Consider the following 144,179-nt stretch of genomic DNA (forward strand, 5'->3'; position numbering starts at 1 on the left):
GTACCGGTCGCTAGATTGTATGTGTCTCAATAAAAAGGGTTTATGTATACGTGTCATAAATTAATATGGCGAACCAACAGACGCTATCAAAAAACCGCCAAAAAGATTTTTCTCCAAGTAACAAGTGCAACATACGGGTTCAGGCGTAAATGGACAAAACTTTCTCGATTTTGCCAGAAAGTTGGGTCAATAGATGCTTCACCCGGTATCCTTAACTTGTTTGCCAGTTATTGATTTAAAACACAAAAAGGGGTACTCACTTTGCTGTGTGGATTTGTTTGTGTGTGTCGAAAATCTCAGCAGCCGTGTGTGTTGATGTGTCTGGTGGTTGAATATGTTTTTTCCTTTTTTGTTTTTCCGTTACAACGGATTCACTGAATTCACAATTTTTTTTCTCGAATGTTCTTCTTTAAATGTTTGTGAACTTTATGTTATGTGTTTAACAAACGTCTTTTGTTTTTGTTGTTGTTTTGTAAATCGAACCGAAAATTCAGATTTTTTTTTGACCTTTTTTTGTTTTAACACACTGACTTTCTCACTTTGCTTTTCACAAAAAACTTCACCAAAGTTTGCCAATTCGTGTTTTTTTTTTTTACACCATACGGCTCGAATGGACCAAAATGTTTACTTACGAACCTTTTTTTTGTTTATTAATTTGATTTTCCAATTGTAAAAACACTTTAAATTGAGTTCAATTTCATTTATTGGTAAGTATCACTAGGTATAGCAAAGCTTTCACAAGTTCATGGATAGGTAAGTATTGAATTAGGTTTGAATTCAAAGGTGGTAAGTAGTTTAAGTTAATTACAATGTGCAATGTAATGTGCAATAAAACTAGTTTTAATGAACGTAAAGTGCAATATTAGTTTTTAAGTTATATTTTATTTCACAATTTTAGCTTGTAAATGTTTTCTTTTTCATGTAAATTCAGTTTAGGGTAAGTATAAAATATGTACAAGCGGGTAAGTATGATGGTTTTTCACAGGTAAGTATAAGGTTACACTGAGGTAAGTATAGGGCAATTTTATTTAGTTATATTGTTTAAAAACTTTTATTTTCTTATTGGTAAATGTCTATTTATTTATATATTTTCCCTTTTTTGTATACTTTTTACTAGCCACGGGGGGTTACGTACACGGTTGAAGAGCGATGACAATTAACTGCCCTATTGATCTTTTGTTGATTGTCTTTTCAGTCCTCTTTTTTGACATTCAGCAAACTACAACATCAACAGCAATGAGAATGCATCAGGTGGTTGATCACATACGCATACATGAATGCAAATGAGAGCAACCGTTAGAGACATCATTGGTTAAAATTTTAGCACAACCAGTGTATATACAAAAATGACCAAAATTATAGCACTATGCTAAACAGATTCTATAAGCCGAAGACCCCAAATCGGGAGGTCGTTTTATATGGGGACCACACCAAAACATGGACCGATACTCACAATTTTTGGCACACGTATTTGTGGTCCTACAATACCTCTAGATTTCCAATTTCAGGTGAATTGAATAAAAACTGCGGTTTCTATAAGCCCAAGAAGTAAAATCGGGAGATCGGTCTAAATGGGGGCTATACCAAAATATGGACCGATACTCACCATTTTCGGCACACCTCTTTATGGTCCTAAAATACCACTAGATTTCCAATTTCAGGCAAATAGGATAAAAACTTCGGATTCTATAAGCCCAAGAATTAAAATCGGGAAATCGGTCTATATGGGGGCTATACCAAATATGGACCGATACTTACCATTTTCGGCACACCTCTTTATGATCCTAAAATACCACTAGATTTCCAATTTCAGACAAATTGCATAAAAACTACGGTTTCTATAAGCCCAAGACCCCAAATCGGGAGGTCCTTTTATATGGGGACCATACCAAAACATGGACCGATACTCACAATTTTTGGCATACGTATTTGTGGTCCTACAATACTTCTAGATTTCCAATTTCAGGTAAATTGAATAAAAACTGCGGTTTCTATAAGCCCAAGAAGTAAAATTGGGAGATCGGTCTATATGGGGGCTATACCAAAATATTGTCCGATACTCACAATTTTTGGCACACCCCTTTATGGTCATAAAATACCTCTACATTTCTAATTTCAGGCAAATTGGATAAAAACTACGATTTCTATAAGCCCAAGACCCCAAATCGGTAGGTCGGTTTATATGGGGACTATATCAAAACCTGGACCGATATAGCCCATCTTCGAACTTGACCTGCCTGCAGACAAAAGACGAGTTTGTGCAAAATTTCAGCGCGATTGCTTCATTATTGAAGACTGTAGCGTGATTACAACAGACAGACAGACAGACAGACAGACAGACAGACGGACGGACATCGTTATATCGTCTTAGAATTTCTCCCTGATCACGAATATATATACTTTATATAGTCGGAAATCGATATTTCGATGCGTTACAAACGGAATGACAAACTTATTCTATGGTGGTGGGTATAATAAAAAAATTTTTTATATAATAACGTTTTGACAAAATTTTCTATTGAAATACAATTTTGAAAAAATTTTCTATAGGAATAAAATCTTTACAACATTCTCTATAGATATAAAATGTTGAAAAAAAATTCTATAGAAATAAAATCTTAACAAAATTATACAATTTCTAGATAAATAAAATTTTGACAAAATTGTCTATATAAATAAAATTTTGATACAATTTTCTATAGAAATAAAATGTTGACGACATTTTCTATAGAAATAAAATTTTTACATAATCTTCTATAGAAATAAAATTTTGACAACATTTTTCTATAGAAAAAAAAATTTAAAAAAATTTTCTATAGAAATAAAGTTTTGACAAAATTTTATATAAAAAACTTTGACAAAATTTTCTATAGAAATTAAATTTTGGCAACATTTTCTATAGAAATAAAATTTTGACAAAATTTTCTATAGAAATTAAATTTTGGCATAATTTGCTATAGAAATAAAATCTTGACAAAATTTTCTATAAGAAAAAAATTTTGGAAAAATTTTATATAAAAAAATTTTGCATTTTTTTATAAAATAAAAATTTGACAACACGTTCGTTGAAATAAAATTTTGACAAAAAAGAATTGACAAAATTTTTTATAGAAATAAAATTTTGGCAAAATTTTCTATAGAAATACTATATTGAAATTGTATAAAAATTTTCTATATAAATAAAATTTTTACAAAATTTTCTATAGAAATAGAATTTTTACATAATCTTCTATAGAAATAAAAATTTGACAAAATTTTCTATAGAAATAAAATTTTGACAAAATTTGCTATAGAAATAAAATTTTAACAAAATGTTCTATGGAATAAAATTTTAACAAAATTTTCTATAGAAATATATATTGACAAAATCTTCTGTAGAAATAAAATTAAAAAAAAAAATAGGAATACATTTTTGATTTTTTTTTATTAAATCAAATTGTGAAAAAAAATCTTTATAGAAATAAAATTTTGACAAAATTTTTTATAGAAATAAAATTTTGACAACCTTTTCTATAGAAGTAAAATTTTTACTAAAGTTCTGTAGAAATAAAAATTTGACAAAATTGTCTATAGAAATAAAATTTTGACAATTTTGGTAGATTGTTTTTGGCACGAGTGGTAATCGTGCTTGAGAGGCAAAATTTGTTGTGGATAAATGGGCTTCCATTCTTTTTGGTATATGCCTGGCACGTGAACGAGGCAACACAAACTGTTGAAATATTTAACTGTAAACATTATTGAATTTACACATTCAGTTGTGTATTCTTCTTGTGATATCAAAAAAATTGAGTCTGGCTTTGAGTAATTTGACATTTTCCAACCAATGTTCGGCCGTTATACCTATCGATTCGAGTAGCGGTACACAAAGGTTTAAAATCTCATTTTACTATTTCTCAGTTTGTTCATATTTGAATAATTTCACTTTCTACAAACTATTCTGCATATGAAAACTCAATTTAATATTTTCAATGAAATTATACCTTTCTAGGGACATCACGAAGACACCACCTGCAATTGTGGACTTTCAATGTAATATAGCAAGTCCTGCAAAAAGCATGAAACTCTCACTTTCTTTTAAGCAGTAGGTATTTAATATTGCCCAAGTATTCATATGATTCCATAATAATTGTGCAAAACTACTTGTGAAAGTGTTTTGTGGTTTGCAAACCGGCAGTAAATTTAGAGATGCTTAAAAATTCATTTTGTCCACATTTACCAACAGTTGGTGACAATCCACATATATGTTTGGCGTTTGATGGTATGCGATTCTTTTGCCTACTACAAAAAAACATCACGTTCTGCACCATGATCTTTCACAATCTAACGTAGGAATGTCCATAGTTCCCCCAACTGTCATTTTAAATTTTCACCTGTCACCATTGATGTCAGCATTCGAAAGAGAGATATGTACTAACTGATGCTAGTATTCCGCTAGCTGGCGATGATGCTATATTAAATTCAAAGAGACATCTTGTATCTGCCATATTCATGGTCCAAATTGACAATGGTTGTCTCTAGTAGGTTGGTTGGCTGGTTGCTTGATGATGACGTTTATCACAATCTAATTTTATGTGAGATCTTTTTGGCGACAGGAATCCAAAGAAAAAAGCTCTTGGTCTAAAGATTCCACATTTGTTTTTTTGTCTTCTTCTTCGAAGCGACTAAACATGGGTGTTTCGTTTTTTCGTCTTCTAAGCATGAATTGAAATAAGAAAATTAATGCAATTTCCCATCAGAAGTAAGACAAACAAAAAAATGCCAATTGCAATAACAATGATAACTACAAAAGTCATAAAATGAAAAACTAGAAAACAAGGCATCTTTCTAGAGTTTTTCACCTCTTTTTATTGTTCATATTGCATTTGCACACTTAACTCTCAAAGTTGTCCAGCAACATACGAGGTGCTGGGGGGAAATAATGTTGAGCTATAATTCTGTCAATAGTGGTGCTCTATGCTACAGATGAGAGAAGTTCACCATTGTGGTATCATCATAAACTGAAGAGTCTACGTGAGCCTGAAATGTGTAACGTGATTTTGTCGTCGGCTGAGGTAGACCAGTTGTCGTCCAGGATCAATTTTAAGGACCCTCGAACCTTAAATTAAGAACACACGATTTGGTGGCATTTATATAATAATAATACGAACTTTATTTATTTGACCTTATATACGTATAATGCTTATGTTTGCAATGTATGCTGGGGAGTATGTTAGGTGATTTATTATGTAGCCTCTTAGTAAAGATGTCGGCGGATCGGTTGTTGACAGTTTGGTTCGGCTAAAATCGTTGGTGCGGTGTCGGCGATTATTCGATTCGGATCCCGCTGATGGGTTCTTCGGCAATGATGGTTCGGGATTGTCGTCGACGATTCGGCGTCGTTGACTATTCGGTTGGTGATTCGGTTGATGATTCGGTCGATGATTCGGTGGTGGTGATGGTGGTTTGTTGGTCAGCCATCGGTGGCTGTCCGGAGCTGATGAGTCTGTTTTGTTAGGTTTGGTCGGCTGTCGGTGGTTGACCGATGTTGATGATTCGGGTGATGCGGCGATATATTGTTGATTCAGGTGATGCGGCGATTCGGTGTTGATAGTGACTGTGGTATGTTGGTAATTCGGGTGATGCGGCGATTCGGTATTGATAGTTGATTCGTTGTTAGATTAGTAACAAAATCTACGTGCCGAGACTACGAGTGGAAGCAAGCTAATAGCCCGAGCTAAAGGGTGGTTAAATTGTAAGGGCCGATGTTGAATGTGAACCACACCTAAACTCCTGACATTTCTCTATTTCAGACTTACTCAATTTGAATCATGGACGTCGTGAATGGGCAGAATGGTTCCAAGAAATGGTAACAGTGGATGATCAATTTTCGAAGAAAATCATCTTCAGTGATGAGGCACATTTTCACCTAAGTGGATTCGTCAATAAACAGAATTGCCTCATTTGGGCGAATGAGAATCCAAGAGTGATTGTCGAAAAACCAATGCACCCACAAAGAGTGACTGTTTGATGCGGTTTATGGGCTGGCGGCATTATCGGGCCATATTTTTTTCCAAAATGAGGCCGGTCAGGCAGTTACTGTGAATGGTGTTCGCTATCGTGAGATGATAACGAACTTTTTATGGCCCGAATTGGAAGATATGGGTGTGGACGATATGTGGTTTCAGCAGGACGGTGCCACTTGCCACACAGCTAACGAAACAATGGCTCTTTTGCGCAACAAATTCAATGGCCGTGTTATCTCACGTAATGGCGATGTCAATTGGCCGCCAAGAGCATGTGATTTGACACCGTTGGACTTTTTTCTTTGGGGTTATTTGAAAGAAAAGGTGTACGTCGATAAGCCAGCAACAATTCAAGAGCTAAAGGATGAGATAATTCGTCACATTAACGACATAGAACCTCCATTATGCCTCAGCGTCATCGAAAATTTGGACCATCGGATGGAGGTGTGCCACCGAGGTCGCGGCGCCCATTTGGCCGATATTTTGTTCCATACATAATTGAGTAATACCAATATATCATAATAAAATAAAATTACAATAATTCCAGAAATAGTTTGTGTTTTATTCAAAATCAACATCGGCCCTTGAAATTTAAACCACCCTTTATTACGGCGGAAGCAAGCTAATAGCCGAAGCTATTAGTGCGGAGGCAAGCTAATCGTCGGGCAACGATTAGTGCGGAAGCAAGCTAATCGCCGAAGAACGATTAGTGTGGAAGCAAACTAATCGTCGGGAAACGATTAGTGCGGAAGCAATCTAATAGCCGAAGCTATTAGTGCGGAAGCAAGCTAAATGCCGAAACACTTAGTGCGGTGGTAGAGTTCCTGTCGCTTAGTGTGAACTGACTGCAGTCGCCCCACTCGTCGTGTTCAATACCCTTCGACTATTGGGACTCATACTCGTTGCCCAAAGACCCCGAGCTTATATTCTCCTACAACCACGACGTAGATGAGAATTATACTCATAGCACGTAAAAATAAATGTCACCGAAAGTCAGAATGCCTCACGAATCACTGCTCTCATTCACACCCTGACTGCATTGAACAAAAGTGGGCATGTGGAGATTAGAGCAGAGGGTATATGTGTAGTGGCCACACAAAGTACACACACATTAAACAATGTGAGGCACAATTAAATAAATTTATGTAAGGACGACTTCATTTTGTTTTACACTATTGGTAATTTAAAAATGTATTTCGTTCCGTTACAAATAACAGGCTGCCACTGTACCTATCATACATGTTCAATTATGGCGACCATTTTCATGAAGAGAGAATTAGGCTGCTTAATTGGCATAGGTTAGGTTAGGTGGCAGCCCGTTGTATCAGGCTCACTTAGGCTATTCAGTCCATTGTCACTCTTATCACTTAGTGCTGCCCCATTCCATTTTAAGCTCAATGACAAGGGATCTCTTTTTTGTAGCCGAGTTCGAACGTCGTTCCACATTGCAGTGAAACCACTTAGAGAAGCTTTGAAACCCTCAGAAATATCACCAGCATTACTGAGGTGGGATAATACACCGCTGAAAAACTTTTTGGTGTTCGGTCGAAGCAGGAATCGAACCCACGACCTTGTGTATACAAGGCGGGCATGCTAACCATTGCACCACGGTGTCAAATTTCTAACAGTAAAATGGGAGCCAAATCCTCACTACATGGACGGCAGAAGTACGCAGTCAGTTGAATTTCGGAGTCGATGGCGAAATAATTTTAACTATAAACGATCCAAAGATTCTCGGTATCACATGCGCCTTTTCAAGTCGCACCTGCACTTTGTGATGAGCTCCGCGTTAGAAACAAGGTTGTCCTGCAGAAAATGGAACTGCAGACAATGACAATCTTGTTGGCTACCTATACGCCAGTTGGCAGTTCAGAACTCTGCCTTTGGAACTGCGACAGAATGCCTCCACAGTACACCCCTTTATGTGGGGACCAAAATCCTCCCAGTGCGTAGACACAAATATATGTTGTCAATGCAATATCTCTTGGGTTATTACCGCAGGATTCATCCAAACCACTATCTCAAGGTTAGACAAACAAATCCTCAGGAATGTACGAGTTGATTTTCATTATCTAGAGTGCGAGATCTAGCGCTACAAAAGAGAGCCTCTGAATCAGGCAGCATAGCAGACAGATATGAATAGGATTCATGAGGATACTGTTGCTGATGCTGTTAGAAGCTACAAGGTTAATTCTGTTCTCGGAGTTCGACTACCATCCATATCACCTGAGGATAAGAGTCCTAGAGTGTCACGGAGTAGTTTTTGCCCAACTAAGATCAGCCATGTGGGAACCAATCAATTCTCCATCAAATTTAAAACTTACGAACAGTTCCCATAGAGTACCCATACATCTCAGTCGATATAACTCCTCGCGATGGACTACATATCATTGAATTTATCAGTTTTTGATCACATATAATCCGAAGTTTTCGTCAATTACAGATCATCTGGAAATCAACCAATTTTCTACGATCTGGACGCAAAAGTGTTCAGTATGAACTTCAGTGATCTCTATTTCAGCGAATTCAAGAATTCCTCCCAACTATAGTCATACCCAGGATGCTCCTTAAGGAGATCCTGGAGTAAATTGAGCTTCCATTAGACGACGCAATAAAAACTATCCGAGGTTTCGTATATCGATCATTCTCTACTTTTTATCCCATACATTTTCTTATTGTCATACAACCCCCTCGTATATGGATTCACATGTTGTCGCTCTGTAGTGTCTGATAAACAAGTACAGGTACAACGATAGTAAACTCTAAGCGGACCACAAATACTCTACGCCACAAGCTGTTAGAGTTGCTACTGCTTATATGTTAGACTCATCAGGTTCTTTTGGTGTTGGGCTTTAGCTTTTGGACATGATGTTGAGCTCGAATCGTCTTTGCAACCAAAACCAGGCAGCAGTTGAAGTTTGAGTGCGGTTCGTGTTGCATGTGGTTTAGCAGCAGCGTAAGAAAATCGTCGCGGAAAAACAAAGCAAGAGGAAAATTATTTTCTATGGAAAACAAGATAATTGAAAAAATAAAAGATAACAGAAAATGTGATTTTTAAGTATAAAAATAAAGTTAAAAAAAGAATTAAAAAAAATCAAACGTATAGTAAAATTTTATATAAGCCAGAGAAAAATTTACGGAAAAGTTCCAAGTGCATCCGCTTTTCATTGCCATTATGTTTTACTTGTGTCTCAGTGCTATGGGTCAAGTTTGTTAACCCACTTTGCCTTTTAAGGATTTCCATTCCACCTGTGGCTGTATATTTTGTTGTATTGTCTTCGCTCATTCAGCCAGCCTTCCAGCTAGCCAAGGAGGCTCAACGACCTTAAACGACATCGTAAGCGTGAGGGTGTTTTTTCGAGAAAATTTCCACACCAGTACCTGTACCAACGGTAGCGGCTGAAGAGCATCATTGACGTTATCAAAAGCCATCACAACAAACCAAAAAAAAAAAAATCATTTGCAAAACGGAAAATGCATTTTCACCTTTTTATTGTGGATTTAAAACCTCAAAATTATTTGTGCTTTGTAAGCATTTCTCTGCTTTTGCTGGCATCATTGACAAAAGGCAAGTTTTATGTTGGGGACATTTTCACTTTAAATCTAAAAGAAAATGTTGGTGATTAATTAATATCATGAATTTCTTAAGAAAGTGCTATGTTGTTTATTTCTCTTAATAAAAAAAAATATATAAAAATAAACAAACAAAAAAACTTTTAAAATTCGCCCGGATCTAAAATGATATACACAGAAAAAAGTAAACTGTTTTGTGGGGAGAATGAACTACCTAGTGCTAAAATTGAACTAAGATTTTTACAAAGTGTTAATAAAACCAGGAAAATTTAATGCCCTGTTATACTTTTAAACTGCATTTCACGAAATTACACCATCTCATAGAAGAAAAAGTTAACTAAAATTAAAGAAAAAATCATTCGTGTTAATTCATTACAATTTTAACCAGTAGTTTATTCTTACTGTTTTTAAAAATCGTACGAAATATTTATTTTGCTTTAGTTCATATTGTACTTATGTATACGGTCATTGAACTTTTTAGTTCATAAAATGTTTGAGATATACTTAAAAAAAGAAATTTTACTTGGCTGTGCAAAATTTCGAAAAAAAAATAAATTTAACTACAAATAAATAATAAAATAAAAAAGTTAAATTTTGTAGTAATGCCTGAGCTTTAGTGCAAAAAGCAAAATTAAAAAAAATAATAGTCAAAAGATCAATTTACTGGTCGAATTTCTAATCCGACACAAATAAAAAAGAGTTTAAAATATTCAAGAAATAAAATCGGGTGAAAAATCTACATATGGAATGATAGTGGATCCATATCGGGCATATTAACAATATATCTTTAACTAAAGAAACTTCATACCCTAAAAAAAATATAATTTTCATTACAAATTCGGAAGTCATAACGAAAAGTAAATATAGAAATTCCACATTCCAAATTCCAAGATTAGGTACAGTGGCAGCCCGATATTTTAGGCTCACTTAGACTATTCAGTCCATTGTGATACCCCTCTTATCACTGAGTGCTGCCCATTTCTATCCCAGCAAAAAAAAAAATTGGAAGTTCTTCCAAAGGGACAACTTTAAAAGCACTTCCAGAAGATGAACTCCCAATGATGTTCTTTATTTTAACTACCCAGGAAGTTCTTTTAATTCAATTTTTTATAACTTGGTTTTTCATACTTTTAATGGATAATTTTAACTTTTTTTGTTTCAAATAGGTAAAAACAGAGTGAGAATTCATAAAATGGTACAAATCATTTAAATTTTGCCGACAAAAATGCTAAATCCAATCTGAAAAAATGTGATGTTTTGAAAATATTTGAGGTCAAACGTTTCCGACAAGCGTTAGAATCCATTAAAAATTATAAAAATTTTTTATTTGACAAAATATCACAGATTTTTTTTAATTTACATCCAAAACATTGAATTCGGATCACACCTAAAGAAGTGATGCAAATTCAGTGCAATGGCTGTTGAAATGGAGAACTTCCGTCCTATGGCAAGCCCATGTTAAATTCATCGCTTCTGCGTCAATTTTGCACCACTTCCGGATCCAAAAAGAACATTTTCATTACTTTTTTGGCGACGCTTTTTTTGCTGGGATGTTAAGCTCAATGACAAGGGGCCTCCTTTTTATAGACGAGTCTGAACGGCGTTCCACATTGCAGTAAAACCACTTAGAGAAGCATTGAAGCAATCAGAAATGTCACCAGCATTACTGAGGTGGGATAATCCACCGCTGAAAAATTTTTTGGTTTTTGGTCGAAACTTGGTATGAACCCACGACACTGTGTAGCAAGGCGGGTACGCTAACCATTGCACGACGGTGGCTTCAAATTCCAAGAAAATCTGGCAATGCAGCGAATACCACATTAGAAACCATAGTATTGTTTTTATTTATTTGGAGTACAAATTAAAAATGAGGGTTTTTTCTTAATGCTTCTCAAGACGAAAAGACGACCCATCTTTTGACTCAATAAACGAATGGCCCAAATTTTTGGCTTCCTCATAAGAACGAAAATGCTAATCAGACAGGTCATGGGCCATCGATCAGAATTGATGGCAATCAAAAGGAGTAATGCCTGTGCTATACGTCGGATGGTATACAGTGTTACCATTGTGCCACTTTAGTGGCAAAGTTGCCACTTTTTGTGATACTTTTGTGCCCTTTTGTTAAGCCACTAAATATCGATGTCTCCAATCCAAAGTACGCTAACAGGTTGGCTGATAAGTCCCCGGTCTAACAAATAAAAACACATTTTTTTGTCAAAATTAGTTTTTATTATTCAACATAGTTCCCTTCAAGAGCGATAAAACGATTATAATGATCTTCCAATTTTTTGATACCATTTTGGTAGTACTCCTTCGGTTTTGCCTCAAAATAGGTCTCAGTTTCGGCGATCACCTCTTCATTGCAGCCAAATTTTTTTCCTGCGAGCATCCTTTTGAGGTCTGAGAACAAGAAAAAGTCGCTGGGGGCCAGATCTGGAGAATACGGTGGGTGGGGAAGCAAATCGAAGCCCAATTCATGAATTTTTGCCATCGTTCTCAATGACTTGTGGCACGGTGCGTTGTCTTGGTGGAGCAACACCTTTTTCTTCTTCATATGGGGCCCATTTGCCGCGATTTCGACCTTAAAACGCTCCAATAACGCCATATAATAGTCACTGTTGATGGTTTTTCCCTTCTCAAAATAATCGATAAAAATTATTCCATGCGCATCCCAAAAAACAGAGGCCATTACTTTGCCAGCAGACTTTTGAGTTTTTCCACGCTTCGGAGACAGTTCACCGGTCGCTGTCCTCTCAGCCGACTTTCGATTGGACTCAGGAGTGTAGTGATGGAGCCATGTTTCATCCATTGCCACATATCGACGGAAAAACTCGGGTGTATTATGAGTTAACAGCTGCAAACACCGCTCAGAATCATGAACACGTTCTTGTTTTTGGTCAGATGTGAGCTCGCGCGGCACCCATTTTGCACAGAGCTTCCGCTTATCCAAATATTGATGAATGATATGACCAACACGTTTCTTTTATATCTTTAAGGCCTTTGCTATCTCGATCAACTTCATGTTACGGTCATTCAAAATTATTTTGTGGATTTTTTTGATGTTTTCGACGGTAACCACCTCTTTCGGGCGTCCATTTCACCATGCTTGAATTTTGCATACCAATCAATTATTGTTGATTTACCTGGGGCAAAGTCCGGAAACTCATTATCAAACCAAGTTTTTGTTTCCACCGTATTTTTTCCTTTCAGAAAACAGTACTTTTTCCATTTTTTCCACAATAACAAAAGTTGCTTCACAAAAGACGCTATATCTCACAAAGTAATTGACGTACAGACGTTAAATTTTGACACGAATCATTTGAAGGTTGGTACTATATAAAAATAATATGCATTTAATTCTAGCGACGCCATCTATGTGTCAGACCGGGGACTTATCAGCCAACCTGTTATATGAGTTCAAAATTTCACTCCGATGTACTTGATGTGTGAATATGCCAAATTTGGCCAAATTCGGTTCAGATTTAGATATAACTCCCATATATCTTTCATATGACCAAGGAAGCCAAAGTCTCATTTCGAACATTTTGAAGTTTTGCACTGAGAGTTCGTCCAAATCGTCACTGTTAAGTCGAAAACTCGCAGAAATGATTCATTACCTATACTTTAATTAGAATATATCGACGTAAATGCAGATTTGCGAAATATTTGCAATTTAAATGTATCCAATATTTTTTTACTAACTGTGGTCCGTTCCGGTCATTAACCAATTTAAATTTTAACTCCAAAGATTTCATATCCATAAAATACGAATGCAAATTTTACTTAGCTTAGAAGACGCACTTCTCTAATATAAAGTTTTTTTACTTGTCGATAAATTTTTCAATTAAGTCGTACTGTCCTTATAATTAAGTGATTTGACTTAAAAATGGATATCATAGCACGAAAAAAAAATTTTGGGCTAAGGTCAACTTGGCTTTAACAATTCAGAAAAATTCTTTAAAATTAATGAAAGAAAAAAATAATAGGACAGATTTTCAACACTTTATTTTAAAGACGTTTTCTACTTGAAACATAGCATCGTTTCTAATGGAAGTCAGTCTGAATTTGGAAAATAAAGTTGTCGTTAACTCGTTTTTAAAGGACTTTAATAGCATATGAAAAAAAAGTTGAGAAAAAACGAAAAATTAAAATTTGCTTCCTAGAAGCAAGTACACAAAACCCAAATTTAAAAGAGAATTGTGTCTTAAAAGTATCCTTACTTATATTCTCCGCTTCTTCAGCTCGGAATCAATACCAAAATTATTAAAGTAATGACAAAATCTTTGGGACCGGGTACACTTTTTTTAAGTCTATATGGGAATATGAACCTTTATATAGATCCTAACAAATTTGAAGGTGTTAAGATGGTATCCAAAATGTTGGTATACATAGTGGTGAAGGGTATGATATAGTCGGTTCCGCCCGACTTTAGACTTTCCTTGCTTGTTTATTTATAGAGCCCAAAATTTAAAGTTCCCTAAAAATCTATAGTTCCCTAAAAATGTTGGAGTTTAAAATTGAGTTCACTTTTTTTAGTGTACGAAGCTATTCTAGTTTCAACAGACACATCTACGTATATGCCTAAGAGCATTGAATTTTTCTAAAATCAAAATAGTAAGGTAATTCAAAAGCCTTCTGTTCTAACAATGAAATAATAATTACTATGGTTTAGTTCATGGCGAAAATGGTTTATCTTTTTAAAAAGGTTTAATTTATTTATCTTGTTTGTGAAGATAAAAAATTATTGATTTAAGTTAGAAATAAATATAATTCAATTTATCCTAAAGAATAGTTTATGTGGAAAAAAATATTTTTCTTTTAGAAATTAGAATAATTATTTAAGATATTGCGGACTTGTTTTCATGATATATTTGAAAAATCCCATTTTACTTCTCTCATTTGATTGAGAGTATTAAATAGAAAAAAATTACGCATACATTTCAAGTACCTGTAAACTAGTCCCCTTCCTTAAAGAGGAGATGTAAAAGAAAACCCAGTCATGGTAAATATAAAACAAGTTTGTCACTTAAGTCTTTTGATTGCGGACTCTGAGCACACACACATTCTCACAACACACAAAATGCAATATCTATGCATAGTTGAGTCTGTTTCAAATGATCCGTTAAATAACCTCATTTCTTCATTTAAATCCACACATACAATGTAGACAATCTCTTTATCGAGACTGATGGCAACTTGTGGCCGCTCTTATAGCCGGATCTGGTCCAGCCACAGATGCTCTTCATTAGATATATACAGCAAGTCCACCATCCATATTCGTATTGGGGAGGATAGATGTAATAAAATGCTTGAGTTTTCAGTATTAAATCATAATCAGCAAGCGGGGTAAAAAAATCAAATACTATCAACAATGGAAACAGGAAAAAAACACAGAGTGGGCAAGAGATAATAGTCAATAGCTTTCCGAAACAAAATAAAATTTTAAGTTAACCTGGTAATTTTCATGTCGCTTGAAACTGACTTTTGATGATAAACATGGGTTAGGCTTTACATCAATTGTATCCACTTTACATAGAATTTTCTTCCTGAAAACGCCTATCGATCGAAAACGGTGGTGTATTTAACACCCAATATTGTGAGAAATAAATTAACAGTTAATTTTTATTCGGTTGAAACTTGATTTTGGTAAAAGCAGTTTATGTAATAAAATTTACTGTTTTTGTTTGTTTTATTTTCATTTATGTAGTTTTTCTGGGACGGGATCTAGACTATTCTAATATTTTTCCATGTAAATCTATAGGGATTACATATACAAAAATATTGGTTTAATCCAAATCGAAATTTTAGTCCAAGGAAGTTTTTATTTTATTTTAGCAAACATTTTCGATTAAAGATATACTTGCAATTTTCCTGATTCTACCCTTAGCATACACCCTTGATGAGATACAGACAAAGACAAAATACTTTCATTCGTAACGAAATTTTCGACAAATGAATTTCCCTTCTATTATAACGTAGATTCTTTAAGAGCAAATAAATCCGAATTTGTGACAAGTGTTGCAACGATTTTATTTTTATTTTTGTATTTGTTTTTTCTTAATATTGAAGGAACCTTTTTTAGCCCTGGTAGATAACTTCGTTTGTCCAAAATTTCCTTCCTCAGAAAAGAAAACTCTTCTTTCAGTGCATCTAAACTTATTTTTCTGTTATTAATATCATTAAAAAAACAAGTGAGTAAAGTAGAAAGTCGGGCGGGGCCAACTATATCACACCCTAAACCACCCCTACTGAATTAGTAAACATAAGCATTTGTGGGTTATCATTGGTATAGGTTTTGGTGAACATAAAGGGGGGTACATGTTTAAGGGTGTCTTGTCACAATCTGAGCAAAATGTCTAATATTAGGAGCTATAGCTTATTTTGCACCAAAAGAGTTAGTATGCCACTAATATTGAGTCCATTATTAAAAAAGGGGAAATCGGTCAATTAGTTGTGCGTAATAAATCCAAATTTCTGCAAATAGGGCAATAGATTTATGTAAGAGCTACATGTAAGTCAAAATACGATCAGCTAGTACATCAAAATTTGAAATTTGAATAACATAGGTTAATAAATAAGAGTATTATGGCCAAATATGACAAAATCGAGCGATGCCTATATATGGGACCTATATCTAAATCAGAACCAATTTGTATAATATTTTGCAGGTATGATTGATACCACAGAAGGTCACTTTGTGTAAAATTTGAGTACGATAAGTTAATAAATGAGGCCCCTATGGACAAAAATAAGGTTATTAGGGGCAATTTTTTTAAAATCGGGCGATACATATATATGGGAGCTATATATAAACTGACGATAAGTTAATAAATGAGGCCCCTATGGACAAAAATAAGGTTATTAGGGGCAATTTTTTTAAAATCGGGCGATACATATATATGGGAGCTATATATAAATTTAAACCGATTTCGATGATATTTTGTACATAAAGTAAGTGCTATAGAAGATTACATTTAGCCAACTTTGAGTACGATCGGTTGATAAATAAGGGTTTTACGGCCAAATTTGGAAAAATCGGGCGATACATATATATGGGAGCTATATCTAAATCTGAACCGATTTCGATGAAATTTTGCACATACAGTTAGATCTATAGAAAATTACATTTAGCCAACTTTGAGTACGATCGGTTGATAAATAAGGGTTTTACGGCCAAATTTGGCAAAATCGGGCGATACATATATATGTGAGCTATATCTAAATCTCAACCGATTTCGATGAAATTGCGCACATATAGTTAGAGGTATAGAATATTATATTTAGCCCACTTTGAGTACTATCGGTTGATAAATAAGGGTTTTACGGCCAAATTGGGCAAAATCGGGCGATACATATATATGGGAGCTATATATAAATCTGAACCGACTTCGATTATTTTTGGCAAATATTGTCAGTACCATAAAAGATTAAAATAAGCCAAGTTTGAGTAAGATCGCTTAATAAATAAGGTTTTTATGGCCAAATTTGGGAAAATCGGGCAATACATATATATGGGAGCTATATCTAAATTTGAACCCATTTCGATGAAATTTTGCAGACATAAAGGGTGATGAAAAAGTTTACTATGTGCAAAATTTGATGACGATCGGTTTGTAAAAAAGCGCAATGTGACTCCATTTGTCGAAATCGGGCGATACATATATATGGGAGCTATATCTAAATTTGATCCGATTTCTTCCAAATTCAATAGCATTCGTCCTTGTGCCCAAAAAACTCCCTGTACCAAATTTCACCCAAATCGGTTAATAATTGCGACCGGAATCCTGTGAACAACAAATACATGGACAGACGGACGGACACCAAGCACTAGATCGACTCAGGAGGTGATTCTGAGTCGATCGGTATATATTTTATGGGGTCTAAAATCAATATTTCTGGTAGGCACATTTTTTGGCCGATCAAACTTCTTATACCCTGACCACTATGTGGTTTAGGGTATAATGAATGAATGATCCCTACACGCAAAAAAATAATTCTTTCCTCCTAAACGAAATTTTAGACAAACAAAGTTCGTTTCTGATTTGCTTTTCGCTGTAGGGAAGTGTATTTGGAAGAAAAGTATATACTTTTTGTGATAAACGTTTATTCTTTTCCAGGATGTAAAAACAATTTCATAAAGACAAACTCAAAAAAACATTGTTTTCTTGCTAACAGCATTTTCCCTCACATCTTCCTCACATCCACGAGGTTTTTTAGTTCTTAACACATTTTCCTGTAATACCAACAATGTAGAAGAAATTATACGATTTTATAAATTTGTAAATTTTTTTTTACCTTTCGCCTGGACGGAGAATCGAACCGCGGACCATTCACTTTGTAAGCCAACACACTATCCACTGAGCTATGTACCTGTTATGGTCATCAATAGATAAATATCCATATAAGTTATATTTATATAGCATAGCTTGCGGCGCCCACGAACCGAACAAACAAAGTTTATTTAACAGAAACAAACATTTAGTTTGGCACCGTGGAGCAGTGGTTGCTACGTCCGACTTGCATGCCAAGGTCCCTGCTTCGATCAAAGTTTTTTTTTTTTTTACATATATTCCAGATATGTTCGGAAGACTCCAAAAAAATGTTCAGCATTACCTTGGAGTATATTAAATTTTGAACTGTAAAATGTGTCTTATTAAAGACCTAAAGTCAGAAAGGAACAGTGTTTGATGTAAACGAAATGGACTGTGTTGTTGTTTCAAAAATAACTTTTTTTATTGAAAAAATAAAAATTTTGTAACAAACGATTTTTTTTGGTGATAAAAGTTTAAAATTTTCGAGCAATGCAAAAAACTCCAACAAAAGAAAAAACGTTTTCGGTACACGTTTTCCAAACGTTTTTTTTTCTTTGCGTGTACTATTAGCGTGAATTTTATGGGTGTAGCTTAGGTTAGATTAGGTTCAGGCTCGCTTAGACTATTCTGTCCATTGTGATACCATAGTGGAGAACGAGTTTTAACGAGTTTAGCTTGCACCAAAATGTGAAAATTGCTACTTCTACAAAATGGGAGAACTTATTCTTTGATAGTATGAATTAACATGAAAATTAAAAGAATTAGAGATATTGAATTATAAAAATGAAATTTAATTTCTTTAGAAAATATTCTCAAAATTTTATTCGTACAGAACAATTTTTTTTTCAAAGTTTTATTCGTAGAGAATATTTGGTCGAAATTTTATTCCTTTAGCAAATTTTCTCAAAATTTTTTCAATTTTTTTTTTTATTTCTCTAGACAATTTTCTCAAAATTTTATTTCTATTGACAATCTTTTCAAAATTTTATTTCTATAGAAAATTTGGTCAAAACTCCATTTATATAGAAAAATGAAGTACCTCTTAGTTGGAGAGAAATGTTTTGCAAAATCTACGAAGACATCAAGAATTCTACCAAACAGTAAAAAAATTTACCATTTTTGGTAGAATTCTACTAACTGCGGCAACCGTGGTTCTAGAATCAATATTTCTTGTAGGCAAATGTTCAAGCAGAAAAAAATAATTTTTAGTATTGTCCGTCTGTCATAAACATTCTTTAATCAGTTTATTTTAATCAATCTCACTTTAGAAAGGAGTAAATAAATTCGGCATGTGTAACCTGGGCACCACCACCAATATACATGACCATATGTACATACACTCAAAACAAGTGAACATAAACCAATTTAATTATATTTTAGTTCATCGAATTATTAGACAGCTTCCTTGACTTTAATATTGTTTTACGTTGGTTAAATGAACTATAAAAGGTGGTACATTATACACAAATGAAGCAAAAAGATTTACTAAATTCGTGTCTCTCACACAATATTTCAGAATTTCTTAAAATTTGTAAATTTTACGAATAATGCGCCCATCATGAATGGTACTAAAGGTATTTTTGAAATCCAATTTTTTTCCTTCAGTATGTTAAATTTTCTTAAACAACAGAAAGAAATTGATTTCTTTTAATACATTTGTTTAATCATTTTTAGAATATTTTAACTAACATATTTTTACTAATTGAAAAATGATGTAACATATTTTAGTTAAATTATTTTAAAATAATCCTGGTTCTCTTTCAAGGTGGGATCACTTTTTTTCTAGGTAGGCCTTAAGAAAACATATTTCTCAGATGGGTTAAAAAAGTTTGAGCTTCGCTGGATGAAAACTCATTCGCAACATTTTCAAAATATTTATTCTTTTTTTGATAGCTAGCTACTTATAGGATCACCCTCGTATCTCTTCAACACAATTTTTTCTATGCGATCCATGGTAAGAGGAATATTAGATGCGGCCAGTCCACCGGAAAATTTACCCGTGGGTTTTTGTGGTAAGTGCTTAGCTTAGATTAGGTATTGTGGCAGCCCGGTATTTCAGTCTCATTTAGGCTATTCAGTCCACTGTGATCCCACAGTGGGTAACTTCTATCTTATCACTGAATGCTGTCCTATGCTCTATGTTTATCTCAATGACAAGGGATATCATTTTTCTAGCCGAATCTGATCGGAGTTCCACATTACGATGAAACCACTTAGAGCAGTGTTGCCAGAAGTAGGGGAAATTCCCAACATGTAGGCTTTTTCTAATATTTAGCCCCTTGTAGGGACGTAGAGGCACAATGTGGGGACTTTTTCACTCAACACAATTTTTACATTTTGGTGGCTCCAGAGGACGAAATTAGAAGCCGGCAACTCTTGATTATTATCAATGTGTGGTATCCGGTTACCGCTCGTGCGAAAAAAAATCTACCAGAATTTGAAAAAAATCTTACCACAAATCTACCACACAATATTTTTCAAAATTTTATTCATGTAGAAAATTTTGTCAAAACTTAATTCCTATAGAAAATTTTGTCAAAATTATATTTCTATAGAAAATTTTGTCAAAATTTTATTTCTATAGAAAATTTGGTCAACATTTTATTTCTGTAGAGAATTTTCTCAAAATTTTATTTCTATAGAAAATTTTGTCAAAATTTTTCTTCTATAAAAAAATTTCTCCAAAATTTTGTCAAAATTGTATTCCTGTAGAAAATTTTGTGAAAATATTATTTCTATAGAAAATTTTGTCAAAATTTTATTCCTGTAGAAAATTTTGTTAAAATATTTTTTCTATAGAAAATTTTGTCAAAATTTTATTTCTATAAAAAATTTGGTCAAAATTTTATTTCTATAAAAAATTTGGTCAAAATTTTATTTCTATAAAAAATTTGGTCAAAATTTTATTTCTATAGAAAATTTTCTCCAAATTTTATTCCTATAGAAATTTTGTAAAAATTATATTTCTATAGAAAATTTGGTCAACATTTTATTTCTATAGAAAATTTTGTCAAAATTTTATTTCTATAGACAATTTTCTCCAAATTTTATTTCTATAGAAAATGTTCTCCAAACTTTATTTCTATAGAAAACCTTCTCCAAATTTTATTTTTATCGAAAATTTTGTGAAAATATTATTTCTATAGAAAATTTTTTCAAAATTTTATTCCTGTAGAAAATTTTGTGAAAATATTTTTTCTATAGAAAATTTTGTCAAAATTTTATTTCTATAAAAAATTTGGTCAAATTTTATTTCTATAAAAAATTTGGTCAACATTTTATTTCTATAGAAAAATGTCTCCAAATTTTATATCTATAGAAAATTTGGTCAACATTTTATTTCTATCGAAAAATTTGTCAAAGTTATATATCTATAGAAAATTTTGTCCAAATTTTATTTTTATACAATATTTTCTCAAAACATAATTTTTATAGAAAATTTTGTCAATGTTTTATATCTATAAAAATTTTTGTCAAAATTTTATTTCTATAGAAAATTTTGTGAAAATATTATTTCTATAGAAAATTTTGTCAAAACTTAATTCCTATAGAAAATTTTGTCAAAATTTTATTTCTATAGAAAATTTTGCCAAAATTTTATTTCTATAGAAAATTTGGTCAACATTTTATTTCTGTAGTGAATTTTCTCAAAATTTTATTTCTATAGAAAATTTTCTCACAATTTTATTTCTATAGAAAATTTTGTCAAAATTTTTCTTCTATAAAAAAATTTCTCCAAAATTTTGTCAAAATTGTATTCCTGTAGAAAATTTTGTGAAAATATTATTTCTATAGAAAATTTTGTCAAAATTTTATTTCTATAAAAAATTTGGTCAAAATTTTATTTCTATAAAAAATTTGGTTCAAATTTTATTTCTATAGGAAATTTTCTCCAAATTTTATTCCTATAGAAAATTTTGTAAAAATTTTATTTCTATAGAAAATTTTGTCAACATTTTATTTCTATAGACAAATTTGTCAACATTTTTTTCTATAGAAAATTTGGTCAAAGTTATATTTTATTTTTATACAATATTTTCTCAAAACATAATTTTTATAGAAAATTTTGTCAAAGTTTTATATCTATAGAAAATTTGGTCAAGATTTTATTTCTATAGAGAATTTTCTCAAAATTTTATTTCTACACGCAAAAAAATAATTCTTTCCTCCCAAACGAAATTGTAGACAAACAAAGTTCGTTTCTCATTTGCTTTTCGCTGTAAGGAAGTGTATTTGGAAGAAAAGTATATACTTTTTGTGATAAACGTTTATTCTTTTTCAGGATGTAAAAACAATTTCATAAAGACAAACTCAAAAAAAATATTGCTTTCTTGCTAATTGCATTTTCCCTCACATCTTTCTCATATCCACGAGATTTTTTAGTTCTTTACACCTTTTCCTGTAATACCAACAATGTAGAAGAAATTACACAATTTTATAAATTTTAAATTTTTTTTTACCTTTCGGCTGGACGGAGAATCGAACCGCGGACCATGCACTTTGTAAGCCAACACACTAACCACTGAGCTATGTACCTGTTATGGTCATCAATAGATAAATATCCATATAAGTTATATTTATATAGCATAGCTTGCGGCGCCCACGAACCGAATAAACAAAGATTATTTAACAGAAACAAACATTTAGTTTGGCACCGTGGAGCAGTGGTTGCTACGCCCGACGAGCATGCCAAAGGTCGTGGGTTCGATCCCTGCTTCGACCAAAGTTTTTTTGTTTTTGTTTTTTTTTTTACATATATTCCAGATATGGTCGGAAGATTCCGAAAAAATGTTCAACATTACATTGTAGTATATTAAATTTTGAACTGTAAAATGTGTCTTATTAAAGAAAAGAACAGTGTTTGATATAAACGAAATGAACTGTGTTGTTGTTTCAAAAATAACTTTTTTTATTGAAAAAAATAAAAATTTGGTAACAAACGAATTTTTTTGGTGATAAAAGTTTAAAATTTTCAAAGCAATTCAAAAAACTCTAACAAAAGAAAAACGTTTTCGGTACACGTTTTCCAAACGTTTTTTTTCTTTGCGTGTATAGAACATTTTCTCAAAATTTTATTTTAATAGAAAATTGTCTCAAAATTTTATTTCTATAGAAAATTGTCTCAAAATTTTATTTCTATAGAAAATTTTGTCAAAATTTTACTTCTATAGAAAATGTTGTCAAAATTTAATTTCTATAGAAAATTTTGTCACAATTTTTTTATAGAAAATTTTCTCCAAATCTTTTTTCTACAGAAAATTTTCTCCAAATTTTATTTTTATAGAAAATTTTGTCAAAATTTTCTCCAAATTTTATTTCTATAGAAAATTTTGTCCAAATTTTATGTCAATAGAAAATTTTGTCCAAATTTTATGTCAATAGAAAATTTTGTCAAATTTTTTTTATCAAAATTTTATTTCCATAGAAAATGTTGTCTAAATTTTATTCATATAGAAAATTTTTTCAACATTTTATTCATGTAGCAAATTTTGTCAAAATTTTGATTCTATAGAAAAATGTCTCAAAATTTCATTTCTATAGAAAATTTTGTCAAAATTTTATTTCTATAGAAATTTTTATCAAAATTTTTCTTCTATAGAAAATTTTGTCAAAATTTTAGTTTTATAGAAATTTTTGTCAAAATTTTAGCTCTATAGAAAATTTTGTCAAAATTTTATTTCCATAGAAAATTTTGTTTGAACACATGACCCTTTGTATGAAAGGCGGGAATGCTAAACATTGCATCACGGTGGCTCTCGGCGGTTAATCCTTATATCGAACTTTCTTGTTTTTCTTTAAAAATTAATTCTCTAGAATTGAAAACAAAGCCTCCATTGACATCTCTACCTAAGAACAATTGTACGATAAGGTGAACCAATTAAACTGGTTTTTCATGTACACAACATTTTTATTTGTCCCCACAAATTGAAGACATTAACTTTGTGCTACACTTAAACCCATATGGGATGTTCTTCGCTGGTAGTTCACGTTCTAAGTAGGTCATACCTGGTTGCGAAAGGAAAAAACCAGATCTTCTAATGTTGAATGACTTTGCTCTATCGTCCTATGATTTTAACATATTGAATCGTATGTATGCATTCTGTGACTATTGTAGCTAATGCAGTGGTCACTAATGGTCACTACATAGTCTCCTAATTGAAATTAATGTTTCCTCTTACTACAGACACTTAACTTATGTAATTTTGTTGTATGCACAGTTGCAAGTAACTTAGAATTTTTCACAGATCATTTATATGGCAAAAACAAACCAGTTAAGATTTATATGGTACAATTTCCATTTTGCGTACAGGTCACTTGACAGGTGTGATATCCATATGAGGTGTTGACATGCTTGGAATGTTCGATTATGTTGTAGTGATAAAACTTGTCTTAAAATCCACATAATATAAACAGTTATCTTATCTTAATCTATCTTCAATATTTACTGCCTTTGATTTTCCAAAGATGTCGAGAAGATGAAAATATTTTGACCTGCATTAGTTTCATGCCAAGAAGATATCCAATAAAGAAGTTGTTTCAGTAGCAAGTACACCACTGACACCAAAGTATCGATCATCTCAAAACGACACTTCACCGGGAATGGGCCAAAATACCGCAGAGCCACTTTTGACCAGGGTGCGATGGCTATGTCGTTCGTTTCAAGACCAAATCTAAACTGATTCTAAAATATTATGTTATTTTTCGACACTTTTTGCTTTTGAACATTAACAAATTAAAAAAAATTCAGCCGGGCCGAATATAAATACCCACCACCATGAATTAAAAATAATAGTTTCCTCGAAAAGCCTTCCGTCGTATACAGGTACTTGAAAATGTATAGAATCTCGGGATGATTTAAAAAACAAGAGTTTCTCTCAAGAAAATCTGTTCAAATTATAAGCTTCCCAAAATTAAATTTAAATTTTCTTCGTATGGAGACTACATCAAATTCTGGTTTTAGGGGAAGAATTATTCTTTAAGCTTCAGAGGGAGAGGGAGAGAAAATTATGAAATCACGCCTTAATATGAAAACGAAATTCTGCAGATTTTTACCTACATTATTCGATTGAGTACAAGAAGTAAAATCTGGAAGTTTTACTTTTAGTTTCGAGCAATTTGGATGACTAGTGCGCCTTCTATCCCCTCAAGAAGTGAAATTGGGTTATTGGTCTATATCCAAGATTTACCAAAAAATCGACCGAGAAAAACTATATCAATCAAGGTTTTTGTGTGTCTCAAATATCTCAAGATTCTTTTATTTCAGAAAAATCGTATAAAAACGCTTTCTAGAAACCAATGATGTAAAGTTAGTAGATCTCTCTATATGGGGGCTATACCAATACATTGACCGATATGCACCATTTTCGGCGCGCCTCTTTATGGTCCTAAAATACCTCAAGATTTCCAATTTCAGGCAAATTGGATAAAACCTAAGGATTCTAGGAGTCCACTTAGTGAAATCTGGAAATCGGCCTATATGGGGGCTATACCAAAACATGGACCGATATTCACTATTTTTTCCACACCTCTTTATGGTCCTAGAATACCTCTAGATTTCCAATTTGAGGCAAATTGGGTAAAAAATACGGATTCTAAAACCCCAAGAAGTGAAATCGGGAGATCGATCTATATGGGGGCTATATAAAAACATGGACCGATACTCACCATTTCCGGCACACCACTTAACGATCCCTCTAGATTTCCAATTACAGGCAAATTGGATAAAACCTAAGGATTGTAGGAGTCCAATAAGTAAACTCTGGAAATCGGTCTATATGGGGGATATACCAAAACATGGACCGGTATTCACTATTTTTGCCACAACCCTTTATGGTCCTAGAATACCTCTAGATTTCCAATTTCAGGCAAATTAGGTAAAAACTACGGATTCTAAATCCCCAAGAAGTAAAATCGGGTGATCGGTCTATATGGGGGCTATACCAAAACATGGACCGATACTCACGATTTTTGGCACAGTTCTTTATGGTCCTAAAATACCTCGAGATTTCCACTTTCAGGCAAATTTAGTAAAAACTACGGATTCTAAAACCCCAAGAAGTAAAATCGGGAGATCGGTCTATATTCGGGCTATACCAAAACATGGACCGATACTCTCCATTTTTGGCACAGCTCTTTATGGTCCTAAAATACCTCGAGATTTCCACTTTCAAGCAAATTGGATAAAATCTATAAGCCCAAGAAATAAAATCGGGAGATCGGTCTAAAGGGTGATACGGTCAAAATTTGGTCAAGGGAAAACGCGTGTAAATCGGTGAAATCGTTTATTTAAAAAATCAAATTAAATTTCTTTTTCAAGTTCAATTAATATAAAATTCAGGAAAAATATTCAGTTAGGCTTTCGCTTTTCCAAATCCGAATTGCCGGGCCTCACGCTTGACACCTGCCATCAGATTTTGTACAGCCACCTTGTCCACCTTCTTCGCCGCAGAAAGCCAGTTTGCCTTGAACTGCTGCTCGTCCTTAGCAGTTTTTTGGTCTTCTTTAGGTTCCGATTGACAATAGCGCAGTATTTCTCAATTGGGCGAAGCTCTGGCGTGTTGGGAGGGTTCTTGTCCTTGGGAACCACCTGCACGTTGTTGGCGGCGTACCACTCCATGGCCTTTTTACCGTAATGGCAAGATGCCAAATCCGGCCAAAACAGTACGGAACAACCGTGTTTCTTCAGGAAAGGCAGCAGATGTTTATTCAAAAACTCTTTCACGTAAATTTCTTGGTTGACAGTCCCGGAAGCTATGAAAATGCTGCTTTTCAAGCCACAGGTACAGATGGCTTGCCAAACCAGATATTTCTTTGCGAACTTTGACAGTTTTATGTGCTTGAAAATATCTGTTACCTTTCCCCTTCCTTTTGCCGTATAAAACTCCTGTCCCGGAAGCTGCTTGTAGTCCGCTTTGACATAGGTTTCGTCGTCCATTACCACGCACTCAAACTTCGTCAGCATCGTCGTGTACAGCCTCCGGGATCGCGCTTTGGCCGTCGTATTTTGTTTACCATCGCGATTTGCAGTCACTACCTTCTTGTAAGTCGATAGTCCGGCTAGTTTTTTGGCTCGATGCACGGTTGTAGACGAGACACCCAGCTTATTTGCGGCATCTCGGAGAGAGAGGTTAGGGTTTCGCTTGAAACTACCGGCAACTCTCTTTGTCGTCTCAGCGGCTTCCGGTTTTCGATTTCTCTCCGATCCAGACTTCCTGGCTGTCGACAAACGTTCCCCAAACACTTAAATTACATTTTTAACGGTTGAATTGGCAACTTTTAGCGATTTTGTCAGCTTTGCGTGCGAGTAGCTCGGATTTTCGCGATGCGCGAGCAAACTTTTGATACGCTGCTTTTCTTGCTTGGACGGCATTTTGACAACTGTTACAAACGGAGTGACAATCTTATTAAACCCCCCTCACCATTCTATGGTGCACGAACGAGAAAGACTGTTTTTCATATGTTTGGGTGCAAAAATAATATGTTTGGAACTCAAATTTTTTAAAACAATATTTTGAAGTGCAAGCATATAATGTTCATAAACTAACATAACATGTTTGGGGCATATATGTTAATATCTTAGAACATATTATGTTTGGGACATTAAATGTTTCTTAATATAATATGCTTAGATGCTAACATATATTAATTTGGAAATAGCCTATAGACAGATATGTGTTTAGAAAGAGAGACCTAGAGAGTATGCTGCAAGTAAAATAATGCAAGTAACCAATTGGCGCCTTAAAAATATATCCACACAAAGAAAATTTCATTAAAATTTTTTAGTACCAATTATGCCCTAAGGTGAAACATAGTATATTTGAACAATACAAACAATATTTTGTTTGGACCAATCCTGAAAATATATATGCTTGGAGCAAAATGTGTTTGGGGTATATGTTACAAAAGCGATTTTTTGAGGGTATGGTGGTTATAAAAAGAGTGGCAAAAAAATGTGTCATAGTTTAAAAAAGGATTCAAAAAGGGTGGCATATTTTTGGAAAAAATAATTTAATAAGTTTTTTTTTTAATTTTTAAGTCTTGTGCTTATGAATTAAATCTAAACTAACCTAAAAATTATTTTATTTAAATTAAAACAGGTGAACCCTATTTATCAAATGTACACTCAAAAAAAGTTAACTCTCTATTTCACTAAAGCCAATTTAACTTTATTTTAGTTCATGGAATTATTATGTTATGTTTGGAGAAAGTTTTCTTTACTCTAATAATTTTTTGCGTACTTTAGTTAAATTAACTAAAACCGAGGAAAAAAAAGTTACACAAATGAAGCATAAAGATTAACTAAATTCGTGTCTTCCACAAAATAGTTCAGTATTTCTTTAAATTTGCAAATTTTGTCACTAAAGACATTCTTGCAATTTTGAACTCCAAATTTTTCCTTGAAACTACAATTTTTTCTTAAACAAGTGAAAAAACTTAAGTATGTATAATAAATTTTCTTGAATTTGTCGAAAAATATTTACTTATTTTAATGATATCGGCATGATGCCAGCGTTTGTAATACTGTTTAGTAAAACTTTTCTAAAAATCTTCAAAATTATCTAAAATTAACCGAAATTTTTCTTCCTGCTGGGTTCACTGTTTTTTCAGTGTAGAAAACTTTCTTTGGCTATTTTCAGCAGGACAAATTGCTGATAACATACGCATTGTTAATGGAATCCTTTATCAGAATTTACCCGAAATAGTACTCTAAAGAAAGTGGCACAACATATGAAAAAAGTGGCACAAAATATGAAAAAAGTGGCACAACATACCAAAAAAGTGATACGAAATTTTAAAAAGTATAAAATTTCGAGGCACAAATTTGTGGTCTCTTGAAGTAGAGAAAAAATTGCCACTAAAATAACACAAAGGCAATTTTGGTTTTGATACACTTAAAATTTTTACCAATCTCATCTTAGGAAAAATTATATGGTTTTTGGAGGAGACTAGAATTTAACTTTTTTAAATTGAATAAAAAAATATTTTTTATATTGAAAAGTATGGAATTTAGTGGCATGAAAAATTGTGGATTTTTGAAAAAGGAACAAATTTGCCACTAAAATATCACAACTGCATTTCTGACTTCGATACACTAAAAAATTTTACCAGAATTACTAAGATGAAATAATCCGAAAAATTTTATTGTATTCGGCGAAGACTGGAATTGAACTTTTTTAAATTGCTTAAAAAAATATATATTTTTACACAAAAAATGTATGGTTGTCGAAATTGGTTATACTTTTTGTCACCTTCCCTGTAAAACGAATATCTTATTAAATTGTTTTAAATTATGATTTCTAGCCTTATCCTAAAATTCGATTTTTTTTCCTTTAATTTCAAATTGCATATTTCGTGGTGAGAACTGCAACCTCACTCGTCGCTAATTAACTGAAGCTAATCAGTCAATTCGCTAAATTTTGATTCAGTGAAATCCAAGTTTATTTTCGCAATAATTCAAATGCGTTTTATAATGACCATGCTCACGTCAACAATTTACATTGCATTCCATCCCATATTAAAATGCGATTGTTGTTAGGTTTTTTTCTATTTCTCGGAAAGGGAAACTCTTTCACAAGATTTCAATGATATTTTTCCCTTTCCGATTGTGAAAATGCAGTGAAAACATTGTAAATATGGTGCAATTGCCATGTGGCATGCAGTAGGCTGATGCACTAAACAATCAGTCAAACTCTCAGTTATCGTGTGAAAAATCTTAGACAAAAATAATGGCATTCGTCGCACAATTTTCCATAGAGAAAAAAATGTAATTTTTGTGGAGCATTCAAATTCATAATGAAACCTTCAGTACTGCCAACAGCAACAGCGTCATCACAAAAACCATGACAACAGTGTTTGATTAATGCGAAGGAAAATGACATTAACAAAAAAATTAAAAACTTTCCTTTTAAAGGCTAGATGCACTGTGATTAGATTAGCTCTACCTCTTCTCTAGCTCATAAACTTGCAACCGAAACTATGCATTTTTAATGGCAATTTTAAGAGAAGCGAGCGAGGAAAAGCGAGCGGATGTAGTATCTTGGTAAACTTGAGTTTTCCTTAATGAATATTTCAACACCCCCAACAATCTCAGCCAAATATCTGAATGTACTTCGGCATCTGCTGCGATTGCATTTTTTATCATTTTTGTTTTACGAAACCTACTGACAAACCTAGCATCTATTTATTTATCCATCCACCCATATATCTTAGTTCCATCCATTCATTTTCAACTTCTTTAAAATATGCATGAATATATGTGCATGTTTCTTCATGATTGTCTTTTTTTTCTCTCAATTTTATTTTGTCTGTTGTCGTGACATGTCTAAGAAAAAAATTCCCACCCTCATGACATAATTAGTTCCAAAAGCTCTTAAGTGTTCCACAGTCACCTCCAATATATCCGTTGGTAAAAATGCAATTGCTACCAATGGTAGTTCTGGCTCTTTCACATGCATGCGAATAATATTTGACTAATTGCACTAATATGCAATATTCGAATCACTTAAACAGTAGCATTAGATTTTATTGATTTTGGAATTCAATAAATTTGTGGTTATTTATAGGAAGATTGGTCAATATGTATACCATAAATAAATGTGTAAAAAATTGAAAGTTGTTCTACCTCTTCACACTAGAAAACGTTTTTTTTTTTATCCACACACAAAAAATTATCACCAAAATTTTTTCAATTAAACATTTAACTGAATTTGGAAACGGATTCAATTAATATGTTAATTGATTTAATTAATTATTTAATCAAATCCGAATAAAAACCAATTAAAAAAATGATTGATATTTGTTACGTTTCCAATTAAAATATTAATTGATTCAATCAATTTGTTAATCAATTCGGAAATAATTTTCAATTACAAACGTGATTGAAATTTTTTCCGTTTCCAATTACACATGTGATTGATCCAATCACCTTTGTGATTGAAATTGAATAATTTTGAGCAATGGAAAGAGCGAAAAGAGAACAAGAGAATGGGTATTTATAAAAAAAATGTATGATGGAGAGATCAGTCTGTGGAAGTAACTCGTAACGAACGGTTGGGTTTTTGTTTTTCGCGTAAATTGAAAAACATGATTGGCGACATTCTGCCTGCTGCATTCAAAATGTGTGCATAAATATTTTGAACGCAACAACAAATCATAGCAAAGGGTTGAAATAAATAAAGTGTGCAACAACAAATGGCCACGTGGTAAACGTTTGAAAAATATATGACAGAACGCATTAGAAATTACCTGTGTTTGTGTTTTGTGGTATTGTAAAAATGGAAAACAATCTACGTTTATTGAAGGTAAGACATTGTGAAATGTGAATACCGTTTTCTATTGAAGCCTGTTTACATTAAAAAAAAGTAAAATAATATATTTTTTATTCATTTATTTTAGTGAGCAATTTTATTTCGTGAAATTGGTCAATCAATCAACTGCATCATTTTATCAAATATATAAGACTATAAGAATATGTTTGCAATCAAAAGGTGGGTACCATATTGATCTTTTAAAATTATAATTTTTTTCACTCCTAGTTTTCTTAAAACCAAGAGCGGTGTGGGTTTGTTGGTATGGGTCTTGAAGTTGCGAAGTAGCGTTGGCATTAGATCGAATTTTTGTTTTACCTGCCTTTTTCACTTTGAACCCAAGTAGATAGCAGTATATCTGATATATAAACTAATGAGCTGAATTATGTAACGGTAAAAAAGTTCTTTCTTTTGCATTTAAAAATATGAAAAATATCCAAGTATTTTCCATTTATATTTTTTCTATTACCAGAATTTGCAAAATATCATAAACATAATACCAAATATTTCATTGTTTTGCCATTATTTTTGTCTTTGATTGGTTCAAGTTTTAATAGACGATTTCAGTGTGTGGAAATTTTGGAAAGGAATTGTACTAAAATTAAATTACCGAGCTCCTTAATACACCTTTTTATGCTAGAAGACTACAACGGCAAAAGAAGATTATAAATCTGCAACCTGGAACTAAGAATTTAACTTGATATTCTATGCAGGTAAGTTTTAGCAAAATTAACTTTTAATTGAACAAAATTAAATTCGAATTATTCTGTTTACTTTCAGAAAAACTAATTTAGCTTACAGGTTGCTGATTTATTGGAAATCTAGGCGCATTTACATATCAGAAGGAACATGCTGACATGGTTATTATGATAAGGAAGATAATGATTTATATAGTCTATTTTTTTCACCCTATAGTTGTTATTGATAGTAATTGTATGTGTAAGTTATGTTAGAACAAAACACAAATGACAAGAACCAAATTTATTTGTCTATTGCATAATTCAAAAAATAATAAAATATTAAATATGTTTTATAAGAAACACATATTTTCTTTTATTTCAAATAAAACTAAATAAAACTATTTTATTTCAAATTAATTATTTAATTGAATGAATCAAATAGTTGATTAATTTTTGTCGCGAAATTAATTAAAATTTTAATTGATTCAATTAAAACTGTGATTGAATTTTATGTTAAAAATCAATCACGTTTTTAATTGATTCCGTTACAAAAGTCAATTAAATTTTTAATTGAAAATCGTGTTGGTTTTCAATCAAAATGGGTGATTGATACTATCATTTTCGTGATTGAAGACATTTCAATTAAAAAAATGATTGAATCCGCGATTTTCGTGATTGAAATCAAAAAAAAATTTTTTGTGCGCAAGGTAACAGGTTGGCTGATAAGTCCCCGTCTAACAAAGAAAAACGAATTTTTTTGTCAAAATTCGTTTTTATTATTCAACATAGTTCCCTTCCAGAGCGATACAACGATTATAACAACCTTCCAATTTTTTGATACCATTTTGGTAGAACTCCTTCGTTTTTGCCTAATAATAGGCCTCAGTTTCGGCGATCACCTCCTCATTGCAGCCAAATTGTTTCCCTGCGAGCATCCTTTGAGGTCTGAGAACAAGAAAAAGTCGCTGGGGGCCAGATCTGGAGAATACGGTGGGTGGGGAAGCAATGCGAAGCCCAATTCATGAATTTTTGTCATCGTTCTCAATGACTAGTGGCATGGTGCGTTGTCTTGTTGGAACAACACTTTTTTCTACTTCATATGGGGCCGTTTTGCCGCGATTTCGACCTTCAAACGCTCCAATAACGCCATATAATAGTCACTGCTGATGGTTTTTCCCTTCTCAAGATAATCGATAAAAATTATTCCATGCGCATCCCAAAAACAGAGGCCATTACTTTGCCAGCGGACTTTTGAGTCATTCCACGCTTCGGAGACGGTTCACCGGTCGCTGTCCACTCAGCCGACTGTCGATTGGACTCAGGAGTGTAGTGATGGAGCCATGTTTCATCCACTGGCACATATCGACGCAAAATCTCGGGTGTATTACGAGTTAACAGCTGCAAACACCGCTCAGAATCATCAACACGTTGTTGTTTTTGGTCAAATGTGAGCTCGCGCGGCACCCATTTTGCACAGAGCTTCCGTATATCCAAATATTGATGAATGATATGACCAACACGTTCCTTTGATATCTTTAAGTCCTCTGCTATCTCGATCAACTTCATTTTACGGTTATTCAAAATCATTTTGTGGATTTTTTTGATGTTTTCGTCGGTAACCACTTCTTTCGGGCGTCCACTTCGTTCACCGTCCTGCGTGCTCATTTCACCACGCTTGAATTTTGCATACCAATCAATTATTGTTGATTTCCCTGGGCAGAGTCCGGAAACTCATTATCAAGTCAAGTTTTTGCTTCTACCGTATTTTTTCCCTTCAGAAAACAGTATTTTATCAAAACACGAAATTCCTTTTTTCCATCGTTTTCACAATAACAAAAGTTGATTCACAAAAGACGCTCTATCTCACAAACTAATTGACTTACAGACGTCAAATTTTGACACGAATCATTTGAAGGTTGGTGCTATATAAAAATAATATGCATTTAATACTAGCGACGCCATCTATGTGTCAGACCGGGGACTTATCAGCCAACCTGTTATTAAAATATATTTTATCAGTGCAAGGCCGTAGCCAGGATTTTAATTCGGGGGGGGGGGGGGGGGGGGGGTTTCAACTTTAAAAAAAATATTCATATAATCTCATGTGTAGAAAATTTTATTTATGCAAAGTTATGTATACAATATTTTTATAATATTAAATTGAGCCAACGGGCTTTTTGGGCAGCAAATAAATCAATGACTTCTTCAGTCGGCACATTTATTCGACGATGAACCGACATTAATGCCAATCCATTGAGTCTACTCTCGTCAGTCGAATTTCTAAGATACGTCTTTAATCTCTTCATGGTTGAAAATGAACGTTCGGATGAGCACGTAGTAACTGCAGGGATGGAAAATGCAGTACTAAAGTACTTTTTTCAATACTTTTTAACCCCGGTCAATACCGTAGTACCCCCGCGAATGATTTAGTACCTTTTGTGTAGACATTTTTGAGTCGATATCAGATTTATAGTACAATAGCTTTGACAAAATATTTTAATATTTTGAGAAAGTCTTTATCAACCTTATTTGCTAATAGTCTTTTACAAATATTGCGAAACAGACATGTTCGTGTGGGAAGAAAATCTCGATTTTGTAAAAGATATAGTCAAAAACAGGATTTTATTGAACTTCAAGAATGTTTTAGTCGAAAAATGAATGCGATTCTATATTATCGATTTTTTATTTCGGTAGAAAATGTTGTCTAAATTCTATTTCTATATAGAATTTTTGCAAAATTTTATTTTTATAGATAATTTAGTCAAAATTTTATTTCAATTGAAAATTTTGTAAAAATGTTATTTCTATAGGAAATTTTTGCAAAACTTTATTTCTATAGAAAAAATTTTGCAAAATTTTTTTTCTATAGATTTTTTTTGCAAAATTTTATTTCCCTTCGTTTTGTTTTGCTATTGTTGGTTTTGTTCTTTAAGCATTGTTGTTGTTTTTTTATTGCAGCTTAAAACCATACATTGACTAAACTGCAAGTGTAGCTTAACCAACAGAGGAAAAGAATGTTTGTCAAATTTATTTGGGCAAAGCCCTATAGACTGCAAGATGGTTGGATGGACGCACGTTTCGGAATTACCACATTCCTCATCAGCATCCCCTACTTGCAGCAAAACTATCAACCAATTATAAGAATAAATTCAGGCAGTTCATTAAACCCAACAATAAACCACACTTGAACCTTCCGAAAAAAAAGGTTTTTGTATGATAGCCGGCTATAGAAAATTTTTGCAAAATCTTATTTATATAAAAATTTTTTTCAAAATTTTGTTTTCTTTAAAATTCAGTCTCTTGACAATAATCTTCCAGTGAAATTTTTGTTGAAATTTAGTAAAAATTACCTTTCCGCTCAAAAATACCTTTTTTGTACTTTCTTAAAAATTGTATTTTCCATCCCTGAGTTACTGGCAAAGTGACCAAAATTTTTAAAAGAATATGTACGTTTGGAAATATCTCTTTATTGCACTCTCCAAGAGCTTCCATCGCTGAATTAGGCAGGTTCTTTACGCAGGTTTTGCGCCATTTCATTTACACATGTGTGTTTGGCTGTTTCGTTGTTGTTGCTATGGCCAAACAAAGCGAGTCATGTTCACAAAAAGAACAACAAACACACATAAAAAGCAGAAATACATTTTCCAAAAATGAAATTTGTGGTGCGAGAACAAAAACAATTTATTTTTTTCGACCGTCGTTTGACGGGCTTTTCAACTAGTATTCTAGGATTTGTGCAAGTTTTATAGGTAAGCGTTTTCAACATAAAACCTTCAGCTTTCCTTCAACATCTTCGATAAGATTTTTCTATGTAGCAAAAAATATATATTTATTTATATAAAAATATTCATTCATTTCGGGGGGGGGGGGGGGTTTGATCCCCCTCACCCCCCCCTTAATACGGCCTTGTATCAGTGTATTGATTTCCAACGCATTCCTCTTTTTATTTAATTAAAAATTCCTCCTTTCTCATTTTCCAGCTCATCAAGGTTGTGCCTTTCACGATGGTGGTTCGACAGAAAGTGAAGGTGTCCGTTTCATACGTCTCCGCGAAGATGCCGAACTTGGAAAAGAGATACTTACGATAAAAGCCTATCCACGTTCAAAAATCACCCTGCAGTCACCCGACAATACGGGCGATCATAAATATTTTGCCATACATGATTATAATTTAACCTCAGTGATTGTGACATTGACACGATCACTGGAAGATCTCGTAGATCGAGATGTGCCAAGAAATTTACTAAAATTTCGCATAGTTTGTGCAGCTAAAAATGAGAAATTAGAAGAGGGAAGTTATCTGTCAGTGACAGTGTATATTGAAGATGTTAACGATAATAAACCGGAGTTTCTGAATACTCCGTACATAGTGGATATTAAAGAGAATACCCCACCGGGTACTATAGTCTTTGAGGGTATACAAGCCTTCGATCGAGACAAACCAAATACTCCAAATTCCGAAGTGCATTTTAGTATGTCTACTGTCCCAGAACAACTTTCCGCAGATGGTAGTCCATATTTTTCACTTAAATCTCCTCATCGTCCTTTGCTGATATTGAAAAAAGAATTGGATTTTGATAATGGAATACGTCTCTTCAAATTGCCATTATTTGCTTGGGATAGGGGTACGCCAGCAAATCAAGTTAATACCACCATTACCATTAATGTTCGAGATGTTGATGATTTACCACCGAAATTTACCGAAGGTGTCTATCGTACTAAGATTGATGAGTTCTATCCTATGACGGTAAGTAATTCGTAAAGTTCGTATGGGAATGACATATTGAAGGTGTGTTTTTTGTTTTCTTTTATATTTTCAGGGCATGCCTATTCGTGTTCCTTTGTATTTTAATCCACCTATTATGGCTTTTGATCAAGATTCCTTGAATGCTTCTTTAATCTACGATATAATATCAGGAAATGAACGCAAATTGTTTCGTGTCAATCCCAATAATGGCATAATGTATTTGCAAAAAGAAATCGATTTGGAAGAAGAAAGCCTACCGGGCAATACATTCGTCCTACAGATAGAGGCACGACAAAAGGATAATCCACTGAAAAAAGCTTTGGCCAGGTAAGTGCTCTAAATTAACTTCGTTGGATCCAAAGGGTTTAACATTCAAATGGGGTTTTCTCCAATTGTATTCTGACTGCTTGAGCGATATCATCGGCGTGAATCATTACTTTTACCCTTTTTTCTTCGGAGCAACAAATGGCTTGTTTTTCCAAAGTAAAAATGATTAAAACTTGGGGCATGACCCAGTTCATATACCTTAGGGTATCGGGTTGCCCTTAGGTTTATAAAATTCATTCCTTTGTTAGGTGTTCCCCTATCAACTTCTGTATATCTTGAGAATCATTCAAAAGTTGACAATTTATATATAATTGAACTTGGATGGACATCGATATATATGATGATTTATGATTTATATGGATGCTATATATAATAATGGACCGGATAAATTTATATAATTATGGATGGATAAATTTTTGCAGGGTTATTAAAGGTCATAGACTAACATCACGTACCAAATTACAACCAGATCGGATGAAATTGTATGAAATCCAAGAGGATGCGGAAGTCAAATCTGGGGATCGATGAAGACCATTTTAGGTATGGCATAACAGGTTGGCTGATAAGTCCCCGGTCTAACAAAGAAAAACATATTTTTTGTCAAAATTCGTTTTTATTATTCAACATAGTTCCCTTCAAGAGCGATACAACGATTATAACGACCTTCCAATTTTTTGATACCATTTTGGTAGTACTCCTTCGGTTTTGCCTCAAAATAGGCCTCAGTTTCGGCGATCACCTCTTCATTGCTGCCAAATTTTTTCACTGCGAGCATCCTTTTGAGGTCTGAGAACAAGAAAAAGTCGCTGGGGGTCAGATCTGGAGAATACGGTGTGTGGGGAAGCAATTCGAAGCCCAATTCATGAATTTTTGCCATTGTTCTAAATGACTTGTGGCACGGTGCGTTGTCTTGGTGGAACAACACTTTTTTCTTCTTCATATGGGGCCGTTTTGCCGCGATTTCGACCTTCAAACGCTCCAATAACGCCATATAATAGTCACTGTTGATGGTTTTTCCCTTCTCAAGATAATCGATAAAAATTATTCCATGCGCATCCCAAAAAACAGAGGCCATTACTTTGCCAGCAGACTTTTGAGTCTCTCCACGCTTCGGAGACGGTTCACCGGTCGCTAACCACTCAGCCGACTTTCGATTCGACTCAGGAGTGTGGTGATGGAGCCATGTTTCATCCACTGTTACATATCGACGCAAAAACTCGGGTGTATTACGAGTTAACAGCTGCAAACACCGCTCAGAATCATCAACTCGATGTTGTTTTTGGTCAAATGTGAGCTCGCGCGGCACCCATTTTGCACAAAGCTTCCTGTATAAAGTTATAGACCGATATGGACCAATTTTTGCGTGGTTGCTAGAGAGCATATAAAGACATCACGTATCAAAATTCAACCGAATCGAATGAAATTTGCTCTCCCAAGAGACTTCGGAATTCAAAACTGGTGTTTGATTTATATGGGGATTTTCAAGTCGATGGCTTATTTCCTTCGAAAGTTAGCGTGACTGCAACAGACGAACAGCCGAATGCACGGACATTACTAGATCGACTAAGAATTTCACCACGGACCGGACGCTGAGTCGATCTAGCCATGTCCATCTTTCCGTCCGTCTATTTGCGAACACATTATTGTAATCAAATTCTAGGTCGCAGTTATAGTCTATTGACTTCAAATTTGGATCAAGTATATATATGAAATCAGAATAGAACCCTTTTGGAGAAATTTGGGAGAAATCGGCTCAGACTTAGATATAGCTTCCATAGCGCACTTATAACAGGTTCGCTGATAAGTCCCCGGTCTGACACATAGATGGCGTCGCTAGTATTAAATGCATATTATTTTTATATAGTACCAACCTTCAAATGATTTGACCAAAACCAACAACGTGTTGATTCTGAGTGGTGTTTGCAGCTGTTAACTCGTAATACACCCGAGTTTTTCCGTGGATATATGACAATGGATGAAACCTGGCTCCATCACTACACTCTTGAGTCCAGTCGGCTGAGTGGACAGCGACCGGTGAACCGTCTCCGAAGCATGGAAAGACTCAAAAGTCCGCTGGCAAAGTAATGGCCTCTGTTTTTTGGGATGTGCATGGAATAATTTTTATCGATTATCTTGAGAAAGGAAAAACCATCAACAGTGACTATTATATGGCGTTATTGGAGCGTTTGAAGGTCGAAATCGCGCCGAATCGGCGCCATATTAAGAAGAAAAAAGTGTTGTTCCACCAAGATAACGCACCGTGCCACAAGTCATTGAGAACGATGGCAAAAATTCATGAATTGGGCTTCGAATTGCTTCCCCAACCACCGTATTCTCCAGATCTGGCCCCCAGCGACTTTTTCTTGTTGTCAGACCTCAAAAGGATGCTCGCAGGGAAAAATTTGGCTGCAATGAAGAGGTGATCGCCGAAACTGAGGCCTATTTTGAGGCAAAACCGAATGAGTACTACTAAAATGGTATCAAAAAATTGGAAGGTCGTTATAATCGTTGTATCGCTCTTGAAGGGAACTATGTTGAATAATAAAAACGAATTTTGACAAAAAAATGTGTTTTTCTTTGGGAGTACAATTAGTAGTGTAGTCAAGTGTGCCAAATTTTATTGAAATCGGTTCAGATTTAGATATAGTTCCCATATATAGCTTTCGCCCGATTTACACTCATATGACCACAGATGCCAATTTTTAACTCCGATTTATATGAAATTTTGCACAGGGAGTAGAATTAGCATTGTAGCTATGCGTGACACATTTGATTGAAATCGTTTCAGATTTAGATATATCTCCCATATATAGCTTTCGCCCGATTTACACTCATATGACCACAGAGTCCAATTTTTAACTCCGATTTAGTTGAAATTTTGCACAGAGAGTAGAATTAGCATTGTAGCTATGCGTGCCAAATTTGGTTGAAATCGATTCAGATTTAGATATACCTCCCATATATAGCTTTCGCCCGATTTACATTCATATGACCACAGAGGCCAATTTTTTACTCCGATTTAATTGAAATTTTGCACAGGGAGTAGAATTGGCATTGTAGCTATGCGTGCCAAATTTCAGATTTAGATATAGCTCCCATATATATGTTTTTCTGATTTCGACAAAAATCGCCACTGCTCTGCCGAAAAATTGTAAAAATGACTCTACTTTTCCTAAACTTCTAATACATATATATCGGGCGATAAATCATAAATAAACTTTTGCGAAGTTTCCTTAAAATTGCTTCAGATTTAAATGTTTCCCATAGTTTTTTACTAACATTGTGTTCCCCCCTAGTGCATTAGCCGACTTAAATTTTGAGTCTATAGATTTTGTAGAAGTCTATCAAATTTTGTCCAGATCGAGTGATATTTAAATGTATGTATTTGGGATAGCACCTTTATATATAGCACCCAACACATTTGACGGATGTGATACGGTATTGAAAATTTAGATCTATAAAGTGGTGCAGGGTATAATATAGTCGGCCCCGCCCGACTTTAGACTTTCCTTACTTGTTATTTCTATGTACAATCAACATTTTAACAATATGTGCAAAATTTGATCAAAATCGGTTCAGAATTCAAAATAGCCCCCATATATAGGATTTTCACTTCAAATAAAACCTTTTAAATTTCAATTAAAATCTGTTTTTAAATAAAATGAACATTTTTTTTTAAATCAAACGAAACCTTTTACAAATCAAATGAAAGCTTTTTCATTCCAAATTAAACGTTTTTCAAACCAAAAGAGTCTTTCGTAATTTTTAATAAAATTTTTACCAAAATTTGGATCGTTGTTTAAGAAAATCTAAAATTTTTAGTATTTTGTGTCCGCTTATACGAGTATGAATGTGATATCTATTTCTGCAAAATGAGCACAATTTCGTAAAAAAAAATTACGTGCATGTAGAACGCAACATTTTTACTTATAATCGACCTCAAAGACTTATAAACGACCTCAAAGAAACAACTCAAAATTTATTCATTAGAAAGAATTCGTTTGATTTGAAAAAGGTTTCATTTGATTTGAAAACAGATTTTGAAATTGAAATTTAAAAGGTTTCATTTGAAGTGAAAATCCTATATATGGAGACTATTTTTTTAATGTGAACCGATTTTTACCAAATTTTGCTTATATTGTTAAAATGTTGATTGTACACAGAAACAAAAAAAAATATTTTTTGTCTGCAATCACGAAATTAATTGGTCCAATTACTTTGTGATTGAAATATCCTCACACAAAAAAATTTCACGAAAAGTTTTCCAATTAAAATTTTAATTGAGTTTTAAAAAATATTCAATTAAAAATTTAATTGGTTTAACTAATTTTTTAATTGAAACAAAAATCAATCACAAAAATAATAGTATCAATTAATTTTTTAATTGGATCAATTAACTTTTTAATTGACCTTCAATTATTTTTTTTAATTGATACTATCATTTCTGTGATTGAAGACATTTCAATTAAAAATTAATTGGATCAATTAATTTCGTGATTGAATCAGGAATTTTTTTTTGTGTGTTCAATCACAGAACTGATAGTAGCAATCACCAAAGTCAATTAAAAAAAATTATTTGATACAATTAATTTTTGTGATTGATTTTTGTTTCAATTAAAAATACTTTTTTTCAATTTGCATACGAATTGTTTTAAGTCTAGTCCATCGCTCACATATTTTATTTCCTTCGAAGCGATTCACAAGGTCCTGAAACTTCGAGGGCCCAAAGTGACCTCAAACAAACTTTGATCTAGATTTAGTTATAATTTCCTTCGCAGTAGATGACCTTTGTTACTCTATATTATAGACAATATATGGTTCATCCGTCAGAAAATATATGTACTTTCAACGTCTCCTTAATGGACTTTGTCCAACGACCCTCCCTAAGACCAAGATTTTTTTTTGTGTCGAGATACCCACTCGAAAGTATATCCCCTAAAGAGAAAATATCTTCTTGAAAGATTTACTAACATAATTTGTAAAAAAAAACTATACTTCCCAATCGTATTATATTGCAAAATTTTCCCCTATTTATAGAATCGAAGTGGAAATTTTAGATCTCAATGACAATGTACCAGAATTTGAAGCTGATTTCTATAACATCTCGATTGTGGAAAATCTACCCACAGGGTTCAGTGTTCTCCAAGTAAATGCTGTCGATAGAGATCAAGGTGAAAATGCCGAATTCCTATACAACCTCAAAGAGCATGCCGATGCCAAAGGTGCCTTCTCAATAGATTCCCGTTCGGGATGGATAACTGTACGTGATGATCGCTTCCTGGATCGTGAAAAACGTAAATCCATACATTTGGAAGTCGAAGCTTTAGAACGAATGCCCTCATACATGGATGATGTAAATATAAAGAAACCAAAACCGAATTCAGTTCAAGTGGAAATTACGCTTCTGGATCAAAATGATAATACACCGAAATTTGAACATGGAAATTTGTATGAGTTCAAAGTACCCCTTACAGCCCCCGTGGGTTATGCTGTAGGTCAAGTTTTGGCTTTGGATCCAGACGAGGGACCCAATGGTATGCTGATCTACGATATGCAGAGACCAAAGAAAAGTGGTTACATACCATTTCGATTGGATAATAAAAATGGAACGATATATGTATCGGGACCATTGAGAAGGGGACGCATAGCAGTTTTTGTGGAGGCCAGTGATCAGGTGAGAATACTTCTGCAATTATTATGAGGCAAGTGTTTGCATAACCTTTTTCCCTACTTGCAGCCTCTTAATCCTTCAGAACGCCGTTTCTCCTTGGCCGTTATAACAATTGAAGTATATTCAACTTTAGACGATCAATCTATTGATTTTATTGGTGCCCCGTATGAATTTTGGATTGGTTCTAATGCTCCCTTGGGTACTTCGGTGGGTCAAGTGAGAACTACTTTGATTTATGAAGGTGAAGATGACATAATGTATGATCTTTTGCATACCTATTCGGAGGGTGTACCTTTTGCCATTGAAGAGAGATCAGGCATTATAACAGTTATAAGGGAATTGCAAGAATTCAAACGGAAAATTTATCATTTTGAAGCAGTGGCTAATTATGTAAGTTGCAATTCTTACTCTGTTCAATGGAATGAAGTCTAAATTTTTGGTTTCATTTTAGCTTTTTGCCAATGCAACTCAACCTTTGATAATGGCTCGCAGTTCCCAGCCTTTGACTACAGTACCAGCTCCTGATTTAACTGATGAAGGTGTTCTTATAACCAATGTGACTATTCATGTTATATCGAAACCGGAAAATCAAGTACCATTGCGACCAGTTATAGAGTAAGTAGAAAAACAATTCTTTTCATAATTTCTTTTGTCTATGATGAGGTCAAAAATCATATGTCATCCCAGTTTTGACTAAACATCGAAAAGTTTCTCAGCGGCGGATTATCCTCTCTTAGTAATGCTAGTGACATTTCTGAGTGTTCGGGCAGCACTCATTGAGAAGAGAGAAGTTCATCATTTCTAGTATCACAATGAACAAAGTGAACCCAATCCCTAACCGCAACACTAATAGAAAAAAATATTTTCCAAAATCGTGAACGGACGGTAACAAAATTAAACTGAAACGTTCACGAAAAATCAAAACGGAATGTTCACGGTTTCATCCGCGACCTTCCTAAGAAGCACTGAATATGGAGAGTTATGGCGTTTTCTTTTCTTGTAAAATATACGCACTTTTTTTGCATTTTGCCCGTAAAATGTACTTTTTAGGTTCTTTTCTAAAAAAAAACAGGCAAAAGTGCGAAAAGGCTTCGAATTCTGTTGTGAAAATAGCACCACACATAGAGGTAAATTACGTGCATTTTCAGCACTGCCAACAAATGAGAGTGCTGAGATTGCTCTGTTTCCTTCTTTGAATTCTTTTCTGCCCGCTGAAATGATAGCATTTTTTTAGGTTGCTGGTAACATTTTAAACTTTCTTTGGACATAAAATTTTTAAAAAAAATTTATTTAAAAATAAAATTTTCTATAAAAATAAAATTTTGACAAAATTTTCTATAGAAATAAAATATCGACAAAATTTCTATAGCAATAAAACTTTGACAAAATGTTCTATAGTAAAAACATTTCTTACAAAATTTTCTATAGAAATAAAATTTTGGCAAATTTTTCTATAGAAATAAAATTTTGGCAAAATTTTCTATAGAAATAAAATTTTGGAAAAATATTCTATAAAAATTCTTTGGAAATAAAATTTTGACAAAATTTTCTATAGAAATGAAATTTTGGAAAAATTTTCTATAAAAATTCGTTGGACATAAAGGTTTGACAAAATTTTCTTTGAAATAAAATTTGGACAATATTTTTTATAGAAATAAAATTTCTGATAATTGATTGATATTTTTGCTGCAAGTAGAGGATGCTGATGAAGAATGTGGGCTTTGCCCAAATAACATAAATTTGACCAACATTCTTTTCCTCTGTTGGTTAAGCTACTCTTCACTGTGGTATGACAATGGACTGAATAGTCTAAGTGAGCCTGATAACAAAATTAAACTGAAACGTTCACGAAACATCATCCGCGACGTTCCTAAGAAGCACTGAATATGGAGAGTTATGGCGTTTTCTTTTTTTGTAAAATATGCGCACTTTTTTTGCATTTTGCTCGTAAAATGTACTTTTTAGGTTCTTTTCTAAAAAAAAAACAGGCAAAAGTGCGAAAAGGCTTCGAATTCTGTTGTGAAAATAGCACCACACATAGAGGCAAATTACGTGCATTATCAGCACTGCCAACAAATGAGAGTGCTGAGATTGCTCTGTTTCCTTCTTTGAATTCTTTTCTGCCCGCTGAAATGATAGCATTTTTTAGGTTGCTGGTAACATTTTAAACTTTCTTTGGACATGAAATTTTTAAAAAATTTTATTAAAAAATAAAATTTTCTATAAAAATAAAATTTTCACAAAATATTCTATAAAATAAAATTTTGACAAAATTTTCTATAGAAATAAAATATCGACAAAATTTATATAGCAATAAAACTTTGACAAAATTTTCTAAAGTAAAAACATTTCTTACAAAATTTTCTATAGAAATAAAATTTTGGCAAAATTTTCTATAGAAATAAAATTATGGCAAAATTTTCTATAGAAATAAAATTTTGGCAAAATATTCTATAAAAATTCTTTGGAAATAAAATTTTGACAAAATTTTCTCTACAAATAAAATTTTGACAAAATTTTCTATACAAATAAAATTTTGACAAAATTTTCTATAAAAATTCGTTGGACATAAAAGTTTGACAAAATTTTCTTTAAAATAAAATTTGGACAATATATTTTATAGAAATAAAATTTCTGATAATTGGTTGATAGTTTTGATGCAAGTAGAGGATGCTGAGGAAGAATGTAGTAATTCCAAAACGTGCTTCCATCCAACCATCTTGCAGTCTATAGGCTTTGCCCAAATAAATTTGACCAACATTCTTTTTCTCTGTTGGTTAAGCTACTCTTGTAGTTTAGTCAACACAATGGTTTTAAAGCTGAGGTCAAAACAACAAATAAACATTTGTTAACAATTCTTTAGAAATAACATTTTGACAATATTTTTTATAGAAATAAAATTTTGACAAAAATAACAATAAAATTTTGAAAAAAATTTTCTTTCGATATAAAATTGTGGCAAAATTTTTTATATAAATAAAATTTGGCAAAATTTTCTATAGAAATAACTCTTTGACAAAATTTTCTATAGTAAAAACATTTCTTACAAAATTTTCTATAGAAATAAAATTTTTGGCAAAATATTCTATAAAAATTCTTTGGAAATAAAATTTTGACAAAATTTTCTATAGAAATAAAATTTTGACAAAATCTAAGAAATAAAATTTTGACAAAATTTTCTAAAGAAAAATTGTGACAACATTTTCTATAGAAATAAAATTTTAACAAAATTTTTTATAGAAATAAAATAAAGACAATATTTTCTATGGAAATAAAATTTTGACAAAATTTTCGAATGAAATAAAATTTTGACAAAATTTTCTATAGAAATAAAATTTCGACAAAATTTTCTATGGAAATAAAATTTTTACAAAATTGCCTATGGAAATAAAATTAAGACAATATTTTCTATATAAATAAATTTTTCGTGTTTTTTATTGTTGGTTTGTACTTCAATCATGTTGTTGTTTTAATCTCAGCTTTAAAACTTTTGTGTTGACTAGACTACAAGAGTAGCTTAACCAACAGAGAAACAGAATGTTTGTCAAAATTATTTTGGGTTTAGTGAACTGCCTGAATTTATTCTGATAATTGGTTGATAGTTTTGCTGCAAGTAGAGGATGCTGATGAAGAATGTGGTAATTCCAACACGTGCTACCATCCAACCATCTTGCAGTCTATAGGGCTTTGCCCAAATATGGTTTTAAAGCTGAGGTCAAAACAACAAATAAAATTTTGGCAAAAATTCTATAGAAATAACATTTTGACAATATTTTCCATTTTGAAAAAATTTTCTGTAGAAATAAAATTTTTGACAAAAATAGCAATAAAATTTTGAAAAAAAGCTCTTTCGATATAAAATTGTGGCAACAATTTTCATAGAAATAAAATTTGGCAAAATTTTCTATAGAAATAACACTTTGACAAAATTTTCTATAGTAAAAACATTTCTTACAAAATTTTCTATAGAAATAGAATTTTGGCAAAATTTTCTATAGAAATAAAATTTTGGCAAAATTTTCTTTAGAAAAACAATTTTGGCAAAACTTCTATAGATATAAAATTTTGGCAAAATATTCTATAAAAATTCTTTGGAAATAAAATTTGGCAAAATTTTCGATACAAATAAAATGTTGACAAAATTTTCTATACAAATAAAAATTTGACAAAAATTTCTATAGAAATAAAATTTTGGAAAAATTTTCTATAAAAATTCGTTGGATATAAAGGTTTGACAAAATTTTCTTTGAAATAAAATTTGGACAACATTTTTTATAGAAATAAAATTTTGACAAAATTGTTTATAGAAATAAAATTTTGACAAAATCTAAGAAATAAAATTTTGACAAAATTTTTTATAGGAATAAAATTGTGACAACATTTTCTATAGAAATACAATTTTGATAAAATTTTCTATAGAAATAAAATTTTAACAAAATGTTTATAGAAATAAAATTAAGACAATATTTTCTATGGAAATAAAATTTTGACAAAATTTTCGAATGAAATAAAATTTTGACAAAATTTTCTATGGAAATAAATTATTGACAAAACTTGCTCTGGAAATAAAATTTTCTATAGAAATAACTCTTTGACAAAATTTTCTAAAGAAATAAAACTTAGACAATATTTTCTATGGAAATAAATTTTTGACAAAACTTGCTCTGGACAAGTTTTAACAAAATTTTTTTATGGAAATAAAGTTTTAACAAATTTTTTATGGAAATAAAATTTTGATAAAATTTTTATGGAAATAAAATTTTGACAAAATTTTCTGTAGAAATAAAATTTTTAAGCCTACCTATCTTACTACACTACTTTAATGAAAATTTTAAAATCCATTCCGATTTTCCCTTTTTCAGAGAAATCAACATGAACATCATTAAATTTCATATCGAAGAGAATATAGTTGGAGGCATTATTGGTCAACTGTTGTATAAGAATGGCATAAATATTGTAAACAATGATTTGGAATCTTTTCGTAGTTTAACAGCAGCCCCAGAGGGAAATGTCACATTAAATTCGCGATTTCGTAGTAAAACTACACGTCGGCAAACTAGAAAACGTCTGCCGCGACGTCTGGCCCAAGAGAATAATATAAAATTACGTTATATTATAGCCAATCAGCAGGAGGTGATCAATAAAATCACCATAACCGAAGATGGCACACTACTAACATTGACCGGCTTGGATCGAGAACTCAAAGATACCTACGATCTAACAGTAATTGTGGAATATACGACGGGATTAGTAAGTGGTGCCGGTATCTATCAGGTGGAAATTAAAGTTGATGATGTGAATGATAATGCTCCGGATTTTAATGATCTGAATTACATGGGCCTTATCAAGGAGAATAGTGCCAAAGGTCTTGAGGTGGCCCTGCATAAACCCATAGTGATAACCGATAAAGATTTGGGTAAAAATGCCGAATTCAAGGTAGTCTTGCAGGGAGACTATAGTGATTTATTTGATATTACGTGGGTGGAACAAGAAAATGCCTCAGTGCTTAATAGTCTACCACGAAAACCGGAATTATTTAATGTTTTCAATCTCTCGGATCAATGGAATGATGATTTGAAATTTTTAGAAATGCAAGCTGATTTGAAGCCGTTCAACTTACGTATGCACAACCAGCCCTTCTTTAAGGTATCCTATTCGGGATCGAGACCATTGGATCGTGAGAAAGATCAAATTTATAATTTGAAAATAGTTGCCATAGATTCGGGAGGTTTGAGTTCGTATGCCAACCTGAATATTCTGATAGCTGATGTCAATGATAACGCCCCGATATTTGAACGGATTTCTGTCTTCAAGGACTCAAGAGTTGAGATCAGGGAATATACCACAGATATGGAAATTTATTTTGTGGAATCTTCTATGAATATAATGCCCAATATGGCTGCATTGACAAGTAATGTAGTGGTACCGCCATATTTTATACCAGGCTCGCCGCGATTAAATCCCATAGAAGGCAATTTCAATGAAACCGCATCCTCAGCAGGAAGACCTCGTTCAAGGGCCAGAAGTAGAGGTAGACCACGCATAGCCCGAGCTATGGGAGGTTTAAGCAAATGTCCACTCTTTGCTGTCTATGAAGACACGCCCATAACAAAGAAAATTCTACAAATCACAGCTTCCGATGAGGATTATGGCCGCAATGCTCAGATACAATATGACATAGTTTCGGAAAATGTGGAAAGATTATATGCAGCTGGAACTCAGCTACCCAGTAAAGTGAATCAATATAAATATTTTGCTATAGATAAAATAACGGGAGATGTTATGGTCAACTATCCCCTAAGTGCCAATATTGAGGTACAGCTGAATATCACCGCCACAGATATTGACAACCTTAAGGATTCCACGTGCCTAAGATTCACTGTGATCGATGTGAATAATCATGCTCCTGTCTTTAAAAAGAGTTGGTATAGTTTTGATACAGCAGAAGGAGATTATAAAGATTCGGTATTGGGTCAAGTTCTGGCAGTGGATTTGGATTTTGGTGAGAACTCAAATGTTTCCTATGCTCTCAGTGACTCGGAGTTACCATTTAAAATTAAGCCTCTTTCGGGTGTAATAAAAATCACTGGATCTCTGGATAGAGAACTGCGAGATATGTATACCTTTCATGTCATAGCCTATGATAATGCTGATCCATTATATCGTCTTTCCTCTTCGGTAGAAGTGGAGGTTAATGTTCTGGATATCAATGATAATAAACCAGAATTTATAGGCTACGATGATTTGGTGAAGGCCGACCTCTATATAGCCGACATTCCCGATAGAACACTGAAGCTGCCTCTCTATAAGGCCTTCTTGGATCGTAATACAAAAATTGGATCCTTTGTTAAACAGGTCAATGCCTTGGATAAAGATTATCTGGGGAATGGTAATGGTTTGGTCTTATATTCGCTACAGCATCATGACAATCAACTACTCTTCAACATAGACTCCAGAGAAGGTGTCATAACAACCATTTCGAATTTTCGAGGCTACAATGATTACGGTCACCTCAATGTTACTGTTATAGCTTCAGATTTGGGAAGTCCTTCTTTATCGTCCACAGCTATTGTTCTGATAAATCTGCAAGGACAAGTTATTGTGGAAACCACCACTACGCCCAAACCTGAAGACCCATTGGCATCGAGCAACACTTCCATATTCCAACATCAATACTATGAAATACAAATCCCCGAAAATAATGAATCTCCCAGCGAACTTCTGAAGCTGAATTTCACCAAGAATTTTAATCCAGAAACTCTCAAATGGTCTCTCTGGGTGGAGGAGGGTCAAGATCCTTTAGAAGATGCTTATCCTCCTTTTGAATTTGATCCCAAACTAGCTACCCTTTACGCTTTGAAGTCGTTTGATCGTGAACATGAAGAACGTTATCAAATTCGTCTAAGAGGTGATAAGCCCAATCGGGAAGCTCGTACCTATGCCCGGTTAGCCTATCCTGTTGTCGATGAACGCCTAGAGGGGTTGGAAAATAATGAATGTCGCATTGTTATAAAAATTCTCGATGAAAATGATAATGCTCCGATTTTCAAAACTGCTGGTCAACCTATTATAGCTGTTGTTCCAAGATCAGCAAATTTTGGTTATCCCATTACCCGTGTGGAGGCAACGGATCCCGATTTCGGTCTAAATGCCGAGATACGTTATCGCCTATTGAATGACCATTCACGTTTATTTGCCATTGATGAGGTCAGTGGTAAGATTCGTCTCATCAGCAACATTGAATCCACTACAGATCGTGTATATGGTTTCGATGTCAAGGCCATGGATCGAGCTGGAGCCGATGATGGACGTAGTAATATCGTTAATGTCTTTGTTTATGTCATCGATGAGAAGAAACAGGTGCGTGTTGTGGTGGCTGGTAAACCCATAGATGTTGAGAAGAAAATCGATGCCTTAATGTTGGCTTTGAGTGATGCCATTGGTATGGAGGTGCGTGTCCGTCTTTTGGAACCCCATGTTGGAGGAAAGGAACCAGCGTAAGTATTTTTTATTTATTGATTTCAATTGGCTTGATTCCCAATGCCGTCTTTGCTATTGCATACCATTCCAATGGGACATTACTTTTATTTGGGCGGTTATTTAAAGCAATCACTAAAACCATACACTTGGACAAAATCGTAGTAATTTTCCTTGTCATTTTCATTTCAGTACCGATGCATACATATATGCCGTAGATCACCGAACAAATGCTGTCGTCGAAATGGAACAATTACAAGAGTGAGTTTATATCTTAACCCCCTCCCCAAAAACGACATCATATCTTACAAAATAATTTCCTTCATTATTCCTTCCACAGATCATTGGCTACCATACAATTGGATACACTGCAATTGCATCAACAACAACAGCTGCAACAAAATGCCCAAAATGGTTATTGGGACATTACCAAAACAATGCCTCGGATAATTGAATTGGCCGAATTGGGTCAAGTACCACACAAATCAACGCATAGTGCAAACTTTTGGGGAAGTTTGGAAATTGTGGCCATAGTTTTAGTGTCATTTTGTGGTGTTGGATCAGTGCTGACAGCCCTATGTTTCATGTGTATGCGGCAGAAACGGTAAATGAAAGAGAGAGCAGGAGAAGATGAAAATTTATGATATATATTTTTTGAAAGTAGATCTAGTTCATAAGATTTTTTTGTACACCTATCATAGTGACCAGAAGAGACTGAAAGGATTTTTTTTATTCCTTGGAGGAGAAAAAGAGTTCATTATTTTAAAATACACATGTGTATATGAGTCATTCCATGTTAAGTGATGCTACAATATATACCGAGATATAGATAATGATTTGATCTAACGATATCCGTCAGTCCTACTTTTTTCATTACTAAGGGATTTCATTTAACATTTTTAACAAATATTTCTTAGTACAGTTGGTTAATGTTAGAGCTCGACCGAAGCATCGGCTTCGGCATTCAGTCAAAAATCGATTATCGGCCTTCGGCGCCAAGAGGCCGATTAACCGAAGACGAAGCTTTTTGAATAATTTATTTGATATTGAATTGTCCAAGTGTTGAATTTGTCTCAGTCAAAACACCCGGTACAAATAAAACGTAAAAAAAATTATAAAAATCCTTTTTTGTCATTATAATATCAAACTACTGGACTGAATCACCTTTTATTGTTGTATTTATGCATTTGTAGAAAAAAGCTTATAATATTGAACTAAAACTCAACAAATTTCTTCAATTATAAATTTGAGGAAAATAATCAGCTTCGGCCAATTATTGCTTTTTTGCCGAACATCGGCTTCGGCCAAAAAAACCCGCTTCGTTCGAGCTCTAGTTAATGTAGCCAATTTATAGAGCCCACATAAAGAGTTTTATTTTCTGAGGAACGAAATTTTAAACGAACAATTTTTGTTTTTTTTTTGGCACAAAAACTTTCTTTGAAAACAAGTAAAAAAGATAATCGTTGCAACGCTTGTCATAAAATACGATTTACTTGATTTTAAAGAAAATACTTTGTACCAAAACAGAAATTCACTTGTTTAAAATTTCGTTCCAGAGGATTTTTTTTTTGTGTGTAAAGCCATCTTCATTGGTTATTTCCTGGTCGTCTTGAAAGCAAAAATTAATACAATTTTCTTGACACTGGGCAGAGGAATAAGTCATTTGCAGAAAGGTGTGTCTTTCAACAAAGAAACATACTTTCCCCCTGAACGAAATTGTAGGCAAACGAAATTATATTTTTATATAATTTTTTTTCTATAGATAATTTTGTGAAAATTTTATTTCTATAGATTTTTTTTTTCAAAATTTTATTTCTAGAGAAAATTTTGTCTCATTTTTATTTCTATAGAATATTTTTTCCAATTTTTGTTTTCTATAGAAAATTGTGTCTCATTTTTATTTCTATAGAATATTTTGTCAAAATGTTATTTCTATAGAAATTTTCTTCAAATTTTCATGTCTATAGAAATTTTTTTTAATATTTTATTTCTATAACAAATTTTGTCACAACTTTATTTTTATAGAAATTTTTGTCAACATTTTATTTCTATACAAAAGTTGATCAAAATTTTTATTTCTACAGCAATTTTTGGCATAATTTTATATCTATAAAAATTTTTGTCAAAATTTTATTTCTATAGAACATTTTGTCAAAATTTTATTCCCATAGAAAATTTTTTCAAAATTTTATTGCCATAGAAAATTTTTTCAAAATTTTATTTCTATAGTTCTATAAAACATTTTGTCAAAATTTTATTTCTATAGAATATTTTATTATTTTATTTTTATAGAACATTTTTTGTCCAAAATTTTTTTTTCTATAGAAAATTGTGTCACATTTTTATTTCTATAGAATATTTTTGTAAAATTTTATTTCTATAGAAAATTTTTTCAAATTTTTATTTCTATAGAATATTTTGTCAAAATTTTATTTCTATAGAATATTTTGTCAAAATTTTATTTCTATAGAAAATTTTTTCAAATTTTCATTTCTATACAAAATTTTGTTAATATTTTATTTCTATAACAAATTTTGTCAAAACTTTATTTTTATAAAAATTTTTGTCAAAATTTTACTTCTATACAAAAGTTGATCAAATTTTTATTTCTACAGTAATTTTTGTCAAAATTTTATTTCTATAAAAAATTTTGTTAAAATTTTATTTCTATAGAAAATTTTGTCAAAATTTTATTCCTATAGAAAATTTCTTCAAAATTTTATTTCTATAGTTCTATAAAATTTTTTGTCAAAATTTTATTTCTATAAAAAATTTTGTCAAAATTTTATTTCTATAGAAAATTTTGTCAAAATTGTATTCCTATAGAATTTTTTTTCAAAATTTTATATAGTTCTATAAAAAATTTTGTCAAAATTTTATTTATATAGAAAATTTTTGTCAAAATTTTATTCTTATAGAAAACTTTTTCAAAATTTATATATAAAAAAAAAAATTTGTCAAAATTTTATTTCTATAAAAAATTTTGTCAAAATTTTATTTCTATAAAAAATTTTGTCAAATTTTATTTTTATAGAAAATTTTGTCAAAATTTCATTTCTATAGAAAATTTTATTTCTATAAAAAATTTTGTCAAAATTTTATTTCTATAAAAAATTTTGTCAAATTTTATTTTTATAGAAAATTTTGTCAAAATTTCATTTCTATAGAAAATTTTGTCAAAATGTTATAGAAGTAGACTTTTTTAAAAATTTTATTCCTATAGAAAATTTTCTCAAAATTTTTTTTCTGTAGAAAATTTTGTTAAAATTGTATTTCTATAGAAAAATTTTTTCAAAATTTTATTTCTATAGAAAATTTTTTCAAAATTTTATTTCTATACAAAACTTTGTCGCAATTTTATTTTTATAGAAAATTTTGTCAAAATTTTATTCCTATAGAAAATTTTTTCAAAAATTTATTTCTATAAAAAATTTTGTCAAAATTTTATTTCTATAGAAAATTTCGTCAAAATTTTATTCGTATAGAATTTTTTTCAACATTTTATTTCTGTAGAAAATTTTGTCAAAATTTTATTCCTATAGAAATTTTTTTCAACATTTTATTTCTATAGAAAACTTTGTCGCAATTTTATTTTTATAGAAAATTTTGTCAAAATAGAAAATTTTTTCAAAATTTTATTTCTATAGAAAATTTTGTCAACATTTTATTTTATAGAAAACTTTGTCGCAATTTTATTTCTATAGAATTTTTTTTTTAAATTTTTATTTCTATCGAAAATTTTGTTAATATTTTATTTCTATAACAAATTTTGTCAAAACTTTATTTTTATAGAAATTTTTGTCAAAATTTTACTTCTATAAAAAGTTGATCAAATTTTTATTTTACAGTAATTTTTGTCAAAATTTTATTTCTATAAAAATTTTTGTCAAAATAGTATTTCTGTAGAAAATTTTGTAAAAATTTTATTCCTATAAAAAGTTCTTTCAAAATTTTATTTTTTTAATTCTATAGAATTTTTTTTCAAAATTTTATTCCTATAGAAAATTTTTTCAAAATTTTATTCCTATAGAAATTTTTTTTCAAATTTTATTTCTATTGAAAATTTTGTCAACATTTTATTTCTATAGAAAATTTCGTCAAAATTTTATAGAAATAGACATTTTGTCAAAATTGTGTTCCCACAGAATTTTTTTTTTTAAATTTTATATCTATAAAATATTTTGTCAAAATTTTATTTCTATAGAAAATTTTTTCAAAATTATTTCTATAGAAAATGTTGTCAAAATTTTATTTTTATAGAACATTTTGTCAAAATTTTATTTCTATAGAAAATTTTGTGAAATTTTTTTTTCTATAGAAAATTTTGTCAAAATTTTATTCCTATAGAAAATTTTTTTCAAAATTTTATTTCTATAGTAAACTTTGCCAAAATTTTATTTCTACAAAAGATTTTGTCAAAATTTTATTTCTATTGAAGATTTTGTCAAAATTTTATTCAAATAGAATTTTTTTTTCAAAATTTTATTTCTATGGAAAATTTTGTGAAAATGTTATTTCTATAGAAAATTTGATCAAATTTGTAGTCCTACAGAAATTTTTGTCAAAATTCTATTTCTATAGAAAATATTGTCAAAATTTTATTTCTTAGAAATTTTTGCTAAATTTTCATTTGGTAAATTTCATTTGATCAAAGTTTTATTTCTATAGAAACAATTTGTTTTCTCAAAAATTTTTTTTTTATAGAAAGTATTGTTACTATATACAGTTTTATTAAACTTTTATTTCTATAGAAAATATTATTTTGAATTAATTTCTATAGAAAAATTTGTCAAAATATTATTTCTATTGGAAATTTTTTCAAATTTTTTTTTTCTTTAGAAAATTTTGTCAAAATTTTATTCCTATAGATTTTTTTTTAAATTTGATTGCTATAGCATTTTTTTGTTAAGTTTTATTTCTATAGAAAATTTTTTCAAAATTTTATTTCTATAGAAATGTTTTGCAAAATTTTATTTCTATGTAAAATTTTGTCAAAATTTTACATCTATAGAAAAATTCTCTCTGAAAAATGCTGGTGAGTGTTTCAAAGAAACGCTGTTCGGACTCGGCTATAAAAAGGAGGTCTCTTGTCATTTAGCTGAACTTAGAATTGTCTGCACTAATCGACAAGAGATTAGCATCACAATGGTCTGAATATTCCAAGTGAGCTTTTTTTACCAATAATCGTACTTTCGACTTTTCGATGAATTGATACCATAAAAATGTCGATTATTCGATTTTAGTCCACTTCAACAAATGTCCATTTGAGACGAATTTTCAAAAACAGTTGATTTTTCGAATTTGAAATTTATTAATTAAAATTATTTGATATATAATATTCTAAAACATGTTGGCATAAATATATTGCTTATTATATCGGATGGAAATGGACTGTTGCAAATCTCTCAACGAGATGGCTGAGCAGTTCAATATTTACATAATGAAAGTTGAAGGAAGACGGGAAAGTGAAAGTAGCTTTCTATCAGTAAAACTAGAAACAACCATACCTTTTCTAGGGGAATTAGATTTTATGGTATGTATCTAACAATAATCACGGGTTAATTAAAAATTCTGAACTACTATGTCAACTTCATTAGCCAACCTGTAGTCCTCTTAAGTATGAACTTCTAGAAATAGAAATGCATAGCGTATAAAATATAAAAACATTTGCAAAGACCTCGGTCTGTCACATAAATAGCCTTACTATAAATTAGACAACATTTAGGCATGCTCTTTTAACTACCTCCAAGAGTCAACTATTAAATATCTCACTTTCTGCTACATCAAAGTTTTGGCTTTTAGCACACCGTGCTACCAGAACCTCTTTAAAATTTGCAATCGGAATTCTGTCCATTGTTGTATAGTTTGAATCCCGGACATATCTCATTTTCCTCTGCTACATTTTTCTCTCATACTGGCTTGAGGTCAAACATTCCAGACAAGCGTTAGAATGTATTAAAAATCATAAAATTTTTTTAACTTATTTATTTGGTAATATATCATAAAATTGTATAATCCACATCCATAACACTGTATTCGGATCATACTTTAAGAAGTGATGCAAATGCAATGCAACGCCTGTTTAAATGATGGTTATCCTATAAAAAGTCCATGTTATATTCAACGCTTCTTCGCCTATTTGGCATCACTTTCGGATCACTACTCTTCTGGAGACTCTTGTTTTACTGGGCATTGCACTTGGACAAATTCCTTTCGCTTCCAACTCCAATACTCTCCAAATCTGGTACCTCACAACTACACTGAAAAAATATTGTCGTGAGGCCTAAGTGTCCATGTCCCTAAAATACGAATGCGAAATTTGATTACAAGAGCAATTCCTCTGATATAAAGTTTGTTTCTTGTCCAATTGTCAATAATCTCTTCAATGAATTTGTTTTGTCCTTTTGATCCGATTTAGAAATCGATATTTTAAGATGAAAGAAGGGGAGCCACCGTGGTGCAATGGTTAGCATGCCCGCCTTGCATACACAAGGTCGTGGGTTCGATTTCTGCTTCGACCAAACACCAAAAATTTTTCAGCGTTGGATTATCCCACCTCAGTAATGCTGGTGACATTTCTGAGGGTTTCAAAGCTTCTCTAAGTGGTTTCAGTGCAATTTGGAACGACGTTCGGACTCGGCTATAAAAAGGAGGTCCCTTGTCATTGAGCTTAACATGGAATCGGGCAGCACTCAGTGATAAGAGAGAAGTTCACCAATGTGGTATCCCAATGGACTGAATAGTCTAAGTGAGCCTGATACATCGGGCTGCCACCAAACCTAACCTAACTTAAGATGAAAGAAAATTTGGTTTGACTAAGGTCAACATGTCTTAAATAATTCTGAAAAATTCTTCAAAACTAATGAATTTGTCCTTAAAATTGTTGACTTATTGTATCTTTACTACAAAGCACAAAAGCGTTCAAAAATACACTAAAAAAAGTTTACTTGGATCTAAAGATTTTGACCTTCCCTTAAGGATTTTGATATTGATTCCGCGTCAAAGATGAGGCTTCTTTAAAATAAAGACATTTTTTAGCGAACTATCTGGCTTTAAATCTATGATCAATAAAATTAAAATTCGGATACAGATCTTATTTATCCCATTTTCATTCCCTTTTCGCGATTTATTAATAAAGCAATTCACGTACAAACAAATACCAGTTTAAAACTCCAAATAATAATGGATACTTCAAAGTAAAAATCATTTTTCTTAGTTCCAAAAAAAAACTTTAAACCAAAGATGCTAAATCCTCAAAATAAGTCTTAGCCTATATTTGAAGCATTTTTATATTAAATCTAATGATTCAATATTTCAATCAATTTAAGGACGATTTCTTTAACTCAAAAATGTCTTTACTTTAAGGAAAATGTGCCTTAGTTCAATTATATACGACTATAACGAAGAGACGCAAATTTCCAAAATTTGTGTCCTTAATTTAATGAAAACAAGTTTTGAAGCAAAGATTATGAACTTTCTTTTAATTAAAATTTCAGAAATTTGCCCTTAATAGTGTCTAAATTGCGCAACCTAAAATGTAGGTTGCATAATCTTCAATATCACGTAAATATTTTTTTCAGTGTAGGATAAGTGTTTTGACACTAACAAACAAGTATATACGGCCGTAAGTCCGGCCAGGCCGAATCTTAAATACCCGCCACCATGAATCAAATATTAGGGTTTCCTTTGAAATTTCAAGGGGTTTGAGGACAAATCAAGCAGAACAGTTCAACCAGTACACTTCCCAAAGATAAATTTAAAGATTTTAACTACGAAGACCAGATCAGATTCTGGATTTATAAGAACCATTTCTGTTTGAGTTTTAGAGGAATCATTAACATCTCATGTAAGTGTGCAAGAAAATTATAAAATAACGTCTTGATTTGAAATCTTAAATCTGTAGATTTTCACCCGAGAAGAAAAATCTGGAAGTTCTTCATTGAGTTTCAAGCAATTTTCATGAGCGGTGCGCCTTCTATACCCTCAAGAAGTGAAATTTCAGACAAATCGGATAAAAACTAGAAACCCAAGGAGTTAATTGGGGAAATCGTTCTTATGGGGGCTATACTAAAACATGGACCGATACTCACCGTTTTCGGCACACCTTTTTAGGGTTCTAAAATAATTCTATATTTCGAATTTGATGCCAATTGGATAAAAACTACGGTTTTTATAATCCCAAGAAGAAAAATCGGGAGATTGGTCTATATGGGGGATATACCAAAACATGGACCGATACTCACCATTTTCGGCACACCTCTTTATGGTCCATAAATACCTCCAGATTTCCAATTTCAGGCAAATTGGATAAAAACTTCGGATTCTAGAAGCCCAAGAAGTAAAATCGGGAGGTCGGTTTATATGGGGACCATACCAAAACATGGACCGATGATCACCATTTTTGGCACACCTCTTTATGGTTCTAAAATACCTCTAGATTCCCAATTTCTGGTAAATTGAATAAAACCTGCGGATTCTAGAAGTCCACGAAATAAAATCGGTAGATCGGTCTATATGGGGGCTATACCAAAACACGGACCGATACCCACAATTTTTGGCAGACCTCATTACGGTCATAAAATACCTCTAGATTTTAAATTTCAGGCAAATTGGATAAAAACTACGATTTCTTTAAGCCCAAGACCCCAAATCGGGAGGTCGGTTTATATAGGGACTATATCAAAACCTGGACCGATATAGCCCATCTTTGAACTTGACCTGCCAGCAGACAAAAGACGAGCTTGTGCAAAATTTCAGCGTGATTGCTTCATTATTGAAGACTGTACCGTGACTACAACAGACAGACAGCCAGACAGACAGACGGACATGGTTATATCGTCTTAGAATTTCTCCCTGATCAAGAATATATATACTTTATATAGTCGGAAATTAATTCCGAGGCAAAGAAGCGGAAAATTGAAGTAAGGATACTTTTGGGACACAATTCTCTGTTAAATTTGAGTTTGAGCGAACGTGATTCTACACTGAAAAAATATTGTCGTGAGATCAAAGATTTCATGTCTTTAAAATATGAATGCAAATTTTGCTTAGCATATAAGACACATTTCTCTAATATAATGTTTTTTTCCTTGTTCAAAAGTCGATAAACTTTTCAATGAAGTCGTGTTGTCCTTACAATTAAGTGATTTGACTTAACAATGGGTATCATAACATGAAAGAAAAATTTTTTGGGCGAAGGTCAACTTGACTTTAATAATTCAGAAAAATTCTTTAAAATTAATTAAATTGTCTTTAAATTTGTAGCATTTTTGCATCTTGACTACAAAGCAAAAAATCATTCAAAAATAGGACATGTTTTTCAACACTTTATTTTAAAGACGTTTTTTACTTGAAACATAGCATAATTTCTACTGGAAGGCGTGTCTGAATTTGGAAAATTAAGTTGTCGTTAACTTGTTTTTAACGGACTTTGATAGCATATGAAGAAAAAAAAGCGAAAAACTAAAATTTGCTTCGTAGAGTCAAGTACACAAAAACCCAAATTTAAAAGAGAATTGTTTCTTAAAAGTATTCTTACTTGTATTCTTTGGCTCGTAATCTATACCAAAATTGTTAAAGTATAGACAAAATCTTTGGAACCGGGCATGCTTTTTTTTCAGTGTAGGAAACAAATTTTAATTTATTAATAAATTCGGCTTTTTTCTTGATGAAGGGGAATAAAAACGTGTTAATCACAACTTAAGTTTCCAAAAATTATGCTATGCTTCAAGTAAAAACGTCTTTAAAATAAAGTGTTGAAAAATATCTCCTAGTTTTAAACGCTTTTTAGCTTTATAGCCAAGATGCAAAAAGTCAACAAATTAAAAGACAATTTAATTTAATTTTGAAAATTTTTCTCAGAAGTATTAAAGCCAACCCAGCAAAAAAACGCCGCCAAAAAAGTAATGAAAATGTTCTTTTTGGATCCGGAAGTGGTGCAAAACTGATCCAGAAGCGATAATTTAACATAGGCTTGTCATAGGATGGAAGTCCTCCATTTCAACAGCCGTTGCACTGAATTTGCATCACTTCTTTAGGTGTGATCCGAATTCAATGGTTTAGATGTAAATTAAAAAAAAAGTATAAATTTGGCCCCCCCTGGTCATATGAGTGCAAATCGGACGGAAGATATATATGGGAGCCATATCTAAATCTGAACCGATTTCAACCAAATTTGACACAATTACCGATTCTACTAAACGTACTCCTTGTGCTAAATTTGAAGCAAATCACGGCAAAACTCTGGCTTTTGTGGCCATATAAGTTCAAATCGGACGAAAGATATATATGGGAGCTATATCTAAATTTTAACCGATTTCAATCAAATTTACTAAGCATTGGTAGAATAGCAATTCTACCCTCTGTGCAAAATTTCACGAAGATCGGTAGTAAACTTTGGCCTCTGTGGTCATATGACTCTAAATCGGACGAAAGATATATATGGGAGCTATATCTAAATCTGAACCAATTTGGCTGATATTTTGCAAGATTTTCGAGATTCATAAAATATTTGGATGTACGGTATTTCAAGAAAATCGGTTGATAAACACGCTAACTATGACCAAATCGGGGATAAATATATATATGACAGCTATATCTAAATGTGAACCGATTTTTCCACAACCAATAGCGATTGTGTCTGTCACAAGAAACGGCCCTATGCCAAATTTGAGGACGATCGACTTAAATTATGAGCTGTACTTTGTGCACAAAATTACATATACAGACAGACGGACGGACAGACAAACGGACATCGCTAAATCGACTCAGAATTTAATTCTAAGCCGATCGGTATACTAAAAGATGGGTCTATGGCCACTATTTCTTGGCGTTACATACAAATGCACAAACTTATTATACCATGTACCACAGTAGTGGTGAAGGGTATAAAAAGTAAAAATCACCCATTAAAAATATGAAAAACCAAGATATAAACAAGTATATACGGCCGCAAGTTCGGCCAGGCCGAATCTTATGTACCCACCACCATGGATTGCGTAGAAACTTCTACGAAAGACTGTCATCCACAATCGAATTACTTGGGTTGTGGTATCTTAAAACTTCTTATTCCTGCATGGTTGTTGGATACCATATACTAACATCACGCACCAAATTTCAACCGAATGGGAAGTATTTTGCTCTTCCAAGGGGCTCTGGAGGTCAAATCTGGGGATTGGTTTATATGGGGCCTATATATAATTATGGACCGATATCGACCAATTTTTGCATGGGAGTTTGAGGCCATATATTAACACCACGTACCAAATTTCAACTGAATCAGATGAATTTTGGTCTTCCAAGCGGTTCCGGAGGTCAAATCTGGTGATCGGTTTATATGGGGGCTATATATAATTATGAACCGATGTATACCAATTTTTGCATGGTTGTTAGAGACCATATACTAACATCACGTACCAAATTTCAGCCATATCGGATGAAATTTGCTTCTCTTAGAGGCCTCGCAAGCCAAATCGGGGGATCGGTTTATATGGGGGCTATATATAATTATGGACCGATGTGGACCAATTTTTGCATGGTTGTTCGAGACCATATACTAACACCATGCACCAAATTTCAGCCGGATCGGATGAAATTTGCTTCTCTTAGAGGCCTCGCAAGCCAAATCGGGGGATCGGTTTATATGGGGGCTATATATAATTATGGACCGATGTGGACCAATTTTTGCATGGTTGTTAGAGACCATATACTGACACCATGCACCAAATTTCAGTCGGATCGGATGAAATTTGCTTCTCTTAGGGGCCTCGCAAGCCAAATCTGGAGATCGGTTTATATGGGGGCTATATATAATTATGGACCGATGTGGACCAATTTTTGCATGGTTGTTAGAGACCATATGCTAACACCATGTACCAAATTTCAGCCGGATCGCATGAAATTTGCTTCTCTTAGGGGCCTCGCAAACCAAATCGGGGGATCGGTTTATATGGGGGCTATATATAATTATGGACCGATGTAGACCAATTTTTGCATGGTTGTTAGAGACCATATACTAACACCATGTACCAAATTTCAGCCGGATCGGATGAAATTTGCTTCTCTTAGAGGCCTCGCAAGCCAAATTTTGGGGTCCGTTTATATGGGGGCTATACGTAAAAGTGGACCGATATGGCCCATTTGCAATACCATCCGACCTACATCAATAACAACTACTTGTGCCAAGTTTCAAGTCGATAGCTTGTTTCGTTCGGAAGTTAGCGTGATTTCAACAGACGGAAGGACGGACGGACGGACGGACAGACTCAGATCGACTCAGAATTTCACCACGACCCAGAATATATATACTTTATGGGGTGTTAGAGCACCATTTCGATGTGTTACAAACGGAATGACAAAGTTAATATACCCCCCATCCTATGGTGGTGGGTATAAAAATTGAATTAAAATAACTTCCTGCACACAAAAAATTTTTTTTTTTCTGATTCAATCACGAAATTAATTTATCCAATTAATTTTTTAATTGAAATGTCTTCAATCACAGAAATGATAGTATCAATTAAAAATTAATTGACAGTCAATTAAAAAATTAATGGATCCAATTAAAAAATTAATTGATACTATTAATTTGTGCGATTGATTTTTGTTTCAATTAAACAATTTGTTGAATCAATTAAATTTTTAATTGAATATTTTTTAAAACTCAATTAAGATTTTATTTGGAAAAATTTTCGTGAATTTTTTTTTTTTCTGTGTGGGTAGTTAAAATAAAGAACATCATTGGGAGTGCATCTTCTGGAAGAGCTTTTAAAGTTGTGCCTTTGGAAGAACTTCCAAAATTGTTTGCTGGGAAGGTGACCTTACGCAGAAAAAATTTCACAAAAATTTTTCCAATTGAAATCTTAGAGTTTTAAAAAATATTCAATTCAAAATTTAATGAAATCAACAAATTTTTTAATTGAAACAAAAATCAATCACAAAAATTAATTATATAAATAATTGTTTAATTGATACTATCATTTCTGAGATTGAAGACATTTTAATTAAATATTAATTGGATCAATTAATTTCGTGATTGAAGACAAAAAGTATTTTTTGTGTGTGTGGGAAATCGAAAATTTCTTTCAAGTTACGATACATAATTTTAAATAAAATCACTTAACTACACACAAAAAAAGTTTTTTCTGATTCAATCAAGAAATTAATTGATCCAATTAATTTTTTAATTGAAATGTCTTCAATCACAGAAATGACAGTATCAATTAAAAAATTAATTGACAGTCAATTAAAAAATTAATTGATCCAATTAAATATTTAATTGATACTATTAATTTGTGTGATTGATTTTTATTTCAATTAAAAAAGTTGTTAAATCAATTAAATTTTTAATTGAATATTTTTTAAAACTCAATTAAGATTTTAACTGGAAAAATTTTCGTGAAATTTTTTTCTGTGTATAAGGCCAAAACGACTTCATTGAAAAGTTTTCTCGACTTTTCGACAAGGAAAACAAATGCGTCTTCTATGCTAAGTAAAATTCTGTGTATAAGGCCAAAACGACTTCATTGAAAAGTTTTCTCGACTTTTCGACAAGGAAAACAAATGCGTCTTCTATGCTAAGTAAAATTCGAATTCGTATTTTAAGGATATGAAATTTGTGGCCTCACGACAACATTTTTTTTTAGTGTACCATTTTTTTTTTAACTTCCCATATAATTTAACATGTATTGACTCATATATAACATTTATTTAGTAACAATTACTAGTTAAGTCTTAGTTTATAGTTTTGCCAATTATTTTAAGAAAGAAAGCAAAAAAAATACAGTCAATAAAATTTAGTGGACATTTTTTTCCACACTCACTCGTAAATGAAGTCCATATAACAAAAACAAAAAAAAAACAAAAGGTATTTTACAGCGCATAACAAAAAACAAACAAACAAGAGTTGTTTTCATTTTATAACCAATCAATTTGATTGATGGTTTTTAATGGATGGGATGGATACATATGTTGTCTAGCTGGATCCTTTCACTTCACCCAGTTACCCACTTAAAGAATCTGAAAACAAAATCTCATGCATTTTTGCACAAACATAAAAACTAACGGTACTTAATCATGGCCCATGTTTATGGGCATTTAACCCAATTTCATAATTGTGCACTATTGTGTTCCTAATCGATCTAGACAACATCGACAACTCATAACATCTGAGTTTTTGTTCTTTGTTTTAATGGACTTGGTAGTAGATAGGAAACTTCCATAAGTCTTGGAAAATATTTCAATTATTTCAAAAATGCCATCAGGTACAAGAACAACAACAACAACAACGACATCATGTTAATTAATTCTTGTAAACTTGTTTTATCATCGAGCATCTGCAGAAGCTTAAGCTAAGAATATTGCTCTCTTTTTCCACTGATGCAACTTAGAATAAGAACAAGAAAATTATTTTCATCTCTCCTGTTATTCTTGACGATTTCTCATAAAGCATTTGTGCGCATGCGTACACTTTCCGTTCTTTGTTTTTTTTTTTTTTCAGTGGTTTATGGTCTCAACAAGAATTTCCATCATCTGAAACTGGTTTAACATACACAATAGCACGTGCTGGCCTGGATTCATGCCGCCGTAGACGCCATCAAACTCAAAAGAAAACATTGACAAAGGAACAGCATCATCATCAGCAGCAGCAACAGCAAATGCAAAGACAAAGTCAACGTAAGTACATTCGAAGGAAATAAAACTAAAGATGAATTACATGGAATGCAAATATATGAGATATGTACACAAAGAAAAATATTTTTTTTTCACCTACAATCACGCAATTCATTTATCCTAATCTTCAATCACAGAAATTATAGTAAAATGAAATGTTATAAAAATGTTTTAATAAAATTAAATTTATTAAATTAATATTAATTAATAAGTTAATATTTAACAATTTTTTCTAAATTCAATTAAAATCAAAAAAAAAATATAATAATAATAAGGAACAATAACGAAACATATGCAACCAACTGCACTCAAATCAATGATTTAACTTCTGACGAACTAAGAGTGATATTTCTGTGAAAATTTATGAAGGCAAAGTAGACTACTAAAAACATTTTTTTTTGGGAGGTTTGAGTGTAATTCACATTGGGATTAATGAATTATCCGAAATTTTTCTAATAACACTAGTTTACACTGAAAATGAACACTTGATGAGAGTCGACTTTTCTTATGTATTTTGATCTGCTGAATTTGAAAAAAAAAAAACAAGTATATACGGCCGTAAGTTCGGCCAGGCCGAATCTTATGTACCCTCCACCATGGATTGCGTAGAAACTTCTACGAAAGACTACCATCCACAAATTTCAATTCACATGGTTGTTAAATATCATATACTACCACCACATACCAAATTTCAACCAGATCGGATGAATTTTGCTCCTCCAAAAGGCACCGGAGGTCAAATCTGGGGATCGGTTTATATGGGAGCTAAATATTATTATGGAATGATAGGAACCAATCCTGAATGGTTGTTGGATACCCTATACTAACATCACGTACCAAATTTCAACCGAATGGGAAGAATTTTGCTCTTCCAAGGTGCTCCGGAGGTCAAATCTGGGGATAGGTTTATATGGGGGCTATATATAATTATGGACCGATATGGACCAATTTTTGCATGGTTGTTAGAGACCATATACTAACACCATGTACCAAATTTCAGCCGGATCGGATAAAATTTGCTTCTCTTAGAGGCTCCGCAAGCCAAATCGGGGGATCGGTTTATATGGGGGCTATATATAATTATGGACCGATATGGGCCAGTTTTTGCATGGTTGTTAGAGACCATATACTAACACCATGTACCAAATTTCAGTCTCTAACAACCATGCAAAAATTGGTTCACATCGGTCCATAATTATATATAGCCCCCATATAAACCGATCCCTCGATTTGGCTTGCGGAGCCTCTAAGAGAAGCAAATTTCATCCGATCCGGCTGAAATTTGGTACATGGTGTTAGTATATGGTCTCTAACAACCACACAAAAAATTGGTCCACATCGGTCCATATATATATATAGCCCCCATATAAACCGATCCCCATATTTAGCTTTCGGAGCCTCGTGGATGAGCAAAATTCATCCGATTCGGTTGAAATTTGGTACGTGGTCTCTAACAACCATGCAGGAATTGGTCCATATCGGTCCATAATTATATATAGCCCCCATATAAACCTATCCCCAGATTTGACCTCCGGAGCACCTTGGAAGAGCAAAATTCTTCCCATTCGGTTGAAATTTGGTACGTGATGTTAGTATAGGGTATCCAACAACCATTCAGGATTGGTTCCTATCATTCCATAATAATATTTAACTGCCATATAAACCGATCCCCAGATTTGGCTTGCGGAGCCTCAAAGAGAAGCAAATTTCATCCGATCCGGCTGAAATTTGGTACATGGTGTAATTATATAGTCTCTAACAACTATGCAAAAATTGGTCCACATCGGTCACTAATTATATACAGCCCCCATATAAACCGATCCCCAGATTTGGCCTGCGGAGCCTAACGTGGTGTTAGTAAATGGTCTCCATGCAAAAATTGGTCCACATCAGTCCATAATTATATATAGCCCCATATAAACCGATCTTCAAAATCCATCCGATTCGGTTGAAATTTGGTACGTGGTGTTAGTATATGGTCTCTAACAACCATGCAGGAATTGGTACATATCGGTTCATAATTATATGTATCCCCGATATAAACCGATCCCCAGATTTGACCTCCGGAGTCCCTTGGAAGAGCAAAATTCACCCGATCGGGTTGAAATTTGGTACGTGGTGTTAGTATATGGTCTCTAACAACCATGCAGGAATTGGTCCATATCGGTCCATAATTATATGTTGGCCCCATATAAACCGATCCCCAGATTCGACCTCCGGAGTCCCTTGGAAGAGCAAAATTCACCCGATCGGGTTGAAATTTGGTACGTGGTGTTAGTATATGGTCTCTAACAACCATGCAGGAATTGGTACATATCGTCCATAATTATATGTAGCCTCGATATAAACCGATCCACAGATTTGACCTCCGGAGTCCCTTGGAAGAGCACAATTCACCCGATCGGGTTGAAATTTGGTACGTGGTGTTAGTATATGGTCTCTAATGACCATGGTCCATAGCGGTCTATAATTATACGTAGCCCCCATATAAACCGATCCCCAGATTTGGCTTGCGGAGCCTCAAAGTGAAGCAAATTTCATCCGATCCGGCTGAAATTTGGTACGTGGTGTTAGTATATGATCTCTAACAACCATGCATGAATTGGTCCATATCGGTCCATAATTATATGTTGGCCCCATATAAACCGATCCCCAGATTCGACCTCCGGAGTCCCTTGGAAGAGCAAAATTCACCCGATCGGGTTGAGATTTGGTACGTGGTGTTAGTATATGATATCCAACAACCATGCAAATAGTTGTCCATATCGGTCCATAATTCTATGTAGCCCCCATTTAAACCGATCCCTATATTTGACCTCCGGAGCTCTTGGAGGAGCAAAATGCATCCGATCCGGTTGAGATTTGGTACGTGCTAAAATTTGGTACATTGCTCTAGTATATGGCCGCTACCAACCATGCCAAAATTGGTCCATATCGGTCTATCCCCAAAAATAATCTACCAAAATTTTATTTCTATAGAAAATTTTGTCAAAATTTTATTTCTTTAGAAAATTTTGTCAAAATTTTATTGCTATAGAAAGTTTTGTCAAAATCTTATTTCCATACAAATTTTTGTCAAACTGAATTATATACGTATTTAATCGGGCTTTTTTGTTTAATATATACCCCGTATGGACTAACCTACAATTGAGAAAACGGTGTTAAGAAGTTTTAAGATACCTTGCCATCGGCAAGTGTTACCGCAACACAAGTAATTCGATTGTGGATGACAGTCTTTAGTGGAAGTGGAAGGTATGTTAGATAATATTCAGCCTGGCCTTACTTACGGCCGTATATCCCAGCAAAAATGGAGCACTATTTCAGCAGGATTGTAAGGCAGAGAGGCAGTACCAACTGCTTGCAAACAACCAAATCAACGCTGATTTTTGTGGGCGATGTCCTGATTTCGAGCAGCTTCTACATAGCGCTGATATAATTGCTCATTTTAATAGAAATATTGCTCAGATGATATAAAATCTTGAGTATAGCATTGGTGGCGTGAAGGCGTGAAAACAGCACTACCTTTCATGCATCTATACTGCATGAATTGGTTGCAATAACGTAAACGAATGATCATAAACTAGTTTGATTACTCGTTTACGTTATTGCCACCGATTCATCCAGTGTGGATGCACTGTCTACTTTATTGTGTACCAAAAATCGCAACTAAACTCTTACTGCTGAAGTATTTTTTGCTAGGATACTTGTTATGGTTTATAAAGGGTGATTCTTTTGAGGTTAGGATTTTCATGCATTAGTATTTGACAGATCACGTGGGATTTCAGACATGGTGTCAAAGAGAAAGATGCTCAGTATGCTTTGACATTTCATCATGAATAGACTTACGATCTGCCACAACGTCGAATTTTCAGTGAATGGGCCCTAGAAAAGTTGGCAGAAAATCCGCTTTTTTATCGACAAATTTTGTTCAGCGATGAGGCTCATTTCTGGTTGAATGGCTACGTAAATAAGCAAAATTGCCGCATTTGGAGTGAAGAGCAACCAGAAGCCGTTCAAGAACTGCCCATGCATCCCGAAAAATGCACTGTTTGGTGTGGTTTGTACGCTGGTGGAATCATTGGACCGTATTTTTTCAAAGATGCTGTTGGACGCAACGTTACGGTGAATGGCGATCGCTATCGTTCGATGCTAACAAACTTTTTGTTGCCAAAAATGGAAGAACTGAACTTGGTTGACATGTGGTTTCAACAAGATGGCGCTACATGCCACACAGCTCGCGATTCTATGGCCATTTTGAGGGAAAACTTCGGAGAACAATTCATCTCAAGAAATGGACCGGTAAGTTGGCCACCAAGATCATGCGATTTGACGCCTTTAGACTATTTTTTGTGGGGCTACGTCAAGTCTAAAGTCTACAGAAATAAGCCAGCAACTATTCCAGCTTTGGAAGACAACATTTCCGAAGAAATTCGGGCTATTCCGGCCGAAATGCTCGAAAAAGTTGCCCAAAATTGGACTTTCCGAATGGATCACCTAAGACGCAGCCGCGGTCAACATTTAAATGAAATTATCTTCAAAAAGTAAATGTCATGGACCAATCTAACGTTTCAAATAAAGAACCGATGAGATTTTGCAAATTTCATGCGTTTTTTTAAAAAAAAAAGTTATCAAGCTCTTAACAAATCACCCTTTACTTATCTGGCGGAAAAGGTCCATTGTAAAATACGATTTTTTCGATAATTTGGCTTTTTCGCATCGATATTTTTTGAACCACTTAACTTATCACAGATGCAATTATAAACGATTATTCGTCATCTTAATACCTTAACTCGAGATATAATTTGTTTACTGAAAAAAGAGCGAAAAACTAAAAATAACGGGATATCTCAAAAACTGTTCCATAAAAAAATGTTTTCGAATTCAGCAGATCAAAATACATAAGAAAACTTGCCTCTCATCAAGGTTACATGAAAAAAACTAAAAATTGTAAACTAGTGTAATTGTTTGATAGTTTCGCTTCAAGTAGACGATGCTGATGACACATTTCCAAAGGGAACAATTGTCGTAAGACGCTGGCTATGTTATCGCATTAAAATTAACCTCTTAAATGTGGACAAAATTGAGGCGAAAAAATTTTACTTGGATCCAAAGATTTTGACCTTCCCTTAAGGATTTTGGTATTGATTTCAATTAGGGATCTGTCTAGCTTTAAATCAAGGATCAATAAAATTAAAGTTAGGGCACAAATGTCATTCATGGAATTTTAAATCTCTTTGTGCGGTATATTAACCCTGGAAAGTCATCCTTATTTTTTGTACACTAACGTCATCCTTCGTCATTTTGACTACGGCTTTTTTCAAGACCCTATAATTGGCATCGTGAGCAAAATTGAGAACCAAAATTGAGTTTATTTTATTATTCAATTCGTTTTTAATTAGTATAAAATAAAAATTCATAAAATGGTTGGATTAGTATAAATAACATAAATTTTATTGGGAGCCATCGTGGTGCAATGGTTAGCATGCCCGCTTTACATACACAAGGTCGTGGGTTCGATTCCTGCTTCGACCGAACAATAAAAAGTTTTTCAGCGGCGGATTATTCCACCTCAGTAACGCTAGTGATTTTCTTAAGGTTTCAAAGCTTCTCTAAGTGGTTTCACTGCAATGTGGAACGCCGTTCGGACTCGGCTATAAAAAGGAGGTCCCTTGTCAATGAGCTTAACATGGAATCGGGCAGCACTCAGTGATAAGAGAGAAGTTAACCAATGTGGTATCACAATGGACTAAGTGAGCCTGATACATCGGGCTGCCACCTAACCTAACCTAACTTAAATAAAGCTATTCAAGTGGAAACAAATACCAGTTTAAACAAGTATATACGACCGTAAGTTCGGCCAGGCCGAAGCTTATGTACCCTCCGCCATGGATTGCGTAGAAACTTCTACTGAAGACTGTCATCCACAATCGCATTACTTGGGTTGCGGTAACACTTGCCGATGGCAAGGTATCTTAAAACTTCCTAACACCGTCTTCTAAATTACAAGGTAGTCCATACGTAGTATATATTAAATTAAAAAGGGTCGATTAAATACGTATATAATTAAGTTAAAAGTTTCTATAGAAATAACATTTTGACAAAATAAATTTTGACAACATTTTCTATAGAAGTAAAATTTGGAAAAAATTTTCTATAGAAATAAAATTTGGAAAAAAATTTCTATAGAAATAAAATTTTGACAAAATGTACAATTTTCTATAGAAATAAAATTTTTACAAAATTTTCTATAGAAATAACATTTTGACAATGTTTTCCATAAAAATAAAATTTTGGTAGATTATTTTTGACTCGAGTGGCAACCATGAATATGAACCGATATGGACCAATTTTTGTGTGATTGGGGATCGGCTATATATAACTATTGACCGAAATGGACCAATTTTGGCATTGATATTAGCGGCCTTATACTAACACCACGTTGCAAATTTTAAACGGATCGGATGAATTTTGCTTCTCCAAGAGGCTCCGGAGATCAAATCTGGGGAACGGTTTATATGGGGGCTATATATAATTATGGACCGATATGGACCAATTCTTGCGTGTTTGTTAGAGACGACATTCTAACACCATGTTCCAAATTTCAACCGGATCGGATGAATTTTGCTCCTCCAAGAGGCTCCGGAGGTCAAATCTGGGAATCGATTTATATGGGGGCTACATATAATTATGGACCGATATGGACCAATTTTTGCAATGTCATTAGAGAACATATACCAACACCATATACCAAATTTCAGCCGGATCGGATGAAATTTTCGTTTCTTAGAGGCTCAGCAAGCCAAATCGGGGGATCGGTTTATATGGGGGCTATATGTAATTATGGACCGATATGGACCAATTTTTGCATGGTTATTAGAGACCATATACTAACAACATGTACCAAATTTCAGCCGGATCGGATGAAATTTGCTTCTCTTAGAGCGATCGCAAGCCAAATTTGGGGGTCCGTTTATATGGGGGCTATACGTAAAAGTGGGCCGATATGAACCAATTTTTGCATGGTTATTACAGACCATATACTAACACCATGTACCAAATTTCAGCCGGATCGGATGAAATTTGCTTCTCTTAGAGCGATCGCAAGCCAAATTTGGTGGTACGTTTATATGGGGGCTATACGTAAAAGTGGACCGATATGGACCAATTTTTGCATGGTTGTTAGAGACCATATTCTAACACCATGTACCAAATTTCAGACGGATCGGATGAAATTTGCTTCTCTTAGCGCAATCACAAGCCAAATTTGGGGGTCCGTTTATGTGGGGACTATACGTAAAAGTGGACCGATATGGACCTATTCCTGCATGTTTGTTAGAGACCATATACTAACACCATGTACCAAATTTCAGACGGATCGGATGAAATTTGCTTCTCTTAGCGCAATCACATGCCAAATTTGGGGGTCCGTTTATATGGGGGCTATACGTAAAAGTGGACCGATATGGCCCATTTGCAATACCATCCGACCTACATCGATAACAACTACTTGTGCCAAGTTTCAAGTCGATAGCTTGTTTCGTTCGGAAGTTAGCGTGATTTCAACAGACGGACGGACGGACATGCTCAAATCGACTCAGAATTTCACCACGACCCAGAATATATATACTTTATGGGGTCTTAGAGCAATATTTCGATGTGTTACAAACGGAATGACAAAGTTAATATACCCCCATCCTATGGTGGAGGGTATAAAAATCAAATTATAATATATACTTCAATATGGTGGAATTTGCTTGTCCAAAAATTTCGATTCCGTAATCTTTAACATCACGAAAATATTGTTTCAGTGTAGCTGTTCATTCTGTATTTATATTTATTTTAAATATTTATAGTTTTGAAATTGTCAATATTGATATATGAAAAATGATTCCGAATGTACAACCTCTGTCCCATCTACTGCCTGATTAGCTCCTTCTTGTATTATATGCTCTTTGTAAATCTCTTTAAAAACGTTTCTCTACATGAGTAAGAGAAGATTCATTTGTCATTTAAAGGGTGATTTGTTAAGAGCTTGATAACTTTTTTTTAAAAAAAAAACGCATAAAATTTGTAAAATCTCATCGGTTCTTTATTTGAAACGTTAGATTGGTCCATGACATTTACTTTTTGAAGATAATTTCATTTAAATGTTGACCGCGGCTGCGTCTTAGGTGGTCCATTCGGAAAGTCCAATTTTGGACAACTTTTTCGAGCATTTCGGCCGGAATAGCCCGAATTTCTTCGGAAATGTTGTCTTCCAAAGCTGGAATAGTTGCTGGCTTATTTCTGTAGACTTTAGACTTGACGTAGCCCCACAAAAAATAGTCTAAAGGCGTCAAATCGCATGATCTTGGTGGCCAACTTACCGGTCCATTTCTTGAGATGAATTGTTCTCCGAAGTTTTCCCTCAAAATGGCCATAGAATCGCGAGCTGTGTGGCATGTAGCGCCATCTTGTTGAAACCACATGTCAACCAAGTTCAGTTCTTCCATTTTTGGCAACAAAAAGTTTGTTAGCATCGAACGATAGCGATCGCCATTCACCGTAACGTTGCGTCCAACAGCATCTTTGAAAAAATACGGTCCAATGATTCCACCAGCGTACAAACCACACCAAACAGTGCATTTTTCGGGATGCATGGGCAGTTCTTGAACGGCTTCTGGTTGCTCTTCACTCCAAATGCGGCAATTTTGCTTATTTACGTAGCCATTCAACCAGAAATGAGCCTCATCGCTGAACAAAATTTGTCGATAAAAAAGCGGATTTTCTGCCAACTTTTCTAGGGCCCATTCACTGAAAATTCGACGTTGTGGCTCGTTAGTAAGTCTATTCATGATGAAATGTCAAAGCATACTGAGCATCTTTCTCTTTGACACCATGTCTGAAATCCCACGTGATCTGTCAAATACTAATGCATGAAAATCCTAACCTCAAAAGAATCACCCTTTATAAACGGTTTATAAGCGATGATAGCCACATTCTATAGCCGTTTTGAAAGTATATCTCCAAGCATTCCTTCTATAAACATGATGATGGATTTATATCGATGTCTCCATTCCAAATTATGTTAGTCTGAAAAGTGAATTTTACAGGAAACAAGTTCAAAGTTTTTTTTTTTGGAATTTCTCAAAAACCGTATAAGTTCACTATATTCACTATTTTCGGTCTTAAAATCATGTTTATTGTAGATTTTTTTTTAGTATGTACGAATTCAAAATAGTGATAATAGAACATGGCTAAAAATTACTTAGACCACTTTAGACCGAACAAAGCTTTTTGCTCTTTTTGCATTGGAAATCTTTAAAACTTTAGTCACAGGCTACGTACAATATTAACGATAACTTTTGATAGAAGTGTCCAATAAATTCGAACTTTTGACAGGATGCAATTCACATCAATCCTAATAAAAAACAACGAACTCCATCAAAAAAGTCGACTTAGCGTACTCTGGAATGAGGACATCGATACGATAATTTTTGATAATGACCAACGCCTTCATGTCTATGTTCAATTCCTTTCCAGAATCTCTTTGCTCTTCGAAGACACAATCAACAGCAGTTGCTACACAAAAACTACAACAACAACAACAACAGCCATCGGTGGAATGGCCCCAACAGAAAAATCAAAGTTTACAAAAAAATCTTGCTCAACTGGCAGCGAGTAACCCAAATCCACATCAACATTTCCATCATTCGCATTCCCACTCTCATGTCCATCAGCATCAACACCAGCTTATGCCAGCGCAACATCAACAACAACAGCAACAGCCCCACCAGTTTCTGCCGCAGGTGCAACATCTTCATCAGCATTTGAACAATGAGTGAGTATCAAAAGTTCTATTTTTGTGTTCATCATAGAAATTCTATGGAATTAAAATCCCGATTACACATGCTGCAAGAACGTAATGGCAACACGGTTGCCACAATTGGTAGAATTCTACCAAATATGGTAGACTTTTTACTGGTAGATTGGTTCACTGAAAAAAGCATGCCTGGTTTCAAAGATTTTGTCTTTAACAATTTTGGTATTGATTCCGAGCCAAAGAAGCGGAGAATTCCAGTAAAGATACTTTTAAGACACAATTCTCTTAATTAAATTTGGGTTTTGTGTACTTGACTCTAGGAAGCAAATTTTCATTTTTCGCTTTTTCAGATTTTTTTCTTCATATGCTTTAAGAACAAATTTTTTTCCAAATTAAGACTCGATTTCCACTAGAAATTATGCTATGTTTCAAGTAAAAAAACCTCTTTAAAATAAAGTGTTGAAAAACAAGTCCTACACTGAAAAAACAGTGAACCCACCAGGAAAGATAACTTTCGATTAATTTTAGAAAATTTTGAATTTTTTTAGAAAATTTTAACTAAACAGTATTACAAGCGCTGGCATCACTCCGATATGGTAAAAATAAGTAAATATTTTTCGACAAATTCAAGAAAATTTATTAGACATAACTAAGTTTTTGCACTTGTTAAAGAAAATTTTGTAGTTTTAAGAGAAATCTTGGAGTTCAAAATTGCAAGAATGTCTTTAGTGCCATACGAAGTTCATGATGGACACATTTTTGGTAAAATTTACTAATTTAAAGAAATAATGAACTATTTTTTGAGAAATACGAAATTAGGAAACCTTTATGCTTTATTTTTGTATAATTTTTTCCTGTGTTTTAGTTCATTTAACTAACGTACGCAAAAAATTATTTGAGTAAAGTAAACTTTTTCCAAACATAATGATTCTATGAACTAATATAAAGTTAAATTGGCTTTAGTGAAATAGAGAGTTCACTTTTTTTTTGAGTGTATTTTTGAACGATTTTTTGCTTTGTAGTCAAGATGCAAAAAGACAACAAATTTAAAGACAATTTCATTAATTTTAAAGAATTTTTCTGAATTATTAAAGTCAAGTTGACCTCAGCCCAAACATTTTTTCTTTCATGTTATAATACCCATTTTTAAGTAAAATCACTTAACTATAAGGACAATACGACTTTATTGTTGTTAAGTTGATCGATTTTTGGACAGAGAAAAAAAGCTTCATATCAGAGAAATGCGTCTTCGATGCTAAGCAAAATTGACATTCGTATTTTAAGGACATGAAATCTTTACCCTCAAGACAATATTTTTTTCAGTGTAGAATTATTGATGCTTTGGTAGATTTTGCAGAATATTCCTCTACAACCAAGAGGTACTTCACATGTTTTCTATAAAATTTTCTATAGAAATAACATTTTGACAAAATTTTCTATAGGAAAACAAAGTTATACAAATTTCTATAGAAAAAAAAATTGACAACATTTTCTGTAGAAATAAGTTTTTGACAAAATTTTCTATGGAAATAAAATTTTGACACAATTTTCTATATAAATAAAATTCTGACATAATTTTATATAGAAATAACATTTTGAGAAAACTTTCTATAGAAATAAAATGTTGACAAAATTTTCTACAGAAATAAAATTTTGACAAAATTTTCTATTGAAAAAAAAAAATTTGTATAATTTTCTACAGAAATAAAATTTTGGCAAACTTTTCTGTAGAAATAAAATTTTGCCAAAATTTTCTATATAAGTAAACTTTTGGTAAAATTTTCTATAGAAGTATACATTTTGACAATATTTTCTGTAGAAATAAATTTTGGCAAAATTTTCTATAGAAATAAAATTTTGACAAAATTTTCTAAGGAAATAAAATTTTCTATAGAAATAAAATTTTGACAAAATGTTCTATAGAAATAAAATTTTAACAAAATTTTCTATAGAAATAAAATTTTAACAAAATTTTCTATAGAAATAAAATTTTGACAAGTTTTTCTATAGGTATAAAATTTGGACAAAATTTCTTAGAAAATTTTGACAAAATTTTCTAAGGAAATAAAATTTTCTATAGAAATAAAATTTAGACAAAATGTTCTATAGAAATAAAATTTTAACAAATTTTTCTATAGAAATAAAATTTTGACAAGATTTTCTATAGGTATAAAATTTTCTATAGAAATAACATTTTGACAAAATTTTCTATAGAAATAAAATTTTGGCAAAATTTTCTATAGAAATAAAATTTTGACAAAAATTTTCTATAGAAATAACATTTTGACAAAAATTTTCTATAGAAATAAAATGTTGACAAAATTTTCTATAGAAATAAAATGTTGACAAAAATTTCTACAGAAATATTGGAATAAAAATTTGGATAAAATTTTCTATAGGTATAACATTTTGACAAAAGTTTCCATAGAAATAAAATTTTGATAAAATTTTCTATAGAAATAAAATTTTGAAAAAAATTTCTATAGAAAAAAATTTTACATAATTTTATATAGAAATACAATTTTGACAAAATTTTCTGTAGAAATAAATTTTTGACAAAAAATTTGCTATGGAAATAAAATTTTGACACAATTTTCTATACAAATAAAATTCTGACATAATTTTATATAGAAATAAAATTTTGACAAAACTTTTTATATAAATTTTGGGAAAATTTTCTACAGAAATAAAATTTTGACAAAATTTTCTATATAAATAAACTTTTGGTAAAATTTTCTATAGAAATATACATAATAAAATTTTCTATAGAAATAAAATTTTGACAAAATTTTCTACAGAAATAAAATTTTGACAAAATTTTCTATAGAAATAAAACTTTAACAAAATTTTCTATAGAAATAAAATTTTCACAAAATTTTCTGTAGAAATAAAATTTTAACGATATTTTCTATAGGTATAAAATTTTGACAAAATTTTATATAGAAATACAATTTTGACAAAATTTTCTATAGAAATAAAATTTTGACAAAATTTTCTATAGAAATAAAATGTTGACAAAATTTTCTACGGAAATAAAGTTTTGACAAAATTTTCTATAGAAATAAAATTTTAAATAAATTCTATATAAATTTTGACAAAATTTTCTATAGAAATAAAATTTTAATAAAATGTTCTATAGAAATAAAATATTAACGAAATTTTCTATAGAAATAAAATTTTGACAAAATTTTCTATGGAAATAAAGTTTTGACAAAATTTTCTATAGAAATAAAATTTTAAGAAAATTTTGTATAGAATTAAAATTTTGACAAAATTTTCTATAGAAATAAAATTTTCTATAGAATTAAAATTTTAACAAAATTTTCTATACAAATTTTGAAAAAAAAACTTATAGAAATAAAATTTTAACAAAATTTTCTATAGAAAAAAAATTAACAAAATTTTCTATAGAAATAAAATTTTGACAAAATGCTCTATATAAATAAAATTTTAACAAAATTTTGAAAAATTTTTCTATAGAAATAAAATTTTGAAAAAAAAATTCTATAGCAATAAAATTTTAACAAAATTTGCTATAGAAATAAAATGTTAACAAAATTTTCTATAGAAATAAAATTTTAAAAAATTTTTATATACATTTTGACAATATTTTCTGTAGAAATAAATTTTGGCAAAATTTTCTATAGAAATAAAATTTTGACAAAATTTTCTAAGGAAATAAAATTTTCTATAGAAATAAAATTTTGACAAAATGTTCTATAGAAATAAAATTTTCACAAAATTTTCTATAGAAATTAAATTTTGGAAAAAAAAATATTTTTTTGTTTCGAGTTTTATGGTAATATTTTCTCCAAATATTGGTAGATTATTTATGGCACTAGTGGCAACCATGAGTGACTTTTATACAGCCATCCACCATATGGCCATTCACCATATTTCAAGTCGTCTTTTAAAATGTTGTTGCTCAGGGTTGATAAAGTTGACACTTTTGTGTTTTTTTTTTATACAATTCGACTGCCAAAAGCACCGTGGCACGACCGCGAGCCATTTGGTACTTTTTCATCACAGTTACTCTATATTGAGTTATTCTGCCCTAATTGTGAACGTTTCTCAGATATCAACTTTTTTTCTCAGATATCAAATTGAGGATATTTTAGTTTTTATTACACGATCTCAACATTTTTGAGAGGCCCTGAGCCGGTTGCCACAGTTGGTAGAATTCTGCAAAAATTGTAATTTTTTACTGTTTTGTAGATTGGTAGAATTCTTGAATTCGGTACGTATTGCAAGGAGGTATTTCTTAAAATTTTCCAAAATATAAATAACATTTTGACCAAATTTTTTATAGAAATAAAATATTGAAAAAGAAATCTATAAGAATACAATTTTTCCTATAGAAATAAAACTTTGACAAAATTTCCTATAGAATAAAAATTGAACAAAATTTTCTATGAAAATAAAATTTTGACAAAATTTCCTAAAGAAATAAATTTTTGACAAAATTTTCTATAGAAATAAAATTTTTAAAAAATTTATATAAATAAAATTTTCACAAAATTTTCGCAGAAATAAAATTTTTTGCAGAAATAAAATTTTGATGAAATTTTCTATAGAAATAAAATTTTTCAAAATAAAATTTTTTAGTAAATCTAAAAAAAAAAAATGTCCAAATCGGTCTAGATTTAATTATACGTATACTTTTACAATAGTCTTTAGCACCTTTTATCTTCGAAAAGTACTTTTTTAATACACTTTTAGTACTTTTTCGCCAACATCATTTATCATCCCTGTTGTTGCTATTCATTCAGAAATTGTTCTTCCATATTTTTCTCCAGACAACGTACACCCCGAGAGTATATCGATGTTCCTTTACCGAAATCGGTAGTTAAATCTATTGCCCTAAGAAATACCGAAGATGAGGCAACACCACCATCTTCTTCCTCACCATTTATGCTGAAATATAATGCTTGCCAACCCGTCAACAATATAAATATGTAAGTATCCGAACAAAACTATGAATGCGAATGTGATAATAATAAAAACAAATGAAATTCCTCTAGATCACCACATTCGTTTGAGACATCCATGTTTTCCCTACACTCAAGTGGTCAAGATTCCGGTGTGGATTTTGTGAGTAGTCGTGAGTTGTATGAAACATCACCCGATTCTTTTGATTCACAAACACGCAAGACCACACATAAATCTCTGTGTCCCCGACATGCTAAAGAGCATATGGACTTGAAGCATAATAAAACTGCAGCTATCGGTAACAAAATCGATGCCAATAATACAGACTCAAGGTGAGTGTGGGAGCGAGGTATGTTCATACATCATCATAGGTACAATAGCCTTGTTCCTTTATTTTTTATGTACAGTCATTAAGTATTAGTGTTTTGTTAGTGGTGTTTCAACCTAAAAGTTACACTTGGAAAATTTTCTAATAAAAGTCATTGCATGTCGTTTATGTACAAAAAAAAAGAAACACATTTACTATAACAATAAAACGTACAAAAATGGAATAGACGAAGCGAAGCAGTTAATAAACAATACTTCTGGTCTAAATGGAAATCACCGAAAATAACTAAATAATAATTTTGTTGGGATTCGACTGTCACAAAGTCGTAAACGTCATATAATTGTTTTAAACGTAATAAATGTCAGAAACCCCTAAAAATCCTTCGATTTAAGTTCCAATAATTTCTTTTAATATTGCCACATTTCTAATAAGAAAAGAAAATTTGAAAAAAGTTTAAATCCGACTAATTTTCAAAGGATCTTGTTAAAAACTTATTAAGCCTAAGGTTTTCTCATGTTTTTATTGAGTACAAAACAAAAAAAAATTGGAAATTGTTCTACAGTCAAAACTTCAAAAGCACTTCCGTAAATGTTCTCCCACAAATGTTTTTTTTTGCGCAGGAAGTTCTTTTAATTCAATTTTTTATTATTTTTTTATTTTAATGTTTTTAAAGGTAATGTCAACCTTTTTTGTTTCAAATAGGCTAAATTAAAATATTAATAAGCTCTAATAAAATGGTACAATTCATTTAAATTTTGCCACAAACAAGGCTAAATCCATTCTACAAAAATTGTGACGTATAGAATAATACGCAGAACTCAAATAATTTTTTATTGAGGCTATGAATAATTCATTCCATTATTATTCCTTTATTTATAATTATATTTCCTTTAGATGAACTAATTATAAATAAATTCATAATACCATAATTTTCGTGATTGAAGCAATTTCAATTAAAAAATTATTTAAATCCAATAATTTAATGATTGAATCAGAAAACAAAATTTTATATAAAGTTCAAATAATAAAATATTAAGTTTTGAGACCAAATCAATTAATTTTTTATTGAAGCACACTGAAAAAAAAGCATACCCGGTTCCAAAGATTTTGTCTTTACTTTAAAAATTTGGAATTGATTCCGAGCCAAAGAAGCGGAGAATACAAGTAAGGATACTTTTAAGACACAATTCTCTTTTAAAATCGGGTTTTGTGTACTTGCTTCTAGAAAGCAAATTTTAATTTTTCGCTTTTTCAGCTTTTTTTCTTCATATGCTATCAAAGTCCTTTAAAACCAAGTTAACGACGACTTAATTTTCCAAACGACTTCCAGTAGAAATTATGCTATGTTTCAAGTAAAAAACGTCTTTAAAATAAAGTGTTGAAAAACATGTCCTATATTTGAACGATTTTTTGCTTTGTAGTCAAGATGCAAAAAGACAGCAAATTTAAAGACAATTTCATTAAATTTAAAGATTTTTCTAAATTATTAAAGTCAAGTTGACCTTAGCCCAAACATTTTTTCTTTTATGTTATGATACCCATTTTTAAATCAAATCACTTAATTATAAGGACAATACGACTTCATTGAAAAGTTTATCGACCTTTGGTCAAGGAAAAAATCTTTATACTAGAGAAATGCGTCTTCTATGCTAAGCAAAATTTGCATTCGTATTTTAAAGACATGAAATCTTTGACCTCACGACAATATTTTTTTCAGTGCACCTAAAAAAATTAATTGAATGCTACGAATATATCAATTAAATGTTTAATCTAGTATATTTGTATAACCGCCGCCATGGGATGGGGGGTATATTAACTTTGTCATTCCGTTTGTAACATACCGAAATATTGCTCTAAAACCCCATAAAGTATATATTCTGGGTCGTGGTGAAATTCTGAGTCGATCTAAGCATGTCCGTCCGCTCGTCCGTCCATCCGTCTGTTGAAATCACACTAACTTGCGAACGAAACAAGCTATCGACTTGCAACTTGGCACAGCTAGTTGTTTTTGATGTAGGTCGGATGGTATTGCAAATGGGCCATAGCAGACCACTTTTACGTATAGCCCCCATATAAACCGACGCTCAGATTTGGTTTGTGGAGCCTCTTGGAGGAGCAAACATCATCCGAACCGGTTGAAATTTGGTGCATGGTGTTAGTATATGGTATCTAACAAACATGCAGAAATTGGCCTACATTGGTCCATAATTATATATAGGCCCCATATAACCCAATCCCCCGATTTGGCTTGCGGAGCCTCAAAGAGAAGCAAATTTCATCCGATACGGCTGAAATTTGGTACATGGTGTTAGAATATGGTCTTTAACAAACATGCAGAAATTGGTCCACATCGTTCCATAATTATATAGGCCCCATATAACCCGATCCCCAGATTTGGCTTGCGGAGCCTCTAAGAGAAGCAATTTTATCCGATCCGGTTGAAATTTGGTGCATGGTGTTAGTATATGGTCTCTAACAACCATGCCAAAAGTGGTCCATATAGGTCTATAGTTATATATAGCCGATCCCCAAAAATAATCTAACAAAATTTTATTTCTATAGAAAAGTTTGTCAAAATTTTATTTCTATAGAAAGTTTTGTCAAAATTTTATTTCTATAGAAAGTTTTGTCAAAATTTTGTTACTATACAAAATTTTATCAAGATTTTATTTCTGTAGAAAATTTTGTAAAAATTTTATTTCTATAAAAAAATTTGTCAAACTGAATTACGAGTATATACGTATTTAATCGGATTTTTATACCCCCCGTATATTAACTTTGTCGTTCCGTTTGTAACACATCGAAATATTGGTGTAAGACCCGATAAAGTATATATATTCTGGGTCGTGGTGAATTTCTGAGTCGATCTGAGCATGTCTGTCCGTCTGTTGAAATCACGCTAACTTCCGAACGAAACAAGCTATCGACTTGAAGCTTGGCACAAGTAGTTGTTATTGAGGTAGGTCGGATGGTATTGCAAATGGGCCATATCGGTCCACTTTTACGTATAGCCCCCACATAAACGGACCCCCAAATTTGGTTTGCGAATCCTCTAAGAGAAGCAAATTCCATCCGATCCGGCTGAAATTTGGTACATGGTGTTGGTATATGGTCTCTAACAACCATGCAAAAACTGGTCCACATCGGTCCATAATTATATATAGCCCCATATAAACCGATCCCCAGATTTGGCTTGCGGAGCCTAAAAGAGAAGAAAATTTCATCCGATCCGGCTGAAATTTGGTACATGATGTTGGTATATGGTCTCTAATAACCATGCAATAATTGGTCCACATCGGTCCCTAATTATATATAGCACCCATATAAACTGATCCCTAGATTTGGCTTGCGGAGCCTCTAAGAGAAGCAAATTTCATCCGATCCGGCTGCAATAATTGGTTCACATCGGTCCCTAATTATATAGAGCCCCCATATAAACCGATCCCCAGATTTGGCTTGCGGAACTTCTAAGAGAAGCAAATTTCATCCGATCCGGCTGAAATTTGGTACATGATGTTAGTATATGGTCTCTAACAACAATGCAAAAATTGGTTCACATCGGTCCATAATTATATATAGCACCCATATAAACTGATCCCTAGATTTGGCTTGCGGAGCCTCTAAGAGAAGCACATTTCATCCGATCCGGCTGAAATTTGGTACATGGTGTAAGTATATGGTCTCTAATGACCATGCAAAAATTGGTCAACATCGGTCCATAATTATATATAGCCGCCATATAAACCGATCACCAGATTTGGCTTGCGGAACTTCTAAGTGAAGCAAATTTCATCCGATCCGGCTGAAATTTGATACATGATGTTAGTATATGGTCTCTAACAACAATGCAAACATTGGTTCACATCGGTCCATAATTATATATAGCCCCCATATAAACCGATCCCCCGATTTGGCTTGCGGAGCCTCTAAGAGAAGCAAATTTCATCCGATCCGGCTGAAATTTGGTACATGGTGTAAGTATATGGTCTCTTATGACCATGCAAAAATTGGTCAACATCGGTCCATAATTATATATAGCCGCCATATAAACCGATCACCAGATTTGGCTTGCAGAACTTCTACGAGAAGCAAATTTCATCCGATCCGGCTGAAATTTGGTACATGATGTTAGTATATGGTCTCTAACAACAATGCAAAAATTGGTTCACATCGGTCCATAATTATATATAGCACCCATATAAACTGATCCCTAGATTTGACCTCCGGAGCCTCATGAATGAGCAAAATTCCACCGATCCGGTTGAAATTTGGTACGTGGTGTTAGTATATGGTCTCTAACAACCATGCAGGAATTGTACCATACCGGCCTTAATTATATATAACCCCCATTTAAACCGATCCCCAGATTTGACCTCCGGAGCTCTTGGAGAAGCAAAATTCATCCGATCCGGTTGAAATTTGGTACGTGGTCAGTGGTGCCAACTGTTTTGGGCTGAAAATCGTCAATTTTTAAAATATTTTTCGTCAAAATCGTCAATTCGTCCCAAAAAATCGTCACCCATAAAACAGCTGAAAAAAAGATTTAGCAATAAATTAAAAATTTTATTCGAACAAAAACATAAGAAAAGGCTTTAATTCATTTTATTTCCATAAAAAATGCCGTTTAACTCTCCAACTAATGGCGTTTTCTTTTCTTGTAAAAATTGCGCACTTTTTTTGCATTTTGCCCGGAAAATTTACTTTTTAGGTTCTTTTCTAAAAAAAGCAGGCCAAAGTGCGAAAAGGCTTCGCATTCTGTTGTGAAAATAGCGCCACGCATAGAGGCAAATTAAGGGCATTTTCAGCACTGCCTACAAACGAGAGTGCTGCGATTGCCCTGTTTCCTTCTTTGAATTCTTTTCTGCCCGCTGAAATGATAGCATTTTTTTAGGTTGCTGGTAACATTTTAAAAATGCGCATTCTGTACAGACAAAATGAAGGCAAAGCCCTTTTTTCAGAAAAGAAAACACCATAAGTAATCAACTTTTAATTAATTTAAAGTAATATTTCTGATTGTGACTTCATGTACTACATTAACACCATTTTCTTGACAGACAAATTTCCTATTCTTCAAGCGAATTTAAATCCTTGTTACTCGCTCGTGTACAATTTTTTATTATTATTTCTATTATCGGTAATAGCAATCAGAATTATTTAGTTTTAAATAGTTTTTTTTTTTTTTTTGACAAAAGAATACCATGCAATGTGTAAGTTTAAAAGGAATTCCGCATTTTAGGTTTATGTATATTGATTGCTTTGAAATTTCTGTCTATGTTGGAGATGGTTGGGAGCAGCTACATATAAATTGTCATATTCTGAGATTAAAAAAAGCTTGTTTACATTACAACTGATGAAAATCGTCAACTTATAACTAATCACTTTAAAAAATCGTCAAATCGTTATAAAAAACGTTAAAAAGAAACACTTGTGTCGAGCATTATAAAAAATCGTCAACTCATAACTACGTTGTTTAAAATCGTCGTCAAATCGTCAGAGGCCAAATTTACCATCAAAAATAGTCAAAATGACGATAAATCGTCAGAGTTGGCACCGCTGTACGTGGTGAAATTTGCGCTAGTATATGGACGATAACAACCATGCCAAAAGTAGTCCATATAGGTCTATAGTTATATATAGCCGATCCCCAAAAATAATCTACCAAAATTTTATTTCTATAGAAAATGTTGTCAAAATTTTATTGCTATAGAACATTTTGTCAAAATTTTATTTCTATAGAAAATTTTGTCAAACTGAAGTACGAGTATTTAATTGGCTTTTTTTGTTTAATATATACTAACTAACTTACAATTGAGAATGCGGTGTTAAGAAGTTGTAAGATACCTTGCCATCGGCAAGTGTTACCGCAACCCAAGTAATTCGATTGTGGATGACAGTCTTTAGTACAAGTTTCTATGCAATCCATGGTGGAGGGTACATAAGATTCGGCCTGGCCGAACTTACGGCCGTATATACTTGTTTGTTTCTAATTAATTCTTTGATTCAGACCATCATATTCGTGATTGAAATAATTTGAAGTAAAATATTAATTGAATCAAATAATTTCGTGATTGTATCAGAAAACAAAACTTTTCGGTGTATAGATTTGGCGGCAATTCAGTTTCATGTGACCTCTTTCACCCTTCTTTGTTGATTATATCCCAGAAATTCTTCTCAGCCACTTAGTAAAGTAGTTCACTAAAGCGACAAAGCCACCTTAGTAATACATCGCATCAGCTACCCAATACACAGAAAAAATATGATCAAACATTTTCCAATTAAGGTGTTAATTGGCTCAACAAATTTTTTAATTGAAACAAAAATCAATTACAAAAATTAATTGTATCAATTTCTTTTTTAATTGAAACAATTAACTTTTTATTTGACGTTGGCGATTGATACTGTCATTTTTGTGATTGAAGACATTTCAATTAAACATTAATTGAATCAATTAATTTCATGATTTAACACAAAATATATTTTTTTCGTTGTAACATCGGCATGATGAGAATTATGGGGAAGTTAAACCGTATATAACGTGGACTCATAAGTTTTTTTCTGAAAGGCCTTTTATCCTCTGAAGGATACTCAAGGATGGGTGGGTCAACCTTAAGAAGAATTGAAATAGAAATGCCCATATCTAATATGATTATATAGTTTATTTGGAACTATTACCCATTGAGTATGACCTTAGTCTAATATAATATCGAACATAATAAATGGAGCACCCTATTTTGGTGTTAGAAAACCAACTCTAAAACAATTTCATTCATATTACAAATAACCAAATAACTTATTAACCATAACTCATTCATCATCATCCATTCTTCCATTTTTTTCTTCTTTTTTGAATTGTTTCTTTCTTCCAGTGATAATTATGAAGATTCTTTACAGAATGATGATCCTTTAGTGGTAAGCAATTGTCGTTCGCTTTGCGAACATCATCTGCAACAGCAAAAACTTCATCAGGAGTTATATCAAAATGCCAATTTTGAGAAACGCTCATGTGTACGCCATTCATTTTCGGGTGTCAAAGATGATCTGATGCAAAATTCACCGGGAATATCATTGAGAGCTCGCGGCCATATATTACGCAATTCAATGAACGATCTGGAACAGCGTTTGCAAAAATTGGAACAGTCATTTAAGAGACCCCTAGACTATAAAACAAAAGATAATTCATTACAATTTTAATTTCAACAAATGACATAATTTTTGTTGTTCATTTTTTTTAGTTGTTCAGCAAGGTTGACTACCTTTGTTTTATTTAGTGTTTAGCTTATTTCCTTATTAGTCCAAAGTATTACAAATAAAAAATAAAACTAAAACAAAATCTCTATGTGCAATATTTATAAAGTTTACATAATTATTATTGGTTTATATATATAAAGTAGTTTTTATTTGATTATATCAAGTATATAGTTTTATATAATTTTTATATACAATATATAGTTTTATCAGTTATAGGTTGTTTATTTTTGTGCATATACATAATGTAAATATTTAGTGAAGTACCTGTGTGTAAAAAAGAAAGAAATAAAGACGAATGTATTTCAGAGAGATCCTTATCCTAAATCTATTGATCATATTGATCATAAATCTATTGATCACAATTGATATGAAGACTAATGATGTTTTCTTTCAAATTTTCAAAATGTTCTACACCCAGAGAAGGAATATTATCACCTCCTAGAGCATATTTTATTTTATTATATTTTTGGTTTAAGAAAAAAACAGCATTTTTGCCGCAAAAATTTTGTTTCCTCGCCAAACATAAAATAAAACAAGTAAGTAAAGAAAAAGTAAAGTAGAAAGTCGGGTGGGGCCGACTATATCATACCCTAAACCACCCTTACTGAATTAGTAATCATAAGCATTTGTGGGGTAACATTGATATAACAGGTTGGCTGATAAGTCCCCGGTCTGACACATAGATGGCGTCGCTAGTATTAAATGCATATTATTTTTATATAGTACCAACCTTCAAATGATTCGTGTCAAAATTTGACGTCTGTAAGTCAATTAGTTTGTGAGATAGAGCGTCTTTTGTGAAGCAACTTTTGTTATTGTGAAAAAAATGGAAAAAAGGAATTTCGTGTTTTGATAAAATACTGTTTTCTGAAGGGAAAAAATACGATGGAAGCAAAAACGTGGCTTGATAATGAGTTTCCGGACACTGTCCCAGGGGAATCAACAATAATTGATTGGTATGCGGAAGACGGTGAACGGTGAGCACGGAAGACGGTGAACGCAGTGGACCGACAAAAACATCAAAAAAATCCACAAAATGTTTTAGATGACCGTAAAATGAAGTTGATCGAGATAGCAGAGGCCTTAAAGATATCAAAGGCATGTGTTGTTCATATCATTCATCAATATTTGGATATGCGGAAGCTCTGTGCAAAATGGGTGCCGCGCGAGCTCACATTTGACCAAAAACAACAACGTGTTGATGATTCTGAGCGGTGTTTGCAGCAGTTAACTCGTAATACACCCGAGTTTTTCCGTCGATATGTGACAATGGATGAAACATGGCTTCATCACTACACTCCCGAGTCCAATCGACAGTCGGCTAAGTGGACAGCGACCGGTGAACCGTCTCCGAAGCGTGGAAAGACTCAAAAGTCCGCTGGCAAAGTAATGGCCTCTGTTTTTTGGGATGCGCATGGAATAATTCTTATCGATTATCTTGAGAAGGGAAAAACCATCAACAGTGACTATTATATGGCGTTATTGGAGCGTTTGAAAGTCGAAATCGCGGCAAAACGGCCCCATATGAAGAAGAAAAATGTGTTGTTCCACCAAGACAACGCACCGTGCCACAAGTCATTGAGAACGATGGCAAAAATTCATGAATTGGGCTTCGAATTGCTTCCCCACCCACCGTATTCTCCAGATCTGGCCCCAGCGACTTTTTCTTGTTGTCAGACCTCAAAAGGATGCTCGCAGGGAAAAAATTTGGTCAAGGGAAAACGCGTGTAAATCGGTGAAATCGTTTATTTAAAAAATCAAATTAAATTTCTTTTTCAAGTTCAATTAGTATAAAATTCAGGAAAAATATTAGTCTTTCGCTTTTCAGTTAGGCTTTCGCTTTTCCAAATCCGAATTGCCGGGCCTCACGCTTGACACCTGTCATCAGATTTTGTACACCCACCTTGTCCACCTTCTTCGCCGCAGAAAGCCAGTTTGCCTTGAACTGCTGCTCGTCCTTAGCAGTTTTGTTGGTCTTCTTTAGGTTCCGCTTGACAATAGCCCAGTATGTCTCAATTGGGCGGAGCTCTGGCGTGTTGGGAGGGTTCTTGTCCTTGGGAACCACCTGCACGTTGTTGGCGGCGTACCACTCCATGGCCTTTTTACCGTAATGGCAAGATGCCAAATCCGGCCAAAACAGTACGGAACAACCGTGTTTCTTCAGGAAAGGCAGCAGTCGTTTATTCAAACACTCTTTCACGTAAATTTCTTGGTTGACAGTCCCGAAAACTATGAAAATGCGGCTTTTCAAGCCACAGGTACAGATGGCTTACCAAACCAGATATTTCTTTGCGAACTTTGACAGTTTTATATGCTTGAAAATATATGCTACCTTTCCCCTTCCTTTTGCCGTATAAAACTCCTGTCCCGGAAGCTGCTTGTAGTCGGCTTTGACGTAGGTTTCGTCGTCCATTACCACGCAGTCAAACTTCGTCAGCATCGTCGTGTACAGCCTCCGGGATCGAGCTTTGGCCGTCGTATTTTGTTTATCATCGCGATTTGGAGTCACTTCCTTCTTGTAAGTCGATAGTCCGGCTCGTTTTTTGGCTCGATGCACGGTTGTAGACGATACACCCAGCTTATTTGCGGCATCTCGGAGAGAGAGGTTAGGGTTTCCTTTGAAACTACCGGCAACTCTCTTTGTCGTCTCAGCGGCTTCCAGTTTCCGATTTCCCCCAGATCCAGACTTCCTGGCTGTCGACAAACGTTCTTCAAACACTTTTATCACATTTGTAACGGTTGATTTGGCAACTTTTTGCGATTTTGCCAGCTTTGCGTGCGAGTAGCTCGGATTTTCGCGATGCGCGAGCAAAATTTTGATACGCTGCTCTTCTTGCTTGGACGGCATTTTGACAACTGAAAAGTGAATTCCAAAATCAAAATAGGAGCTACATTCTACACACACACACACCTTCAAAATGAGGGGTGTTCAGGTTTTTTTAAATGCAAAAATGAAAGAAATACGTCAAGTTTATATTGACCAAATTTTCACCCTATCACCCTTTATGGACTTTTGCACGGTACGTAGGGAGCCAGAATTGAAATATGGGGGTCGCTTATATGGGGCCTATATACAATTATGAACTTGATATGGATCAATTTTTGTGTGATTGGGGATCGATTTATCTGAGGACTAGATATAACTATACACCGACATGGACCTAGTTAGGCATGGTTGTTAACGGCCATATACTAGCACAATGTACCAAATTTCAACTGACTCGGAGGATATTTACTGCTCCAAGAGCCTCCAAAACCAAATCTCGGGATCGGTTTATATGGGGGCTATATATGATTATGGACTGATATGGACCACTTTTGGCATGGTTGTTAAATATCATATACTACCACCATGTACCAAATTTCAACCAGATCGGATGAATTTTGCTTCTCCACAAGGCACCGGTGGTCAAATCTGGGGATCGGTTTATATGGGGGCTATATATAATTATGGACTGATATGAACCAATTCATGTATGGTTGTTGGATACCATATACTAACATCACGTACCAAATTTCAACCGAATCCGATGAATTTTGCTCTTCCAAGGGGCTCCGGAGGTCAAATCTGGGGATCGGTTTATATGGGGGCTCTACATAATTATGGACCGATTTCGACCAATTTTTGTATGGGTGTTTGAGGCCATATATTAACATCACGTACCAAATATCAACTGAATCAGATGAATTTTGGTCTTCCAAGAGGCTCCGGAGGTCAAATCTGGCGATCGGTTTATATGGAGCTATATATAATTATGCACCGATGTGGACCAATTTTTGCATGGTCATTAGAGACCATATACTAACACCATGTACCAAATTTCAGCCGGATAGGATGAAATTTGCTTCTCTTAGAGGTCCGAAAGCCAAATCGGGGGATCGGTTTATATGGGGGCTATATTATATATATTATGGACCGATGTGGACCAATTTTTGCATGGTTGTTCGAGACCATAGACTAACACCATGTACCAAATTTCAGCCGGATCGGATGAAATTTGCTTCTCTTAGAGGGTCTGCAAGCCAAATTTGGGGGTCCGTTTATATGGAAGCTATACGTAAAAGTGGACCGATATGGCCCATTTGCAATACCATCCGACCTACATCAATAACAACTACTTGTTCCAAGTTTCAAGCCGATAGCTTGTTTCGTTCGGAAGTTAGAGTGATTTCAACAGACGGACGGCCGGACGGACATGCTTAGATCGACTCAGAATTTCACCACGACCCAGAATATATTTACTTTATGGGGTCTTAGAGCAATATTTCGATGTGTTACAAACGGAATGACAAAGTTAATATACCGCCCATAAAAGAGAAAATCGCTCAATTAGTGTAGGTAAAAGCTATAAGTACGTTACGTAGGTTATGTAAAAGCTATAAGTACGTATAAATACGATCGGCTAGTACATCAAAATTTTAAATTTGAGTAACATTGGTTAATAAATAAGAGTATTATGGCCAAATTTGGGAAAATCGAGCGATGCATATATATAGAAGCTATATGTAAATCTGAACCAATTTGCATAATATTCTGCGGGTTTGATTAATACCACAAGAGGTTACCTTGTGCAAAATTTGAGTAAGATCAGTTAAGAAATGAGGCCTGTATGGTCAAACATAAGGTTATTAGGGGCGAATTTTTCAAAATCGGGTGATACATATAAGGGAGCTATATCTACATCTGAACCGATTTCGATGAAATTTTGCACATACCGTTAGTACTATAGAGGACTGGATCTAGCCAACTTTGAGTAAGATCGGTTAATAAATTAGGGTTTTATGGCCAAATTTGGGAAAATCGGGCATACATATATATGGGAGCTATATCTCAATCTGAACCGCTTTCGATGAAATTTTGCACATACAGTTAGTGCTATAGAAGATTACGTTTGGCCAACTTTGAGTAAGATCGGTTGATAAATAAGGGTTTTATTGCCAAATTTAGACAAATCGGGCGGTACATATATATGGGAGCTATAGCTAAATCTGAACCGATTTGGATGAAATTTTGCAGACTTGAAGGGCAATGAAAAACATTATTTTTTTCCAAATTTGGTGACGATCCGTTTGTAAAAAAGCGCAGCGTAACCCCATTTGTCGAAATCGGGCGATACATATATATGGGAGCTTTATCTAAATTTGATCCGATTTCTTCCAAATTCAATAGCGTTCGTCCTTGTGCCCAAAAAAACTCCCTGTACCAAATTTCATCAAAATCGGATAATAATTGCGACCGGAATCCTGTGAACAACAAATACATGGACAGACGGACGGACGGACACCAAGCGCTAGATCGACTCAGGAGGTGATTCTGGTAGGCACATTTTTTGGCAGATCAAACTTATTATACCCTGGCCACTATGTGGTTTAGGGTATAATCATAAAATCAGTTACATATGGTAATATCCGAGAAATTGTTGCACAAACGAAGTAATTCGATTATCGATGAAAGTCTTTAGTATAACTTAGGGACCATCGTGGCGCAATGGTTAGCATACCCCGCCTTGCATACAAAGGGTCATCGGTTCAATACCAATTTCGACCAGACAACAAAAAGTTTTTCATCTGTGGATTATCCACTCTCAGTAATGCTGGTGGCATTTCTGAGTTTTTCAAAGCTTCTCTAAGTTGTTTTCACCGCAATGTGAAAGGTCGTTCGGAATTTTCGTGACTCACGGCGGAAACATGAGCCATGCTGATGGCAACGGCGTGAGTGTGCGTGAGCGTGATTAACAAACCAAATGTCGTGGGTGAGTCACGAAAATAATTTCTTCGTAAGTGTGCGTGAGTAACGAATTCCGGAAAAATACGCTCACAAAAAGAAATATCGCTCCCACGGACATAAAACGCTTACGAGTTGAATTAATTTACAAAATTTAGTGACACTTTGGACGTTAAGAGTTTAGTAACACTCTCGATTTTAATCATGCTAAATTTTTAGACACGTCCCTAAGTTAAATTTCTCATAAAATTTTTCGTGAGTTACGATAGTTTTCGTGAGTCATGAGATTTTCGTACGTGAATGTGCGTAAGTACCTATTTTTTCGTGAGTGAGCGTGAGTCCTACCAAACAATATCGTGAGTAAACGTGCACACCTCTAGTCCCTTGTCATTAAGATAAACATAGAATCGGACTCAGTGACATGAAAGAAGTTCATCACTGTGATATCACAAAGGATTGAATAGTCTAAGTGAGACTGAAATATCGGGCTGCAACCACCAGGTGTGTATGGATCCCAGTTCTGGTCAAAATATATGGAGGGACCGGTCACTTCAACATGGATTTGAAATTGACGGTGTAAATTTACACTTTAGGATACGAAATATCGGGTTGCAACTCTACCTAACCTAACTTCTCTGGGACACCACCAGGTGTGTATGGATCCCAGTTCTGGTCAAAATATATGGAGGCACCGGTCAGTTCAACACGGATTTGAAATTGACGGGGTAAATTTACACTTTATGATAGGACTTCGTCTTATTCCAAAGGACATGTTCTGGGACAACTTAATAGGACTATCTCACGAACCTCATGGGACCAAGTCATAGGGAGAAATCACAAAGTATACAAATCACAAAATTGAGACAAACTTGAGGACTGGTACCAGTCCAGTGTTAGATGTAGAAAATAGGGTTTGCACGCAATCCAGGATGAAGGACGATTCTCACATCGCACGCAGAATCTTAATTAAACGAAAAAACAAGTATATACGGCCGTAAGTTCGGCCAGGCCGAAGCTTATGTACCCTCCACCATGGATTGCGTAGAAACTTCTACTGAAAACTGTCATCCACAATCGAATTACTTGGGTTGCGGTAACACTTGCCAATGGCAAGGTATCTTAAAACTTCCTAACACCGTCTTCTAAATTACAAGGTAGTCCATACGTAGTATATATTAAACTAAACAAGTATATACGGCCGTAAGTTCGGCCAGGCCGAATCTTATGTACCTTCCATCATGGATTGCGTAGAAACTTCATCTAAATACTGTCATCCACAATCGAATTACTTAAGTTGCGGTAACGCTTGCCGATGGCAAGGTATCTTAAAACCTCCTAACACCATCTTCTAAATTGTATGTAAGTCCATACGTGGTATATATTAAATCAAAAAAGATCGATCCAATACGTATATAATTCAGTTTGACAAAGTAGACATAAAATTTTGACAAAATTTTCTACAGAAATAAAATTTTAACAAAATTTTCTATAGAAATAAAATTTTCACAAAATTTCTATAGAAATAAAAATTTTGACAAAATTTTCTATAGAAAGAAAATTTTGACAAAAATTTCTACAGAAATAAAATTTTAACAAAATTTTCTATAGAAATAAACTTTTGGCAAAATTTTCTATAGAAATAAAATCTTGGTAGATTATTTTTGGCTCGAGTGGCAACCATGATTATGAACCGAATAAAATTTGAACAAAATTTTCTATAGAAATAAAATTTTGACAAAATTTTCTATAGAAATAAAATTTTGACAATGATGAAAATTTTATTATGAACCGAATAAAATTTTAACAAAATTTTCTCTAGAAATAAAATTGTGACAAAATTTTCTATAGAAATAAAATTTTGACAAAATTTTCTATAGAAATAAAATTTTGATAAAATTTTCTATAGAAATAAAATTTTGGTAGATTATTTTTGGCTCTAGTGGCAACCATGATTATGAACCGATATGGACCAATTTTTGTGTGATTGGACCAATTTTGGTCCAACCATATACTAACACCTCGTTCCTAATTTGAACCGGATCCGATGAATTTTGCTCCTCCAAGAGGATCCGGAGGTCAAATCTGGAGAATGTTTTACATTGGGGCTATATATAATTATGGACCGATATGGACCAATTCTGGCACGGTTGTTAAAGATCATATACTAACAGCATGTTTCAAATTACAACCGAATTGGATGAAATTTGCTTCTCTTGGAGACTTCGCAAGCCAAATCTGGGGATCGGTTTATATGGGGGCTATATATAATTATGAACGGATGTGGACCAATTTTTGAATGGTTGTTAGAGACCATATACCAATATCATGTACCAAATTTCAGGCGGATCGGATGAAATTTGCTTCTCTTTTAGACTCCGCAAGCCAAATCTGGGGATCGCTTTATATGGGCGCTATATATAATTATGGACCGATGTGGGCCAATTTTTGCATGGTTGTTAGAGACCATATACCAACACCATATACCAAATTTCAGCCGGATCGGATGAAATATGCTTCTGTTAGAGGCTCCACAAGCGAAATCTGAGGGTCCCTTTATATGGGGGCTATACGTAAAAGTGGACCGATATGGCCCATTTTCAATACCATCCGACCTACATCGATACCAACTACTTGTGCCAAGTTTCAAGTCTATAGCTTCTTTCGTTCGGAAGTTAGCGTGATTTCAACAGACGGACGGACATGCTTAGATCGACTCAGTATTTCACCACGACCCAGAATATATATACTTTATGGGGTCTTAGAGCAATATTTCGATGTGTTACAAACGGAATGACAAAGTTAATATACCCCCATCCTATGATGGAGGGTATAAAAAAATCCAGAAGCTCAAGATATCAAATCTGGGGGTTGGTTTATATGGGACTATACCTACATGTGGTGTGAGAATATCTAGCTACATTGGCATCACTGTTTACCATACATAATAATAATAGCTCCTTAACATATGCTACAGGTTTTCTAGAATATAAACAGTTTCATACTCCATATCTCAAATCTTAGTATATGTTAAGGTACAAACTTACTATTGATATTAAATTCAATAGGGGAAATTTATTTCTATTTATTTAAGCAATTCAACGCCTTTAAGAGGTCGATTTAGCGAATTACAATATGTATAAAGATAGCGTTAAAAAACACATTTGCTTTTTTATTGAAATACAATGTCATATTTGTCTATGAATCATAGACAAATATGACATTTCTTATGCTATGATTAATCTATATATTCAAGAGACCACACATAAAATTAGAATAAAAAACATCGAAGCTTGTTGCGGAAACCAAGATAGGGCGGATATCAGAAACTCAGAAAATCCCGCAATTTTTGTTTCTTATATGCGTTTAGTTTTCTTATAGACAATTATTACATATAAGAAAAACGTATATACATTTTAGAAAGAAGTAACAAAATTTCGGCACGTAGTTTTAAAATGTTTTTTTTATTAAAAAAGTTAAAGCTAGAATAAAATAAAAAAACTTAAAAAAAGTCAACAGGATGGATAATTTTGGTTAATTTTAGAAAAATTAGTTTAATGTCACGCCGATTTCACAGAAATAAGTAAATATTCTTCGACAAATTCAAGAAATTTTCTTAGACATAATCATTTTTTTTTTCACTTGTAAAAGAAAATTTCGTAGTGTGAAGGAACAAATTGGGAGACATAAATTTAGTAAATATTTATGCGTCATTTGTGTATAATTGTTCCCCTTTCTACACCCTCCGCCATAGGATGGGGTATACCCATTTACAACTTTGTCATTCCGTTTGTAACACGAAATATTGCTGTAAGACCCCATAAGTATATATATTCTGGGTCGTGGTGAATTTCTGCGGGGTATATTAACTTTGTCATTCCGTTTGTAACACGAAATATTGCTGTAAGACCCCATAAGTATACTCACAAAAATTTTTTTTTCTGATTCAATCACGAAATTAATTGATCCAATTAATTTTTTAATTGAAATGTCTTCAAACACAGAAATGATAATATCAATTAAAAAATTAATTGAAGGTCAATTAAAAAATTAATTGATCCAATTAAAAAATTAATTGATACTATTAATTTTTGTGATTGATTTTTGCTTCAATTAAAAAATTTGTTGATTCAATTAAATTTTTAATTGAATATTTTTTAAAACTCAATTAAAATTTTAATTGGAAAATTTTTCGTGAAAATTTTTTCTGTGTATATTTTCTGGGTTGTGGTGAATTTCTGAGTCGATCTGAGCATGTCCGTCCGTCCGTCTGTTGAAATCACGCAAACTTCCGAACGAAACAAGCTATCGACTAGAAACTTGGCACAAGAAATTGTTATTGATGTAGGTTGGATGGTATAGCAAATGGGTCATATCGGTCCACTTTTACGTATAGCCCCCAAATAAACGGACCACCAAATTTGGCTTGCGTATCCTCTAAGAGAAGAACATTTCATCCGATCCAGCTGAAATTTGGTACATGGTGATAGTATATGGTCTCTAACAACCATGCAAAAATTGGTCCACATCGGTCCATAATAATATATAGCCCCCATATAAACCGATCCCCAGATTCGGCTTGCGGAGCCTCTAAGAGAACCAAATTTCATCCGATCCGCCTGAAATTTGGTATATATTGTCAGCATATGATCTCTAACAACCATGCAAAAATTGGTCCACATCGGTCCATAATAATATATAGCCCCCATATAAACCGATCCCCCGATTTGGCTTGCGGAGCCTATAAGAGAAGCATGGTCTCTAACAACCATGCAAAAATTGGTCCACATCGACCCATAATTATAATAATTATAATTATGGGGGCTATACCATATAAACCGATCCCCAGATTTGACCTCCGGAGCCCCTTGGGAGAGCAAAATTCATCCGATTCGGTTGAAATTTGGTACGTGATGTTAGTATATGATATCCTAGAACCATGCAGGAATTGGTTCATATCAGTCCATATTTGTATATAGCCCCCATATAAACCGATCCCAGATTTGACCTCCGGAGCCCCTTGGAAGAGCAAAATTCATCCGATTCGGTTGAAATTTGGTACGTGGTGGTAGTATACGATATTTAACAACCTTGCCAAAAGTGGTGCATATCAGTCCATAATCATATATAGCCCCCATATAAACCGATCCCGAGATTTGGTTTTGAAGCCTCTTGGAGGAGCAAATTTCATCCGAGTCAGTTGAAATTTGGTACATTTTGCTAATATATTGCCGTTAACAACCATGTCTAACTAGGTCCATATCGGTCTATAGTTATATATAGCCCTCAGATAAATCGATCCCCAATCACACAAAAATTGGTCCATATCAAGTTCATAATTGTATATAGCCCGCATATAAGCGACCCCCATATTTCAATTCTGGCTCTCTACGACCGTGCAAAAATCCATATCGATCGTAATTATTTGTAGACTTACTCACACATACTGTTTTTTTGGCTAATATATACCACGTATGGACTAACTCACAATTTAGAAAACGATGTTAAGAAGTTTTAAGATACCTTACCATCGGTAAGTATTACCACAACCCAAGAAATTCGATTGTGGATGACAGTCTTTCGTAGAAGTTTCTACGCAATCCATGGTGGAGGGTACATAGGCTTCGGCCTGTCCGAACTTACTAACGTACGCAAAAAAATATTAAAGGCTAAGGAAAATAGCTTAGCAAATAGGCAAAGCGTTGCCGTTTATTTTTGTATTTGATCCAATGGTCGAAACAAATTGAATTTGTTTAATTTTGTCCTATTGATTGATTCCGACACATTGCCGTTGTTTCCGACTAGAATCCCTACGAAATTAAACATTTTACTTACCAATGCAGGTAGTGGAACCAACCCCATTCCATTATTAACACCCGCCTTTGGATATGATCTTAAATTGTAAATTAATTATTCCGCCATTAAACATTTAAAACAAATTAATATTTGATGATTTTGTTGTGTTCTTATATTTCTAATAAAATAGAAATTTTTACATCATTCATAAAACAGAAGTAATGTGCATTTAGCATTTAATAAATTATATATAAATAATACAAAATTTAAAAGAAAATATTAAACAACGTAAACACTAACTTAAGAGAAATATTTCTTGAATTCCATGCAACCAGCCCAGTTTTCATCCCAGCCGGGGGCAACAGTTTTACAATGACCGTACCATTTGTTAACATTTGGATACTTGCTCATATCAAATCCAGCAACTTCAAATGTGCTCACACTGGCCAATAGGGCCAAATCGGCAACAGTCAAGGTATCACCAGCAGCATATTGATTACCCTCCAAGAATGTATTCAAGAAATCGAAAGCAGTTTCGATTTTCTTAAACATCTCCGGATCGGCTGGGGCCTTAGCGAATACTTGGGGATAATAGTAATCGGCAAAGCTCTTATACAATGTGCCCATGTCGAAGTACAAACGTTGATTGATCACAGCCCGTTTCTTGGGACACTTGGGGAAGAGGGAATCGGTTTTGCCATATTTCTCAACCAAATATACCATAATAGCACGAGACTCCCACAGGGCAAAATCACCATCGACCAATGTGGGAATTGTGTGTTGTGGGTTGATTTTCAGGAACTCTGGTTTCATGTGTTCACCAGCTTGAAGATTAAGCAATTTCTTGTTGAGCTCAATGCCCAAGGCCTTTGCAGTCATCAAGACGGAGCGGCATGGAGCGGAACCGGGCAAATAATAGAAATCCATGGTGTGAGGCTAAAACAATACAAATGAAAAACAAAACCAACAATTAATAAAATACCAATGTAATTAAAAAAAAAAAAAAACAGAAAAAACAAAAACTCGAGAAATATCAGGTGTTGTAAACCGCTGGCAGTTAGGTTTGAAATTGTTGGACAACAACAAGAACAACAGCAAGAATGTTGTTTGCTATGTGGGTCGTCGACAAGAGCAGCTCATAGTATGACCGGCCGGCCCATTGCATTGCATGTCAATTGAAGTTTCATATACACATACATATATATGACTATATATATATATATATATGTATGTACATATCTATTTTGTGGGATTATTCTTATCTCACTCTTGGCACTGACAATCACGTCCATGACTTCACACAAATATAACAGTAATTTATAACGGATGTCTGTTCCAGAAAATTCCATGGAAAGTATTTTTATTTTCAATTTTTGCTTGATTTTCACTAGTCCACGTAATTGAGAATTTTCTTCTTTGGATATTTAAGGACAACCACCATAGATTTTTCTATACCTTTTTTCTCTACCTTTGAATTTTTAAACATTCACTTTTTTGGGGAATTCGCATGACTTGTTTTTATATTGTTATATCGTAATGTTCATTAAATCTACATATTAGTCACACACTGCATCCACACCACAAAAGGGGCACTGTACTTTTCCATATTCTTCTTTTTTGCAACGCTTTATTTGTCTGTTTTTCCCTATCATAGTTTACAAAAACAAAAAAAAACTTACTTTTTGGCTTTTGTGCTGCTGGGATGTTGTACACTATAGAGAATTCACCGAACGACTGTTAGTTGAATGCCAAGTTATGGCTATTTAAACCTTTTGGATGTGAAGCCGGCTGTATTTTGTTGTTGTACCCCAACCCCCTGACCAATTCGAGTAAAATGTGGAATACTTATCTTTGAATAGTTCATACAAACAACACAACTATTGTTCAGCTTATTTTCTCTCATGTTTAGGATGGATTTTACTTTTGAGCAAAATGAGTAAGAAGAGAATACAAATAAGAGTATATGAGAAATCGCTTATACTTAATAATAGGGGGGGGATCATACACTCATTTATGATTCGCATAAATTTAGTATATATACACGGATGGGAATATCATTACCCAGTGGCGTATTTAATTAGGTCATATATTTAGAATGACGCATGTTTTATAAAATATTTCTTTGACATTGAATTTTTTCATGTACTAAGTCGGTACTAAGTTATCAGATATACTAAGGTATATAAGCATTGGCGTACCTAGGGGGTTCCTAAGAAGTGCTTAGACCTACCCGTCACAGAATATTTACCGGTCAAACTTGTTTAGTCGTCCTCTCATTGGATTCGATCATTCCTACTTTCTTTGATTTATATGATAAAAATTTTTAAATTTGTACAAAACGGGCGAAAAAGTTTGAAATCGAAGATCATTAGCGTAGCTAGGCAATTTTCCTAGGGGGGGGGCGGCTATAGCCCCCCTAGCTAAAAATTTATAGACTGAACTTATAGGTTCAATTAATGTTTTATTTCATAAAATTGAATAAAAAATTAGACATCAAAATAACTCGACAATTAATTTATAATAAAGCAACTAAAAGTAGTTCCACACTTTTCCCAGCAAAAAAATTGTGAGTTGTTCTAAAGACACAACTTTAAAAGCACTTCCAAAAATGTTCTCAATTATTTTAAGTACACAGGAAGTTTTTTTACTTCATTTTTTCATATTTTAATGTGTAATTTTTTGTTTTCTATTTTTTTTAAATAGTTTAAAAAAAGAGTAAGAATAACTAAATTGGTACAAATTATTCAAATTTTGCCATAAAACTGCTAAATCCATTATAGAAAAATCGATACTTTTGGAAATTATTCGAAGAAAAACGTTTCAAACAAGCGTCAGAATGCATTAAAAATCATAAAAACAATAAAAAAAACAAGTAAGGAAAGTCTAAAGTCGGGCGGGGCAGACTATATTCTACCCTGCACCACTTTGTAGATCTAAATTTTCGATACCATATCACATCCGTCAAATGTGTTGCAGGCTATATATAAAGGTTTGTCCCAAATACATACATTTAAATATCACTCGATCTGGACAGAATTTGATAGACTTCTACAAATCTATAGACTCAAAATTTAAGTCGGCTAATGCACTATGGTGGAACACAATATTAGTAAAAAACAAGTACGGAAAGTCTAAAGTGGGGCGGGGCCGACTATATTATACCCTGCACCACTTAGTAGATCTAAATTTTCGATTCCATATCACATTCGTCAAACGTGTTGGGGGCTATATAAAGGTTTGTACCAAATACATACATTTAAATACCACTCGATCTGGACAGAATTTGATAGACTTCTACAAAATCTATAGACTCAAAATTTGTGTCGGCTAATGCACTAGGGCGGAACACAATGTTAGTACAAAAAATATGGGAAACATTTAAATCTGAAGCAATTTTAAGGAAACTTCGCAAAAGGTTATTTATGATTTATCGCTCGATATATATGTATTAGAAGTTTAGGAAAATTAGAGTCATTTTTACAACTTTTCGACTAAGCAGTGGTGATTTAACAAGCAAAATTTTGGTATTTTGACCATTTTTGTCGAAATCAGAAAAACATATATATGGGACCTATATCTAAATCTGAACCGATTTCAACCAAATTTGGCACGTATAGCTACAATGCTAATTCTACTCCCTGTCCAAAATTTCAATTAAATCGGAGTTAAAAATTGGCCTCTGTGGTCATATGAGTGTAAATCGGGCGAAAGCTATATATGGGAGATATATCCACATCTGAACCGATTTCAACCAAATTTGGCACGCATAGTTACAGTGCTAATTCTACTGCCTGTGCAAAATTTCAACTAAATCGGAGTTAAAAATTGGCCTCTGTGGGCAAATGAGTGTAAATCGGACGAAAGCTATATATGGGAGCTATATCTAAATTTGAACCGATTTGGCTGATATTTTGCAAGTTTTTCGAGACCCATAAAATATTCGGATGTACGGAATTTGAGGAAGATCGGTTGATATACACTCCAATTATGACCAGATCGGTGAAAACTATATATGGCAGCTATATCTAAATCTGAACCGATTTTTTCCAAAATCAATAGGGATCGTCTTTGGGCCGAAACAGGACCCTATACCAAATTTTAGGACAATCGGACTAAAACTGCGAGCTGTACTTTGCACACAAAAATACATCAACAGACAGACAGACAGACGGACAGACAGACAGCCAGACGGACATCGCTAAATCGACTCAGAATTTAATTCTAAGACGATCGGTATACTAAAAGATGGGTCTCAGACTTTTCCTTCTTGGCGTTACATACAAATGCACAAACTTATAATACCCTGTACCACAGTAGTGGTGAAGGGTATAATTATTTATTTGGGAAAATATCAAAAATTTTTTAATTCACATTCAAAACACTGAATTCGGATATCACCTTAAGAAGTGATGCAAATTCCTATGACAAGCTCATATTACATTCATTGCTTCTCCGCCAATTTTGCACCACTTCTACACCCAAAAAGAACATTTCACTACTTTCACAGCATTATTAAGATATTAATTTATGAAAGAATAGTTTTAATATCAATTACTATTTTTTTAATTAAATTGACTAAACTAAATCAATCAAAAGGTCAACCACAGCTTTATTTCAGAAATATCTGACATCAAACATTGCCATCGGCAACTGCTACCACAACCCAAGTAATTCGATTGTTCATGAAAGCCTTTAGCGAAACTTTGTGCGATTGTATATATTTGTTTAGTTGTTAAAAAAATTAAAAAAAAACTATTGACATTTATTGAAAAATGGAAAATCATAAATAGAGTTTCAAATTGTGGGGGGTGGGCTAAAATTTTTCTGGGGGGTCTAAGCCCCCTCCCCAGAGGCCTTCCTACGCTTATGTCGAAGATACGTATATTTGTGGGAGCCACCGTGATAGCCACCGTGGTGCAATGGTTAACATACCCGCCTTGCATACACAAGGTCGTGGGTTCGATTCCTGCTTCGACCGAACACCAAAAAGTTTTTCAGCGGTGGATTATCCTACCTCAGTAATGCTGGTGACATTTCTGAGGTTTTCAAAGCTTCTCTAAGTGGTTTCACTGAAATGTGGAATGCCGTTCAGACTCGGCTATAAAAAGGAGGTCCCTTATCATTGAGCTTAACATGGAATCGGGCAGCACTCAGTGATAAGAGAGAAGTTCACCAAAGTGGTATCAAAATGGACTGAATAGTCTAAGTGAGCCTGATACATCGGGCTGCCACCTAACCTAACCTAACCTACGTATATTTGTGAGTCCAAAACAGATCAAGATGTTATTTGACAAGCACTGTCAAAAACTCTGTTCATGTAGCTAAAGAACATCAGGAGAATTCCAGGAAAATCAAGATGATCCATAAATAAAATTGGGAGGATTTCTCAATTAGTGCCACACAAAAATGGACTGTATAGACATGTATCTTTCTGACTGGTATCCAAAACGAATGATTTCGTTCGACTTCGATGCTCAAAACAACTGGATTTATAAGGTGTTCTTGGCATTTCAGTCGAATGAAAGCTTTCGTTTGAGAAGTTGGATGTTTAGAATGTATAGAAATTCTTTGTTAGAGTTTTTTTTAATTTCTTCGAAAATTCCAGACTTTTGTCACCAAAAAAATGTTGTTGTTAGATCGAACCTTTGTTGTTTTTTTAATGAATAAATTTGTTCGTTACAAAAAAAAAATTAGAAAATCGAATTTCTTCTACATTGTTTGTATTAGAAAAAGTAAGGAAAGTCTAAAATCGGGCGGGGCTGACTATATTATACCCTGCACCACTTTGTAGATCCACATTTTGGTACTATATTAAATACGTCAAATGTGTTGGGTGCTATAAAGGTTTTTGTCCAAAATACAAAATCGATAGAAGTATAGGTAAATTGGAGACATTTTTACAAGATTTCGACTTAGCAGTGTCGATTTTACAAGGAAAATTTGGGTATGTTATCGCAGTAATCATCCAAACCACCATCTCATGGATGCACAACCACCACCCAGGAACGTAAGGGTTCATATACATCATCTAGAGCGCGAGATCCAGCGCTACAAAAGAGAACCTCAAGATCATGCGGCGTACCAGGCAGGTTTGAACAGGATTCATGAGGATACTGTAGATGAAGCGGTGAGAAGCTACAAGGTTAATCCTGTTCTCGGAGTCCGTCCACCGCCCATAGCACCGGAGGAAAGAGACCTCCCACGGCAGACTAGGGTAGTTTTGGCCCAGTTAAGATCAGGCAAGTGCAGCCGCCTCAATTCCTATTTATCAGTGATTGATAGCAGCGTAGCTGACGTATGTCCAATTTGCAACCAAGGGCCACACGACACGCGTCATCTTTTCTCTTGCCCAGCTAAACCAACCCGACTTACCGCCAGGTCACTCTGGACGCACCCCACCTTAGTCGCAGAGTTCCTCGATCTGGCTACAAGCTGAAGTACCAAAGCGTATAACATAAAAATGGATGAAATCACAATAAACTATTACAACAACAACCGCTGGATTTTTTTTTGGTGTTTGGTCAAAACTGGGTTTTGAACCCACGACCCTGCGTATGCAAGGCGGGCATGCTAACCATTGCAACACGGTGGCTCCCTATAGTCGATTGGACGACCTAGACTTTGATTACAAAAATGTGCACAGACAAACGGACAGAGCTAGATCGAGTCAGGGGCCGGCTATGTGTCTATTTCCTCTACTTCTGGGTGTCGCAAACATATGAACTAACTTATAATACCCTCTTCCATATGAGACATTTTTGTTCATCATTTTAAAGCAAATTGAATACTTCATTTTTTTCTATAAAATTATTTATTTCTCTCCAAAGGGGAGAAAACTACGCATAAACGCTTAAAACTTCTCTATCTTCGCCAAATATATTTGAATATAAAAAAAAAAAACACTGACTAATAATAATTTGGAATTTTATTTTTTTAGATTTAGTTAAAATGAAAGACAATCAATTTTACAAAAGTTGTTTTGTCGGCAATTGGCTTATAACATTGCAGATAGAGGGAAACTCCAGTATTTGCTTCGATAATATTTTATACTTCATTTCCGAACTAAGAATGGAGGATTTACCGGGACCCTCAATAAAATCCTTAAAGGTCATTCTTCCGAATGGCACAAGTTCGAGGCAATTTTTCAATAATATATTTCGAGTTTTATTTTCCTTTTCTTCGGTGGCATGCACCTCCGGTGCGTAAAGAAAATATTGGTTGATAATATTGAAAAAGTTAACTGGTGTCACGTTTTGATTTTTTTGCAATTCTTCCATAGTATCATGTACCAATTGTATGAAGTCATCATCTTTCTTATAAACGGCAAAGTAGTAACATTTCAATGCATTTTTAAAATCTTTAGTTTGGGACGATTTTTGAAGAAATGCATGCATTTGATTTGTGCACATGTTAACAACATATTTCACATTATATTCATTTGCAAGAGCGTCGATATCGGTAATCTCGAGTATCGTGAAGTTTTCAATGAGATTCACATTTTTATTGCAAATTATATATCGAAGATTACGAAAAGTTGTGGGACAAACTTTGGGTAAGAAGACTTCCATCTTCCCACCACATAAAAGATTCTCGAAAACTTCCGATGCCATCGCAAATGCCATTCGATTGCAAAGTACAACTGCACCCTCATCTCCAACAACAAACTTGCAATCACCGTTTGGAAAATGAAGCGCACGCAGATCGTCACGTACTTCGCCCAAAATATTTTTCCCCTCTAGCTTATCCATTTGGATCAAAATTGATGGTAGCTTTAAGTTAACAGAAGCTTCTAAGGGAATATTACTCTAGGCTTTTAGAGCAGTTGTTCTTTGTGAATTAGCCTGATAAGGGTTCCATGTTCATATCATGCAAATATATATAAAAATTAATACATTAATATATAGCGTCATATATATGTATATAATACGCGGCTTGAATCAAAGAATTTAAAAATGTTTTAATACACATTTGTGGCCACATAATCATGTATAACTCGAGCTTTGTATTGAAACTTTTCAGTTTTGTTTTTTTTTTAGTTTATTGTGAAATGAAATTGGTCATTTCACAATAAACTAAAACAAAACAAGAATGAAGTTTAGAATAAAAAAATACATATATAAATGGACATACTTACAAATGATAACTTTTTCAGTGAACATTAAACAGGGATGTTAAAAAGCGTATCAGTGATGATCAGAGATGAAAAATCTAATTGTTACTTTTTGAAATAGTAACAACAATGGCCAGTGGGAGCTATGTCTATATGGAGCTATGTCTAAATCTGAACCGATTTCAATCAAATTTGACACACATAACTATACTACCAATTGTACTCCTTGTGCAAAATTTCAAGCTAATCGGGATAAAACTCTGGCTTCTGGGTCCATATAAGTGCATATCGGGCGAAATATATATATGGGAGCTATATCTAAATCCGAATCGATTTCAACCAAATTTGCAATCAAATTGGGCCAAAACTCTGGCTTTTAGGACCATATTAGTCCATATCGGGCGAAAGATATATATGGGAGCTATATCTAAATCTGAACCGATTTCAATCAAATTTTGCACACTTAACTATACTACTAATTTTACTCCTAGTGCAAAATTTCAACCAAATTCGGCCAAAAATCTGGCTTCTGGGGGCCATATAAGTCCATATCGGGCGAAAGATATATATGGGAGCTATATCTAAATCTGAACCGATTTCTGCACACTTGACTATACGACTAAGTGTTATGTTTGTACAAAATTTCAAGCAAATCGGTATAAAACTCTGGCTGCTAGGTCCATATTAGTGCATATCGGGCGAAAGATATATATGGGAGCTATATCTAAATCTGAACCGATTTCTTCCAAAATCAATAGTTCTAATCTGACCCAAATTAGGAACATGTGCCAAATTTGAAGGTGATTGGACTTAAATTGCATCCTAGACTTTGATCACAAAAATGTGTTCACAGACAGATGGACGGACAGACGGACATGGTTATATCGACTCAGGGACCCACCCTGAGCATTATTGCCAAAGACACCATGTGTCTATCTCGTCTCCTTCTGGGTGTTACAAACATATGCACTAACTTATAATACCCTGTTCCACAGTGTGGCGCAGGGTATAAACATATTTTTTGCGTAGAAAAGTGCATTGCGTATAAAAGTGCTTTCATATGATACCAAGTTTGTCTAGATTGGACAAAAAACAAAAGAGATATATCAAGTTTTTATTGACCCTTTTGAGGGCTATATCTCAAGACTCGGGTACTTCCCCCGGGTATGGGTCACTTTGTTGGAATCAGCACACCGAATGATACAATATATATTAATTTTAAACAATTCGGTGAGGAGCCCATAAACTGCAGCTGAGCCGTATTTTCATAACATGGCGCCATTTGTAATGTGAATTAAGAAATAATTTATTTATTAGGCTGATTTTTGTGAATTTATAATACTGTTGAATATGAAATACTACCACGGATTTTATTATCATGATAATCCTTTCAGATATGCACGGATGAAAAAGACTGTTTTTCATATGTTTGGCTATAAACATTATATGTTTGGAACACAAATTTTTAAACACAATATTTTTGAGTGCAAGCATATAATGTTCATAAACTAGCATAACATGTTTGGGACATATATGTTAATATGTTAGAACATATTATGTTTGGGACATAAAATGTTTGTAAATATAATATGCTTGAATGCAAACATATATTAATTTAGAAATAGCCTATAAACATATATGTGTTTAGTAGCTTGGAGCGCTATTTAACAGGGAGCGATATTGAATTAAGTTGGTGGTTGTTGCTTGTTATTACAAAATTAACATTTTATTTTTCCTTGGGCAATTGATCAGCTACTTCTTCCCTGCCAGCATTTCAAAGTTCCAATTCATCTTCATCGCTACCACAGACTCGTAAATGTCACTACAACCATCCTACTGTGATGGGGGCAGCATATCATAAAGTACAAAATGTACTTCATACATGTATTTTGCCATCACTACTTTTACAAAAGCCATTTTATTTTTTGTGAAACGCCAAGCGTAACCAGCTTGTTATATTTTATTTAAATAAAAACGAAAATAAAGTTCTGAAAACATAGATTTTACGCTTAAAATTGTGAAAGGTATATTGGTGAACAATTTTTGATTTTCCGAATGGAATAAAGTGATTGTTTTTCAAATATTTTACAGACACGCTGCCTCCATCGAATAAAAACACTGGCTGATAGACGCTGCAACATGTAACTCGCTACTTGTAACTCTACCTCATCATTAATGCAAAAAATTATGTTAAATGTGATGTGATAGTGGTATAAATGTTATATTTTTAAGAATTTGTAAATAATTAATCAAATTATTAAATATCTAAACAAACGTGTTTTACTCGACCACAATGATTCTTTTACCACTATCTTAAAATGTGCTTTTTCTGATTGTTTGGAGGGTCTCTTATTGGCGTCGTTCTAAATTGATCTATAAAGGCACCTAATAATTGCACTCATGCGAAACCTTTTTGTAGTAACTTGGCGTGGTACAACTTCTCAATAGTGACGGCGCTTTTCCGACGAGTTTTTGATATCGTATATGATTGTTTTCAACGTACTGGGGATTCTCAGAAGCGCCCCCAAATTCAAAAAATGTTGGCAGGGTTTGATCTTTACAAACTGTGTGGTCCGCTGTTCGAATCCCCGTCCGGCAAAAGGTAAAATTAAAATAAAAAAAAAAATCATACAATTGAATAATTTCTTCTACAATGTTTGTATTACAGAAAAGGGTGCTAAGAACTAAAAAATCTCGTTGAAGTGAGAAAGATGTGGGGGAATATACAATTGGGCAGAAACAAAATTTTGAGCATTCAGGTCGAAAACCTATGTTGTTAGCACCTATATTACCTGTTTATTTTCATAATTCGTTATGATTGTAAATATATAAATAAATAAATAAAATTTTGAGCACAATATTGTTTGGGAGAATTTTTTTTAAGCATATAATATTTTTGGGTGCAAAATGCTTCCAAACATATTATATGTTCACATAATAACATATTGTTTTTTGGAAGACAACATTATTGAATTTGGATGCAAAAATACAAAATGTTTGGAACTTAGACTACCCAAACATATATTGTTTAGACCAATATGCTTTCAAACATATTATATATTGGAAGAGATCAAACATATAAATGTTTGGGCAATACCCAAAAATATATATGCTTGAAGCAAAATATGTTTGGGAGTATATGTTACAGAAGCGATTTTTTGTGAGCGTGTGGCAACGCGTTAGATGTAATTTTGACATTTACGTATATCTAAGTATTTTCGCCCCTTTTTCTGTAGATCGTGAATACGAACACATGTGGTCTTCTTTAACCTACATTTTGACAACATTTGAATAAACTGAACTTATTCTGTAAAAATACAAAAGTGGTGTCAGAAGTGGGATTAGGAAAATAACTCCACTATGAGTACAGAGGAAGCGATCAAAGCTTTAACATCTTCCCAAAGACTTTGTAATTATAACAAGATGTCCAAATTGCCTCTTGTTCTTGAATAGATAAAAGTGCACGACTTTAGGTTCACACACGTTCGTTATCTATATTTATATTTATATATATTTTGCTTGTTGGAAGGTTTCTTTGCAACATTTTCTCCAATTCCTCTTTAAAATTGTATTCGTAGCAGAGATGGTCTGTATCAAACTTTTTTAGGTTTGCGACTGTCGCAAAGTTGTAAACGTCGTAAACGTCACATACGCGTCGTAAATGTAGAAAAAGTAACAAAAGTCGCAAACTGAAAATACCTTAGTCGCGTCGGCTAGGCAGCGAATTCGATGATATCCAAGACGATGGTAGGTGCGAAGAAGTTTCAATTCTTAGGAATGTTCACAATTTTCGGTTTTAGTCCCCACATTTTCCCTATTGCTTTTTGCACGAGTACAGGGTAACCGTGGATTTCCTCGTCCTTTCTTAGCTTTAAGTTCAGTCTTCTGTCCAATATAACTCCAAGGTATTTTACACACTCACTAACGGGAATTTCGATACCACCTAAGAAAATAGGCTTGACCATGGGAAAACTTTCACAAATTTCTGCAGAAACTCACAGCAAATGCTGTCAAACTAAATTAAAAAATGTTCAGGATTTCTCCTATTCAAAATTTGGTTTTCTACAGTAGGTTTACGACTTTTGCGACATACGTATTATACCGTCGCAAACGTATGTCGCAAAAGTCACAGTTTGTGACAGGCCAACCCTGATTCGTAGTAATCATATGTGTAAATAGCCCTGTTCGGGGGACCAATAATGTATAATAATTTGTGACTCTAAAATTTTTCGTTTAGACAAAAACACGAACAAAAAGAGATAAAAAAAAATCAAAAATTGACAAATAAAGAAGTTAAAAGAGGGAAACATTTTGAATTGGTCGCTACTACGGGCGTGTTTCCAAAATTAAAACTGTAAAGTAAGAATTCCTATTTTCTCAGAAAAACTGTACAAAATTTAACGCAGAAAGAACCCCAGGGAACATAATAGACATCTCTTAATGATTTACATCTTAAGGTGGGTATAAAGTTCGAGTTTAGCCGTTAAAATTGTCATTTTATCATTATAAATAAACCATATTAGTCATGTCTTGTATGGCAATGCAATTTGTAAAGATACGGTACCAATAAAGACACAACAAAATAAAAATAAACACAATTTACTTGAAATAATTTCTTTTTGCATAAATGTTGAATAAAAAGAGTGCAGAAACAGGCCTATTAACCAAATTGAAAATTCTTCATTTTCTTTTTTAAATTCGCAACATCATACCCATTTTTTTCCAACTCTCTCATACATGTATGGACCTAAACTCATGAGCCTATTGGAAAAAAAAGAGGAAGCATATAGACATCTTGTTATTTCAGATAATCTTTGACCCTAGACCTTATGTCAGCACTGCACAATGCCTTTATAGCTGCCTGACTGTCGATGAAGAAGCTGATATCGTTCTGAATAACGGCCTCATCAACAGCGACTTAGCAGCCTTTGTGATCGCAGAAATCTTAGCCTGAAAAATGCAGCGTGTAAGACTCCCTTATTCCTAGTTCACTACAATAGATTCCGCTGCCCGTTCCTTCCTCCATCTTTGATCCGTCCGTATACATGTTCAGGGTTCCGAGGGGTATCCTCCTGTCTTCCCACTCCTCCATACTTGGTATAATGTATGTCGGTTTGTGATGATAAACATGCTTCGTGGCCATATGCTCCGTCTCTCTATACTGCCCGGCCAGAATTTCAGTATGCCTGCAGGCTGACCTCTCCAGCGTCTTCAAGCTTCTAAGTCTCAGAAGTGTCAGTTCAACCGTCTTCCTTACGTGTAAATCGAGTGGAATAAATCCCATCAGTACCTCCAGAGCGGTAGTGGCTGTGGTCCTCATGGCACCTGTCATATAGATGAGTGCAGTCCTATTTACCCTATTTATTCTAGATATATGATTTTGGTGTCTCACGATTGTCCACCAAACATGACAGCCATATGTGGCAAAAGGTCTTACAACCGCGGTATAAAGCCAGCCAAAAAGAGAAGGCCTCATTCCCCATCTCTGCCCGACAAATTTTTGACACGAGTATAGTGCCGCATAGGTCCTCTTAATGCGATCGGCAGTATTCTCCATCCAGTTCAGCCTGGAGTCCAAAATAACTCCTAGGTACCTTGCTGATTTCGAGAGCGTCAACTTTATGCCCTTGAATTCAGGAGACTTGTACCCGAAAACCTTTCCCCTCCTGGTGAACAGTACCAACTCCGTCTTACCAGGGTTCACCCTTAAACCGCATCCTAGAGTCCACTCCGAGAGATACTGCAAAGACTCGTTCAGCACATCCGAAATAGAATCGAGGAATTTTCCCGATACCATTATCACAATGTCATCCGCGTATGCCACTACCTTGATACCCTTACTTGTCAGCCCAAACAATACCTTGTTCACCACCAATAGCCACAGCAAAGGTGATATAACCCCTCCCTGTGGCAATCCTCTAGTGGTCCTATCCCTCCTTGTGGAGCTCGCTAGCTCGACCACCATGTCCCTGCTTAGCAACATCTCCGATGAATCCATTGCTGACTTTGCATTACGATTGAAACAGGGCGCTGTAAATTGCGAATACGCAGAATTTCTTGTTCGAGTGTTAATTGAGCATCTCTTGCATGGCATGAAAGAACGCGAAATCTGCGATGAGATAATCAATGGAAAACGGGAAACCTTTGCAGAAGCTTACAGTGTTGCTCAAACTAGATAACTTACACACTTTTCAACCACCGATATTGTAAAAGCAGAACCACACAATAGTGAAGAAGTTCACAAAATTCAACCACATAGATACGTCAAGCAAAAAAGTAAATTAAGAATTCCAATGGGAGAAACGAAAGGCCAACACGCATCATGTTACGGATGTGGCGAGCTACAAACAGAAACGAATGTAAGTTTAGGCGAGCAAAGTGTTCCGATGTCATAAAATTGGGCACATTTTCAAAATGTGTAGAAGCAAAATGTTCCAGGTAACGGAATTAGACGAAGAGAATATTACCGATGATGTTGAAACGCTAAATAAAATTGAAATGATCAATTCACTTAAAACAAGTGAAAGAATATTCTTGACTGTCGGTATTGACGGTCAAGATGTTAAGACGGAATTGGACACAGGATTCCCTTGTTCGATAATGGGTATCGAAACACTACGTCTAATCAAAAATATTTTTAGATTGTTATCCACCAACAGGAAATTCAGCAGTTATTCTGGCCACAGTATTAATTGCAAACGGCGCATACCAGTCACAGTACAAATTGGAACTAAAAGATGCAAGTCGAATTTTTATGTGGTTGGGGGAAGATGGATACCATTATTGGCAGAGAATGGATTGAAAAAAATTTATTAATGAAATTGACTTCGTTGGACTCTTCAAGCAATCAATCCAAGTAAACAACCTTAAGACAAAAACACCTAAAATGTCGGCGAAGGACGAGAGGCACCTAAAACAGGTATTAGACAAATTCAATATTTTTGAATGCCCGTGATGTTCCCATTGCTTTACGAGAAGAGTATATGAAGGCCATCGACGCAAAAATAGCAGCGGGACTTTACAAACGTGTCGATTTCTCTGAGTGGGCATTACCAACATACGTAGTAACGAAAAAAGGGGGTGGAATACGAATAACCGGATATTATAAACCTACTGTAAATCCTCGGATTATAGTCGACGAGCACCCTATTCCTCGCGTTGAGGATCTACTAAACCGAATGCGTGGCTATTCAATATTTTGTCACCTAGACGTCAATGACGCTTATCCGCATTAACGTTGAACACACTCACCCATGGGTTGATACGACCCACACGGGCCGTATACGGTGCGGCTAACATCCCTGCCAGCATTTCAAAGTTCCATTTCAACCTCATCGTTACCACAGACTCGTAAATGTCACTTCAACCATCATGAAAAGGTACATCAAAAAGTACATGCAAGTAATTTGCCATCCCTACTGTTAAAAAAACCATTTTTTTTGTGAAACGCCAAGCGCAACCAGCTTGTTATATTTTAATTAAATAAAAACGAAAATAAAGTTCTGAAAACATAGACTATACGCTTAAAATTGTGAAAGGTATATTGGTGAACAATTTGGTGATTTTCCAAATGGAATAAAGTGATTGTTTTTCAGATATTTTACAGACACGCTGCCTCCATGGAATAAAAACACTGGTTGATAGACGCAGCAACATGTAACTCGCTACTTGTAACTCAACATCATCATTAATGCCAAAAATTATGTTAAATGTAATGTGATAGTGGTATAAATGTTATATTTTTAAGAATTTGTAAATGTTTAATCAAATTAATAAATATCTAAACAAACGTGTTTTACTCGACCACAATGATTCTTTTACAACTATCTTTAAATGCACTTTTTCTGATTGTTTGGAGGGTCCCTTATTGGCGTCGTTCTAAATTGATCTATAAAGGCACCTAATAATTGCACTCATGCGAAACATTTTTGTAGTAACTTGGCGTGGTACAACTTCTCAATAGTGACGGCGCTTTTCCGACGAGTTTTTGATGTCGTATATGATTGTTTTCGACGTAGTGGGGATTCTCAAAAGAGTCCCCAAATTCAAAAAATGTTGGCAGGGATTCCAGCTATATGACAAAGGCGTATGGAAACGGTGTTAAAGGATATCTCAAAATTTGTTAAGCTTATTTGACGACATTCTTGTATACGCTGACTCATTCCCCGCGATGATAACAAGCCTTGAATTAATACTTGCAAGGATTCAAAAGCAAGGACTCTACTTAAACCGATCGAAATGCGTTTCACTTACACCGATCGAAATGCACCTGCCATTGAATTTTTGGGCCACACGATCGATCGCGACAGTAAACACAAATCAAATAAACATGTAGAGGCCATTAAAAATGCTGTAAAGCCCAGTACAAATGAGGAACTACAGCTATTTTTGGGTAAAGCCACGGACGGACGATGCAAATCGTGCATATGAAAAGATCAAAGAAATCTTAATATCACCACAAGTTCTTATGCCATACGACCCGAGTCTGCCTTTGTTATTTGTGCGCTGTACTATCCCATGTATTGCCAAACGGATTGGAAAGACCTATATCATATGCCAGTCCCACTGTAACAAAAACGGAAATAAAATACCCACAAGTCGACAAGGAAGCCTTGGCAATTGTATGGACAGTGAAAAAGTTTGTTAAATATTTGTACGCCAGACACTTCACTCTAGTAACGGATAATAAACCGCTTTCGCAGATCCTTCATCCAGAAAACGGATTGCCTTCATTATGTGTAAGTCGAATGGCTAATTTTTCCGAGTTCCTGAGCAATTCTAATTACAGCGTTGTTTTCAAACCAACCAACCAAACTAAACATAAATGCAGATTATTGCTCAAGAGCAGGCCAATCTGGCCAAATTCATCAGGTGATACAAACTAAAAGTAACGAATCACTAGAAATAGAATGGTACGACGATTTTATGATACGCCAAATAAATTAAGTACCAATACGAGCGAAAATATAGCTACAGAGACTAGAAAAGATAAGCATTTAGGAAAAATTATTCAATTATTAGAATCCGGCTACGATCTGAAAAGAATGGGATATATAGCCCCTGAAGAAAAATATCAACTGGCTTCAGGATGTTTAACATTTGAACATCGTGTTGCTGTGCCCGAATCTCTGCGAAACCAGATACTAACAGTTCTTCATGAGTCTCGTCTCGGTATGGCAAAAATTAAAGGAATGCCCGCTCATTTGTATTTTGGCCCGGTATCGATAAAAGCATAGAGCAGTTTGCAAATGAATGCAGTATGTGCGCTATTTATTCAAACAAACCACCAAAATTTGGAACACATCACTGGGAATAGCCCAGCGGCCCATGGCAACGTTTCTAGTTGTCACGGACGCATACAGCAAATGGATGGAGGTGAAAACAATGTCGTCAACAACATCTACAGCAACAATAGAAATTTTAGACGAAATATTTTCCAGCTATGGAGTTCATCACACGGTGGTGTCTGATAACGCAACAAATTTCTCATCAATTGAATTCAGAAACTTTTTGAAATGCAGAGGGGTGGTATACCACAAACAATCGGCACCATACCATCCAACAACAAACGGACAAGTAGAAAGGTGCGTCCAAACCATAAAAAATGCTTTAAAAGCTATGGGAACAACCAAAGACACCATTAATAAGAAACTGAACATGTTTCTGCATCAATACCGCAATGCTCCTCATGCAACAACTGGACAGCCACCATCCATTTTATTCCTCGGTAGACTACTTCGCTCTCGATTTGATTTGCTGCGCCCTGAAAACGTAGATGGAAAAGTAACAAGCAAAAAGTTTTTGAATTTCAAACCTAATTTCCGTACTTTTGAAATAAATCAAACAGTCTTCTTCCTTTCAGAAAATCCGAAAATGGACAAATGGTTGCTGGGAAAGGTCATAGCCCGCCTGGGCGATTTACACTACCATATAAAATATTGCAACAAAATAGTAAAAAGACACATCGACCAAATTCGTCCTGCAACAATGAATCAACATACATCAAGTCAAAAACCAAAACATTTTCGTGGAAAGTTGGTCTCCAGCCCCACACAATATCAGGAAGAAAGCTGGGCTCATCTGCAACCACCGGGAAAACTCTGAACATAATGGATCTGCAGGAAGACTAATAACTACAGGAGTAGGTGTGACGCATGAGGAGGTGAGAGAAGAAACAATAACTACAATGCCCCCGGAAACTTCGACGCCAAATGGTAGATCAACAAACAAGTCGACGAATGAGGTACTAACAGCACCAAGGCTATCATGCAGACAAAGGAAACCCCGAGTCCTGTTTTCTCCCTGAAGGAGGGGAAGAAATGTTGAATATGAAATACTACTGCGGATTTTATTATCATGATAATCCTTTCAGATATGGATGTAATTTTGACATTTACGTATATTTAAGTATTTTCGCCCCTTTTTCTGTAGATCGTGAATACGAACACATGTGTTCTTCCTTAATCTACATTTTTACAACATTTGAATAAACAGAACTTATTCTGTAAAAATACAAAAGTGGATCGGATTATTATTTAAAAATGTAATCTGATCGATTGATAATGCGCTTTACAGACTATTAGTTATTCCGGACGGAATGTCGGTGTTTGTAAAGAATCTTACAATGTGTCGGATCGATACGACTTGTCGGCGATGACTAAATAATCGGTAAATGTGTTATCGATCCCATAAACATGCAGCAGTATCGATTATGCCTTCGGACTTAACTTATAATGTGCACAATATATGGGATATGTTCGACACGAGCACTGTCTTCCGGAATAACTGATAGTCTGTAAAGCGCATATAACAAAGTATAACATGGAGTTGTACTTCCATAATAAACTAGCAACCAACATCTAGCTTCTCGCTACTATATTGAAGAATATAAATAATGTATATAACATGACATTTAAACACAAATGTTAAAAAAAACCTTTATTTGGTGAATTATATTTTACAATCGTTTCATTTGTACTGGGCATCGGGATAATAAACACAAAACCAAATTTAAACAAAAGGAAGCACTTCAATTGATGTTCCAAAACAAGTATTAGCACTTCAACCAATATGTATAGTACTAGAGGTCTGCACAATTCCATTGGTAAATGCAGAGTACACGTGTACTTGCTACATGAGTACATCTATTTGAGAGAATCGCAAAATAATTGGTACACATTTTGATGAACACCAAAAGCAACGAGTAACTTCTTGTTGCTACTCTGATGTCTTCACTACCAACAAACACATATTTCTCTTTCTCTCTTATTGAAGTGTACTCAGAGTGATCACGTGGAGTATGTTGCGAGAACAAAACTTCATAGAGTACTCTATGTACCATGCGCAGTTTCAGAAATACAAAAAAACAGTTACTCTCCAAAATATATGTTTTCGGTTTGTTATAAAGAACGGCAAACGTTAAGGTAAGTGTGTGACATGCATAAATATATGAAATATGTGACATACATACATATCAATGATTAATAATAATGGAAAGTTTTGCTTCGCACATAACTGAGAAATACTTGTGGTACCACGTGAAGTGAAGAGAATCCATGTTGTACTTTTTCTCAAGTACTTACATTTGTATTGTTCCTTTTTTTCGGAACACATATTGTTTCGGATAAGTACTTGGTGGTATTTGACAAGCAAGTGTTCTCTTCACTTCACTACTTGCGCTCTGAGAGAAAGACAGTGTATGTACTATATTCGACAGCGAATTGCTTACATGTAGTGAAAAGTTATTCGATGCAGACCTCTATATAGTACCGAGGTAGCAACGAATGGAATCACAAGAATTAATTGCTATGTTCCAAACAATTAAATGCAGCATTGTAAAAATAGTTTTTTAATTCCAAAGTTATACGGCGTTCTCACCAAGCATGTTTTGGGGTTTGAAATGTTTTCCCTTTATAAGCACTTCAAAACGAGTCGTTTTCGCCATACTAAAAAACGAGTTGAAAACACAAGTTTTCCTCCAAAACACGTCAATTTTAGAATGTGAACCCACCTAATTTGGAATATAATCCGAATAACATACCCTATTCAAAATATATGTCAAAATATTAAAATAAGTTTCATAGAAAAAAGGAATAAACAAAGGCTTTTAAGAACATGGACATGTGAAAATAACATACATTTTTTTCCCTTTACGCTCGCGGTAATTATTTGGACATACGTTGCATATATGTGAATTTCGAGTAAATGTGAATTTCTAGTTTCCATGGTAACTGTAAAACTAAAACATCTCAACCCGGTGTGAACGGTGAAATGTTTTGGAAAAACGAATGAGGAAAACGAGTCGGTGGGAACCAAGGTATATTTAGGAAGGTAGTTTCAAGCTATCAGATGATTACAATTTTTTCATTTGAGCTTAATGGCATAGGCGTAGCTAAAGGGGTTTTATGGGTTTTTCATCTCCCCCTAACAAATACCATTCAGTATTTCTTCAAATCATGATTATATATGATTGAATTAAATATTATGGTTTCTTCTCATCTATAAGAATTTATCTTTTTTCTCTTTTTGAGGTATCTTCACAATGAGCACACATCGTAGCTTTTACCCTCTACGAAAATGTTGCTAGCTACGCCAATGTTTAATAGACAATTGTGACAAATAAAAATAAAAATTCAAAATAAAATTATTTTATACCAAAAATTTTGAATTTTCAATTTGCTTTAAATTTATGACAGAAAAGTATTGAAATAAATTATCCTCATAATTGATGGTAAGAATTACTTCAATTATTCTTGTAGACCGTATCATATTTCGAAGCATACATCGATCATTTCCAGATTTTCTCTATTTTAAATTTCCAACTTGTTGAACATATTGTTCAACAAGTGAGAAATTTAATTCAATTTGACTGACAATCAAAGTTTCAATATGGCGACTGACATTTTTGTTTTTGTAATACTAAAACTAATAAACTAATAATAAATCTGCCTTGGTGGGAACATAGCATTATTTGTAAAATAACATCATCTGCTTCTTCTTTTTCAAATTGGAACAAATCTACTTTAGTAAAAGTGCATAAACAAATTGGTGATAGGAGAGGGTATTTGAAAGAGAACATTTAAAGTAAACAAGTAAGGAAAGTCTAAAGTCGGGCGGCGCCGACTATATTATACCCTGCACCACTTTGTAGATCTAAGTTTTCGATACCATATCACATCCGTCAAATGTGTTGGGTGCTATATATAAAGGTTTGTCCCAAATACATACATTTAAATATCACTCGATTTGGACAGAATTTGATAGACTTTTCCAAAATCTATAGACTCAAAATTTAAGTTGGCTAATACACCAGGGTGGAGCACAATTTTAGTAAAAAACAAGTATATACGGCCGTAAGTTCGGCCAGGCCGAATCTTATGTACCCTCCACCATGGATTGCGTAGAAACATTCTACGAAAGAATGTCATCCACAATCGAATTACTTGGTTTGTGGTATCTTAAAACTTTTTAACATCGTTTTCTAAATTGTGAGTTAGTCCATACGTGGTATATATTAGACAAAAATGTTATGTATAGATAAGTCTAACACAAATAATTACGAATCGATATGGACTTTTTGCACAATACGTAGAGAGCCAGAATTGAAATATGGGCGTCGGTTATGTGGGGGCTATATTCAATTATGAACTTAATATGGACCAATTTTTGTGTGATTGGGGATCGGTTTATCTGAGGGCTATATATAACAATAGACCGATATGGACCTAGTTAGGCATGGTTGTTAACGGCCATATTCTAGCACAATATACGAAATTTCAACTGACTCGGATGAAATTTGCTCGTCCAAGAGGCTCCAAAACCAAATCTCGGGATCGGTTTATATGGGGGCTATATATTATATATTATTATGGAATGATATGGACTACTTTTCGCATGGTTGTTAAATATCATATACTACCACCATGACCAAATTTCAACCAAATCGTATGAATTTTGCTTATCCATAAGGCACCGGAGGTCAAATCAGAAGATCGGTTTATATGGGAGCTATATATAATTATGGACTGATATGAACCAATTCCTGCATGGTTGTTGGATACAATATACTAACATCACGTACCAAATTTCAACCGAATCGGATGAATTTTGCTCTTCCAAGGGGCTCAGGAGGTCAAATCTGGGGATCGGTTTATATGGGGCCTATATATAATTATGGACCGATGTTGACCAATTTTTGCATGGTCATTAGAGACCATATACTTACACCGTGTACCAAATTTCAGCCGGATCGGATGAAATTTGCTTCTCTTAGAGGCTTCGCAAGCCAAATCGGGGGATCGGTTTATATGGGGACTATATATAATTATGGACCGATGTGGACCAATTTTTGCACGGTCATTAGAGACCATATACTTACACCATGGACCAAATTTCAGCCGGATCGGATGAAATTTGCTTCCCTTAGAGGCTCCGCAAGCCAAATCGGGGGATCGGTTTATATGGGGGCTATATATAATTATGAACCGATGTGGACCAATTTTTGCATGGTTATTAGAGACCATATACTTACACCGTGTACCAAATTTCAACCGGATCGGATGAAATTTGCTTCTCTTACAGAATCTGCAAGCCGAATTTGGGGGTCCGTTTATATGGGGGCTAAACTCGAACTTAATACTCACCTTATCAAAGAGTTAAAGAGGGGTACATCCTACAATAAATTTTTACAATTTACCAAGGACATGTTAAAGGTTTGGTAAGCTATTAGTCATTTATGAATGCTATTTTTCACGAAATAGTTTATCAGTCGTTTATAAACGTCAATTAACTTTTTATGAATACGGCTGTAAATCTTTAATAACCCACATTTCGAAGTTTCATTATAAAAATTTAATATAGTATAAATATAAATGTGTAAACTAAAAAAAAATAGTTCGGTCGGAGCAGGGATTGAACCCGCCACCCGTTGTATGCAAGGCAGGCATGCTAACCACTGCTCCACGTGGCCAACAAATGTATGTTTATGTTAAATAATGTTATGTTTGCATGGGCTCGTGGGCGCTTCAAACTATGTTATATAATTTTATCACGATAATTGTCTACTGGTGACTATAACAGCTACGTAGCCCAGTGGATAGTGTGTTGGCTTACAAACTGTGTGGTCCTCGGTTCGATTCTCCGTCCAGGCGAAAGGTAAAATTTAAACAATTTATAAGATTGAATAATTTCTTCAACATTATTTGTATTAAAGGTGCCAAGAACTAAAAAAATTCGTGGAAGTGAAAATTATGTGAGGGAATGAGCACAATCTTCTTTGGGGAAAATTTTTCCAAGCATATAATAATTTTGGACTTAAAAAGCTTCCAAACATATAATATGTTCACATAAAACAAACATATCGTTGGCAGAAATGCAAAAGAACGTAACTACAATTTTAATTTTTTTACAGGAGAAGGTAAAAACGTTTTTGCTTGCCGTCTCTTCATTCTCACTAACTGCAATAACTGTCCCCAAACAACTAAATTTGGTTAGCTTTTTTGAAGTAACCTCGAACAAACTAGAACAGCCTACTTTGCAAAAAAAAAAAGAAAAATACTTTGTACTTCGTATACATAAGTGTGTAGTTACGTCTCTTTGATTTATGAAATATATACGGTTGTAGTTACGTCTTTTTAATTTTTCTTAATAAAATCTTTATTTTTGATCGTAGCAACCTAAAAGTTTGTGAGACCATGGCTGTTGATAAAACACGCCAAATGCAGTCAAAAAACCATTTTTCGAATTTTTGTTAGTTACGTTCTTTTGCATTTCTGCTAACGATATTAATGTTTCGGCAGTATCCAATAATATATGTGCTTCCTGCAAAATATGTTTGGAATATATGCTAGAGAAGCGATTTTTTTTGAGGGTGTAGTTGTTGTAGTAAATTATCTTTATTAGTTTCAACATTTAAAAAATCCTAGCAAACATTATTTCTTAAAGATATCATCCAAGTATTTTTTCATTATCATACAACCTTCCCAATTCTCCTTGGCACCGGGAGCATTAACACTCAGGTCATCATACCATTTCTTGACATTGACAAATTTGCTTAAATCAAAATCCATGGCAACCAAAGTGCTTACGTTGGCAAATATGGACAAATCGGCAACAGTTAAATCATCACCAGTCACATATTTATGTCCTTCCAAAAAGGCATTCAAAAATTCAAAGGCCGCTTCCATTTTCTTATATAACTCTGGGTTAGCTGGTTCCTTACGCATGAATTGTGGATGATAGTAGTCAGCAATGGCTCTATACAGTGTTCCCAAATCATAGTAGAGACGTTGATTGATAAGTGCACGTTTTTTGGGACATTTGGGATAAAGGCTATCGTCCTCTTTACCATATTTCTCTACCAAATATACGATAATGGCGCGAGATTCCCAAATTGAGAAATTACCATCGACCAAAGTGGGTATGGTGTGCTGTGGGTTAAGTTTAAGGTATTCTGGTGTCTTATTTTCACCGCCATGGACGTCCAAGAGTTTCTTATTTAGCTTTAGGCCAAGTGCATTTGCCGTCATGAGAACCGAACGGCATGGAGTCGAACCGGGTTGATAGTAAAAATCCATCACTAGAAATTAGGAGAATAAATGGTCTATAAGAAAGTGTACAAAATGTAATAACAATTTAAGTAATTAGAATTATTCTAATTTTTGATATTAGGGGTGATTCGAGCAATCACAATTAAGCAATTAATTGGATCAAATAATTTCGTGATTGAATTAGAAAAGAAAGAATTTTATCCATATGTATGTTTATAACAAAAATTTTCTTATAAGCAATAATTGCTTTTATGAAAATTAATAGTGCTTTTTTTGGACCTTCATATATCCGTTATTTCGTGTTGTTCTTCAACAACATTAATATATATTTTTTTGCCTTAACGGAAAGACATAAAGAGACAAATATAAAAAAAAATTAAAATATAAAAAGTTCTCCTACCAATCAGTGCAATGCAATCAGTTGATATGGCTTGAGTACCACAGCTATGGATTTAATAGATATCATCTACCATTTAAATAATATTTTTTTATATTCATCAAGAGATAGCATATATCTCTCCCATTATTTATTTAATTTTTTTTATTATTATTATTTGTTGTGAAATCGGTGAACTTACTTTTGTCGAAATATATGAAAGCGCTCACAATTGTTTACTGTTTGAATTTCTTTTTGATACTGATTTTTTCAACGTCTATGTTCAAGTTAATGAGTGACAAAAATTTCTATGTGCAATGAATAAGCATTTTTTTTAGCTTCTCCAAAAATTATAGAACATTGTTTTACTAATAGCCAATGTTGTGATAATACCGAAACTAGTTCAGTGTATATATATATATATATATACTACTTTTCAAGAATGTAGAGGGTGACCATGTGGTGAAAATAGGGTACCTCATTTTTTGGTATCTGGTCTGGGTGGGGTACCTCCCCCTTGCCCGTTTTTTTGTGAAAATTGGACATAACTTCTCCGATTAACTTAAAATTTTTCAGGATGGTAGGGATGGCCCCTAGAAAAGGAGCCGCTAATTTATTTTTAGAAATTTAGTCGTGGAGGGGTCTCTCCCCTTTACTCTACTTTTTTTAAATACAGTACAGTAAAATACAGTGTACAGTACTACTCTTCTCGGGTTTTATTGAAATTTACACAGTAGTCATGCAAAATGTTTTTAGGAAACTGTTCTACCTGCTTTTTAAAAACGAAATAGTGCGAACACGCGTATCTTTTGATACTAAAAAAAACTATTAAATTGTGACTTTGTTATTTTACCTTTCATAACTATTACCGATAAAGTAGTCAGTGTGAAATCAGTGTGTAGCAATAATTACCTTCGATTATTACCATTTGCATTCACAACTCTGTAACTCCTGTAATAAATTTTTTAAATCATGCCAATGAAGAAGAAGGCAACTCTTACGAAACTTTCTATAAAATCGCTGAAACTAAAACAAAGAAGGAATAAAGAGTCGCAAAAAGAGCGTGAGTTGCGTTTAGAAGAAAACAGAAATAGAGCAACAACTTCTAGACAAGCAGAGACAAACCAACAGCATGAAATTCGAATCCTGTCACAAAGATTTCGATCAAGCACATTGCGTACATTAGAGAAATCTGAAGAAAGTCGCCGCAGAATCCAAGCACAACGAATACGGACGTTAGCTTCTCGAGAAATCGAAACTCAGAATCAGCGCGATATTCGGCTCCAATCGCAAATGGTAAGAACTATTGCATTGAGACAATCTGAAACGCAAGAACAACGCGATACACGACTCAAATCGCAATTGGCCAGAACTCTTTCATTAAGAGAATCGGAGACGCAACAACAATGGGATGAACGATTACGCTCCCAACTGATAAGAACTGCTGCATCGCGACAATTAGAGACACAACAACAACATGATGCCCGAGTGCAATCAGAACAAGTACGATTTTCAAATCGTATAAATTCAGAATCTGTAGAAGATCAAGCTACGCGTCTTTTATCACAGCGCCTAAGATCATCGAACACTAGATCCGCCGAAAGTTCCAAAGGGAAGAGAAAGGCGACTAAGGAGAGAAAGTTTTCTTGAAATTTACATAGGCAGTGGGGGAAGGTTATGAACGAAGAGGCAACCTTCCTTGCCCCACACTTGAAGGAAAGTTTCAAGAACTTTCAGGGAAGGTTAGGGGTGCTATTCACTACGGTGTTTATCGATATTGTATCGGGGAAAGTGACGTCCCTTTAAAACAATAGAACAAAATTTAAACATCGCCGATCTACTTGAAATTTACAGGGAACGTGGGAGGATGTGATTAAATTTATACATGATTTTTAAATTAGTATATGATTTTTCGATATCTGGTTGGGGAAGGGGAAAATTGAAATAAACTTTGTCGATTTACTTCGATAGAATTTATAGAGACCATTGAGTAGTTGCGAAATTAATATAGGGTACGTGATAGACCGATATCAGGTCGGAGTGGAGCGAAGGTGGGGGGAGGGTTCCCTTTTGTCCTTTTTTTTCTTAAATTGAAAGTAGAGGGTTGTCCGTAAATGGGAACTCAGTACATAATTTTATGATTTTTGCACAGGCTTCTGCCAGACTTCTTTTTAGTAAAGAACTTAAATTTACATGAAATTGGCAGCCAACGTAGAGGGTGCATCATTTTCCAACATTTTAGCAAATGTTAATGTGGTAAAATTTTTTACTAATTTTGCTTTTTCCGATTTATTGGATGGGAAAGAGTTATTCTTTGTATGTTATTATAATATAATATACCTTTCCTTGACAACCAGACTTAAAATTCACAAGAAATATAGAAGAAGGTACACCCTCTCCCGCCGTATTTGTACCTAAAAACGAAAAATCAAGTAGTCCGATTTGTTTAAAAGAATTCAAATCTTTTCGAATTTGTTTTCAGCACGAAGGATATAGTTGACTAATTTAACGCAAAATATTCCTCCAAATATGCTTAGGAAGGCGCAGCGAAGCGGGCCGGGTTACGCTAGTGTGTTATATATTAGACAAAAAAGGTATGTGTAGGTAAGTCTACAAATAATTACGAATCGATATGGACTTTTGCGCGGTACGTAGGGAGCCAGAATTGAAATATGGGGGTCGCTTAGATGGGGGCTATATACAATTATGAACTTGATATGGACCAATTTTTGTATGATTGGGGATCGATTTATCTGAGGGCTATATATAACTATGGGAGCCACCGTGGTGCAATGGTTAGCATGCCCGCCTTGCATACACAAGTTCGTGGGTTCGATTCCTGCTTCGACCGAACACCAAAAAGTTTTTCAGCGGTGGATTATCCCACCTCAATAGTGCTGGTGACATTTCTCTAAGTGGTTTCACTGCAATGTGGAACGCCGTTTGGACTCGGCTATAAAAAGGAGGTCCCTTGTCATTGAGCTTAACATGGAATCGTGATAAGAGAAAAGTTCACCAATGTGGTATCACAAGAGGCTGAATATTCTAAGTGAGCCTGCTACATCGGGCTGCCACCTAACCTAATCTAACCTATATATAACTATAGACCTAGTTAGGAATGGTTGTTAACGGCCATATACTAGCACCATATACCAAATTTCAACTGACTCGGATGAAATTTGCTCCTCCAAGAGGCTCCAAACCAAATCTCGGGATCGGTTTATATGAGGCCAATTTATGATTATGGACTGATATGGACCACTTTTTGTTAAATATCATATACTACCACCACGTACCAAATTTCAACCAGATCGGGTGAATTTTGCTTCTCCAAACAGCACCGGAGGTCAAATTTGGGGATCGGTTTATATGGGGGTTATATATAATTATAGACTGATATGAACCAATTCCTGCATGGTTGTTGGATACCATATACTAACATCACGTACCAAATTTAAACCGAATCGGATGAATTTTGCTCTTCCAAGGGGCTCCGGAGGTCAAATCTGGGGATCGGTTTATATGGGGGCTACCTATAATTATGCACCGATTGGAACCAATTTTTGCATGGTCATTAGAGACCATATACTAACACCATGTACCAAACTTCAGCCGGAACGGATCAAATATGCTTCTCTTAGAGGCTCCGCAAGCCAAATCGGGGGATCGGTTTATATGGGGGCAATATATAATTATTGACCGATGTGGACCAATTTTTGCATAGATGTTAAAAACCATATACTAACACCATGTACCAAATTTCAGCCGGATCGGATGAAATTTTCTTCTCTTAGAGGCTCCGCAAGCTAAATCTGGGGATCGGTTTATATGGGGGCTATATATAATTATTGACCGATGTGGACCAATTTTTGCATGGTTGTTAAACACCATATACTAACACCATGTACCAAATTTCAGCCGGATCGGATATAACTTGCTGCTCTTAGAGGCTCCGAAAGCCAAATCGGGGGATCGGTTTATATGGCGGCTATATATAATTATGGACCGATGTGGACCAATTTTTGCATGGTTGTTAGAGACTATATACAAACACCGTGTACCAAATTTCAGCCGGATCGGATGTTTCTCTTAGAGGGTCCGTTTATATGGGGGCTATACGTAAAACTTTAACGATATGGCCCATTTGCCTACCATCCGACCTACATCAATAACAACTACTTTCAAGTCGATAGCTTGTTTCGTTCGGAAGTTAGCGTGATTTCAACAGACGGACGGACGGACATGCTCAGATCGACTCAGAATTTCCCCAGGACCCATAATATACATATATACTTTATGGGGTCTTAGAGCAATGTTTCGATGTGTTACAAACGGAATGACAAAGTTAATATACCCCCATCCTATGGTGAAGGGTATAAAAACGCAATTAAATTTTGGTTTTTAAAAAATAAATTAAAATGACTTATTTGGCGGGGGTATATGAGTGAGAGAGTAAGTAATAAGAGAACTTTTTGTTAAGTCAAATGTAATTTTTTCAGATATCATTACAATTCAGGGGTGTACTTTACAATTCATTAAAACTTAAAATGTATATCTTCAGCAATAAAAAATCCCAATTTTTATAGTTTTTTTCGATGTGTAAAGCTTGAAATTTTTATTTAAAATACTTCTGTAATTCCAAGCAAGCAACCCAATCCTCGGCAGCTCCTGGGGCCATATTTCTCATATTCCTATACCATTTCATTACATTTTTATATATCTTTATATTAAATTTAGATACATCTATGGTGCTCACACTGACCAATAAAGCCAAATCGGCTAATGTCATCGAATCACCAGTTGCATAAAGAGATTTCGCCAGAAAGTTATCTAATATTTCCATGGCTGATTCCAAATTCTTAAATAGTGTGGGATCTGGTGAACATTTCTTAAAAATTTGGGGATGATAGTTCTCAGCAAATGCTTTGTACAATATCCCCATATCAAAATAAAGTCGTTGATTTATTAGAGCTCTCTTTCGTGGACATTTGGGATATAATGAATCATTTTCTTGGCCATACTTTTCCACCAAATAAATCATTATGGCCCGTGACTCCCACAAGACAAAATCACCATCGATCAATGTTGGAACTGTGTGTTGAGGATTGATTTTAATAAATTCAGGCTCTAAGTGTTCACCTGATTGCAGATTTATGTATTTTCTATTTAGTTCAATTCCAAGAGCTTTAGCCACTAAAAATACTGCTCTACACGGTGGTGATTTGGTAATACAATATAATTCCATGATTGTCTAATGAGAAATCAAATAAAAATAAATAAAATATTTTAATTTTGTAAAATTTTCAAAATAAAATACCTAAGCGGATTGTTCTCCTCTTCGACATGTATTGGACTATGGTCCCTTTTCTGTAATCTCATGTCTTTTATATAAATTCAAGAGATTTTGCTATCAATTGTATGTATCAAAAGCATTGACCTAATTTCGAATAATTTAAATAAGCAATCCCAAGCCGCAAATTTCCACAAATTCTCTGTTGCGCGTGTTGTTGATGTCAGTGCACCAGAGTTGTCCTATAAAAAGAATAACTTTTATGGAATGTGTGGCGATATGATATATTGTTGATTAATTGGATCAAATAATTTCCTGATTGAAGACCAAAAATAGTTTTTTGTGTGTCCTACGAAAAGAGAACAAAGATGAAGGAAACGTGGCGAAATTTCCTGTGATGCTCAAATTTTGTGAGCCTTCGGTTGTGCGAGATCTGTAGAATAGACGTTCATGTGTGGCGATATCATATATTGTTGATGTCCATACATAGAAAAAAAAATATCACGAAAATTTTTCTAATAAAAATTTTAATTGAGTTTTAAAAAATATTAAATTAAAAATTTATTTGATTCAACAATTTTTATACCCTCCATCATAGGATGGGGGTATATTAACCTTGTCATTCCGTTTGTAACACATCGAAATATTGCTCTAAGACCCCATAAAGTATATATATTCTGGGTCGTGGTGAAATTCTGAGTCGATCTAAGCATGTCCGTCCGTCCGTCTGTTGAAATCACGCTAACTTCCGAACGAAATAAACTATCGACTTGAAACTTGGCACAAGTAGTTGTTATCAATGTAGGTCAGATGGTATTGAAAATGGGCCATATCGGTCCACTTTTACGTATAGCCCCCATATAAACCGATCCCCAGATTTGGCTTGCAGAGCCTCAAAGAGAAGCAAATTTCATCCGATCCGGCTGAAATTCGGTACATGATGTTGGTATATGGTCTCTAACAACCATGCAAAAATTGGTCCACATCGGTCCATAATTATATATAGACCCCATATAAACCGATCTCCAGATTTGGCTTGCGAAGCCTCAAAGAGAAGCAAATTGCATCCGATCCGGCTGAAATTTGCTACATGGTGTTTGTATGTGGTCTCTAACAACCGTGCAAAAATTGGTCCACATCGGTCCATAATTATATATAGCGCCCATATAAACCGATCCCCAGATTTGGGTTGAGGAGCCTCAAAGAGAAGCAAATTTCATCCGATCCGCTTGAAATTTGGTACATGATATTGGTATATGGTCTCTAACAACCATGCAAAAATTGGTCCACATCGGTTCATAATTGTATATAGCCCCCATATAAACCGATCCCCAGATTTGGCTTGCGAAGTCTCCAAGAGAAGCAAATTTCATCCAATCCGGTTGTAATTTGGAACATGGTGTTAGTATATGATCTTTAACAAGCGTGCCAGAATTGGTCCATATCGGTCCATAATTATATATAGCCCCCATATAAAACCTTCTCCAGATTTGACCTCCGGAGCCTCTTGGAGGAGCAAAATTCATCCGAACCGGTTGAAATTAGGAACGTGGTGTTAGTATATGGTCGCTAACAACCATAACAAAATTGGTCCAATCACACAAAAATTGGTCCATATCGGTTCCTAATCATGGTTGCCACTAGAGCCAAAAATTGTCTACCAAAATTTTACTTCTATAGAAAATTTTGTCAAAATTTTATTTCTATAGAAAATTTTGTTAAAATTTTATTTCTGTAGAAATTTTTGTCAAAATTTTTATTTCTATAGAAAATTTTGTGAAAATTTTATTTCTATAGAAAATTTTGTTAAAATTTTATTTCTGTAGAAAATTTTGTCAAAATGTTATGTCTACTTTGTCAAACTGAATTATATACGTATTGGATCGATCTTTTTTGATTTAATATATACCACGTATGGACTTACATACAATTTAAAAGATGGTGTTAGGAGGTTTTAAGGTACCTTGCCAAGCAAGCGTTACCGCAACTTAAGTAATTCGATTGTGGATGGCAGTGTTTAGAAGAAGTTTTTACGCAATCCATGATGGAGGGTACATAAGCTTCGGCCTGGCCGAACTTACGGCCGTATATACTTGTTTTAAAGTGAAACAAAAATCAATTAATTTTTTAATTGACTTTCATTATGGATACCATCATTTCCGTAATTGAAGAAATTTCAATTAAAAATTAATTGGATCAATTAATTTCGTGATAGAAGACAAAAAATATTTTTTTTTTGTTTGTATACGAGAGTTGTCCTACGAAAAAAGAACAAAGATTTAGGAAACGTGGCGAAATGTCCTGTGACGATCAAATTTTGTGAACCTTCGGTTTCGAGAGATCTAGAAAATAGACGTTCAACTGCGTTATTTTCCAGCGATTCGATCAGGAGAATGTAGTCGTTCAACTTGATGACGGCGAGAAGTGGAACCACTTTGCCTTGGATTCGATTTTGAATCGTCCCACTAATTCGGCATAGTACAGCCCTGCGATTGTTTTACCCACGTAGTCTATGGAGATCACAACAGAGTCCAGCGATAGTCATGACCTTTGAAGGCGTTCATGGTGTCTTACTTGTCGTTTTGTTGAATAGGACGGAATAACCGCCCAGCAAAAAAATTTGGAAGTTCTTCCAAAGGCACAACTTTAAAAGCACTTCCAGAAGATGTACTTCCAATGATGTTCTTTATTTTAACTACACAGGAAGTTCTTTTCATTCAATTTTTTATAACATGCTTTTTTCATATTTTTAATGGGTAATTTTAACTTTTTTTGTTTCAAATTGGTTAAAAACAGTTTAAGAATTCATAAAATGGTACAAATTGTTTAAATTTTGTCGAAAGAAATGCTAAATCCAATCAGAAAAAATTGTGAATTTTTGTAAATATTTGAGGCCAAACGTTTCAGACAAGTGTTAGAATCCATTAAAAATTATAAAAATTTATAAAAATTATTTATTTGACAAAATATCACACAATTTTTTAATTTACACCCAAAACATTGAATTCGGATCACACCTAAAGAAGTGGTGCAAATTCAGTGCACCGGCTGTTGAAATGGGGGACTTCCCTCCTATGACAAGCCCATGTTAAATTCATCGCTTCTGCGTCAATTTTGCACCACTTCCGGATCCAAAAAGGACATTTTCATTACATTTTTGGCGACGCTTTTTTTGCTGGGCGTCTTCTCCAGGTTGACATGAAAGGCTTGCTCTGATCTTTTGCAGTGCCAGTTATAATCCATTACCTGTTCTGGTTTACGCAAAATTTTGTCCCTTTATATAACAAAAATTATAAAGAATTTAATTAAAAATATCCAAACGCTATTTTGGCGCTGGAATTTCCATTTCCAAAAGACGCCGCAAGACAAATCTGGGGGTTGGATTCTATGGGGGTTATACCTATAAGTGGTTCGATATGGCCCATTCGACCTAACATATGTATATCAAAAATAACTATTTGTACAAAGTTTCCAGCCGATAGATTAAAGTGGGATTAATGATAATACGATTTAAGGGGAAATAATTCCTATATGTTTTCTTCATTACAAAAAAATATCACCAAAATATTTCCAATTAAAAAGTTAATTGAAGTTGAAAATTTTTTCAGTTAATAATATAATTGATACAATTAACTTTTTACTCAAGATAGAACATAATTTTGTCAATGATTTAAAATTTTATAATTTTTAATTAAAAAATTAATACAATACAATAAACTTTTTAATCAAACTCGGAAGACTAAGTGATGAACATTTTTTAAATTTTTAATTAAAAATATATTTCAAACAATCAATTGCTAATCAAACTAAAAACTCTAAGCCAATTCAGAAAGTAATTGAACAATTTTAATTAAAAAACTATTTGAGTTTGCAATCAACATCAATTAACTTTTTAATTGAATTAAAAAATTAATTGAAATTTGCTAATGAAATCAATTAATTTTTTAATCAATAATTTTTTTTATGCCCAATTATAGTATCAACTGTGACTGATACTATAATTTTCGTTATTCAAGACATTTCAATTTAAAAATTAATTGGATCATTTAATTTCGTGATTGAATCAGAATGTTTTTTTGTATGTATAGAGGGCCCAAATTGAGTTATCTATACTAGAAACTGTGGAAAAGTTCATTCGCCCCATCGTGTTATAGAATTGTATATGGCTTTTCCTCAATGACTAAATTGATCAAGTTCCTTAATCTTCTTTGTCCATAAAATTAATTATAATTTTATGGACAAATTAATAATAATTAATTATAAATAATAATTAATTATAAATTATATAGCCTGTTGATTTCGGAAGTTTGCAAGATTTCAACAGACGAACGGATGAGCAGCCGGGTATACAAATTAAGCCAAAGATTATGGACTTCTTTTTGTTAAAAAAAAATAGCTTAATATTTTGTAAATTTTGTGACCTAAACTTTAGTTTGTATTATCTTTCATCTTAGGTCAATACTTTTAAGAGAAACTATAATGCTAAGCATGGACGCACTTGGGGATTGGAGGCAAAAATACGCTTTAAAAGCACTGATGAAAAAGACTGTTTTTCATATGTTTGGCTATAAACATTATATGTTTGGAACACAAATTTTTAAACACAATATTTTTGAGTGCAAGCATATAATGTTCATAAACTAGCATAACATGTTTGGGACATATATGTTAATATGTTAGAACATATTATGTTTGTGACATAAAATGTTTGTAAATATAATATGCTTGGATGCAAACATATATTAATTTAGAAATAGCTCATAAACATATATGTGTTTAGTAGCTTGGAGCGCTATTTAACAGGGAACGATATTGAATTAAGTTGGTGGTTGTTGCTTGTTATTACAAAATTAACATTTTATTTTTCCTTGGGCAATTGATCAGCTACTTCTTTGATCCTTACAAACTGTGTGGTCTGCTGTTCGAATCCCCGTCCGGCAAAAGGTAAAATTAAAATAAAATAAAAAATCATACAATTGAATAATTTCTTCTACAATGTTTGTATTACAGAAAAAGGTGCTAAGAACTAAAAAATCTCGTGGAAGTGAGAAAGATTTGGGGGAATATACAATTGGCCAGAAACAAAATTTTGAGCATTCAGGTCGAAAACCTATGTTGTTAGCACCTGTTGGAATCAAACATCATAAGTCAAGTATACTTTGAATTTTAGCACTCTCTTTAATTCATAATAGATTCCACTGTCCAACTGGGTTGCTTAATGAGAACACACAACATAAGCAATCGATAAAAACAACTCAAGTAATCTGCAATTTGTTTTCCGTTAGCTGCGACATGCATCAAAAACCTATGCATAAAAAACGTAGTTTGTGCACGACAATTTATGTGCAGTCTGTTGGTCGAACAAAGGGAACGAGAGAAACTGAGAAAACTTTATCACACACTCTGCCTACAGCTCAGCTCAGATCAACAAGTGTAAACATTGTACGCATAAAGATAAATACAAAATAAAAGTGAAATTGAATTTTGACTTAGCACTTTAAAGAATATTTTGTGTTTTACTAACATTGGTCAGTGAGTTTGGAATCTCATTTCAGAGACAAGAAAAAGCTCTTGTTTTCTCCAAGGTCCTTCGAACCGGATAGTGCACCGTGTATTATCTTTAGTGAAGGGTTTTATGTCTTAGGCTGAGGTAATTATGCAGAACGCACAGAACCAAATTAGCATTGATGAATCGTCGTGTGCCTCTGGTGGCATAGGCAGCATTAGAACAAAAACATTGCAACGCGACCATCTAGTTAAACGGATTATGGGATTACAAACAGAAAAGGCTAAACTCATGCAAATGTCGTCTCATCAATTGGATGTGAAATTGTCTCTATGGGAAAGACAATACGACTTCTTTGAAAAGATTCAAGGAGAGCTCGAGTCTCTTGACGAAGCACAATTTGATCAAAATCACCGAATAAAATTTGAAAATGCATATTTTGACATAAAAACAACAATTTTAGAGCGGTTGTCTACACAAGGGTTTAATCTATCGGATACTGTCATGTCAAGCACACGGGTGGTACAGCAACCATCACTAGTGGCACATCGGCCTCATCTGCCAACGTTGCAGTTGACCAAATTCAGTGGTGATTATAAAGAGTGGATGGGCTTCTACAATATGTTTTGCGAGTTAGTTCATGAAAATCCGGAATTGTCGAACATCGCAAAGTTCCAATACTTAAAGTCATGTTTAACAGATACAGCAGCTCGACTTATACAATCATTGGAAGTGACAGCGGATAACTATGAGAGTGCTTTGGATATGTTAAAACAACGGTTTGATAACAAAAGGCTAATTTTTCAAGCTCACTTGCTTAATATGTTTCAATTGCAAAGCATTCAGAAACCGACAGTAGCTTCAATTCGGTTGTTTATAGATAATATTAACTCCAGTCTCCGGGCTTTGAGATCATTTGCATCACCCGATCAAATTGCTGATGGAGTTTTATTACACTTGATAGTTTCGAAGCTCGATAAAGAGTCACAATCAAAATGGGAAGATGACATATATTTTTCATGTGACTTAAACAAATCTTCCACATCTTTTCAATTGCCAAATTGGGACAATTTGTCTAATTTTTTAGAACGACGTTGCAAGACGCTAGAGATTGTGGAAATCACGCACAGTAATGCTGTTCGTGAGCAGCAAAAACAAGTTCAATCTCATTCACATCAACAAGTCCCCAGAAGAATTGCTTCCTCCTTTATTACAAGTAGTGAACATTCAAAGTGCATACTTTGTGGCATTGGTCCGAGTCATAATCCCTTCCATTGTAGTAAGTTTCTTGATATGAATATCGCGAATCGATTTAGAGAGGTCAAGAGGTTAAAGCTTTGTTTAAATTGTCTCGGATTCAACCACATAGCGAAATTGTGTCCCTCCCAAAACAGGTGCCAACACTGTAATGGCTTACACCACACTTTACTTCACAAAGAGACATTGTCAGAAGTTGGTGCTGCGACCCAAGAAAATGTTGATGACGCAAACGCTACAACAAATGAATCTATAGCTCTTCAAACATCCAAGGAAAATGCTGCTGTTATTCTTGCAACCGCCATAGTAGAAATATGCGCAGCGAATGGAATATCAACAATGGCCAGAGCTTTGTTAGATTCTTGTTCCCAGTCCAATTTCATCACTGAGAGAATGGCAAATCAATTGAAAGTTATGCGAAAAAGAGTTAACACAAAAATTAGTGGTATTGGAGGGACCGACGTGTTTTGTGCCAACCATACTTGCACTATCACTGCCAAGTCTTTGACTACAGCCTTTTCACCAACTTTTGAAGCGGTCATAATTCCTACAATTTCATCTTGTCACCCAAATCAATTTGTAGACGTCACGAGCTGGAAGATTCCAGCCAACATACCTTTAGCTGACAAATACTTTAATATACCATCATCTATTGACATATTATTGGGAGTGGACTTATTTTGGGAGGTGCTCATGGTAGGAAGAATAAAAATTGAAAATCAGCCAAACTTTATGAAAACAAAATTAGGATGGATTGTCACAGGTTCTATTGAAGGTAGTTTGCAACATCAACGTTCCGTTTCAACTCATGTAACAGAGGCTAACATAACACCCCAAAGCCAAGGCAAATCTACAGAATTGAAGTATAATCCCAGTCTTTCGTCATCATCCGAACCTTTGCTTGATAAACTGTTGGAATTATTTTGGAATCTAGAAAATCATGAGCCTAGTCGAAAATCGATTTTATCGTTAGAAGAGCTAGAGTGTGAAAAATTTTTTCATGAGACGACTAGAAGGTGCCCACAAACAAATAAGTTCATTGTACGTTTGCCCTTTAAATCTACCTCCCCAGTATTGGGACAATCTCGTCAAAGAGCTCAAAGAAGACTGTTCCATTTGGAATCAAGACTTGACCGTGATAATGAAATTAAAAACGAATATCATCGTTTTATGAAGGAGTACATGGAACTCAATCACATGTGTGTTTCAAAGCAAAACGATGTTTTGTATCATATTCCCCACCATTGCGTCGTAAAGCCGGACAGTAGCACCACTCGACTAAGAGTTGTGTTTGATGCATCGTGTGCAACAACAAATGGTAAGTCTTTAAACGACTTATTATTAGTCGGGCCAACTCTTCAAGACAATATCTTTACAATTCTCACTCGATTTCGGTACCACAAATTTGTTCTGGTGGCTGACATCGCTAAAATGTACCGACAAGTGCTTGTGGATGAATCAGACCAAAAGTGGCAAAGTATTTTGTGGAGAGAACATACTAGCAAACAAGTGGAAACATACAACTTGAAAACAGTTACATATGGTACAAGTTGCGCACCGTATTTAGCCGTAAAATGTCTCCAGCAAACTGGTAAGGAAGGATTGGAGAGATATCCGCTAGGAGCAAAGGCAGTACTGCGTGACTTTTACGTAGATAATTTGATGACAGGCGCCGACACAGTTGAAGAGTTAAAAATAATTATGAAGGAAGTTATTGAAGTATTAAAATGTGGTGGATTCCCATTAAGAAAATTTGCTTCAAATAAAGAAAGCGTCCTGTCCGACATTCACCCATCCGAGCGAGAAGAAATTGTGGAAGTGGAATATATGCACTATATCAAAACTTTGGGCTTGAAATGGTCGCCAACAGATGATGTCTTCAGCTTTTCATACAGTAACTCAGAATGTTCGAACACCACAAAGAGGTCCATTTTAGCACAAATGGCGAGCTTTTTTGACCCAATAGGGTTCGTAAATCCTATCATATCAAGGTGCAAAATCCTAATGCAAGAGTTATGGAGACTGAAGATCCATTGGGACGAGAGTGTGCCACACGACATATTTTCAGAATGGAGCCACATTCGCAAGGAATTAGCCCTGGTAAGTCGACTTTTGATACCACGGTATGTGACATTTAACGAAAACACCTGTGTTCATGTTTTTGTGGACGCAAGCAAAAGAGCCTATGGAGCCTGTATATATGCCGTAACTACAACCAATACCATAGAGAGTAAATTATTATGTGCCAAATCGAAAGTGGCTCCCATTAAGGACACAAGCCTTCCCAGGCTCGAACTTTGTGCCGCTTTATTGGGGAGCGAGCTACTTCATTCAATAAAACCCTCATTTCCAAATGCACCTCACAAAATCTTTTGCTGGTCCGACTCAACAATAACACTTGCCTGGATATCTAATGAGCCGTCACGTTGGCAGTCTCTTATTTCAAACAGAGTCGAAAAAATACAAAGGCTTACACATGATTGTATTTGGCAACATGTGCCATCAAATCTGAACCCAGCTGATTTACTTTCCCGTGGAACAAACGTTAATAATGAAAACAAAGAATTTTGGTTTCAGGGTCCAGAATTTTTGAAACATCAACAAACCAACTGGCCAAAACAACACCATATGTCAACAGAACTTGATACTGTCCAAGACGTAACCAGTCTAATGTCGTCTGCTGTAGAAGACATCATAAGTAGCCACAAATATGTGAACAGGTATGAAAAACTATTAAGAATTTTTGCATATGTAAACCGGTTTCTGAATTCAACAAAAAATAAGCAAAGCACAGACGGTGCAATAAATGTCAATGAAATGAATTCGTCACTTTCACTTATATGTCGCATCATTCAAATGGTATCATTCTCACATGAGATAAACTTGCTCTGCAACAAAAGACCATTACATAGTCATTCGAAATTAATTCAGCTCTCACCATTTCTTTATAATGGGCTTTTGTTGGTTGGTGGGAGACTTAAAAATTCATCTCTACCGTTCAATGCTAAGCATCCAATTCTCTTGCCAGGCCACCACCCCTTCGTGAGAACGATTATCAACTACTTCCATGTCAGAAATCTACACGCTGGTGCTCAGTCTCTTCATAACATACTTCGCGATCAATTTTGGATCATCAACGGTAGGAACGTTATAAGGCAAGTTATACATCAATGCGTATTATGTTTCCGATGTCGACCAACCACAGAATACCAAGTAATGGGATCTCTTCCAAGTGACCGAGTGGAGCGGTCATTTCCATTTCTTATCTGTGGGGTGGATTATTGTGGACCTTTTTCCCTCACTTCTAGGCTTCGTGGTCGCCCATTGTCAAAGGTTTATTTGGCTGTGTTCATTTGTTTCTCGGTGAAGGCCGTCCATTTGGAGTTAGTCCCTGAACTGACCACTCAATCGTTCATAAGTGCACTGAAAAGATTCATCGCCAGGAGGGGTCATTGTTCGACCATTTATTCGGACAACGCAACAAATTTTATAGGCGCAAATCGAGAGCTTCGAGAAATGTTGAAATCTTTCATGTCCGACGACCACTACAAAATGGTAAATGAAGCTTGTGGTGAAGCTGGCATTACTTGGAGATTTATACCACCTAGGTCTCCGCATTTTGGGGGCTTGTGGGAAAGTGCTGTCAAGCAAGCAAAACATTACATACGACGCACAATTGGCAACCATATATTGTCACACGACGAAATGCATACTGTATGCTGCCAATCCGAAGCGATCATAAACAGCCGCCCACTAACCCCTCTCTCATCTGACCCCAATGACCTTAGACCGCTCACTCCAGCCCACTTTTTAATTGGCCGTCCACTAACGACACTCGCAGAACCATCAGTTGTCCAAGTGAATCCAGCCTCATTGAAAAGATACCAAATGGTACAATGGATCCAACAACAATTCTGGGATAGATGGAGAAACGAATATTTGAAGACCTTGCAACAAAAAACCAAATGGTCAACAACAATGATCAACCTCCAAGTCAATGATTTAGTTCTCTTGAAAGAGGAAAATGTTCCACCACTAAAGTGGCCACTAGCAAGAGTAATCAGTTGCAGTCCAGGGGACGATGGATATGTGCGGGTCGTCACAGTAAAGACAGCAGATGGCACATTCAAGAGATCAATTACCAAGCTTTGCAAACTTCCAATTTCAATGTAATATCAGTGTTGAAACCAACTTTCAAGGCGGGGGAGAATGTTGGAATCAAACATCATAAGTCAAGTATACTTTGAATTTTAGCACTCTCTTTAATTCATAATAGATTCCACTGTCCAACTGGGTTGCTTAATGAGAACACACAACATAAGCAATCGATAAAAACAACTCAAGTAATCTGCAATTTGTTTTCCGTTAGCTGCGACATGCATCAAAAACCTATGCATAAAAAACGTAGTTTGTGCACGACAATTTATGTGCAGTCTGTTGGTCGAACAAAGGGAACGAGAGAAACTGAGAAAACTTTATCACACACTCTGCCTACAGCTCAGCTCAGATCAACAAGTGTAAACATTGTACGCATAAAGATAAATACAAAATAAAAGTGAAATTGAATTTTGACTTAGCACTTTAAAGAATATTTTGTGTTTTACTAACATTGGTCAGTGAGTTTGGAATCTCATTTCAGAGACAAGAAAAAGCTCTTGTTTTCTCCAGCACCTATATTACCTGCTTATTTTCATAATTCGATATGATTGTAAATATATAAATAAATAAATAAAATTTTGAGCACAATATTGTTTGGGAGAATTTTTTTTAAGCATATAATATTTTTGGGTGCAAAATGCTTCCAAACATATTATATGTTCACATAATAACATATTGTTTTTTAGAAGACAACATTATTGAATTTGGATGCAAAAATACAAAATGTTTGGAACTTAGACTACCCAAACATATATTGTTTAGACTAATATGCTTTCAAACATATTATATATTGGAAGAGATCAAACATATAAATGTTTGGGCAATACCCAAAAATGTATATGCTTGAAGCAAAATATGGTTGGGAGTATATGTTACAGAAGCGATTTTTTGTGAGCGTGTGGCAGGAGCAAGGCGCCCTTATTTATCACGGGGCCCTGGGCACGTGCCCAGAGTGCCCTGTGGGAAAGACACGTCTGCTTGTCATTGACCTAAACATGATCACCCATGGTGACCCCTCCACCAATATCTTGTTTTAAGAATAATTACATAATTTAATCGTTTTGAAATTTCTGATATTTGTTTTATTTAAAATAAAAAACAACAAAATATTTTTTTTTTCTAAATATTTGCAGAGCCATAATTTTATTCGTTTATTTTTTAACAAATTTCCTGCATTCCAAACATCCAGCCCAATTTTCATCAGCTCCTGGTGCTGTATCCTTGATGTTAGTATACCACTTGGTCAAATGTTCATATTTACTAAAATCTATTTGAGCTATTTCAATAGTGCTGACAGTAGCCAGCAAAGATAAATCAGCCAAAGTCATAGTATCACCAGCAGCATATTTAGATCCAGCTAAGAAAGTATTTAAAAATTCCATAGCATCTTCGAATTTCTTTTGTAATTCTGGATCTGCTGGTTTCTTCTCTTTTATCTGGGGATAAAAGAACTCGGCAAAACTTTTATATAACGATCCCATATCAAAATAGAGACGTTGATTTATCACAGCCCTCTTTTGAGGGCAATTGGGATATAGGGGATCATTTTCTTTGCCATATTTTTCGACCAAATAAATCATTATGGCTCGAGACTCCCATATGGCAAAACCATTATCGACCAATGTTGGTATGGTGTGTTGTGGATTGATTTTAAGAAATTCCGGTTTTAAATGTTCACCACCATAGAGATCTAGAGGTTTTTTATTCAATTCAATGCCTATTGCTTTGGCAGTCATAATAACCGCTCGGCAAGGGGCTGAGACTGCTAGGTAGTAGAAATCCATAATTAGATTTTTTAATAGAATATACCTAGAATGAGAGAGAAAATGAGAGAAATAAAATAATATACAATAATCAATGTTAATTAGCCGCAATTAATGGAGTAAAAACAAATACATACAGTCGAAAGTTCGGCCAGGCCGAATCTGAGGTACCCTCCACCATGGATTACATACAAAATTTCTAATTGAGACTGTCATCCATAAAAGAATTGCTTGAGTTGTAATATCAATTGCCAATGGCAAGGCATCTTAAAACTTCTTATCCTTGTCTTCTAAATTGTAATTTTTCTCATAAAAATTTGGGGATCTTTTATATGAGGGCTATTAAAGTGGTCCGATATGGTTGTTAGATGGTGGAGACGCGTTCCAAATTCCAACCCGATCGGATGAGGAGGCTCCGGAAGTCAAATCTGATGGGAGCCAAATATAATTATGGGCCGATATGGACCAAATTGTGCATACACACAAAGAAAATTTCATTAAAATTAAGCCAACAAAACTTTTTCATTGATATAAAGAAACATTTTCATTAATACAATGAAAATATTCGTTAATAGTATGAAACGTTACGTTGATTATTACAAAGTTCGTCATAAGAACGAAAAATTCCATTGTATTAACGAACCTGTTTCATTGGCTCACTTTTAATGACAAATTTCGTTAATATAACGAAAATGTTTCTATTAGTGTATGGGTTTGGGAAATCTTGTACCCAATTTTAAGCGGATCGGATGAAATTTTGTCCTCCAAAAGCCTACCAGAAGTCAAATCCTGGTATTGGCTTTTATGAGTGATATGTATAATTATGGACTAATATTAATTGTCGAATGACAATTACTCATATGAGAGGCTCCAAAAGTCAAATCTGGGGATCGATTCCTATGGGGTCTATGTATAATTATGGACTGAAATGGAGCAATATGTGCATGGTTGTAAGAGGGCGTATAGACACATCACTCACCAAATTTCAAATGGATCGGATGAAAGTTTCTCTTCTAAGAGACTGCTGAAATCAAATTTTGGATCGCCCATTGGCAATAGACACAGACCTTTAACAATAAAAGCTACTTGTGTCAAGTTAACAGGTTGGCTGATAAGTCCCCGGTCTGACACATAGATGGCGTCGCTAGCATTAAATGCATATTATTATTGTTTAGTACCAACCTTCAAATGATTCGTGTCAAAATTTGACGTCTGTAAGTCAATTAGTTTGTGAGATAGAGCGTCTTTTGTGAAGCAACTTTTGTTATTGTGCAAAAAATGGAAAAAAAGGAATTTCGTGTTTTGATAAAATACTGTTTTCTGAAGGGGAAAAAATACGGTGGAAGCAAAAACTTGGCTTGATAATGAGTTTCCGGACTCTGCCCCAGGGAAACCAACAATAATTGATTGGTATGCAAAATTCAAGTGTAGTGAAATGAGCACGGAGGACGGTGAACGCAGTGGACGCCCCAAAGATGTGGTTACCGACGAAAACATCAAAAAATCCACAAAATGATTTTGAATGACCGTAAAATGAAGTTGATCGAGGTAGCAGAGGCCTTAAAGATATCAAAGGAATGTGTTGGTCATAACATTCATCAATATTTGGATATGTGGAAACTCTGTGCACAATGGGTGCCGCGCGAGCTCACATTTGACCAACAACAACAACGTGTGGATGATTCTGAGCGGTGTTTGCAGCTGTTAACTCGTAATACACATAAGCGTAGGAAGGCCTCTGGGGAGGGGGCTTAGACCCCCCCAGAAAAATTTTAGCCCCCCCCAGAATTTGAAAATCTATTTACGATTTTACATTTTTCTAAAAATTAAACTAGTATATACAACCGCACAAAGTTCCGCTAAAGACTTTCATGCACAATCGAATTACTTTGGTTGTGGTAGCAGTTGACGATGGCAATGTTTGAAATCTGATATTTATAAAATAAATCTGTGGTTGAACTTTTGATTTAGTTGAATAACTAAAGGTCCGTTATTATTTTCTTTAGTCTGGTTTAGTCAATTTAATTAAAAAAATAGTAATTGATACTATTCTCTCATAAATTAATATCTTAATAATGCTT

The 144,179-nt window shown here is 34.0% G+C and overlaps 7 protein-coding genes across 11 annotated transcripts in view; 2 read left to right on the forward strand and 5 right to left on the reverse strand.

The window, feature by feature from the left end:
- Nucleotides 1-8,899: 8,899 nt before the first annotated feature.
- Cad89D (cadherin 89D) lies at nucleotides 8,900-87,687 on the forward strand. Of its 2 annotated transcripts, none has more exons than XM_075292839.1 (14): nucleotides 8,900-9,570; nucleotides 35,855-36,621; nucleotides 36,695-36,948; nucleotides 41,986-42,622; nucleotides 42,686-43,009; nucleotides 43,071-43,234; nucleotides 47,482-50,616; nucleotides 50,789-50,857; nucleotides 50,937-51,200; nucleotides 65,094-65,269; nucleotides 74,789-75,086; nucleotides 79,865-80,023; nucleotides 80,090-80,329; nucleotides 87,217-87,372. In XM_075292839.1, the coding sequence occupies exons 1-14, from the start codon at nucleotides 9,477-9,479 to the stop codon at nucleotides 87,230-87,232; spliced, it is 6,597 nt and encodes a 2,198-aa protein (XP_075148954.1). In that variant the 5' UTR covers nucleotides 8,900-9,476; the 3' UTR covers nucleotides 87,233-87,372. The 2 variants fall into 2 exon arrangements, with proteins under 2 accessions (XP_075148954.1, XP_075148953.1); XM_075292838.1 differs by having other exon boundaries at nucleotides 8,901-9,570; nucleotides 87,192-87,687.
- An 11,553-nt stretch (nucleotides 87,688-99,240) lies between these two features.
- Nucleotides 99,241-100,931, reverse strand: LOC142222613 (glutathione S-transferase 1). The gene is made up of 2 exons (XM_075292846.1): nucleotides 100,771-100,931; nucleotides 99,241-100,027 (listed from the first exon to the last, which is right to left on the reverse strand). The coding sequence occupies exon 2, from the start codon at nucleotides 100,016-100,018 to the stop codon at nucleotides 99,392-99,394; it is 627 nt and encodes a 208-aa protein (XP_075148961.1). The 5' UTR covers nucleotides 100,019-100,027; nucleotides 100,771-100,931; the 3' UTR covers nucleotides 99,241-99,391.
- A 5,067-nt stretch (nucleotides 100,932-105,998) lies between these two features.
- On the reverse strand, nucleotides 105,999-107,344 carry LOC142222610 (uncharacterized). 3 transcript variants are annotated; one of them, XM_075292840.1, is made up of 2 exons: nucleotides 107,226-107,344; nucleotides 105,999-106,932 (listed from the first exon to the last, which is right to left on the reverse strand). In XM_075292840.1, exon 2 carries the CDS (start codon nucleotides 106,837-106,839, stop codon nucleotides 106,057-106,059), a length of 783 nt encoding a protein of 260 aa, XP_075148955.1. In that variant the 5' UTR covers nucleotides 106,840-106,932; nucleotides 107,226-107,344; the 3' UTR covers nucleotides 105,999-106,056. The 3 variants fall into 3 exon arrangements, with proteins under 3 accessions (XP_075148955.1, XP_075148956.1, XP_075148957.1); XM_075292841.1 differs by having other exon boundaries at nucleotides 107,222-107,243; XM_075292842.1 differs by lacking the exon at nucleotides 107,226-107,344 and adding an exon at nucleotides 107,056-107,173.
- A 15,731-nt stretch (nucleotides 107,345-123,075) lies between these two features.
- The window catches only part of LOC142222611 (glutathione S-transferase 1-1-like), a 28,355-nt gene continuing 7,251 nt past the window's right edge, over nucleotides 123,076-144,179 (reverse strand). The window contains exons 1-2 of one of the 2 annotated variants that reach the window (XM_075292843.1): nucleotides 124,327-124,373; nucleotides 123,076-123,777 (exon numbers count right to left, since the gene is read on the reverse strand). In XM_075292843.1, the coding sequence (XP_075148958.1) occupies nucleotides 123,131-123,777; nucleotide 124,327 (648 nt within the window). In that variant the 5' untranslated portion in view covers nucleotides 124,328-124,373 and the 3' untranslated portion in view covers nucleotides 123,076-123,130. Of the gene's footprint in view, nucleotides 123,778-124,326; nucleotides 124,374-144,179 lie in introns of those variants that run through there. The other variant, XM_075292844.1, reaches the window with a different exon arrangement.
- LOC142219478 (glutathione S-transferase 1-like) lies at nucleotides 128,711-129,470 on the reverse strand. Its single transcript, XM_075288445.1, has 2 exons — nucleotides 129,442-129,470; nucleotides 128,711-129,375 (listed from the first exon to the last, which is right to left on the reverse strand). The coding sequence occupies exon 2, from the start codon at nucleotides 129,367-129,369 to the stop codon at nucleotides 128,740-128,742; it is 630 nt and encodes a 209-aa protein (XP_075144560.1). The 5' UTR covers nucleotides 129,370-129,375; nucleotides 129,442-129,470; the 3' UTR covers nucleotides 128,711-128,739.
- LOC142234937 (uncharacterized) lies at nucleotides 135,071-140,730 on the forward strand. Its single transcript, XM_075306149.1, has 4 exons — nucleotides 135,071-135,313; nucleotides 135,386-136,199; nucleotides 136,290-140,346; nucleotides 140,454-140,730. The coding sequence occupies exons 1-4, from the start codon at nucleotides 135,071-135,073 to the stop codon at nucleotides 140,728-140,730; spliced, it is 5,391 nt and encodes a 1,796-aa protein (XP_075162264.1).
- LOC142222612 (glutathione S-transferase 2-like) overlaps nucleotides 141,387-144,179 on the reverse strand; it is a 10,104-nt gene continuing 7,311 nt past the window's right edge. The window contains exon 2 of the mRNA XM_075292845.1: nucleotides 141,387-142,144. Within this exon, the coding sequence (XP_075148960.1) occupies nucleotides 141,487-142,119 (633 nt within the window). The 5' untranslated portion in view covers nucleotides 142,120-142,144 and the 3' untranslated portion in view covers nucleotides 141,387-141,486. The remainder of the gene's footprint in view (nucleotides 142,145-144,179) is intronic.

This window comes from Haematobia irritans, chromosome 1 (genome assembly GCF_050003625.1).
Source record: "Haematobia irritans isolate KBUSLIRL chromosome 1, ASM5000362v1, whole genome shotgun sequence".
In the NCBI taxonomy this organism is placed as follows: domain Eukaryota; kingdom Metazoa; phylum Arthropoda; class Insecta; order Diptera; family Muscidae; genus Haematobia; species Haematobia irritans.

What these genes read in the sequence shown, in the direction of transcription:
- LOC142219478 (XM_075288445.1), bottom strand. Translation starts at nt 129,369, where the DNA reads ATGGAATTATATTGTATTACCAAATCACCACCGTGTAGAGCAGTATTT.
- LOC142234937 (XM_075306149.1), top strand. Translation starts at nt 135,071, where the DNA reads ATGCAGAACGCACAGAACCAAATTAGCATTGATGAATCGTCGTGTGCC. An exon ending in TCATAATCCCTTCCATTGTA is followed by an intron (nt 136,200 to 136,289) that starts GTAAGTTTCTTG and finishes TCAACCACATAG; the next exon opens with CGAAATTGTGTCCCTCCCAA. An exon ending in TGCAAACTTCCAATTTCAAT is followed by an intron (nt 140,347 to 140,453) that starts GTAATATCAGTG and finishes AATTCATAATAG; the next exon opens with ATTCCACTGTCCAACTGGGT.
- Cad89D (XM_075292838.1), top strand. Translation starts at nt 9,477, where the DNA reads ATGCATTTTCACCTTTTTATTGTGGATTTAAAACCTCAAAATTATTTG. An exon ending in CCATTGCGACCAGTTATAGA is followed by an intron (nt 43,235 to 47,481) that starts GTAAGTAGAAAA and finishes TCCCTTTTTCAG; the next exon opens with AGAAATCAACATGAACATCA. An exon ending in ATGTGTATGCGGCAGAAACG is followed by an intron (nt 51,201 to 65,093) that starts GTAAATGAAAGA and finishes TTTTTTTTTCAG; the next exon opens with TGGTTTATGGTCTCAACAAG.
- LOC142222613 (XM_075292846.1), bottom strand. Translation starts at nt 100,018, where the DNA reads ATGGATTTCTATTATTTGCCCGGTTCCGCTCCATGCCGCTCCGTCTTG.
- LOC142222610 (XM_075292840.1), bottom strand. Translation starts at nt 106,839, where the DNA reads ATGGATAAGCTAGAGGGGAAAAATATTTTGGGCGAAGTACGTGACGAT.